This window comes from Stegostoma tigrinum, chromosome 9, assembly GCF_030684315.1.
Source record: "Stegostoma tigrinum isolate sSteTig4 chromosome 9, sSteTig4.hap1, whole genome shotgun sequence".
In the NCBI taxonomy this organism is placed as follows: Eukaryota; Metazoa; Chordata; class Chondrichthyes; order Orectolobiformes; family Stegostomatidae; genus Stegostoma; species Stegostoma tigrinum.
In genome coordinates, this window is record NC_081362.1 from 95564812 (window position 1) to 95682276 (window position 117465).

General features: G+C 45.6%; 4 protein-coding genes across 4 annotated transcripts in view; all 4 read left to right on the top strand.

Annotated features, from left to right (window-relative positions):
• Positions 1-20297, top strand: part of LOC132210044 (guanylate-binding protein 4-like) — a 24830-nt gene extending 4533 nt beyond the window's left edge. The window contains exons 2-6 of the mRNA XM_059648857.1: positions 11843-12024; positions 15023-15222; positions 17186-17288; positions 18588-18663; positions 20225-20297. Coding sequence (XP_059504840.1) covers positions 11970-12024; positions 15023-15222; positions 17186-17288; positions 18588-18663; positions 20225-20297 — 507 coding nt within the window. The 5' untranslated portion in view covers positions 11843-11969. The remainder of the gene's footprint in view (positions 1-11842; positions 12025-15022; positions 15223-17185; positions 17289-18587; positions 18664-20224) is intronic.
• Positions 20298-21748: 1451 nt separating this feature from the next.
• LOC132210045 (guanylate-binding protein 3-like) lies at positions 21749-50490 on the top strand. Its single transcript, XM_059648858.1, has 9 exons — positions 21749-21938; positions 24612-24739; positions 29799-29908; positions 32426-32613; positions 41999-42247; positions 45951-46150; positions 48114-48216; positions 49848-49971; positions 50418-50490. Exons 1-9 carry the CDS (start codon positions 21764-21766, stop codon positions 50488-50490), a joined length of 1350 nt encoding a protein of 449 aa, XP_059504841.1. The 5' UTR covers positions 21749-21763.
• A 1453-nt stretch (positions 50491-51943) lies between these two features.
• LOC125454616 (guanylate-binding protein 3-like) lies at positions 51944-66524 on the top strand. Its single transcript, XM_059648833.1, has 5 exons — positions 51944-52133; positions 54796-54923; positions 58848-58957; positions 60145-60332; positions 66355-66524. The coding sequence occupies exons 1-5, from the start codon at positions 51959-51961 to the stop codon at positions 66369-66371; spliced, it is 618 nt and encodes a 205-aa protein (XP_059504816.1). The 5' UTR covers positions 51944-51958; the 3' UTR covers positions 66372-66524.
• LOC132210046 (guanylate-binding protein 5-like) lies at positions 66488-85314 on the top strand. The gene is made up of 4 exons (XM_059648860.1): positions 66488-66530; positions 72031-72308; positions 72458-72670; positions 85260-85314. Exons 1-4 carry the CDS (start codon positions 66488-66490, stop codon positions 85269-85271), a joined length of 546 nt encoding a protein of 181 aa, XP_059504843.1. The 3' UTR covers positions 85272-85314.
• Positions 85315-117465: the final 32151 nt, after the last annotated feature.

Here is a 117465-nt window from a genome sequence, read left to right on the forward strand (position 1 = left end):
AAGGGTGGGACCACCAAATCCAGCAAACCCTGGGTATCAAGGGATAGACAGGATTGGATAGAGAGAAGAAGGGAGGCCTCAGGCAGATACTGAGGGCTTAAAACAGCAGAAGCCCTAGAGGTGGATGGAATGTACAAGGGGAAATTTTAAAAGGAAGTTAGGAGAGAAAGTATGGGGCATGCACAGGAGGTAAAATAAAAGAAAATCCTCAGTTATTTTACAAGTACAAGAGGATAAAATGTCTCTGGGGAAACAGTAAAGCCCATTAAGATCGGCTGCAGTAATGTGTGTGTGTACGCGGAGATGGAGGATGTAGGTGGGGTTGTCGATGAATTCTTCATGTCAGTGTACGGGAGTGAGGGTGCAAAGTGAGGCTGGAAATCAAGCAGAAAGACTTTGCTGTAATTAAAGAAATTAACGTCAACAGAGAGGTCTGGGTGATTTGGCAGTCTCAGATGTAGATAAATCTCCAGGGCTAGGTGAAGTGTATCCCAGCCTGAGCGAGGTGGGGAAGAAATAACAGGGCAGCTGGCAACAGTCTTCAATTGCTCTCTGGCCACAGGAGAGATCTCAGAGGACAGGAGAGCAGTCAATGTGGTATCATAATTCAGAAAGGGAGCACAGATAAACTAGGAAACTACAGGCTAACCCCAGTGCTGGGAAAACTATTGGAAGCAATTCTGAGGGACAGAATTAATCTGCACTTGGAGAGGCAGGGATTAATCAAGATCAGGTTTTGTTGAAGGGAGGTCATGTCTGCCTCACTTGATTGAATTTTTTGAAGAGGTCACTAGGCTTGTAGATGAGGACAATGCATTTCATGTATCCACTTGGTATTCAGCAAGGCTTTTGAGACGGGCTCACATGGGAAGCTAACAGTGAAAATAAGATCCCGTGGGATACAAGGAAATGTGTGAAATTGGATCCAGAATTTGCTGAGTATCAGGAAGCAGAGGGTGATGGTCAAGGGGTGATTTTCTAACTGGAAGTCTGTGTTCGATGGGGTCCGATAGGTGTCAGTGTGGGGCCCTTACTGCTAGTGGTTCCTGTCAATGATTTACTCCGGAATGTGGGAGGGCACATTGCTCAGTTCACAGATGATACAAAAATTGTACCATGAGTTGGAGAATCTCAAACTAGGGGTGATAATCACAGAATAAGGAGTCACTCATTTAAAACTGAAATGTGAAAGAATGTCTTCTCCCAGTTGGTAGTGAATGTCAGGAATTCTTTACCTCAGTTTTAAAAATAACTGAAGGAACAAACCATCACGGTTGGAGGGAGAGCCCCGGATCCCGTTCTGCGTACCCAGGTTCAAATCCCACCATGGCAGATGGCGGAATTTAAATTCAATAACTATCTGGAATTAAGAATCTAATGATTACTGTGAATCCGTTGTCGATTATCAGGAAAAACCCCATCTGGTTAGGGGAGGAACCTGCCATCCTTATCTAGTCTGGCCTACTTGCAACTCCAGACCCACAGCAATATGGCAGACTCTGATATGCCCTCTGGGCAGTTTGGGATGGGCAATAAATCGTGCCTTGACAGCATGTCCCTCATGCTGTGAATTAATGAAAAATAATTGCAGAGCGGGCTTGAGGGGCTGAATGGCCCCACTCCTGCTCCTGTTTCTTATCTTTTTAGCCCATGGTAGCATCTCCTCAAACGAAGACACTTTAACCAAACCACTGAGGTCATGTATTGTTTCAAAGACACAGATTGCAGGACCCTAAGGTATTCCATAATGAGGAGGTTTCAACTCGAGGTGAAGGTTTCACATTGGATGCTCAGATCCTCGAGGAATCAGAAAAGGATTTAATCTCCATCAGATTTCAGTATCTATCAACAAGTTGTTTGTTGCTAAGCAAGAACATATTCGCAGACACCTATCAGTCAAAATCATAATTTTGCCTGGGATGGGCCAATTGGCTGGAATTTAGTTGTAGTGAATCAAGCGAGTATAGAACCAGTGGGGCCCCCATGCTCCCTTTCCACAGGATGCCGCAGTGCTATTTCTGAGTAATCAGACACTTTCCTGAAGCATCCACCTGCTGGCTGAATGAAGGCCTGGTTCCATCAGAAATCCCACCTGAGGTCAGCAGCTCCTCCAGGATTCACAATGCCATTGGGAATGGGAGTTACTGCTGGGATTCCACTGAGCTCTTTCCCATGGATCACTGATAAATCGCTGGAGAGAGATACGTAGGGCAGGATGGGAATTACAGGGAGAAGGTCAGTGGTAAGGGAGTGAATGAAGGGAGCAATAGGATGTATGTGAGCAGTAATGCTGCTTCCCTAAAGCTAGGTCCCTGATTGGGCCCTGAACAGTCTGTAAGTAAGGGACCACCCTCATTTGCCCCAGGCCCATCCTGATCGCACTGGGGTCACTGTGTGGCTTTGTGTCTTCATGAGACACATGTTTTGTATTTGGTTTTTCAGTTACGGGATGAGGGCGTTGCTGGCTGGGCCAGAATTTATTGTCCTTCTCTACAGCCCAGGGGGCATTTCAGTGTCAACCTCATAGCTGTGGGCCTGGAGTCACATGTAGGCCAGACCAGGTAAGGATCACAGTTTCCTTCTATAACGGACATCAATGAATCAGATAAGTTTTTCCAATAATTGATCATAGTTTCATGATCATCATTAAACTCTTGCAGTCCAGAATTTTAAAATTGAATTTAACTGCCACTATCAGCCATGATGGGATTTGAACCAGTTTCCCAGAACATTGCCTGAGTGTCTGGGTTAACAGTTGTGCAATGATACCACGAGGTCATTGCCTCCCCCACAGGCCAGTTAAATCCCTGAGCCACCATCAAATCCTGTTGAGCCACTGCTGCCTCACAGCACCAAGGACCTGGGTTCTATTCCATTCTTGGGTGACTGTCTGTGCAGAGTTTGCACTTTCTCCCCGTGTCTGCATGGGATTCCTCCAGGTGCTCTGGTTTCCTCCCACAGTCCAAAGATGTGTAGGGTAGGTGGATTGGCCGTGCTAAATTGCCCATTGTGTCCAGGGATACTTAGTTTTAGGTGGGTTAGACAAAGGAGATGTAGGGGTAGGGGAATGGGTGTGGGTGGGAAGCTCTTCAGAGGTTTGGATGTGGACTTGTTGGGTCGAGTGGCCGGTTTCTACACTGTAGAGGTTCCATGATTCTGTGATTCTATTAAACAGTTTCAAGTTGTTCAGGAACAAATCTCACGTGCTTCCTGCTGCCTGTAACCTGGTTTCCCATATTGGGCTCCTCCCACTTTCTCTAAATGACAGGCAGTTTTCCTGTCATTGGGAATCAGACACCAATCTCCCCATCTGATTCGGTGCTGCCCACTATCTTTCCCACTCCAGAAAATCCCATTAAGTCACACCCATTGAAAGAGCTAGAACCCTCGCTGATATTTCATTACTGTAGTGCACTATTTTCTTCACCTAGGGTTTGGAGCTGTGGCTTGTGAGCTGAAGTTGACTTTTGGGCTGTAGGCAGCAGCTTGTTTTAAAGCAAAAGCCAAAGAAGCCATTGTTTGTTTGAGGCCAGGCCTGAAAGTTAATTGCAGGTAGATTCTTGTGAATAAGTCTTCCATAGAACCTTCAGCAGGTTAGTGGAAGTGTGTTTAATCTATGATAAGTTCAGCAGTTGCCAGGTCCTGGAACATGCTCACAGAGGACCAGTCATCAATGCCTCCCCAAAAGCAAAAGACCTTAAAGAAAATGCTAAATCGGATAGAAGGAGACAAAGAAAAGCAGATGAGCTCTGGATCTCAAACGCAGCACTGCTACTCTGCTGCCATCTTGAAAATAAACTTCAGAACCATCTGAACTACTATTTCACGCTGTGTTATAACCAGCTACGCATTTTCATTCTTACTTTCCTTCCCTATCAAAAACCTTGGCGCAAATTCACATTCTGTGAGATTTCTCCTATCTGGTTTTCCTATCGAGTAATTCACTTCACTCAATTTTCTTTGAATTTGATAAGGCCCACTAAATTTTACATCGAATCAGTCACCTCCCACTGGTAGCAACACTTTATCTCCAGTAGAGAAATTACACATTTTTGATCTTTTTTCAGCTTCCTGTTTCATGACCTGCTGTGTGACTTTTAAATGCTGTCCAGTCAACACAGTCTCTCTACTTAATCTCTCTCTAAAATATGACACACGGTCCAAGCATGTAATCTCCAAACTCTGTCTCACCTCTGGAAATCGAGTGGACACTTCATTTATGGTCAACAAATGCTGATTCCCACTTTGTGTTCTAGGGAAGGATTCTTATAGATGCATTTAAACTCTTCTAAAAAGGTTCCTCAAATGCTGCAATCGTGAAGGTTGCTGTTTTTATCCTTGCCTGAGGTTACACTATTAACTGACACGTGAGACCTATCTGGCAAAATCCAACCACATCTTTATACAGTCCAGGTTAATAAAAGTGTTCTTATATTTTGGCTTAAATTTTCCTTGCTTCAAGATGACCACCTACTGGTAGGTCATGTGATTCCCGCAACACCATCTTTCTATAACCCTACAGTAATATAACTTGATTAACTTCTGCCCATTTTGCATTAGGTTGAATATGTAATGGTCTCCACTTCCTCATCAAGCATCATTTTTAAGGTCATAACATTCTGGGATACACTCACATTCTGCTGCTTCGTAAGCTTTTTGACAAAAGTACATTATTTTTCCATGAGATGGTAGGAACTGCAGATGCTGGAGAGTCTGAGATAACAAGGTGCAGAGCTGGATGAACAGAGCAGGCCAAGCAGCATCACAGGAGCAGGAAAGCTGACGTTTTGGGTCTAGACCCTTGGTCAGAAAACATTTTTCTGAAGAAGGGTCTAGGCCCGAAACGTCAGCTTTCCTGCTCGACCTGCTGTGTTCATCCAGCTCTACACCTTGTTATATTATTTTTCCACCTTTCTGTTGCAATTCAGCTAACCTCTCAAAACAAAAAATATCTATTTTGTCCTCCACCTGTTCTTGTGTTTTTTTTTCCTCAACCATTTGATCAAACATCCTGTCCGAAAATTGAACTCCAACTTCCTTATCTTTACTCCTTCATTTCTCCTCCTGTTTCAACGTGTAGTTTTGTGGTCTTTTTACCAAACGGTCAGGAAAAATCCTAGGATATCCTTCCTGTAAGATTTGTCTCATTTTTCACTGGCTTTTCAACCACAGTTGGCATCACACCCGCCTGTGATCCAGCTATATTATTAAAAAGGATAAACTGTTTTGGAACTCAACTTCTCTTTTACTCCTACCACCACTTCACCACTTTCGCTGGTGTCTACAACCTCACTTTTTATATAAAGGAACACTGTTCTTCCGACGATGAATTTACCATCTTTTCTAGCAATACTCCTTCTGAATTACGTATCTCCTTCGTATCTCACAGTGAAAGATTAACCTGTTCCCTTATCTCTTAACATTTTAATTTCTTTACCTGCTCCTCCCGGCATAGACTCATGCAAGTGAATTCTTTAAAGAGATCAGCCACTTATTTCTCCACCAGCCCCTGATCAGGTTGTACATTCTTATGCAGCTTTTTAGCTTCCACTGTGCTTTCCTTTGCCACTTCAACAAAACTCACTGGCTTCTCTTGGTTTTCCACATGCAACTTCCCAGTGTGTGTTTTTTTTTCCTAAACCCACCAACACTGTGACTTCATGTGGCCTACATAACTGCAGTGAAAACACCAGAGCTTTATAATTGCTCTCTCTACCCCCTACTCCGTGGATTTCCTTTTTTACCCTGTGGTCAATTTGTCTCTGTTCTGCAACACTGACCAAGGCCCTATCTTTAATAGCATAAGCCTTGCCTTTATTAGTTTTACCAAAATGCAATACCTCTCATTTGTCCAAATTAAACTCCATTTGCCACCCTTTGGCCCATTGACCCAATATCCGTCCATCCTTTGTATACTCATGTGCTAATCTTAAAAACCACTTAAACATCTCTAATGTATCGGCCACCATCACCACCACCTCTGGCAGTGTGTTCCAGACTCTTGCCACTCTCTGGGTGGGTGGGAGGGGGAGAAAATTTGCCCCTCACATTTTGAGCTTTCTCCCTCACCTTCAATGCATGCCCCCTAGTTTTAGACATTTCACCCCCGGGTAAAAGATTCTGACTGTCAACCCTAGCTATGCATCTCATAATTTTATGGACATCTATCAAGTGTCCCCCACAGCCTCTCCTGCTCCAGAGAAAACAACCCTGAGTTTTTCTAGCCTCTCCTTATAGTTCATATCCCTGAATCCAGGCAGCATCCTGGTTCATATCTTCAGCACCCTCTCTAAAATCTCCACATCCATCTTGCAATGTGGCAACCAGAACTGAACACAATGCTCTAAGTGTGGCCTAACCAAAGTCTTATAAAACTGCAACATGATATCCTAACTCTTGTAATCAATTCCTGACCAATAAAGGCAAGCATGCCATAGATCTTCTTTGCCACCCTATCTAGTTGCGTTGCTGCTTTCAGTGATCTACAGACTTGAACCCCGAGATCCATCTGTACGTCAATGCTGTTCAGAGTCCTGCCATTAACTGTCTACCTTTCCTTACAAGTTGACCTCCAAAAGTGCAGCATCTCACACTTACCTGGATTAAACTCCATCTGCCATTTCTCTGCCCATATCTGCAACTGCTGTATATCCCACTGTATCCTTTGATAATCTTCAACACTGTCCACAACTCCAATGATCTTGGTATCATCGGCAAACTTAGTAACCCACCCACCTACATCTTCCAACTCATTTATATGTATATATCACACACAGCAGAGGTCCCAGTACAGATCCCTGTGGAACACCACTATTCATGGACTGAGCAAGGGGCTCACCTTTGTCCCCCTACAACCACACATCAACGAATACCAGTCACGGTCGGACATAGAGCAGTTTTTCCGCCGTCTTCGCCTGCATGCCCACTTCTTCAACTGGGAACCCAACCCTCCTTCCACTGACCCCTTCACCCGCTTCCAACACAAGTCCTCCTCCTGGACACCACCCCCAGGCCTCCTACCCTCCCTCGACCTCTTCATCTCCAACTGCCGTCGAGACATTAACCGCCTCAACCTCTCCACCCCTCTCACCCACTCCAACCTCTCCCCCGCAGAACGGGCAGCCCTCCGCTCCCTCCGCTCCAACCCCAACCTCACCATCAAACCCGCAGACAAGGGTGGCGCAGTGGTAGTATGGCGTACTGACCTCTACATCGCCGAGGCCAGACGCCAACTCTCCGACACCACCTCCTACCGCCTCCTCGATCATGACCCCACACCCGAGCACCAAACCATCATCTCCAACACCATTCATGACCTCATCACCTCAGGGGACCTCCCACCCACAGCCTCCAACCTCATTGTTCCCCAACCCCGCACGGCCCGTTTCTATCTCCTTCCCAAAATCCACAAACCTGCCTGCCCTGGTCGACCCATCGTCTCAGCCTGCTCCTGCCCCACCGAACTCATCTCCACCTATCTGGACTCCATTTTCTCACCTTTGGTCCAGGAACTCCCCACCTATGTCCGTGACACCACCCACGCCCTCCACCTCCTCCAGGACTTCCAATTCACTGGCCCCCAACACCTCATATTCACCATGGACGTCCAGTCCCTGTACACCTGCATTCCGCATGGAGATGGCCTCAAGGCCCTCCGCTTCTTCCTGTCCCGCAGGCCCGACCAGGCCCCCTCCACCGACACTCTCATCCGCCTAGCGGAACTCGTCCTCACACTCAACAACTTCTCTTTTGACTCCTCCCACTTCCTACAGACTAAGGGGGTGGCCATGGGCACCCGCATGGGCCCCAGCTATGCCTGCCTCTTTGTAGGTTATGTGGAACAGTCCATCTTCCGCACCTACACAGGCCCCAAACCCCACCTCTTCCTCCGGTACATTGATGACTGTATCGGCGCCGCCTCTTGCTCCCCAGAGGAGCTCGAACAGTTCATCCACTTCACCAACACCTTCCACCCCAACCTTCAGTTCACCTGGGCCATCTCCAGCACATCCCTCACCTTCCTGGACCTCTCAGTCTCCATCTCAGGCAACCAGCTTGTAACTGATGTCCATTTCAAGCCCACCGACTCCCACAGCTACCTAGAATACACCTCCTCCCACCCACCCTCCTGCAAAAATTCCATCCCCTATTCCCAATTCCTCCGCCTCCGCCGCATCTGCTCCCACGATAAGACATTCCACTCCCGCACATCCCAGATGTCCAAGTTCTTTAAGGACCGCAACTTTCCCCCCACGGTGATTGAGAACGCCCTTGACCGCGTCTCCCGCATTTCCCGCGACACATCCCTCACACCCCGCCCCCGCCACAACCGCCCCAAGAGGATCCCCCTCGTTCTCACACACCACCCTACCAACCTCCGGATACAACGCATTATCCTCCGACACTTCCGCCATTTACAATCCGACCCCACCACCCAAGACATTTTTCCATCCCCACCCCTGTCTGCTTTCCGGAGAGACCACTCTCTCCGTGACTCCCTTGTTCGCTCCACACTGCCCTCCAACCCCACCACACCCGGCACCTTCCCCTGCAACCGCAGGAAATGCTACACTTGTCCCCACACCTCCTCCCTCACCCCCATCCCAGGCCCCAAGATGACATTCCACATTAAGCAGAGGTTCACCTGCACATCTGCCAATGTGGTATACTGCATCCACTGTACCCGGTGCGGCTTTCTCTACATTGGGGAAACCAAGCGGAGGCTTGGGGACCGCTTTGCAGAACACCTCCGCTCAGTTCGCAACAAACAACTGCACCTCCCAGTCGCAAACCATTTCCACTCCCCCTCCCATTCTCTTGATGACATGTCCATCATGGGCCTCCTGCACTGCCACAATGATGCCACCCGAAGGTTGCAGGAACAGCAACTCATATTCCGCCTGGGAACCCTGCAGCCATATGGTATCAATGTGGACTTCACCAGTTTCAAAATCTCCCCTTCCCCCACTGCATCCCTAAACCAGCCCAGTTCATCCCCTCCCCCCACTGCACCACACAACCAGCCCAGCTCTTCCCCCCCACCCACTGCATCCCAAAACCAGTCCAACCTGTCTCTGCCTCCCTAACCGGTTCTTCCTCTCACCCATCCCTTCCTCCCACCCCAAGCCGCACCCCCAGCTACCTACTAACCTCATCCCACCTCCTTGACCTGTCCGTCTTCCCTGGACTGACCTATCCCCTCCCTACCTCCCCACCTACACCCTCTCCACCTATCTTCTTTACTCTCCATCTTCGGTCCGCCTCCCCCTCTCTCCCTATTTATTCCAGTTCCCTCCCCCCATCCCCCTCTCTGATGAAGGGTCTAGGCCCGAAACGTCAGCTTTTGTGCTCCTGAGATGCTGCTTGGCCTGCTGTGTTCATCCAGCCTCACATTTTATTATCTTGGAATCTCCAGCATCTGCAGTTCCCATTATCTCTGATACTATTCATGGACCTGCAGTTTGAAAAATACCCTTCTGCAACTGTGGTATGCCCTCTATGGGCAAGCCCATTCTGAATCCACGTTGCCTAATCATTTGGATCCCATGCATCTCAATCTTCTGGATGAGCCTACCATGAGGGACCTTGTTGAAAGCCTTACTGAAATCCATGTAAACCACATCCACCACCCTACCCTCATCGATCACCTTTGTCACCTCTAAAAAAAATGCAATTAAGTTGGTAAGACATGACCTACCCTGCACAAAGCCATGCTGACTATCCCTCATTAGACCATGCTTTTCCAAATGTGCATTAATCCTATCCCTGAGGATTCCCTCCCAGAGCTTCTCAACCACCAATGTGAGGCAGACCAGTCTGCAGTTTTCTGAATTATCCCTATTTCCCTCCTTGGACACAGGAACAACATTAGCTACTTACCAGTCCTTTGAGACCTCTCTAGTGGCCAGTGAGGGTAGAAAGTTCTTGGTCACCAGCAATCTCTTCTTGCCTCCATCCTACCTGGGGTTAGTGCCATCAAACCCTGCAGACGTATCCACCTTAATGCTCGTCAAGGGCCCTGACACTATTTCTTTCTTGATCCCAAAATTCCCTCGCATGTTAGCGTGCTCCACACCAATCTCACTGTGCTCCATATCCTTTTCTGGGTGAACACTAATACAACGCACTCCTTTAGGATCTAGCATCCTCTGCCTCCAAGCATAACTTCCCTCCTTTATCCTTGAGTGAGCCTACCTTCTCCCTAGTTATCCTCTTGTTTTTACAGCATGTAGAGAATACCTTGGGATTCTGTTTAACCCGACGTGCCCCCAAGGTCATTTCATGGCCCCTTCTTGCTCTCCACATTCACTGCTTGAGATCTTTCCTGCTTTCCTTATAATCCTCACCAGCCCTTGATGGATTTTATCTTCCAAAACCTGACATATGCTTCCTTTTCTCTTTTGACTAAATATTCAACCCCGCCATTAACCCTTACCTTGCCATCCACGTCCTTTCTCCTTACTGCAGCACGCTGGTCTAAACTCTCATCAGCATGCCTTTAAACAGTTCCTACATGTCAAATGTGGACTTGCCTGATAACAGCTCCTCCCAATTAACAGTATTTAGCCACTGCCTAATATTTTTGTAATTTGCCCTTCTCCCAGGGTCCTGACTTGTCCTTCTTCATACCTGTCATAAAGCATAAGGAGTTGTGGTCACTGTTACCAACATGCTCTCCCACCGAAAGGTCAGTCATGTGGCCAGGCTCATTAGCGAATGCAAGGTTCAATATGGCTCCTCCCCTAGTTGGACCATCCACGTCTTGTTTCACGATGCAGTTAACAAATTTTGCCTGATCTAAACCTCTTGCTCTATGGGAGTCCCAGCCTATGTTGGGAAAGTTAAAGTCTGGAAAACATTCAGCATTTTGACCACAACCATTCCCTGAGATAATGAATTCTATAGGCTCCCTCCTCTCTTGCTGAAACAAAGTTCTCCTCATCTCAGTCCTGAATGGCCTCCCACATGCCCTTCAACAGTGACCCCTGGATCTGATCTTCCTAGTCATTGGTCACACTGTTCCAGTATCTATCCTGTCTGGTCCTGTTTGAATTTCACCCCCAATCCCCTCTCATTCATCTAAACTCCAGTGAATATTGTCCTAACTCATCCAGTCTGTCTCCATTCTTCAATCCCTGTATCCCAGGAATCAGTCTGGAAAACCATTGTTTTCAACCTTACAGGACTTTATCCTTTTCATAGACCCATCAAGATTTCCAGTTCGGAAAGAGGCCCTTTGGCCCGTCGTATCTGTCCCAAGCATCGAGAACCCATCTGCTCTGGGTCCATTTAGAGCCCTTGGCCTGTGGCCTTGTCTGCAATGACAATTCAACTTTTCACCGAAACACGACTTCTTCAAATTTGTGATGGGTCCTGCCTCGACCACCCTGTCAGGCAGTGAGTCCCAGATTCCGGCCAGCCTGTGCATGTAAAATAATCTTCCTTAAATCGCCTGCCCGTTACCTCTAACTTATAGTCCCTGGGTCTTGATTTCTCTCTCCTCTCCCTTCCTGTCGATCCCAAAAGTAAAATTCAATGTGTTCCATTTTCAATTGCAGATTCGTAAATTGATTTGTTTCCTCCATCTGCTGCAATCAGGCTTAACCACAAGCCCCAGAGCATTAGCCTGTTGTACAGAGTTCCTCCCCTGGTGACAGGACTATTATGTTATCACTGTCTCCCCAGACCCCTGTTGCTGGTTAAAATTCTGCCCGTGTTGCATGTACCATTCCGGCCTGTGCTGCATGAGTATGAAGTGAAATGTTTCCTGTTACAGGTGAAGTCCGGATATTGAGAACTTTAACTTGCCACGACAATGCATCAGATATTGTTTTCCTTCCAGGAATTGCTTTGTGTTTGACACACCTGGAAATAAACGTGTGCTTCGGAATATCGAAACAGTCGATGACAAAGAGCTGGAAGAAGATTTTGTTCAAATCAGTAACAAGTTCTGTGAATTTATTTACACAATGGCAATGAAGAAAACTGTTTCTGGTTTTGGGAGCAAAGTGGTCACTGGAACAGGTAAGTCCTTTTGAGTTCTGTGCACAGATTGTACATACACATCCCAACCTAAACCTGCAAAGCTGACCAACAGTTTCAAACCTGCTAACAGCACAAAAGCACCACTGAATATGATCATGCACCAAGTGGGGACATTGGGATGGTTTTCAGATTTTGCAAATGATGCTTTGCCGGAGGTTGCAGGTGTATGTGCTGGTTTCAGGAAAATAACAAAAACTGGTGGGAATTCACTGATCAAAAGGCTTCAAGCTCACAAGAATGTTTTCTGAAAGTCTAGGTCACGGGAGCTGAATATTCTGCTTTAAAGCAGAATAAAGATTGAAATAGCAGCTATTACAGCCAATGAAATTGTTCCTGAAGTGTGTTTACTGTTGGAATGTTAGAAAAGTAGCAGCAAATTTACACAGTAAAGTTCTCAAAACAGGAATGGGATAGAGACTAGATAATTCTGTCATGATGTTGCTTGAGGTTGAATTATTGGAATGTTTATATTGGGATATTGATAAGGCCCTGCTGTGGGACAGCTCACTGACAGCATTCTCCAGTCCATACACAGTACATTCTGTAACCTGTCCAATGACCCACTGCCCCCTTGTACAATGTGCAAACCTGAAGAAGATTGCAGACTTGTGTTCAGAGCCACATGTATAACTATTTAAAATGAAAATATGCTTTTGGTTTTTTTATTTATTCATTCACGGGATGAGGGCATCGCTGGCTAGGCAGCATTTATTGCCCATCCCTAATTGCTCAGGGGGCAGGTAAGAGTCAAGCACATTGCTGTGGGTCTGGAGTCACATGTAGGCCAGACCAGGTAAGCAGTTTCTTTCTGTAAAGGACATGAATGAACCAGATGGGTTGTCCCCAACAATTGACAATGGATTCACAGTCATCGTTAGGCTCTTAATTCCAAATATTTATTGAATACAAATCCCACCATCTGCCATGGTAGGATTCAAACCCGGGTCCCCCGAATGTTATCTGGGGGTGTCTGGATTAACTGTCCAGCGACAATACCACGAGGTCACCAACTCCCATTGGTATGTGTGTAACATTGTCACGTCAGCATTTATTGCCAATCCATAAATGCCCTGAGGAGGAGATTTTCATTAAAAAAATCACCCATGGAATGTGGGCATCTCTGGCTGGGCCAGCATTTATTGCCTGTGCCCAGTTGCCCATGAGGAGGTGGGACACCACTTGTCACGCCCAGCATTGAGTACTCATCCATCATTCCAACTCTCTGTTTCCTGCCACTCAACAAATTTCCTGTCCAAGTCAGCAACATTCCCTCAGGTGTCTGGGCTTCAAACTGAGGTAAGAGTTGTTTGTGTCAGAATTGATCCAAAACCTTCTGGAATTGCAGTTAAATGACATCCATCGATTTACTTCTGTCTACCAGGATTTGCACCTCTTCAAAAAACTCTGAAGTTTGTCAGGCACGATCGCAGCTTCATGAATCCATAATAACTTGCCCTAATTACCTGAAATTTTTTGTGGTGAACAGTTAATCTATCCTTGATTACAGATTTCAACTGTTTCTCCAGAACAGATGTTAGCTACCTGGTCTTTCCCTGGTTTCCCGTTGTCACCCTTCATAATGGGCAGAGTGAGATGAGCAAATTTCCAGAGATACAACTCCTGAATGCAGGGACCTCTGAAAGACAATGGTTAGGGCATCAACAATGTGCCCTCATCCCTCCTTTCACACCTGTGGGTGAAAACCATCAGCTCCTGGGGATTTGTTATTCTCCACTTCCATGAATTAACTTCCTTCCCAAATACTGATGATTTCCTGACGTTAATTTTATTCAGATCCTGCCCCTGATCCTTTGTTTTGTTCATGTTGTTTTGGGATTTCTAGAAAGCTTTCCTCCTTTTCAGCGCTGCTTGGTTTAAAATCCTGGAACTCCCTTCCCGAAATCATCGTGACATTGCTACATCCCATGAACCGCAGCAGTTCTGAAAGGTAGCTCATCAGCACCTTACCCAATACAATTAGAGATGGACTGTAATTGCTGGCGAAGCCAATGATGCTCACGTCCCATGGCAAAATAAAAATCATTCCGGAGAATTCACTCAATGTGCTCCACTACGAAAATGTAATTACCAAGTAACCATGATAAATTATTGTCATACATCCTTTAGATTGTGTATATAACAAAAACTGAGATAACACGGTTAGTTTTGGATGAACACAGCAAGCCAAGCAGCATCGTAGGAGCAGGGAAGCTTGTCGTTTCAGTCCGAGACCCTACTTCGGAAATTTCTGAAGCTTTCTGAAGAAGGGTCTCGGCTCGAAACATCGGCCTTCGTACTTCTCTGATGCTGGTTGGCCTGTTGTGTTCATCCAGCCCTACACCTTGTTATCTCAGATCCTCCAGCATCTGCATTTCCTACTATCTTGTAACGACAACTGATTCTTGTTTTGTGCATTTTACTAGCCCCTATGAACTATAATGCTTGAACTGCTTGTGATGGACAGCTCATGGCCCTCTCATTGGCCGGAAGTGTTGGTGGGGAATGGCTGAGGTGGTTTGCTTTTCCACGACAGGTTCTTTGATCAAATGAAATGGCCATTGTCATACTCATATGTCCCTGGCCTTTATTCAGTTTTAATGTTTGTGGTAGATAGGTCTGGTCGAATGAGTCAGTACTGATCGCTTATCCCTAATTACCCTGCATTTGGCATTAACACAGTGCGTCTTCATGAAAAGAGCTTTATGTGGCTCTCACCAGCATTCCGAATCTCATCACCTGCTTCAGATACCCCTCACTGTCCCCTGGAGTCTGTCACTGATATTGTTTGGCCCATTTCCACGTTTTGGAGAAAGGACATCAATCTAAAATGTTAATGTTATGTTTCCCTCGCAGTGGATAGGACCTCAACCTGCTGAGTTTTTCCAACACTTAGCCTGAATTGTTCACACTCTCAGTGGCTGAACGATATTGCTTTCGGTTCTGATTTCTAAATCCAATGTTTCCTTGGTTTCTCCAGAGTTTGCACAACTGTTGACCGCATACATTGACCTGTTCAGGCGAGGAGAGCTTGCATGTCTTGACCAAGTTGTTCAGTCATTGACAGATACAGAGAATGAAAAAGCAGTGAAGGAAGCTGAGGAACTGTATGAAGAGCTGATGGAAAAACTGGTCACTCTCCCAACGGAAACTGCTGAAGAACTGACTGACTTTCAATGGGTATGTAACAAAGGAGAACTCGACATGTTTCTGAAGCGTACTTTGAGGAAGAGTGAGAAAAGACAAAACTTTGAGTGTATGAAAGATCAAAGTTCTCCTCCCAATCCATATGATCAGATGCTTGAAAAAAGTGAAAAGGTTATTTGTAAAAATACAATGCAAGTGTTGAGATATAAGGGATGGTTGATGTGTGGAATGAACTTCCTCATGAGGTGATGGATGCAGGTAGAGGTCGAACGTTTCAAGGACATTTGAAAAGCACATGAATGGGAAAGATTTGGAGCGACATGGATCAGGTGCAAGTCAGTCTGACTAATGTAGTTTGGGATTACGGTCAGCATGGCCTGGTTGGACTCAAAGGTCTGTTTCCATGCTATTTGATTCTGTGACCCAATAATAATTGTAGGAATGTTTGTAAGCCTGAGTGCATACAGCTCAGATGAAATGGGAAAAGGCTGTTGTCTCTTTTATTAAATCTTCAACATTTCATTGAACCTTCAGGAAATGGATGGTCTCCTGTCCATGAGGAATAGGGCCACAGCGGACCTCAATGTGTGGGAACCATAGCAGGAGGAACAGTGAGTGGAGCAGGGCAATTGGGAACAATAATGGGGAGAAAGTGGAAAAGGCAAGGAAGTGAGGTTGGGGATGATCAGGATAACCAGGATCACGCTGAATGGTGGTGCAGTTTCAATGGGCTGAATGGCCTACTTGTGCTCCTACATCTTTTGGTCTTGTATATGACTGCAGCATTGGCTATGAAATCCCAGAATGCATCAGATTTGGAAAGAGGCCCATCAGATTGGGAGTCAGCAAATGTTTCACTACTTTACAAGGACAGAGGGAGAGAGAAAGCCTGCATCAACAGACATGGATAGGTACCTGCTCAATGAAAGGCATTTTCTTTTCTCTTCTATTTCATGAATGGGACGAGAGCGTCACTGGCCAGGCTGCATTTATTGCCCATCGCTATTTGCCCAGAGGGCAGTTCAGAGCCAACCACATTGCTGTGGATCTGGAGTCACATGTAGGCCAGACCAGGTGAGGATGGCAGTTTCCCTCCTTCAAGGACTTTAGTGAGCCAAGTGGGATTTTCCGACAATCGATAATGGATTCGTGGCCATCGTTAGAGTTTTAATTCCAGATATTTTATTGAATTCAAGTTGCACCACCCACCATGGCAGGATGAGAAACCGAGTCCCCAGAATTTTATCCAGGTCTCTGAATTAACAATAATAATACCAGCAACAATACCACGAGGGCATTGATGGGAACCTAATATTAAATTGAATGAAGAGAGGAGAGCAAATGTGGCATTTTTTAAAAACTGGCAAGCTGTGACCAGAAATGTGAGGGATGAGAAACATCAGTTGTGAGAATATGTTGAAGGATTTTGGAGTGTTCTCCTTGGAAGAAGAAAGATGAGTGATTTAGTGAAGATTTCCAAAATCATGAGCAGACAGAATAAAGTAGATCGGGAGAAGCTGTTTCTGTCTGTAAATGCAATCAGAATACAAGTGCACAATTTAAAATGATTTACAAAAGAAGCAAGGGTGAAGTGAGGAAAAGCAAGTGACTCAGTGAGTAGTTAGGGACTGGAATGTGCTGTCTAGAAGTGTGATGGAGGCAGGTTTAATTGAGTCATTGAGGAGGATACTGGATAAAGGTTCAGACGAAAACAAAGTGTGAGGGTCTGAGGGAAAAGCAGGAGATTAGCACCAGGAAATGATGCTCACTCGAAGAACCAGAGCAGGCATGATGGGCTGAATGGCATCCTTCTGCACTGTTTGTCTCCTCCAGCTCCTTTCTCTTAGGTGCTTCATACATTGTGTCTGAAGTATTACAGCTGAACATGGTGAATTGGACACGATTTCAGAGCTTCTTCCAAAATGTAGGAATATTTTAATGAAAACACATGGCTTTTTTTTAAAAACAGGTTAATATTTGTCTGTTCACTCATTAGACAAGTGAAGTTCTTCAAGAATTTCAAGATGAGAGAATGAGTGAACCTGAAAACATTCGTCTGATGGAGCAGAACCTTATGGATATTTACAGGGAAATGGAAGGCAAGTATTTTCTGTAAATTTTTTTCGTTCAATTGGCTGAGAATTTCATGGAGCATTTCCCACTCTGCCCCCATGAAGAGGTTAGAGATATTAATAATGTAATCTCAGTTCCATGTCGATGTGCTACATTGTTCCTGGCTGATTGTCTACTTGAGACAAACTGGATTAACACAAACAGAAATCTTCACCTCCAGGAGCCCATCACTCTGACAGAGATCTGCTGTTACACTCATGGGATATGCAGCAGTGACTCTCATTGCTGGATGGAGCCTGCAGTTTAGTATGAACATGCCTGACCCAGAGTCTGATGGTGCAGGGACCCAGGTGTTGACTCTGAAGGGGTTGGATAGCTCAGTTGGCTGGACAGCTGGTTTGCAACAGAGATATTATGCCGATAGCATGGGTTCAATTCCTGCACCAGATGGGGTTACTGGGAAGGGCACTCCTTAAATGGGGTCTTTTCTTTGGAAGAGCAAAGGAGGGGGGCAACTGATCAAGGTGTACAAGATGCTGAGGGGCGTGGGGAGGTTGAATACCAAGCAGCTTTTATTAAAAGGTCACTCAGAATCGGTCATAATTTGAAAGTGAAAGACAGGAGGTTTCGAGGAGATTTGAGGAAGGTCTTTTCACCCAGAGTGCATTGCCTGGGAGGGGAGTTGAAGTTGGAAACTTCACGAGGCGAAAAAAGTGCTTGAATGAGGTCTTGAAATGACAAAATATTTGAGGCTATGGGCCCAATACAGGAAAGTGGGGCTCCTGAGGGAGTAGTATATTTTTTGCACTACAGACTCAATGAGCCAAAGGCCACTTCTAGACTGTACGATTCTGTGATTCTAAGTAGGCCCAGGCCTCCAGCTGACAATGCTGGTTTGATATTCCGTAGAATGTGTGTGTCTGGTCTGTGAGGATGGATTTCTGTGTTCCCCCAATCTCTTCTGTTCATTGTATGGATTGTTTGGAGCTCATAACCCCGTCACACTGTACAGAAATACACCACTCTATTGACTCAGATTAAAGATGGTTCTGGCTATGCAACGAATAACAGTGTGGAGCTGGAGAAACACAGCAGGTCCGGCAGCAGAGGAGCAGGAACGTTGACATATTGGTTTGGGACCTTTCTTTCGTATTCAGAAGCTGTCGCTCTCTCTCGCTCTCCCACTGACAGGGATTCGGTCTCTACCTACCCATCTCACTTGTATCACCCCACCATTTAACATAAGTACCATCTACACCCAGAAACTTTCATTTCTGAAGAAGAGACGCTGGACTAGAAATGCTAACTCTGGTGTCTCTCCATAGACTCTGTAAAGAGGGAAAGGCTTCGGAAATCCGAAGTTCAAGAGACTGAGGATTCAGTGTTCAGAATTCTCTTGAGGTTAACCAGTAGATTCAGTTGGCAGTTAGGAAGGCAAATGCAATGTTAGCATTCGTTACAAGAGATTGTGAATACAAGAGCAGAGATGCACTGCTGAGGCTGTATAAGACTCATGTCAGACTACATTCGTAATATTGTGAGCAGTTTTGGGTATCTAAAGAAAGTTGTGCTCATATTGAAGGGAGTGCAGAGGAGGTTTGCAAGAATCACCCCGGGGATGAATGGATAGTCATATGAGGAGTAGTTGAGAAATCTGGGTCTGTCCTTGATGGGTTTTGGAGGGTTGATGGGGAAATCTCATTGAAACCCTCAGAATATTGAAAAACCCCGTTAGTGTGAACATGGATGAAGATGTTTCCATTAGTAGGAGAGACGAGGACCCGTGGGCAGCCTCAGACCGAAGGGAATGACCCTTTCGAACAGGAGTACATAGGAATTTCTTCAGTCAGAGGGTGGTCAATTTGCAGAGCAGAAAAAGGGAAGGTGGAACCAAGTCATTGAGTGTATTTAGGACAAACATAGATAGGTTCTTGATTGTTAAGGGGATAGCAGGTTACAGGGAGAAGGCAGCAGGATGGGGTTGAGAAAGACAACAATCATGAACAAATGGTGTGGCAGACTGAATGGGCTCAGTGGATGAATTCTGCTCCTGTACCTTTGTGGTCTTATTCTGGGTTCCCACCACTCTTTATTAGAAACAGAGCTTTCCCGAATGAGCCTCAACCTTCTGCTTTTCACTTTAAAACTAAATCCCTTTGTTTTTGACCCTTCACCTAAAGGGTACAGCTGTTTCGTATCCACCTTCTCAATGAACAGCCAGCATCTTGTACATCTCTATCAGACCCTCACTAACTCTTCTCTTTTCTGAAGAAAATAACCTGAGTTTATCTCTTCATCAGGAAACTCCCCAAGTCAGGGAGAGGAAAATGACGCCTCTCAGTAAAACCCAATCATTGGAGCTGAACTGTTGAATTTATCTCATTTGGCTCAGTGGCCTCTCTTCACGTTGAGAAGAACATTCGGAAATTTAATACCTTATGAATAATGTATAAATGCACGATTCTGGGAGGCAGTAATGCAGCGTTTGGAATCATTTGTTCCAAACCAGTTCTGGGGTGAGAAAACACTTGACAGATTGTTTCATCGGCACTCATGATGAAAATTTCATTTCTGAAAAATAAAACAAAATATGAGTGTTGCAAACAGCAAGTTCACAAAATTCACTTTGTTCAGTGGAACAGTGACTCTCTCTCACCCTCTGTCTCCAGTGGTTACCATCTCTGCCCAGTTCAATGCTGAATCTCTCACTCAAACTGTGGGAAACGCTGACCCCCTGTGCACTGTTCGTTCTTTACAGTGGGTTGCTGATTATTAAAACTGTTTGATTTGTTGTGATGTGGAACCGACAGGTACAGGTTACATTGCACTGGGCGTGCTCCAGGCGAGATCAATATTTGCAAGGCCAGCGTTATTTGAGGCTAGACAGTCTGTTCATCAGTCTAATAATGGGTGTAGTTGCAGGGCAGGAGCTGTTCCTGAACCTTCTTGTGCTTGTGTCCAGGCTTCAGTATCTTCTGCCTGAAAACCGATCTGCTTGTTTAATGAGGAAATATCAGTGGCCTAACAGCAACTAACGCTGTTATTGAGAGACAGTAGGAACTGCTAATGCTGGAGTCTGAGATAACAAGGTGTGGAGCTTGGATGAACACAGCAGGCCAGGAAGCATCAGAGGAGCAGGAAAGCTGATGTTTCAGATCTAGACCGTTCTTCAGAAATGGGCGAGGGGAAGGAAAGTCTAAAATAAATAGAGAGAGGGGGAGGCGATGATGGAAAGAAGGTAAAGGAGCAGATAGGTGGAGAGAAGACAGACAGGTCAAGGATGTGAAGATGGAGCCTGTAAAGGTGAGTGCAGGTGGGGGAGTTGGGTCAGTTGAGGGAGGACGGAGATGTCAAGGAGGTGGAGATGAGGCTGGTAGGTAGGAGGTGGGGGTGCAGGTTGGTTAGTGAGGTGGGAGGGGTGGATAGGTGGGAGAAAAGACAGACAGGTTAGTGGGGTGGGGATGAACTGGGCTGGTTTAGGGATGCAGTGGGAGAAGGGGAGATTTTCAAGCTGGTGAAGTCCACATTGATACCATTGGGCTGCAGGGTTCCCAAGCGGAATATGAGTTGCTGTTCCTGCAACCTTCGGGTGGCATCATTGTGGCACTGCAGGAGGCCCATGATGGACATGTCATCTAAAGAATGGGAGGGGGAGTGGAAATGGTTTGCGACTGGGAGGTGCAGTTGTTTATTGCGAACCGAGCGGAGGTGTTCTGCAAACGGTCCCCAAGCCTCCACTTGTTTTCCCAGATGGAGAGGAGGCCACAACGGGAACAGCGGATACAGTATACCACATGAGCAAATGTGCAGGTGAACATTTGTTTGATGTGGAATGTTTTCTTGGGGCCTGGGCCAGGGTGAGGGGGGAAGTGTAGGGGCAGGTGCAGCACTTCCTGCGGTTGCAGGGAAAAGTGCCAGGGGTGGAGTGGCTGGAGGGGAGTGTGGAGCGGATGAGGGAGTCACGGAGAGAGTGGTCCCTCTGGAAAGCAGATAAGGGTGGGGAGGGAAAAATGTCTTTGGTCGTGGGGTCAGATTGTAGATGGCCCATAAATATTTAATCGTTTCTTTGCAGCAACAGACCTGACTTGGCTCTCTGTCTCTGTTACAAGAAAGAAAGGAAGGAAATAAAGTTTGAACAATCTGCTCTGAAATATTTAACAGGATTGTTTTGGTTTAGCAACCTCGTCTTCACACAGAGTGGTGAGCGTGTGGAATGCGCTGCTGGCAGTGGTAGTGGAGTCAGATATTTGAGAGACTTTAAAGCGACTCTTGGATAGGCACATGGAGGGGAGTAAAATGCAGGGTATTCAGGTGAGATTGACCTGAGTCGGATAATAAGTCGGCACATCATCGTGGGCTGAATGGCCTGTACTGTCCTTTACTGTTTTATGTTCTGTCTTCTAATTAATTCCAGTAGATGTGCTACATACACAAATATTGCTCAACAATATTCCCGGTATATCATGTGTTCTCAGTCAACAGGATGGAATCATACACAGAAATGGAATCTCCGATAGCCCTGGTTGTAAATTCACCCGATGGGAGCCTGTCAGTGCATCAACCTGCTGTGGATTTGTTAAAGACCATTGATCAGGCTTTGGTAGTTGTTGCTATAATCGGGAAATATCGGACAGGAAAATCATATCTGCTGAACCGCCTTGCTGGAAAACAGAAAGGTAGGTGTTAGAATGTGAAACTGCCCACTTTGGGAATGACTCTGACAGTGTGTATTGGGAGAACTGAGCACTGAAGGAAAGTAGATGACTGCAGATCTTATTGTTTGGGTGAGGATGGGCCCAGCAACAAACAGGAGCAAGTCTTAATGAAGTAGAAATTTCCAATTCACTGTGAAAGCTTACAATGGGTTCCTCTGGCCACTGATTGGAAAATCTGGGAGTATTTATCACTATCTCCCATAACCATCATTGTTCCGTTGAAATAATTGCTAAAACACAGAATCAAAGCATTAATTCATAGCACACTGTGGTGTTTCAGCTGGCATACCCAAAACAGGGGTGTCTCCCTGGTGAAATTACCAAATTGTCTGTGTGTGTGTGTGTGTGTGTGTGTGTGTGTGTGTGTGTGTGTGTGTGTGGGCGTGGGTGTGCGCTAAACAAGAGACACAGCACGTGACAGAGCACGGTGATCTGAAAAGCAAAGCAGCAGCTCAAATCTTTGCAATCCTATCACTGCTGGTGTGAAATGGTGGTGGATAATTAAACCATATCCCCATTCCCAATGATGGAGGAGCTCATTTCCTCAGTACAAGAGGTTAGGCTCAAGCATTTGTAACATTGTTCAATAAGACGTGTCAAATGGTTGAACCATTACAGCCTCCATTGGAGATCCCTTGCTCTACTGAACAATGTAGAAAATTGCCCAGGTATGTCCTGTACACACACAAAAACCCATGATGATCCAACCTGGCCAGTTCCTGTCCTATCAGTCCATTGCTGATCGTCAGGAATGTGATGGAAGATAACATCCAGCAACACCTGCTCAGCAATATTCTGCTCAGTGTTGACCAGTTTGGGTTCCTCCTGATCGCATTACAGTGTTGATTCTGTTGCAGAGTTGGTGTGTGTAAAATTGTAAAATGGGGGAATGCATTGCATTGTCCCTTTAAAATATGATGGTGTTTTTTCAGTGCTTAGAGTTAAACTGAATGTCTGACCAGCAGCTTGAAGTGGAGGCGCACAGAGAGAGAGAGAGCACCCGAATGGAAACATTTTGTATCGAGCAGCCAAGTAGCATTTTTACCAAGACAGCAAGTCTTTTCTATTTTTAAGCAATCAATTTAAACCAAACCCTTAGATGTAAAAAGCCTTTCAAGTTCAAATGTGACGTTGTTGGCAAACTAGAACCAATCTGACTGTAAAGAAATTAATTTGTCATCAGGGGTATAAAGATGATGGCATTTGGAAAATCCGGGAGAGCCAACGGCCAACTACCAAGAGGCATCACCTTTTTTAGCTCAGAGAAAGCACCATCTAATTAATTAAAGGCCACAACAGTGTTCGCTAAGAGTATTTATAAGAGAAAATATCCCTGACAACAGAATGGATGGAAGTAAGTCATTGTGACTTCAAATCGACAGAAAAAATGACTGGAGGAGGAAGATTGTACCAGAAGCCCCAGTCTGCATTAATTTGGAGAGATTAAATTTCAATTTATTGTTGTCTTATTACTTGAGTTTGTGTAAGTGGGTCTCGTCTTTATTTCACGAGCGGCCCAGCAGAAGATGAGTGAGTTAGGGAATAGTTTGTACTAAGAACATAGAACAGTGCAGCTCAGTACAGGTCCTACGGCCCTGGATGGTTTGATAGGTCGGTGCAACAAACTGAAGCCCATCTAACCTACACTACTCCATTATCAGCCATATGTTTATCCAATGAACATTTAAATGCCCTTAAAGTTGGTGAGTCTCCGACTGCTGCAGGCAGGGAATTTTTTTTTAAACTCATTTGTGGGATGTGGGTATCGCAGCCTGTCCAGCATTTTGTTCCCAGCCCTAGTTGCCCCTTGAGAATGTGGTGGTGCTTTGCTTTCTTGAACCGCTGCAGTCCACCTGCTGTGGGCTGACAGTTTGTGCTGTTTCAAGGTCATCATCAGCCTGAAACACTAGTCGTGGCCTCCTCTTCACAGATGCTGTCAGATCTGCTGAAGTTTGACGTTTTCATCTCTGGTTTCCGTCATCTGGAATATTTTGCTTCTCTGTTGAAGTTGTCAGGAGATGCTCCTCTTGGATGTCAACCCAAAACTCACAGCCAATCTCTCTTGCCCTGGACAGCCTACAGCAAGGTTTAAAAACTCCTCAATGAGTCCCAGATAACAAAGTCAGAAGCTGGATAAACACAGCAGGTCAAGCAGCATCAGAGGAGCACAAAAGCTGACGTTTCGAGCTTTTGTGCACCTAAGATGTTGCTTGGCCTGCTGCGTTCATCCAGCTTCACACTTTGTTATGTTGGATTCTCCAGTATCTGCAGTTCCCATTATCTCAAACGAGTCCCAAACTGTCAGTCTGAGTGTCCTGTTCTCACTGACTACCACAATAACGCAGTCTTTCCAACTGCTCACAGCGATCAGTGTATGTCTATTTGGATGGTATTGGTTCAGGAGAACATGCTGTTGAGGCGACATTAGCACCTAGCTGAACCAGAAAGTGAAAACTTTAATTTAAAATCCCATCTGTATGATTCTAGCCCTGAAAAGCCAGCATTCCTGTGGGACTGTACTTCCCAGTCTGGGTGCTGTGTGTAACCATTGTCCCCAAAAAGCAAGCGTGTAATCAACTGAGTAAAGGATGTTCCACTGAATAACACGGGCTATTATTTATTCGGATTCACCAGGGTTTGAAATTGGAGGCAGCGTCCAGACAGAGACGAAGGGAATCTGGATGTGGGCCCTCCCACATCCACAGATGGAAGATTGCTGTCTGCTACTGTTGGACACTGAAGGTCTTGGAGATGTGGAAAAGGTAGAACTGCTTCATTTTCACAGCAGCATGAAGAACAGCACTTGCACGTGTAATGTGCTGTCAGTGAATGGTCACCCGTTCACTGCACAGGGATAGAATCAGTCAGGGCCTGCATTAGCTCTGCCCAGACAATCAGTGCAGTGCACCTGAACTTGTTCCACTATGTCTATTCCTGAGCCCAACCCATTTCTCAGACTTAAGGGTATTTAAATGCTTTGGGCACGTATCCATGTCATTGAGAACACAGCAGGATGCCTGACGATGAGAAAAAGTGATCAGGCACTTTTGAAAAGTGGGAATACGTCATGGAATAAATCAAAAGAAAGTCAGACTTTCAAAGGTTCAATGTGAATCTTAATCAACACATTGAATACCCCATGATTGAACAGGGCTCTTGCTGAATTGCAGATACTGTGCATTGCCAAAGCTATGTAGAGGCTCCTGTTTCATGGAACTCTAATCCATGATCTGACTTACTTGTTCCACATCCCACAAAGGAGTTATCATCTTCTATTTTGTTTTTCTACCAAAATGTATTCCTTCACTATTTCCTGTATTAATTTCAACTGTGTTGTTTTTCCTCCCCATTCCACTTGTTTGTCTCTGTTCTTCTAAATTCTGGTTTTGTCTTCCTCAGAGTTCATAACATTTTCATGTTATGAACCATCTGCAAATGTTTGCAATCTACTCTTGAACCCCAAGCCCACATCGTTTATATTTTTGTGAGAAGGTTGTGTTCCTCTGCTTCTGACCCCGGAGTCTGTTGCTTCATATTTCCCTCCAGTCTGAAAAACATCAATTCACCCAAACCTGTTTTCTGTCATTCAACCGATCTCGGCGACCAGCGTCAACGTCTCTGTCACATTCTCCAGGAAGTCAGTCCTGTCCAGTTACATTGGGTTCTGGCACGGCATCTCAAAAGGAATGGATGATTACTGCCATTGTCTCTGCATTGCCCATTCTTTAATCCTTCAGTATCGTACCTGGTCCTGGTGACTTGTCATCTTTTAAATACAACCAGATTTTCTGGCTTCTCCACTTTTTCAATGTTTCATCTATCTAGTATTTCGCTTATTCTCTCTTTTGCTCTGTTTTTTGGCAGCCTCTGCATCCTTACTAACCTAGAAACTAGTAGCAGGAGTAAATCATTCAGCCCGTCAAGCCTGCTGCATTGTTCACTATGGCTGATTATCCGACTCAGTATTCTGTTCGCACTTCCTCCGCAGAGCCTTTGGTCCCTTTAGCCCTATGAACAACAGATATGAAAATATTCAGTGCTGTGGACTCGACTGCTTCCTGTGGCAGAGAATTCCACAGGCCCCCCGACTCTCTGGGTGATGGCATTTCTCCTCAATTCAGTCCAAAATGACCCTTAGATTGTGACCCGTGTTTCTGGTCTCCCAGGTCATCGGAGGCATTCTTCCTGCAAATGTTCTGCCTCGTCCTGTTTGAATTTTACATTTCTGGTGGTGGAGAGAATGGATGTTTGTGGATGTGGATGCCAATCAATTGGGCTGTTTTGTCCTGGATGGTATCAAGCCTCTTGAGTATTGTAGGAGCTGCACCCAATGCAAATGGGGAGACACTGATGACTTTGTTCTTGTAGAATAGAACAGAATATCCTTCATTGTCATGGAGAGGGTGAAAGTGCTGTGGAGAGTCAGGGGGTGAACTAATCGTTGCAGCATTCCCAGCCTCTGGCCTGACCTTAAGACCACAGGACTTACACGGTTAATGCAGCTTCATCTCTGATACGAGGTATCCCCAGGATGTTGATAAGGTATATTCAGTGACAGTAACACCATTGAATATTGTGGGGAAATGGTTATGTTTTGTGTTATTCGAGATGGTCATTGCCTGGAATTTGTATGGTGTGAATGTTACATGCCACTGGTCAAGCCTGGATATTGTCCAGATCTTGTTGAATTTAGGATTAAAAGACTAAATGAGATCACAAAAGGGGGAGGAGATCATAAAATGTAACCACTGAACACTAGTTATTCAAGGGTGAGAAGCAAATAGGATCCCAGTCCGAGGGAAAATCGGGATGGTTACAATGAGATAAAGACAAGTTTACAGGCTTTGTGCCTTAATGCACAAAGCATTTGGAATATGACAGACAAACTCACAATGCAACTTGCAGGAATTGGAAGTGGCCTCACAGCTGTTATGGAGACATGGTTACATGGAGATCAGACTGCGGTCTGAACATTCGGGGATATTTGAATTTTTGGAAAGACAGGAAGAACTGAAAAGCTGGTGGGGTGGCACTGTTGGTAAGGTATGAGACGAGGATAGTTACGAGAGGTGACTGAGCCTCAAATAACGGAGGTAAATGGTAACAAAGACAAGCAGACAGCTGTAGGAGTAATGTATACAGCCACAAAGATAACTGCATGTCCATACGCTGTTGAAGAGGAAAAATAGGCCATTCAGCCCTTCGAGTCTGTTTTGCACTTGATAAGGAATGATATATTTCTCAATTCCATGATCCGGCCTTCTCCTGGAAACCATTGTTCCTCTCACTGGTCCTGGTCTCTCTGATGAGTGGAAACATCTTCTCTGCTCCCAATCTATTCAGGCCTCTCAGTAATTCCAAATTTTTACTCACATCTCTCCTCATCCTTCCGAGCCCCAAGGCGCATAGGCCCGGATTCCTCAGCCGCTCCTCTTATGTCAGTCCTTTGGTCCCAGGATCATTCTTGTAAGCTTCCTTTGGACCCCCTCCTATACCAACACATTCTTCCTTAGAAACGGGGCACACAGCTGATCACAATACTCCAGATGCAGTCAGACCAAAGCCCTGTCTAACCTCAGTAGTTCATCTCTACTATTGTATTCTAGCCCTCTTGAAATGAAAGCTAACGTTGCATTTACCTTCATAACTGCCAACTGACCAACACCTTAACCTGAAGAGAATCCTGAGCTCAGACTCCCATGTCCCTTCGTGCTTCAAATTTCCGAGGCCTTGCCTACTTTTAAAAGTGTCTCTGCCTCTATTCTTCCTTCCAAAGTGCATAAAATTGCACTGACTCACTTAGTATCCCAACTGCAACTTCTTTGTCCACTCTCCCAGCCAATCCAATTCCTTCTGCAGTCTCCATGCCTCCTCAACAGTACCTGTCCGTCCACCTGCCTTTGTGCCATCCACAACCTTATCAGCAATGCCCTCCGTTTCTTTGACAAGATCATTAGGGCATTATGTGAGTAGTTGTGGTCCCAACAGTGGCCCCTGCACAACTTCCTGGAGAACAGGGATAGAGCAGGTGGATAGAATTGAACGGGATTGTCAACGAAGAAATCACATGGACTCAGTGGATGAATTGTCAGTGAACTGTAAATACTGGGCGCATGTGTATGTGTTTATCCAGTTGCAAGGACCACTCTGATTAGGATGTGTGAATTAATAGTGGGTCTGTTCTCTCGTATAAGGCTATGGACCAAGGGCTGGAAAAGAGGGTTAGACTTCCACTCGCGCACATCCCAGATGTCCACGTTCTTCAAGGACTGCAACTTTCCCCCCGCAGTGGTCGAGAACGCCCTTGACCGCATTTCCTGCATTTCCTGCAACACATCCCTCACACCCCGCGCCCACCACAACCGCTCCAAGAGTACCCCCTCGTTCTCACATACCACCCCACCAACCTCCGGATACAACGCATCATCCTCCGACACTTCCGCCATCTACAATCCGACCCCACCACCCAAGACAATTTTCCATCCCCATCCTTGTCTGCCTTCCAGAGAGACCACTCTCTCCATTACTCCCTTGTCCGCTCCACACTCCCCTCCAACCCCACCACACCCGGCACCTTCCCCTTCAACTGCAGGAAATGCTACATTTGCCCCGACACCTCCTCCCTCACCCCCATCCCAGGCCCCAAGATGACTTTCCATATTAAGCAGATGTTCACCTGCACGTCTGCCAATGTGGTATACTGTATCCATTGTACCCGGTGTGGCTTCCTCTACATTGGGGAAACCAAGCGGAGGCTTGGGGACTGCTTTGCAGAACACCTCAGCTCAGTTCGCAATAAACAGCTGCACCTCCCGGTTGCAAACCATTTTATCTCCCCCTCCCATTCCTCAGACGACATGTCCATCATGGGCCTCCCTGAGTGCCACAATAATGCCACCCGAAGGTTGCAGGAACAGCAACTCATATTCCGCTTGGGAACCCTGCAGCCCAATGGTATCAATGTGTACTTCACCAGCTTCAAAATCTCCCCTTCCCCCACTGTATCCCAAAACCAGCCCAGCTTGTACCCACCTCCCTAACCTGTTCTTCCTCTCACCCAACCCTCCCTCCCACCTCAAGCTGTACCTCCATTTCCTTCCTACCACCTCATGCGGCCTCCTTGACCTGTCCGTCTTCCCTGGACTGACCTATCCCCTCCCTACCTCCCCACCTATACTCTCCTCTCCACCTATCTTCTTTTCTCTCCATCTTCGGTCCGGCCCCCCCCTCCTTATTTATTCCAGAACCCTCTCCAAATCCCCCTCTCTGATGAAGGGTCTAGGCCTGAAACATCAGCTTTTGTGCTCCTGAGATGCTGCTGGGCCTGCTGTGTTCATCCAGCTCCACACTTTGTTATCTTTGAATAGTTCAATGGTTGTTTTTGACCAGCACAGACAAGATGGGCTGAAGAGACTTTTATCTGTGCTGTCGACTCAATGACTCAGTGAGAGATATTGTCATTGACATTGGGGAAGTGGCACACATGCTGAATAATTACTTCACTTCCTTTTGTATTGTGCATACTGAGGCAAATGTGCTGGAAGAACTGATAAAATTAGTCGTGGATGGGAAACAGGGAGTAAATAAAATTGATGTAGGTAAAAAATCAGTAACAAACAGGCCAATGGAACTGAAGAGTGATAAACCTACAGGATCAGATGGTTTCCATCCAAGGCCCATGTTTATAACTGCAATCTCCTAGGCAATGATCCACCTGTCCCTTGTTCAAATCACCAGAACATGAAACAGTTCATGGTAATGCATGAAATGCGGCATGGTACTTTACATCAATCGTTGGTTTTCTCTGTCTCTGTGTTGCAGGGAAATGAAAGCAATGATAACAAGATTTTCACACTTGCGTTTCTGCTGAGCAGCATGTTCGTGTATAACAGCAAAGGTGCAATCGACCAACAGGCTCTACAGGACATCAAGTATCCTTAACATGGTGTTCACTCAAAATGACTGACAGTATAAACCTCCGGCAGTTATTCATGTTCCTTCCTGTTGTATTGTTGTAAACTCAATCTCATAACAAGGAACACTTTCAGCAATGGGAGGCAGTTCCAGGATTTTGACCCATTGACAGTGAAGTAATGGTGATATACTTCCAAGTCAGGACGGTGAGTGGCTCGGAGTAAATATTCCCATGTATCTGCTGTCCTTGTCCTTCTTGATGGAAGTGGCCATGGCTTTGGAAGGTGATACCTCAGCAGCTTTGGTGAATTTCTGCAGTGGCCCCTGTGCATGGCACACACTGTTGCAACTCTGCATTGATGTTGGAGAGAGTGGATGTTTGTTGGCTACTTGATGTCAAGCGGGCTACTTTGTCCTGGATGGTGTCGAGATTCTTGAGTATTGTTGGAGCTGCTCCCATCAATGCAAGTGGGGAGTATTCCAACAAGCTTGTCCCAAGTTGGCATGTCAGAAACTAGGAGTCATAATTGCAAGATTGTCAACAAGAGAGCTCAGAGTGAGATGAAGAGAATCTTCTTTATTTAGAGTGTTGTTTGGATTGGGCATGTGCTACCTGCGAGAGTGGTGAACTTTCAATTTGCAATTTTCAAAGAGAGACGGACACATATTGGTAAGTGATGAATTTAAAGGATTAACGAGATAGGGCTGGAGAATGAAAGTCGCTGGGTAGCTCTATCAGGAGCCAGTAAAGACATGGTGGGCCGAATAGCCACCTTCATCCCTGTAAAAATTCTGTAATGCAGATAACAGCCAAACAGCAGCCACAGTCGATTAGAAGTCATATCAAATATTTAGTTATGATTTCTGAAGCCATTTTTGTTTTGTGTCACTGAGCTTCTGTATCCATTTTAAAAATAAATTTACCAGAAAAACCCATTGAAAATGCGACATTTCACACAATTTTTGAATATTTTTCCTGCCGGATTGAAAGTCCCTCCCATATTTGCAGATGTCTCAAGATCCTGGGATTTGAGATTGACTTCAGTCCCAGAAACTTTTATTATACCTGCGTAGTCATCTCTGAATAAAGGGGTTGAATCAAATACTGCGCAACCACATTGCCCTGTCAGAATGCGGATTCTGTTTAAGGTCCCTCGCGTGGGAATGTAACAGGCTTCTTGAATGGCTAATTTTACAGTCGATCATTAAAAAAGCACCAAACTATGAGACAAAATGGCATGTTTGCAGCAGAGGGAAATAAAATCGGGAATATTTAATATTTAACTACATGTTTGGCATAGGGATGTCAACGTTTCCATTTTGTTTTCTGCCTTTCCCCGAAGCCTAGCATTGATGGAGAGGTGGACCAAACCGAAACTTATCAGTGAAATGAACATTTTGACCATAGGAGTCACATAATTTATTAAATTTATAATGAAATTATAAAAGCAAGGAAACCAGAATAAAAAGCAAAATATTCTATTGTATAAAAGTTTAAGCTCAACTTTTCATTTCTCTCACATTAATGTTGTTGTATACTTGGTGGATGGTCAGAGAGCATGATCAGAAGTAACAAAAACCTTCTTCAGATTATTCTTCATCCTCCTGTGTACACATGCGCAGAGAAAAACATGAATTTCTGTTTCTAAAAATCCTGTCTTTCAGACCATATTCTGTTGATGAGATCACAATCACAAGATCACATTTTGACAGGTCTTGAAATAGTTGTCACTTTTTGACAGGTACTTGGCAGGTTTGATGGTTCCAAGGGGTATGTCAGGCTTTTACGTGCAAATGCACCCACAGATAACAACCCCAAATGAAACCTCAGTCCCACCCACAAGCCTGTGAGGTTTCCCAGGAGAATATCCACAGGGATAACTTGTCTTTCCAAAGGAATACCATGGTTCCCAAAAGGAAATACACATAGAACTAACCTGTGCTGAGCCTCTCTGTGGTGTACGGTCCGGGTTCCACACAGCAGGAATCTCCAAATGGGATTTCAGTGGAGAGAGCTGACCAATTAATTAGCCAGCTGCCTCTGGGAAATGTAAGTGAGTGAAATCTGCATCGATTCCATTCTCACCTCATGGAAATGGGAAATGCCGGGGCCAGGGATGGGGTATGTGATTTTGGGCCATTTCTGCTGCTTTCCCAGCATTGTAAAGGCTTTTTGATGTAGTGGGAACCTGAACATTATCAAAATGTCAGAGATGTTTAGAAACCAAGTGTTTGCCTGTTTCTAAGATAATAAAATGTGAGGCTGGATGAACACAGCAGGCCCAGCAGCATCTCAGGAGCACAAAAGCTGATGTTTTGGGCCTAGACCCTTCATCAGAGAATACCATGGTTCCTAAAAGGAAATGCACAATGAAGGGTCTAGGCCCGAAACGTCAGCTTTTGTGCTCCTGAGATGCTGCTGGGCCTGCTGTGTTCATCCAGCTTCACATTTTATTATCTTGGATTCTCCAGCATCTGCAGTTCCCATTATCACTTTGCCTGTTTCTATGTTATTCTCCTCAACAATGGGACAGTTATGTGACAGAATTGACCAAAATCATCCGATCTAAATCTGGGGAGAAAGATGACCATGGAGAAGAATTCAGGCAATACTTTCCTGGCTTTGTGTGGGTCGTACGGGACTTTTCTCTGGAGCTGAAAATTAACAAGAAAGAAGTAACAGCAGATGAATATTTGGAAAATGCCCTTAAGCTGAAAGAAGGTAAGGAAATGAAATCATATAAGGGAAGCAGTGAATCCGTAGATCTCCTTAAACAAGTGCTGTACAAATTAAACAAGTTCTATTATTCTTCATTCTGTGGGTCCCAGAAACCTTTTGGGTGACAGTGAGATTGAGCGAAGCTGGAAAACCCAGAAGCATGTAGCAATAAAATGTCAACACAACATCAGTAATGTTTGAAGCATTATGTGATCTGCTACCCCATCAATGGCAGGTTCTGGCTCGAACCCTCATTTCTCCAGGGGTTCTCTCATCTAGCTGTTAGCCAAAACACAACTTGAGAATTAAAATCAAACAACGGACAGTGGATGCTGCAGATCTGAAACAAACACAGTAATTGCTGGAGAAACTCAGCAGGCCTGGCAGCATCTGTGGGAAGAAAACAGTATTAACGTTTTGAGTTTGGTGACTCTTCATCAGAACTGTAAGCAGCAAGGAAACCTGGTGTTTATGCTGAAGACAAAGATGGGGGAATGATGTGTCAATGGGTGTGGGAGATGGGTTGTGTGAAAGGAAACAGGTGACCTGACAGGCTGGGATGGGGCCCAGAAAGTATGTGATACAGACATGACAGGGATATGTAGGCAACAGATTATGAACAGAATCCCAAACTCAACTCAAGATCATGTTCACAATCCCAAAGTCAACTCATTCCACATGCCCGCTCCTGGCCCATATCACTTCAAAGCTTTTCAGTTCATGTACTTATGCAAAAGATGAAGCATTGAACTCCTAACAAGGCTCATTTCTAGTTCCTAAAGCAACGTAGATACATACACAAGGACATGTTCTCTGCAAACAAAGGGACTGTGTCCAAGCCTTGCATCTTGCTTGAATTGCTCAGGACCTGGCGAGCCCGGAGGACTCTGTTTCTTTCTCATGACAATGCCCCAGTTAATCAGAGTCAACTAGCTACTGAATCAGAGATAGCAAGGTGTAGAGATAGTAGGAACTGCAGATGCTGGAGAATCTGAGATAATAAGGCGTAGAGCTGAATGAACAGAGCAGGCCAAGCAGCATCAGAGGAGCAGGAAGGCTGAGGTTTTGGGCCGAGACCCTTCTTCAGAAATGGGGAAGGGGAAGAGGTTTCTGAAATAAATAGAGAGAGAGGGGGAAGTGGATAGAAGGTGGATGGAGGCAAAGGTAGGTGGAGAGGTGACAGTCAGGTCAAAGAGGCGAGGATGAAGCCAGTAAATATGGGTGTAAGTGGGGTGGTAGGGAGGAGAGAGGACGGGCAGGTCAAAGGGGCAGGATGAGGTTAGTAGGTAGGAAATGGGGGTGCGGCTTGAGGTGAGAGGAGGGGATAGGTGGGAGGAAGGACAGGTTAGGGAGGTGGGGACAAGTTGGGCTGGTTTTGGGATGCAGTAGGGGGAGGGGAGATTTTGAAGCTTGTGAAGTCCACATTGATACCATTGGGCTGCAGGGTTCCCATGCACAATATGAGTTACTGTTCCTACAACCTTCGGGAAGCATCGTTGGGGCACTGCAGGAGGCCCAGGGTGGACCTGTCATCTGAGGAATAGGAAGGGGAGTTGAAATGGTTCGCGACTGGGAGGCGCAGTTGTTTATTGCACACCGAGCATAGGTGTTCTGAAAACTGGTCTCCAAGCCTCCACTTGGTTTCCCTAATGTAAGGAGGCTACAACGGGAAAATCAGATGCAGTATACCACATTAGCAGATGTGCAGGTCAACATCTGCTTGATGTGGAAATTCTTCTTGGGGCCTGGGATGTGGGTGAGGGAGGAGGTGTAGGAGCAGGTGTAGCACTTCCTGCGGTTGCAGGGGAAAGGGCTGGGTGTGGTGGGGCTGGAGGGGAGTGTGGAGTGGACAAGGGAGTCACGGAGAGAGTGGTCCCTCCGGAAAGCAGATAAGGGTGGGGATGGAAAAATGGCTTGGGTGGTGGGGTCGGATAGCAGATGGCGGAAGTGTCGGAGAATGATGCGTTGTATCGGAAGGTTGGTGGGGTGGTACATGAGGACGACGGTATTTCTGTTCTGGTGGTCATTGCGGGGGCGGGGTGTTAGGGATGGGTTGCGAGAAATGCGGGAGACACGGTCGAGGGTGTTATCGACCACTGTGGGATGGGAGTTGCGGTCCTTGCAAAACGAGAACATCTGAGATGTTCGGGAGTGGAATGCCTCATCCTGGGAGCAGATTCGGAGGAGCCGAAGGAATCGGGAATAGGAGATGGCATTGTTGGAGGAAGGTGGGTGGGAGGAGGTGTATTTGAGGGAGCTGTGGGAGTCGGTGGGCTTGAAATGGATATTGGTTTCTAGGTGGTTGCCGGAGATGGAGACGGGGAGGTCCAGGAAGGAGAGAGAGGTATTACCAGGTGAACATAAGGTTAGGGTGGAAGGTGTTGGTGAAGTGGATGAACTGTTCGAGCTCCTCATGGGAGCATGAGGCGGCGCCGATACAGTCATCTATGTAACGGAGGAAGAGGTGGGGGATTGGTCCAGTGTAGCTTTGGAAGACGGGTTGTTCCACGTATCCTACAAAGATGCAGGCATAGTGATTGCTTTTCAAAAGCACTTATTAACTCTGAAGTGCTTTTGGGACATCATGACATGGCAAAATTTGCTACAGAAATGCATTTTCTGAAGAAGGGTCTCGGCCCAAAACGTCAGCCTTCCTGCTCCTGTGATGCTGCTTGTCCTGCTGTGTTCATTCAGCTCTACACACTGTTATCTCAGATTCTCCAGCATCAGCAGTTCCTACTATCTCTTGCTAATGAATCAGCTCCTTTTTCTCCTCTAGACTTAGTTCCAGTCATCAGTTCACTTTGAACATTGTTGTGTTTGTAGCGATGATTGATTGCAAAATGAAAGGATGCAGTGACATGCTTCCCTCCTGAATTCTCCATTAAATCTCTCGTTGTTCAGGGGGTGCAGAAGAATCTTTTTCTTCTGCTTTTCCCTTTTGGCTCACTTGTTCCTCCCCATCTTCTTACAACAGAATACCTTTCCTCCTCCTTCATCACATCCAATGAAGAAACACATTGAACTTGAAATTTTCGCAGCTTACCTAGTGTTTGCTGTGAGTGTCAGTTTATTGCAACCCCTTTAAAACTCTTTTCTCAAGCATTTCCTTCTCATTTCAGTCCACTGTTTTTAAAAAGCACAGAAATAAAAAGACAAGCTGTAGACTGGATGAACACAGCAGGCCAAGCAGCATCAGAGGAACAGGAAGACTGACGTTTCGGATCGAGACCCTTCTTCAGAAAATCTTTCAGAAAACTCGACCCGAAACGTCAATCTTCCTGCTCCTCTGATGCTGCTTGGCCTGCTGTGTTCATTCAGCTCGACGCCGTGTTATCTCAGATTAGATTAGAATAGATTCCCTACAGCGTGGAAACAGGCCCTTCAGCCCAACAAGTCCACACCACCCTTTTGGAGCATCCCACCCAGACCCATCCCCCATAATCCACACCCCCCTGAACACTATGGGCAATTTAGCATTCTCCAGCATCGGCAGTTCCTACTATCTCTGTAATAAAAAGACACTCTCTTTACAGTTGTGTGGCTAACCTCCTCTACCTTCTGTTAAATAAAACATTTCCCATTCTAATCTGATCCCTCTCTTGTTTGGCACATTTGAAATTTTCAGCCATTACACTTAACAGATATTTCGAACAAACACAGCATCCGACTGGTACTTCTTTCTGAAACAATTGAAGCTTTCACTGATTTCCCAGAAATCCTGTGAATTGTTGCCTGCCTTCGCATCAATCTTTGCCCTGTTATTCATTGTTACAACTGGATCTACAATTTACCGCAAAGGTTTGAGTGAGGGTCCAGTGTAGGCTCAGTCCTCTGGCCATCTCTGCCAGGAGCTGGCTCCTGAGTCAAAAGAAACTCAGAAAACAAATCTCCACATGAGAGGTGGGCATCCCTGACTGGGCAAGCGTTTATTTCACACTCCTATTTCGCTCCTTGAGAAGCTGGTGGTGATCTGCCTTCTTGAACCGCTGCCGTCCACGTGCCATAAGTGCATTCACAGTTCCCTGAGGGAGTGATCTAGGATTTTCACCCTGCGACAGTGGAGGAGTGGTGATATATTTCCAAGTCGGGACGGTGAGTGGCTTGGAGGAGATCTTCCTGTTGGTGTTCCCACGTGTTATACAGGCAGAAACACAAAGGATGACCATCAGGCAGGTCAAGGAGGGTCAACTAAATTGGACAGGTACTCACTGACCATATTGTGATGCCCATCAGTATTTAGTTCATCAGACAGTGATTGTTCCAGGGAGAGCAGCCAGAGCTGGTTCCATGCTGGCATCGACAGCTCTGTGATACAAGGGACCCAGCGCTCGGCTCGGTGGCGGGGGGGTTTGTTGGGGAATTGGTGGGCATTGCTGATTGGAGACTTAATGTTGAAGACATGATCCGATCATTGTGTCTAGCTATATTGTTAGCAACGATATGGATAAAAAGAGAGGTAGGACAGTGATTAAGGAACTAGGAATGCAACCAGCCATCAGAACATCAAAGAAATAATCTCCAGGTTATTCCATTACCATGTGCTCGTGATGATAGAAATAGCGGGATAGTTATTGACAACCATTCTACCTTCAACACCATAATCCCAAACAAACCCATCTCTAAATTCCAAGACCTAGGCCTCAGCTCCTTCTCCTGTAACTGGGTCCTCGACGTCCTGACCCACAGAATGCAATCCGTAAGGAATAGGCAAGAACACCTTCTCCAGTGTAATCCTCAACACCAGTGCCCCTACTCCCTGTACACACAGGACTGTGTGGCCAAATTGCATCCTCGCTCCCTCTACTGGTTCACTGTTATCAGATTGATGACACAAAAGCCTAAACTCAAGTCCTAACAGACTCAAGAACCGCTTTTTCCTTGCAGTTATTAGACTTTTGAAAGGAACTCTCAAGTTTTAAATTTTATGTTGGTTTAGCTGTATGTGCACCATCTCTGCAGCTGTAACATTGTATTCCTCACCGTGTTCAATCACCCGATGATCTTTTGAATGGCATCATCTGCGTGTACTGCACACAAGATAACATTTCTCACTGTACCTAGGTACATGTGACAATAATAAAACGTTCAAAGATAATTCAAATCAAAGAACAAGGGAATGCATGACTAGAGTGACGGTGCAGGACGGTGCACTTCAGTATCCTGACACATGGGAACAGTTCTTGGAGTCATGGGATCAATACAGAGCATATGCATGGAAATTTAGTAGAGTTGGGGTTAACTTCCTTGCAAATGATGTCCTGGTATTCTTGGGAAATTGGGAAACAGGAACAGGATGAGGCCATTTGCTCCATTGGGTTATTTAGACAGGTCCTGGCAGATTTTCTGTCTCGACCCCAATTTCTCTCATTATCGCCATGTCGCTTGATGACTTCAGTATCCAGAAATCTCTAAATCCTGTCCCAAACAAGCTCAGTGTTTGAGATACACTGGAGAGTTCCAAAAATCCAGGAACCTCTGAGTGAAGACATTTCTCCCCATCTCAGTCTTAAATGGTCTGCCTTTTTCTGAGGCTGTGTCCTTTGGCTCCAGACTCTCCAGCATTGGGAAATACCTTGTCCAAAGGGTTTTTTTGTGCCCTGTGAGCATTTTGGAAGCAACTGCTTTTTCCCCAAGAATTGAAAATTCATGAATTTTGCTTCAAATTCCATCCCTCCTTCACAATCTCTTCTCCTGCCTCTTCCCTTTCTTTCCTTGAAGTCACTGCTTCCATCCCTGGGGATAGTTATCCATCTATATCCATGTCCACCGATTCCCACAGTTACCTTGACTGCATTCCCTACCTGGCCTCTATTCGTTCTTCCCAATTTCTCAGTCTCTCTGTTCTGATGATCCAACTTCCATAGTGCTACTTCGGACGTCTCTTTCTTTCTCATCGGCCAAGAACTCCCCATTCCCCGCCGTTGTGGTTAACATGATTCTCAGCCATGTGCGGCCCCCATCTCCTGTAATTCTGCCCTCATCCCTTTCCCCTCCCTCCCAGAACAACAATAGGGCTCCCCTTCTCTTCACTTTCCATCCCACCAGTCTCCACGTCGAAAGGACCATCCTCCATCATTTCTGCCACCACCCTTCCCCCTCCCTGGCCTCCCTGTCAGCATTCCGCAGGCACCGTTCCCTCTGAGATATCCTCTTTGTGTTGATGTTAGTGTGGTGGATAGCTCTGTTACAGGTGTGCCTGCTTCCTCATTAGAGCCCCATGCTGTAGCTGCATTCGGTGATCCTGTGCTGCCGTGAATGTTTGCAACAGAGACATTGAGATCTCAGTGAGAGAAGCCCAGTGTTGGTGAAATGCTTTCCAAGTGTTTGTAAATTAGCTGTCAGCAGTAGAATCAGGCTCCCAGACTAGGTGTAAGCCTTTCCTATTCGTTGGTGAGCAGCGATGTAGTTTCACCATTTGAATCCTTTCCTGAGCCACGATGCCACCCACCCCATGGCAAGATTTGAACCTGGATGCACAGGACTTTGGTGAAGCTTCTGACTTAGACATCTTACAATAATGCCAATAGGCCATCACCTCACACGTGATGTGGGACTTTATTGAATGCCTTCTGGAATTCCTTAAAAACAACATCTGGAGACGTTTCCCTGGCCACTACCTGAATCACCTCTTCAAGCCATTCACTGAGGTTTGCCAGGCATGAATCCATGCCAGCTCTCCCTGATTAACTGATAAAGGCCCAGGTGTTCAGTTAGCCTATCCTTGATATTAGACTCCAACAGTTTCCCCAATACAGATGGTAGGCTAACTGGCCTGCTATTAAAAAGCAGAATGACATGAAATTTTCCAAACCAAACGTTCCGGTATTTCGGAAACCCTGAAAGGTTGCAGATGAGGTATTAACAATGGGCTCCACTATGTCCGTTAACACTCTTGGATGGAAACGATCAGCTCCTGGGGATGTATCACGCCTCAATTCCATGGATCTCCTTATTCCTGGTATTTTACTTGCATTAATTTTATTCAGCCTCTAAACCCAATCCACTATTAATTTGTTCAGGACTGGACTCCTTTTCTAATGTCACGACTGAGGCAAAGTGATTATTGAAAAGCATGGCAGGTCTAGCAGCATTTGTGAAGGAAAGAACAGAGTTAATGTTTCGGATCCGGTGACCCTTTCTCAGAACTGATGGTGGCTGGGAAAACGTCAGTTTATATGCAGTAAATAGGGAGGTGGGTGGGGTCAGGAGTAAATGATAGGATAGAGCCCAAAGAGAGAGAGAGAGAGAGAGAGAGACAGTCGGACAGACAGAGGAGTTGCTAACTATCAGGCTGAGAGGGTGAATATTTGTTAACGGGGTAGTAGGAACTGCACATATATAGAACATAGAACATTACAGCACAGTACAGACCCTTCGGCCCTCGATGTTGTACCGAACTGTCTTACCAATCTGAAGCCCATCTAACCTACACTATACCATGTATGTCCATATGCTTGTCCAATGATGACTTAAATGTACTTAAAGTTGGCGAATCTACTACCGTTGTAGGCAAGGCGTTCCATTCCCTTACTACTCTCTGAGTAAAGAAACTACCTCTGACATCTGTCTGATATCTTTCACCCCTCAATTTAAAGCTATGCCCCCTCGTGCTCGCCATCACCATCCTAGGAAAAAGGCTCTCCCTATCCACCCTATCTATCCCTCTGATTATTTTATATGTTTCAATTAAGTCACCTCTCAACCTTCTTCTCTCTCATGAAAACAGACTCAAGTCCCTCAGCCCTTCCTCGTAGACCTTCCCTCCATACCAGGCAACATCCTAGTAAATCTCCTCTGCACCCTTTCCAAAGCTTCGACATCTTTCTTATAATGCGGTGACCAGAACTGTACGCAATACTCCAAGTGTGGCCGCAGCAGAGTTTTGTACAGCTTCACCATAACCTTTTGGTTCAGGAACTCGATCCCTCTATTAATAAAAGCTAAAACACTGTATGCCTTCTTAACAGCCCTGTTAACCTGGGTGGCAACTTTCAAGGATGCTGGAGAATCTGAGATAACAAGGTGTAGAGCTGATGAACACAGCAGGCCAAGCAGCAACATAGGAGCAGGAAGGCTGATGTTTCAGGCCTAGACCCTTTTCTGATTAAGGGTTGAGGCCCGAAACGTCAGCTTTCCTGCTCCTACGATGCTGCTTGGCCGGCTGTGTCCATCCAGTTCTACACCTTGTTATCTCAGTTGTTCATGGGCATTGTTAGTGACTAACAACAGGGGGTGTGTAATGGCAGGCTATAATTTACAGCTGCTGCAGTTCTTTAGGTTTTTAATTGGTTATTGAAAATGTCTGCCATTTCCCCAAAGTCAGCCTTCAGTGCGCCAACATTATTCCTGCCTGCTTTCCCTTTATGTAGCTGGAAAGTTCCTACTCATTGATTCTGTTCCTACTTTCTCTCCATACCCTTTGATCCCTCTCGCTCCAAGAACTATTTCTATGTCCGTTTGGAAAATATTCAGCATTTTGACCACAACCATTCCCTGAGATAATGAATTCTATAGGCTCCCTCCTCTCTGGCTGAAACAAAGTTCTCCTCATCTCAGTCCTGAATGGCCTACCCCATACCCTTTGACAGAGACTGTGCATCTAGTCTTCCTAGTCATTGGTCACATTGTTCCAGTATCTATCCTGTCTGGTCCTATTCGAATTTCACCCCCAATCCCCTCTCATTCATCTAAACTCCAGTGAATATTGTCCTAACTCATCCAGTCTGTCTCCATTCTTCAATCCCTGTATCCCAGGAATCAGTCTGGAAAACCATTGTTTTCAACCTTACAGGACTTTATCCTTTTCATAGACCCATCAAGATTTCCAGTTCGGAAAGAGGCCCTTTGGCCCGTCGTATCTGTCCAAGCATCGAGAACCTATCTGCTCTGGGTCCATTTAGAGCCCTTGGCCTGTGGCCTTGTCTGCAATAACAATTCAACTTTTCACCGAAACACGACTTCTTCAAATTTGTGATGGGTCCTGCCTCGACCACCCTGTCAGGCAGTGAGTCCCAGATTCCGGCCAGCCTGTGCATGAAAAATAATCTTCCTTAAATCGCCTGCCCGTTACCTCTAACTTATAGTTCCTGGGTCTTGATTTCTCTCTCCTCTCCCTTCCTGTCGATCCCAAAAGTAAAATTCAATGTGTTCCATTTTCAGTTGCAGATTCGTAAATTGGTTTCTGTTTCCTCCATCTGCTGCAATGAGGCTTAAACACAAGCCCCGGAGCATTAGCCTGTTGTACAGAGTTCCTCCCCTGGTGACAGGACTATTATGTTATCACTGTCTCCCCAGACCCCTGTTGCTGGTTAAAATTCTGCCCGTGTTGCATGTACCATTCCGGCCTGTGCTGCATGAGTATGAAGTGAAATGTTTCCTGTTACAGGTGAAGGTCCGGATATCGAGAACTTTAACTTGCCACGACAATGCATCAGATATTACTTTCCTTCCAGGAATTGCTTTGTGTTTGACACACCTGGAAATAAACGTGTGCTTCGGAATATCGAAACAGTCGATGACAAAGAGCTGGAAGAAGATTTTGTTCAAATGAGTAACGTGTTCCGTGAATTTATTTACACAAGGGCAATGAAGAAAACTGTTTCTGGTTTTGGGAGCAAAGTGGTCACTGGAACAGGTAAGTCCTTTTGAGTTCTGTGCACAGATTGTACATACACATCCCAACCTAAACCTGCAAAGCTGACCAACAGTTTCAAACCTGCTGACAGCACAAAAGCACCACTGAATATGATCATGCACCAACAGAAAGATTCTTGGTAGTGTGGATGTGCAGAGGGATCTTGGTGTCCATGTACATAGATCCCTGAAAGTTGCCACCCAGGTTGATAGTGCTGTTAAGAAGGCTTACGGTGTGTGAGGTTTTATTGGTCGAGGCATTGAGTTCCGGAGCCGTGATGTCATGATGCAACTGTACAAAACGCTAGTGGGCCTCATTTGGAATATTGCGTGCAGTTCTGGTCGCCCCATTACAGGAAGGATGTGGAAGCATTGAAAAAGGTGCAGAGGAGATTTACCAGGATGTTGCCTGGTCTGGAACGAAAGCCCTGTGGAGAAAAGCTGAGGGACTTGGGTCTGTTCACATCGGAGAGAAGAAGGCTAAGAGGGGATTTAACAGAGACAAACAAGCTGATCAGAGGGTTAGATAGGGTGTACAGTGAGAGTCTTCTTACTAGGATGATGACATCAGCATTTATGAGGGGGCATGGCTACAAATTGAGGGGTGATAGATTTAAGACAGATGTCAGAGGCAGGTTCTTTACTCAGAGAGTGGTAAGGGCATGGAACGCCGTGCCTGCCAATGTAGTTAACTCAGCCACATTAGGGGCATTTAAACAGTCCTTGGATAAGCAGATGGATGATGATGGGATAGTGTAGGGGGATGGGCTTAGATTACTTCACAGGTTGGTGCAACGTTGAGGGCCGAAGGGCCTGTTCTGCGCTGTATGGTTCTATGTTCTATGGGGTGGTTTTGAGATCCTGCAAGTGAAGCTTTGCCTGAAGTTGCAGGTGTATGTGCTGGTTTCAGGAAAATAAAAAACCGGTGGAAATTCACTGATCAAAAGGCTTCAAGCTCACAAGGATGTTTTCTGAAAGTCTAGGTCACGGGAGCTGAATATGCTGCTCTAAAGCAGAATAAAGATTGAAATGGCAGCTATTATAGCCAATGAAATTGTTCCTGAAGTGTGTTTACTGTTGGAATGTTAGAAAAGTAGCAGCGAATTTACACAGTAAAGTCCTCGAAACAGGAATGGGATAGAGACTAGATAATCCTGTCATGATGTTGCTTGAGGTTGAATTATTGGAATGTTTATATTGGAATATTGATAAGGCCCTGCTGTGGGACAGCTCACTGACAGCATTCTCCAGTCCATACACAGTACATTCTGTAACCTGTTCAATGACCCACTGTCCCCTTGTACAATGTGCAAACCTGAAGAAGATTGCAGACTTGTGTTCAGAGCCACATGTATAACTATTTAAAATGAAAATATGCTTTTGGTTTTTTTATTTATTCATTCACGGGATGAGGGCATCGCTGGCTAGGCAGCATTTATTGCCCATCCCTAATTGCTCAGGGGGCAGGTAAGAGTCAAGCACATTGCTGTGGGTCTGGAGTCACATGTAGGCCAGACCAGGTAAGCAGTTTCTTTCTGTAAAGGACATGAATGAACCAGATGGGTTGTCCCCAACAATTGACAATGGATTCACAGTTATCGTTAGGCTCTTAATTCCAAATATCTATTGAATACAAATTCCACCATCTGCCATGGTAGGATTCAAACCCGGGTCCCCCGAATGTTATCTGGGGGTGTCTGGATTAACAGTCCAGCGACAATACCACGAGGTCACCACCTCCCATTGGTATGTGTGTAACATTGTCACGTCAGCATTTATTGCCAATCCCTAAATGCCCTGAGGAGGAGATTTTCTTTAAAAAAATCACCCATGGAATGTGGGCATCTCTGGCTGGGCCAGCATTTATTGCCTGTGCCTAGTTGCCCATGAGGAGGTGGGACACCACTTGTCACGCCCAGCATTGAGTACTCATCCATCATTCCAACTCTCTGTTTCCTGCCACTCAACAAATTTCCTGTCCAAGTCAGCAACATTCCCTCAGGTGGCTGGGCTGCAATCTGAGGTAAGAGTTGCTTGTGTCAGAATTGATCCAAAACCTTCTGGAATTGCAGTTAAATGACATCCATCGATTTACTTCTGTCTACCAGGATTTGCACCTCTTCAAAAAACTCTGAAGTTTGTCAGGCACGATCGCAGCTTCATGAATCCATAATAACTTGCCCTAATTACCTGAAATTTTTTGTGGTGATCAGTTAATCTATCCTTGATTACAGATTCCAACAGTTTCCCCAGAACAGATGTTAGCTACCTGGTCTTTCCCTGGTTTCCCGTTGTCACCCTTCATAATGGGCAGAGTGAGATGAGCAAATTTCCAGAGATACAACTCCTGAATGCAGGGACCTCTGAAAGACAATGGTTAGGGCATCAACAATGTGCCCTCATCCCTCCTTTCACACCTGTGGGTGAAAACCATCAGCTCCTGGGGATTTGTTATTCTCCACTTCCATGAATTAACTTCCTTCCCAAATACTGATGATTTCCTGACGTTAATTTTATTCAGATCCTGCCCCTGATCCTTTGTTTTGTTCATGTTGTTCTGGGACTTCTAGAAAGCTTTCCTCCTTTTCAGCGCTGCTTGGTTTAAAATCCTGGAACTCCCTTCCCGAAATCATCGTGACATTGCTACATCCCATGAACCGCAGCAGTTCTGAAAGGTAGCTCATCAGCACCTTACCCAATACAATTAGAGATGGACTGTAATTGCTGGCGAAGCCAATGATGCTCACGTCCCATGGCAAAATAAAAATCATTCTGGGAAATCCACTCAATGTGCTCCACTACGAAAATGTAATTACCAAGTAACCATGATAAATTATTGTCATACATCCTTTAGATTGTGTATATAACAAAAACTGAGATAACACGGTTAGTTTTGGATGAACACAGCAAGCCAAGCAGCATCATAGGAGCAGGGAAGCTTGTCGTTTCAGTCCGAGACCCTACTTCGGAAATTTCTGAAGCTTTCTGAAGAAGGGTCTCGGCTCGAAACATCGGCCTTCGTACTTCTCTGATGCTGGTTGGCCTGTTGTGTTCATCCAGCTCTACACCTTGTTATCTCAGATCCTCCAGCATCTGCATTTCCTACTATCTTGTAACGACAACTGATTCTTGTTTTGTGCATTTTACTAGCCCCTATGAACTATAATGCTTGAACTGCTTGTGATGGACAGCTCATGGCCCTCTCATTGGCCGGAAGTGTTGGTGGGGAATGGCTGAGGTGGTTTGCTTTTCCACGACAGGTTCTTTGATCAAATGAAATGGCCATTGTCATACTCATATGTCCCTGGCCTTTATTCAGTTTTAATGTTTGTGGTAGATAGGTCTGGTCGAATGAGTCAGTACTGATCGCTTATCCCTAATTACCCTGCATTTGGCATTAACACAGTGCGTCTTCATGAAAAGAGCTTTATGTGGCTCTCACCAGCATTCCGAATCTCATCACCTGCTTCAGATACCCCTCACTGTCCCCTGGAGTCTGTCACTAACATTGTTTGGCCCATTTCCACGTTTTGGAGAAAGGACATCAATCTAAAATGTTAATCTTATGTTTCCCTAGCAGTGGATAGGACCTCAACCTGCTGAGTTTTTCCAACACTTAGCCTGAATTGTTCACACTCTCAGTGGCTGAACGATATTGCTTTCAGATCTGATTTCTAAATCCAATGTTTCCTTGGTTTCTCCAGAGTTTGCACAACTGTTGACCGCATACATTGACCTGTTCAGGCGAGGAGAGCTTGCATGTCTTGACCAAGTTGTTCAGTCATTGACAGATACAGAGAATGAAAAAGCAGTGAAGGAAGCTGAGGAACTGTATGAAGAGCTGATGGAAAAACTGGTCACTCTCCCAACGGAAACTGCTGAAGAACTGACTGACTTTCAATGGGTATGTAACAAAGGAGAACTCGACATGTTTCTGAAGCGTACTTTGAGGAAGAGTGAGAAAAGACAAAACTTTGAGTGTATGAAAGATCAAAGTTCTCCTCCCAATCCATATGATCAGATGCTTGAAAAAAGTGAAAAGGTTATTTGTAAAAATACAATGCAAGTGTTGAGATATAAGGGATGGTTGATGTGTGGAATGAACTTCCTCATGAGGTGATGGATGCAGGTAGAGGTCGAACGTTTCAAGGACATTTGAAAAGCACATGAATGGGAAAGATTTGGAGCGACATGGATCAGGTGCAAGTCAGTCTGACTAATGTAGTTTGGGATTACGGTCAGCATGGCCTGGTTGGACTCAAAGGTCTGTTTCCATGCTATTTGATTCTGTGACCCAATAATAATTGTAGGAATGTTTGTAAGCCTGAGTGCATACAGCTCAGATGAAATGGGAAAAGGCTGTTGTCTCTTTTATTAAATCTTCAACATTTCATTGAACCTTCAGGAAATGGATGGTCTCCTGTCCATGAGGAATAGGGCCACAGCGGACCTCAATGTGTGGGAACCATAGCAGGAGGAACAGTGAGTGGAGCAGGGCAATTGGGAACAATAATGGGGAGAAAGTGGAAAAGGCAAGGAAGTGAGGTTGGGGATGATCAGGATAACCAGGATCACGCTGAATGGTGGTGCAGTTTCAATGGGCTGAATGGCCTACTTGTGCTCCTACATCTTTTGGTCTTGTATATGACTGCAGCATTGGCTATGAAATCCCAGAATGCATCAGATTTGGAAAGAGGCCCATCAGATTGGGAGTCAGCAAATGTTTCACTACTTTACAAGGACAGAGGGAGAGAGAAAGCCTGCATCAACAGACATGGATAGGTACCTGCTCAATGAAAGGCATTTTCTTTTCTCTTCTATTTCATGAATGGGACGAGAGCGTCACTGGCCAGGCTGCATTTATTGCCCATCGCTATTTGCCCAGAGGGCAGTTCAGAGCCAACCACATTGCTGTGGATCTGGAGTCACATGTAGGCCAGACCAGGTGAGGATGGCAGTTTCCCTCCTTCAAGGACTTTAGTGAGCCAAGTGGGATTTTCCGACAATCGATAATGGATTCGTGGCCATCGTTAGAGTTTTAATTCCAGATATTTTATTGAATTCAAGTTGCACCACCCACCATGGCAGGATGAGAAACCGGGTCCCCAGAATTTTATCCAGGTCTCTGAATTAACAATAATAATACCAGCAACAATACCACGAGGGCATTGATGGGAACCCAATATTAAATTGAATGAAGAGAGGAGAGCAAATGTGGCATTTTTTAAAAACTGGCAAGCTGTGACCAGAAATGTGAGGGATGAGAAACATCAGTTGTGAGAATATGTTGAAGGATTTTGGAGTGTTCTCCTTGGAAGAAGAAAGATGAGTGATTTAGTGAAGATTTCCAAAATCATGAGCAGACAGACTAAAGTAGATCGGGAGAAGCTGTTTCTGTTTGTAAATGCAATCAGAATACAAGTGCACAATTTAAAATGATTTACAAAAGAAGCAAGGGTGAAGTGAGGAAAAGCAAGTGACTCAGTGAGTAGTTAGGGACTGGAATGTGCTGTCTAGAAGTGTGATGGAGGCAGGTTTAATTGAGTCATTGAGGAGGATACTGGATAAAGGTTCAGACGAAAACAAAGTGTGAGGGTCTGAGGGAAAAGCAGGAGATTAGCACCAGGAAATGATGCTCACTCGAAGAACCAGAGCAGGCATGATGGGCTGAATGGCATCCTTCTGCACTGTTTGTCTCCTCCAGCTCCTTTCTCTTAGGTGCTTCATACATTGTGTCTGAAGTATTACAGCTGAACATGGTGAATTGGACACGATTTCAGAGCTTCTTCCAAAATGTAGGAATATTTTAATGAAAACACATGGCTTTTTTTTAAAAACAGGTTAATATTTGTCTGTTCACTCATTAGACAAGTGAAGTTCTTCAAGAATTTCAAGATGAGAGAATGAGTGAACCTGAAAACATTCGTCTGATGGAGCAGAACCTTATGGATATTTACAGGGAAATGGAAGGCAAGTATTTTCTGTAAATTTTTTTCGTTCAATTGGCTGAGAATTTCATGGAGCATTTCCCACTCTGCCCCCATGAAGAGGTTAGAGATATTAATAATGTAATCTCAGTTCCATGTCGATGTACTACATTGTTCCTGGCTGATTGTCTACTTGAGACAAACTGGATTAACACAAACAGAAATCTTCACCTCCAGGAGCCCATCACTCTGACAGAGATCTGCTGTTACACTCATGGGATATGCAGCAGTGACTCTCATTGCTGGATGGAGCCTGCAGTTTAGTATGAACATGCCTGACCCAGAGTCTGATGGTGCAGGGACCCAGGTGTTGACTCTGAAGGGGTTGGATAGCTCAGTTGGCTGGACAGCTGGTTTGCAACAGAGATATTATGCCGATAGCATGGGTTCAATTCCTGCACCAGATGGGGTTACTGGGAAGGGCACTCCTTAAATGGGGTCTTTTCTTTGGAAGAGCAAAGGAGGGGGGCAACTGATCAAGGTGTACAAGATGCTGAGGGGCGTGGGGAGGTTGAATACCAAGCAGCTTTTATTAAAAGGTCACTCAGAATCGGTCATAATTTGAAAGTGAAAGACAGGAGGTTTCGAGGAGATTTGAGGAAGGTCTTTTCACCCAGAGTGCATTGCCTGGGAGGGGAGTTGAAGTTGGAAACTTCACAAGGCGAAAAAAGTGCTTGAATGAGGTCTTGAAATGACAAAATATTTGAGGCTATGAGCCCAATACAGGAAAGTGGGGCTCCTGAGGGAGTAGTATATTTTTTGCACTACAGACTCAATGAGCTAAAGGCCACTTCTAGACTGTACGATTCTGTGATTCTAAGGAGGCCCAGGCCTCCAGCTGACAATGCTGGTTTGATATTCCGTAGAATGTGTGTGTCTGGTCTGTGAGGATGGATTTCTGTGTTCCCCCAAACTCTTCTGTTCATTGTATGGATTGTTTGGAGCTCATAACCCCGTCACACTGGACAGAAATACACCACTCTATTGACTCAGATTAAAGATGGCTCTGGTTATGCAACGAATAACAGTGTGGAGCTGGAGAAACACAGTAGGTCCGGCAGCAGAGGAGCAGGAAAGCTGACATATTGGTTTGGGACCTTTCTTTCTTATTCTGAAGCTCTCGCTCTCTCTCTCTCTCTCTCTCTCTCTCTCTCTCCATCTCCCGCTGACAGGGATCGGTCTCTACCTACCCATTTCACTTGTATCTCCCCCACCATTTAACGTAAGTACCATCTTCACCCAGAAACTTTCATTTCTGAAGAAGAGACGCTGGACTAGAAATGCTAACTCTGGTGTCTCTCCATAGACTCTCTGTAAAGAGGGAAAGGCTTCGGAAATCCGAAGAGCAAAAGACTGAGGATTCAGTGTTCAGAATTCAGAATTTTTGACCCTTCACCAAAAGGGTCCAGCTGTTTCCTATCCACCTTCTCAATGAACAGCCAGCATCTTGTACATCTCTATCAGGCCCTCACTAACCCTTCTCTTCTCTGAAGAAAATAACCTGAGTTTATCTCTTCATCGGGAAACTCCCCAAGTCAGGGAGAGGAAAATGACGCCTCTCAGTAAAACCCAATCATTGGAGCTGAACTGTTGAATTTATCTCATTTGGCTCAGTGGCCTCTCTTCACGTTGAGAAGAACATTCGGAAATTTAATACCTTACGAATAATGTATAAATGCACGATTCTGGGAGGCAGTAATGCAGCGTTTGGAATCATTTGTTCCAAGACAGTTCTGGGGTGAGAAAACACTTGACAGATTGTTTCATCGACACTCATGATGAAAATTTCATTTCTGAAAAATAAAACAAAATATGAGTGTTGCAAACAGCAAGTTCACAAAATTCACTTTGTTCAGTGGAACAGTGACTCTCTCTCACCCTCTGTCTCCAGTGGTTACCATCTCTGCCCAGTTCAATGCTGAATCTCTCACTCAAACTGTGGGAAACGCTGACCCCCTGTGCACTGTTCGTTCTTTACAGTGGGTTGCTGATTATTAAAACTGTTTGATTTGTTGTGATGTGGAACCGACAGGTACAGGTTACATTGCACTGTGCGTGCTCCAGGCGAGATCAATATTTGCAAGGCCAGCATTATTTGAGGCTAGACAGTCTGTTCATCAGTCTAATAATGGGTGTAGTTGCAGGGCAGGAGCTGTTCCTGAACCTTCTTGTGCTTGTGCCCAGGCTTCAGTATCTTCTGCCTGAAAACCGATCTGCTTGTTTAATGAGGAAATATCAGTGGCCTAACAGCAACTAATGCTGTTATTGAGAGACAGTAGGAACTGCTAATGCTGGAGTCTGAGATAACAAGGTGTGGAGCTTGGATGAACACAGCAGGCCAGGAAGCATCAGAGGAGCAGGAAAGCTGATGTTTCAGATCTAGACCGTTCTTCAGAAATGGGCGAGGGGAAGGAAAGTCTAAAATAAATAGAGAGAGGGGGAGGCGATGATGGAAAGAAGGTAAAGGAGCATATAGGTGGAGAGAAGACAGACAGGTCAAGGATGTGAAGATGGAGCCTGTAAAGGTGAGTGCAGGTGGGGGAGTTGGGTCAGTTGAGGGAGGACGGAGATGTCAAGGAGGTGGAGATGAGGCTGGTAGGTAGGAGGTGGGGGTGCAGGTTGGTCAGTGAGGTGGGAGGGGTGGATAGGTGGGAGAAAAGACAGACAGGTTAGTGGGGTGGGGACGAACTGGGCTGGTTTAGGGATGCAGTGGGGGGAAGGGGAGATTTTCAAAGCTTGTGAAATCCACATTGATACCATTGGGCTGCAGGGTTCCCAAGCGGAATATGAGTTGCTGTTCCTGCAACCTTCGGGTGGCATCATTGTGGCAGTGCAGGAGGCCCATGATGGACATGTCATCTAAAGAATGGGAGGGGGAGTGGAAATGGTTTGCGACTGGGAGGTGCAGTTGTTTATTGCGAACCGAGCGGAGGTGTTCTGCAAACGGTCCCCAAGCCTCCACTTGTTTTCCCAGATGGAGAGGAGGCCACAACGGGAACAGCGGATACAGTATACCACATGAGCAAATGTGCAGGTGAACATTTGTTTGATGTGGAATGTTTTCTTGGGGCCTGGGCCAGGGTGAGGGGGGAAGTGTAGGGGCAGGTGCAGCACTTCCTGCGGTTGCAGGGAAAAGTGCCAGGGGTGGAGTGGCTGGAGGGGAGTGTGGAGCGGATGAGGGAGTCGCAGGGAGAGTGGTCCCTCTGGAAAGCAGATAAGGGTGGGGAGGGAAAAATGTCTTTGGTCGTGGGGTCAGATTGTAGATGGCCCATAAATATTTAATCGTTTCTTTGCAGCAACAGACCTGACTTGGCTCTCTGTCTCTGTTACAAGAAAGAAAGGAAGGAAATAAAGTTTGAACAATCTGCTCTGAAATATTTAACAGGATTGTTTTGGTTTAGCAACCTCGTCTTCACACAGAGTGGTGAGCGTGTGGAATGCGCTGCTGGCAGTGGTAGTGGAGTCAGATATTTGAGAGACTTTAAAGCGACTCTTGGATAGGCACATGGAGGGGAGTAAAATGCAGGGTATTCAGGTGAGATTGACCTGAGTCGGATAATAAGTCGGCACATCATCGTGGGCTGAATGGCCTGTACTGTCCTTTACTGTTTTATGTTCTATCTTCTAATTAATTCCAGTAGATGTGCTACATACACAAATATTGCTCAACAATATTCCCGGTATATCATGTGTTCTCAGTCAACAGGATGGAATCATACACAGAAATGGAATCTCCGATAGCCCTGGTTGTAAATTCACCCGATGGGAGCCTGTCAGTGCATCAACCTGCTGTGGATTTGTTAAAGACCATTGATCAGGCTTTGGTAGTTGTTGCTATAATCGGGAAATATCGGACAGGAAAATCATATCTGCTGAACCGCCTTGCTGGAAAACAGAAAGGTAGGTGTTAGAATGTGAAACTGCCCACTTTGGGAATGACTCTGACAGTGTGTATTGGGAGAACTGAGCACTGAAGGAAAGTAGATGACTGCAGATCTTATTGTTTGGGTGAGGATGGGCCCAGCAACAAACAGGAGCAAGTCTTAATGAAGTAGAAATTTCCAATTCACTGTGAAAGCTTACAATGGGTTCCTCTGGCCACTGATTGGAAAATCTGGGAGTATTTATCACTATCTCCCATAACCATCATTGTTCCGTTGAAATAATTGCTAAAACACAGAATCAAAGCATTAATTCATAGCACACTGTGGTGTTTCAGCTGGCATACCCAAAACAGGGGTGTCTCCCTGGTGAAATTACCAAATTGTCTGTGTGTGTGTGTGTGTGTGTGTGTGTGTGTGTGTGTGTGGGCGTGGGTGTGCGCTAAACAAGAGACACAGCACGTGACAGAGCACGGTGATCTGAAAAGCAAAGCAGCAGCTCAAATCTTTGCAATCCTATCACTGCTGGTGTGAAATGGTGGTGGATAATTAAACCATATCCCCATTCCCAATGATGGAGGAGCTCAGTTCCTCAGTACAAGAGGTTAGGCTCAAGCATTTGTAACATTGTTCAATAAGACGTGTCAAATGGTTGAACCATTACAGCCTCCATTGGAGATCCCTTGCATCTACTGAACAATGTAGAAAATTGCCCAGGTATGTCCTGTACACACACAAAAACCCATGATGATCCAACCTGGCCAGTTCCTGTCCTATCAGTCCATTGCTGATCGTCAGGAATGTGATGGAAGATAACATCCAACAACACCTGCTCAGCAATATTCTGCTCAGTGTTGACCAGTTTGGGTTCCTCCTGATCGCATTACAGTGTTGATTCTGTTGCAGAGTTGGTGTGTGTAAAATTGTAAAATGGGGGAATGCATTGCATTGTCCCTTTAAAATATGATGGTGTTTTTTCAGTGCTTAGAGTTAAACTGAATGTCTGACCAGCAGCTTGAAGTGGAGGCGCACAGAGAGAGAGAGAGCACCCGAATGGAAACATTTTGTATCGAGCAGCCAAGTAGCATTTTTACCAAGACAGCAAGTCTTTTCTATTTTTAAGCAATCAATTTAAACCAAACCCTTAGATGTAAAAAGCCTTTCAAGTTCAAATGTGACGTTGTTGGCAACCTAGAACCAATCTGACTGTAAAGAAATTAATTTGTCATCAGGGGTATAAAGATGAGGGCATTTGGAAAATCGGGGAGAGCCAACGGCCAACTACCAAGAGGCATCACCTTTTTTAGCTCAGAGAAAGCACCATCTAATTAATTAAAGGCCACAACAGTGTTCGCTAAGAGTATTAATCAGAGAAAATATCCCTGACAACAGAATGGATGGAAGTAAGTCATTGTGACTTCAGATTGACAGAAAAAATGACTGGAGGAGGAAGATTGTTCCAGAAGCCCCAGTCTGCATTAATTTGGAGAGATTAAATTTCAATTTATTGTTGTCTTATTACTTGAGTTTGTGTAAGTGGGTCTCGTGTTTATTTCACGAGCGGCCCAACAGAAGATGAGTGAGTTATGGAATAGTTTGTACTTAGAACATAGAACATTACAGCTCAGTACAGGTCCTACGGCCCTGGATGGTTTGATAGGTCGGTGCAACAAACTGAAGCCCATCTAACCTACACTACTCCATTATCAGCCATATGTTTATCCAATGAACATTTAAATGCCCTTAAAGTTGGTGAGTCTCCGACTGCTGCAGGCAGGGAATTTTTTTTAAACTCATTTGTGGGATGTGGGTATCGCAGCCTGTCCAGCATTTTGTTCCCAGCCCTAGTTGCCCCTTGAGAAGGTGGTGGTGCTTTGCTTTCTTGAACCGCTGCAGTCCACCTGCTGTGGGCTGACAGTTTGTGCTGTTTCAAGGTCATCATCAGCCTGAAACACTAGTCATGGCCTCCTCTTCACAGATGCTGTCAGATCTGCTGAAGTTTGACGTTTTCATCTCTGGTTTCCGTCATCTGGAATATTTTGCTTCTCTGTTGAAGTTGTCAGGAGATGCTCCTCTTGGATGTCAACCCAAAACTCACAGCCAATCTCTCTTGCCCTGGACAGCCAACAGCAAGGTTTAAAAACTCCTCAATGAGTCCCAGATAACAAAGTCAGAAGCTGGATAAACACAGCAGGCCAAGCGGCATCAGAGGAGCACAAAAGCTGACGTTTTGAGCTTTTGTGCACCTACGATGTTGCTTGGCCTGCTTCGCTCATCCAGCTTCACACTTTGTTATGTTGGATTCTCCAGTATCTGCAGTTCCCATTATCTCAAACGAGTCCCAAACTGTCAGTCTGAGTGTCCTGTTCTCACTGAGTACCACAATAACGCAGTCTTTCCAACTGCTCACAGCGATCAGTGTATGTCTATTTGGATGGTATTAGTTGAGGAGAACATGCTGTTGAGGGACATTAGCACCTAGCTGAACCAGAAAGTGAAAACTTTAATTTAAAATCCCATCTGTATGATTCTAGCCCTGAAAAGCCAGCATTCCTGTGGGACTGTACTTCCCAGTCTGGGTGCTGTGTGTAACCATTGTCCCCAAAAAGCAAGCGTGTAATCAACTGAGTAAAGGATGTTCCACTGAATAACACGGGCTATTATTTATTCGGTTTCACCAGGGTTTGAAATTGGAGGCAGAGTCCAGTCAGAGACGAAGGGAATCTGGATGTGGGCCCTCCCACATCCACGGATGGAAGATTGCTGTCTGCTACTGTTGGACACTGAAGGTCTTGGACATGTGGAAAAGGTAGAACTGCTTCATTTTCACAGCAACATGAAGAACAGCACTTGCACGTGTAATGTGCTGTCAGTGAATGGTCACCCGTTCACTGCACAGGGATAGAATCAGTCAGGGCCTGTATTAGCTCTGCCCAGACTATCAGTGCAGTGCACCTGAACTTGCTCCACTATGTCTATTCCTGAGCCCAACCCATTTCTCAGACTTAAGGGTATTTAAATGCTTTGGGCACGTATCCATGTCATTGAGAACACAGCAGGATGCCTGACGATGAGGAAAAGTGATCAGGCACTTTTGAAAAGTGGGAATACGTCATGGAATAAATCAAAAGAAAGTCAGACTTTCAAAGGTTCAATGTGAATCTTAATCAACACATTGAATACCCCATGATTGAACAGGGCTCTTGCTGAATTGCAGATTCTGTGCATTGCCAAAGCTGTGTACAGGCTCCTGTTTCATGGAACTCTAATCCATGATCTGACTTACTTGTTCCACATCCCACAAAGGAGTTATCATCTTCTATTTTGTTTTTCTACCAAAATGTATTCCTTCACTATTTCCTGTATTAATTTCAACTGTGTTGTTTTTCCTCCCCATTCCACTTGTTTGTCTCTGTTCTTCTAAATTCTGGTTTTGTCTTCCTCAGAGTTCATAACATTTTCATGTTATGAACCATCTGCAAATGTTTGCAATCTACTCTTGAACCCCAAGCCCACATCGTTTATATTTTTGTGAGAAGGTTGTGTTCCTCTGCTTCTGACCCCGGAGTCTGTTGCTTCATATTTCCCTCCAGTCTGAAAAACATCAATTCACCCAAACCTGTTTTCTGTCATTCAACCGATCTCAGCGACCAGCATCAACGTCTCTGTCACATTCTCCAGGAAGTCAGTCCTGTCCAGTTACATTGGGTTCTGGCACGGCATCTCAAAAGGAATGGATGATTACTGCCATTGTCTCTGCATTGCCCATTCTTTAATCCTTCAGTATCGTACCTGGTCCTGGTGACTTGTCATCTTTTAAATACAACCAGAGTTTCTGGCTTCTCCACTTTTTCAATGTTTCATCTATCTAGTATTTCGCTTATTCTCTCTTTTGCTCTGTTTTTTGGCAGCCTCTGCATCCTTACTAACCTAGAAACTAGTAGCAGGAGTAAATCATTCAGCCCGTCAAGCCTGCTGCATTGTTCACTATGGCTGATTATCCGACTCAGTATTCTGTTCGCACTTCCTCCGCAGAGCCTTTGGTCCCTTTAGCCCTATGAACAACAGATATGAAAATATTCAGTGCTGTGGACTCGACTGCTTCCTGTGGCAGAGAATTCCACAGGCCCCCCGACTCTCTGGGTGATGGCATTTCTCCTCAATTCAGTCCAAAATGACCCTTAGATTGTGACCCGTGTTTCTGGTCTCCCAGGTCATCGGAGGCATTCTTCCTGCAAATGTTCTGCCTCGTCCTGTTTGAATTTTACATTTCTGGTGGTGGAGAGAATGGATGTTTGTGGATGTGGATGCCAATCAATTGGGCTGTTTTGTCCTGGATGGTATCAAGCCTCTTGAGTATTGTAGGAGCTGCACCCAATGCAAATGGGGAGACACTGATGACTTTGTTCTTGTAGAATAGAACAGAATATCCTTCATTGTCATGGAGAGGGTGAAAGTGCTGTGGAGAGTCAGGGGGTGAACTAATCGTTGCAGCATTCCGAGCCTCTGGCCTGACCTTAAGACCACAGGACTTACACGGTTAATGGAGCTTCATCTCTGATACGAGGTAACCCCAGGATGTTGATAAGGGATATTCAGTGACAGTAACACCATTGAATATTGTGGGGAAATGGTTATGTTTTGTGTTATTCGAGATGGTCATTGCCTGGAATTTGTATGGTGTGAATGTTACATGCCACTGGTCAAGCCTGGATATTGTCCAGATCTTGTTGAATTTAGGATTAAAAGACTAAATGAGATCACAAAAGGGGGTGGAGATCATAAAATGTAGCCAATGTACACCAGTTATTCAAGGGTGAGAAGCAAATAGGATCCCAGTCCGAGGGAAAATCGGGATGGTTACAATGAGATAAAGACAAGTTTACAGGCTTTGTGCCTTAATGCACAAAGCATTTGGAATATGACAGACAAACTCACAATGCAACTTGCAGGAATTGGAAGTGGCCTCACAGCTGTTATGGAGACATGGTTACATGGAGATCAGACTGAGGTCTGAACATTCGGGGATATTTGAATTTTTGGAAAGACAGGAAGAACTGAAAAGCTGGTGGGGTGGCACTGTTGGTGAGGTATGAGACGAGGATAGTTACGAGAGGTGACTGAGCCTCAAATAACGGAGGTAATAGGAGCAAAGACAAGCAGACAGCTGTAGGAGTAATGTATACAGCCACAAAGATAACTGCATGTCCATACGCTGTTGAAGAGGAAAAATAGGCCATTCAGTCCTTCGAGTCTGTTTGGCACTTGATAAGGAATGATATATTTCTCAATTCCATGATCCGGCCTTCTCCTGGAAACCATTGTTCCTCTCACTGGTCCTGGTCTCTCTGATGAGTGGAAACATCTTCTCCGCTCCCAATCTATTCAGGCCTCTCAGTAATTCCAAATTTTTACTCACATCTCTCCTCATCCTTCCGAGCCCCAAGGCGCATAGGCCCGGATTCCTCAGCCGCTCCTCTTATGTCAAGTCCTTTGGTCCCAGGATCATTCTTGTAAGCTTCCTTTGGACCCCCTCCTATACCAACACATTCTTCCTTAGAAACGGGGCACACAGCTGATCACAATACTCCAGATGCAGTCAGACCAAAGCCCTGTCTAACCTCAGTAGATCATCTCCACTATTGTATTCTAGCCCTCTTGAAATGAAAGCTAACGTTGCATTTTACCTTCATAACTGCCAACTGACCAACACCTTAACCTGAAGAGAATCCTGAGCTCAGACTCCCATGTCCCTTCGTGCTTCAAATTTCCGAGGCCTTGCCTACTTTTAAAAGTGTCTCTGCCTCTATTCTTCCTTCCAAAGTGCATAAAATTGCACTGACTCACTTAGTATCCCAACTGCAACTTCTTTGTCCACTCTCCCAGCCAATCCAATTCCTTCTGCAGTCTCCATGCCTCCTCAACAGTACCTGTCCGTCCACCTGCCTTTGTGCCATCCACAACCTTATCAGCAATGCCCTCCGTTTCTTTGACAAGATCATTAGGGCATTATGTGAGTAGTTGTGGTCCCAACAGTGGCCCCTGCACAACTTCCTGGAGAACAGGGATAGAGCAGGTGGATAGAATTGAACGGGATTTTCAATGGAGAACTCACATGGACTCAGTGGATGAATTGTCAATGAACTGTAAATACTGGGTGTATGTGTATGTGTTTATCCAGTTGCCAGGACCACTCTGATTAGGATGTGTGAATTAATAGTGGGTCTGTTCTCTCGTATAAGGCTTTGGACCAAGGGCTGGAAAACGGAATTAGAATAGTTCAATGGTTGTTTTTGACCAGCACAGACAAGATGGGCTGAAGAGACTTTTATCTGTGCTGTAGACTCAATGACTCAGTGAGAGATATTGTCATTGATATTGGGGAAATGGCACACATGCTGAATAATTACTTCACTTCCTTTCGTAATGTACGTACTGAGGCAAATGTGCTGGAAGAACTGATAAAATTAGTAGTGGATGGGAAACAGGGAGTAAATAAAATTGATGTTAGTAAAAAATCAGTAATGAACAGGCCAATGGAACTGAAGAGTGATAAACCTACAGGATCAGATGGTTTCCATCCAAGGCCCATGTTTATAACTGCAATCTCCTAGGCAATGATCCACTTGTCCCTTGTTCAAATCACTAGAACATCAAACAGTTCAAGGTAATGCATGAAATGCGGCATGGTACTTTACATCAATCGTTGGTTTTCTCTGTCTCTGTGTTGCAGGGAAATGAAAGCAATGATAACAAGATTTTCGCACTTGCGTTTCTGCTGAGCAGCATGTTCGTGTATAACAGCAAAGGTGCAATCGACCAACAGGCTCTACAGGACATCAAGTATCCTTAACATGGTGTTCACTCAAAATGACTGACAGTATAAACCTCCAGCAGTTATTCATGTTCCTTTCTGTTGTATTGTTGTAAACTCAATCTCATAACAAGGAACACTTTCAGCAATGGGAGGCAGTTCCAGGATTTTGACCCATTGACACTGAAGGTTCTGAGGAAGGGTCATCGGACCTGAAATGTTAACTCTGTTTTTACCTTGACTGATACTGCCAGACCTGCTGAGCTTTTCCAGCAACTTTGTTTTTGTTTTTATTTGGAATCAATTTATTCACGGGGAAGCATTGTGGATAAATCTCCTGAATCTCCTGTGTACACATGCACACAGAAAAACAAAGAACATAGAACATTACAGCACAGTACAGGCCCTTCGGCCTTCGATGTTGTGCCGACCTGTCATACCGATCTCAAGCCCATCTAACCTACACTATTCCATGTACGTCCATATGCTTGTCCAATGACGACTTAAATGTACCTAAAGTTGGCGAATCTACTACCGTTGCAGGCAAAGCGTTCCATTCCCTTACTACTCTGAGTAAAGAAGTTCTGTTTCTTAAAATCCTGTCTTTCAGACCATATTCTGTTGATGAGATCACAATCACAAGAACACATTTTGACAGGTCTTGAAATAGTTGTCACTTTTTGACAGGTACTTGGCAGGTTTGATGGTTCCAAGGGGTATGTCAGGCTTTTACATGCAAATGCACCCACAGATAACAACCCCAAATGAAACCTCAGTCCCACCCACAAGCCTGTGTGGTTTCTCAGGAGAATATTCACAGGAATAACTTGTCTTTCCGAAGGAATACCATGGTTCCCAAAAGGAAATGCACATAGAACTAACCTGTGCTGAGCCACTCTGCGGTGTACGGTCCGGGTTCCACACAGCAGGAATCTCCAAATGGGATTTCAGTGGAGAGAGCTGACCAATTAATTAGCCAGCTGCCTCTGGGAAATGTAAGTGAGTGAAATCTGCATCGACTCCATTCTCACCTCATGGAAATGGGAAATGCCGGGGCCAGGGATGGGGCATGTGATTTTGGGCCATTTCTGCTGCTTTCCCAGCATTGTAAAGGCTTTCTGATGTAGTGGGAACCTGAACATTATCAAAATGTCAGAGATGTTTAGAAGCCCAGTGTTTGCCTGTTTCTATGTTATTCCCCTTAACAATGGGTCAGTTATGTGACAGAACTGACCAAAATCATCCGATCTATATCTGGAGAGGAAGATGACCATGGAGAAGAATTCATGCAATACTTTCCTGGCTTTGTTTGGGTCGTACGGGATTTTTGTCTGGAGCTGAAAATTAACAAGAAAGAAGTAACAGCAGATGAATATTTGGAAGATGCCCTTAAACTGAAAGAAGGTAAGGAAATTGAATTAAATAAGGGAAGCAGTGAATCCGTAGATCTCCTTAATCAAGTGCTGTGCAAATTAAACAAGTTCTATTATTCTTCATTCTGTGGGTCCCATGAACCTTTTGGGCGACAGTGAGATTGAGCGAAGCTGGAAAACCCAGAAGCATGCAGCAATGAAATGACAACACAACATCAGTAATGTTTGAAGCATTACGTGATCTGCTACCCCATCAATGGCAGGTTCTGGCTCGAACCCTCATTTCTCCAGGGGTTCTCTCATCTAGCTGTTTGCCAAAACACAACTTGAGAATTAAAATCAAGCAACAGACAGTGGATGCTGCAGATCTGAAACAAACACAGTAATTGCTGGAGAAACTCAGCAGGCCTGGCAGCATCTGTGGGAAGAAAACAGTATTAATGTTTTGAGTTTGGTGACTCTTCATCAGAACTGTAAGCAGCAAGGAAACCTGGTGTTTATGCTGAAGACAATTTTGGGGGTGTGGGAGGGTGGTGAGAGGTGAGTGGATCGGTGGAGATGAAGCCCAGAGTGTGTGTGAGAGAGAGAGATAGGTAAAGAAGGAGATTCTGGACAGCAGGCCAGGTCAGAAGAAATGCTGAATAAGTGATAATGAAAGCTCAGAGTTGGAGAAAATGAGTGAGCAGTACTGAATGTCCCCATATAATGTGATCATTGATCTCGGATGCTGTAAGATTGGGTGACTTTGCTAAAATCATTCCATGTTATAACAGGCCGGGGTGTTGGGAGTGGCTAAAAAACATGGAAGGATGGAATCAGGCTCTAAAGTTATTGAACTCAATAAAACCCAAAAGAACTGCGGATGCCATAAATCAAGAACAAAAACAAAGTTATTGGAAAAGCTCAGCAGATCGAGGAGCATCTGTAAAGGAGAAAACAGAGTTAATGTTTCAGGTCCGGTGACCCTTCCTCGGACCTGATGGTGGCTGGGAAAGCGTCAGTTTATGTGCAAAAAATGGGGAGGTGGGTGGGGTAGGAAGTAAATGGTAGGATAGAGCCCAAAGAGAGAGAAAGACAGTTGGACAGACAAAGGAGTTGCTAATGATCAGGCTGGGAGGGGGAAGAGTTGTTAATGGGAACTGGTAGTGACTAACAACAGGGGGTGTGTAGTGGCAGGCTACGTGGTTACAAGGCCTGGTGTGTGGGGTGGAGGGCTGGGACATGGGAGAGTTTAGGCCCTAAAATTGTTGAACTCAACATTGAGTTCGGAGGGCTGTAGGATCCCCAAGCGGAAAATGAGGTGTTGTTCCTCCAGCTTGTGTTGGGCTTAACTGTAGCAAGCCGGAGACTGAGATGTTGGCCAGGGAGCAAGGTGATGCATTGAAGTGGCAGACAACAGGTAGTTCAGGGTCTTTTTTGCAAACAGAAAGTAAATGTTCTGTGAAGCAGTCACCAAGTCGACGCTTCGTTTGAGAGGGGTTTGTAATAGCCAGTCTAAGATCCATCACAAGATCCACTACCATCCTTTACAAACCCACCGACTCCCACAGCTACCTGGGCTATACATCTTCACATCCCACTTCCTGTAAAGACTGCATCCCATTCTCTCAGCTCCTCCATCTCTGTTGCATACGTTCAGATGAGGCCAACTTTGACAAGGGAGCCTCCGAAATGTCCACTTTCTTCCTCAACTGGGGATTGCCCAGCTCCGTTGTCAACAGGGCCTCAATTGGGTCCGACCCTTCTCCCGCACTTCTGCCCTCACCCCTTCCCTTCCCTCCCGCAACAGCGACAGGGTTCCCCTTATCCTCACCTACGATCCCACCAGCATCCACATCCAGAAGATCGTAGAATATAGAACAATACAGCGCAGAACAGGCCCTTCAGCCTTCGATGTTGCGCCTACCTGTTCATTAATCTAAGCCCATTCCCCTATGCTATCCCATCATTAACCATATGCTTATCCAAGGACTGTTTAAATGCCCCTGATGCGGCTGAGTTAACTACATTGGCAGGCAGGGCATACCACGCCCTTACCACCCTCTGAGTAAAGAACCTGCCCCTGACATCTGCCTTAAATCTATCACCCCTCAAAAGTTACCATCATCAGACGCCACTTCCACCACCTCCAGCAAGATGCCACCACCAAACACATATTCCCCTCCCCTCCCTTGTCTGCCCACCACAGGGACTGTTCCCTCCGGGACACCCTGGCCCACACTTCCATCACCCCCAACACCCTCCCCACAGCCCTTACGGCACCTTCCCCTGAAATTGGTCAAGGTACAACTCCTGCGCATTCACGTCCTCCCTCCCCAGAATCCAAGGGCAAAAACATACCTTCCAGGTGAAGCAACACTTCACCTGCACTTCTCAGAATCTGGTCTACTGCATTCGCTGCTCACAATGTGGTCTCCTCTACACTGGGGAAATGGAGCGTAGACTTGGTGACCGCTTCACAGAACATCTACGTTTTGTTTGCAAAAAAGACCCAGAACTACCTGTTGCCTGCTACTTTAATGGACCACCCTGCTCTCAGGCCAAAAAAACTGTCTGTGGCTTGCTACAGTGTTCCAGTGAAGCCCAACGCAAGCTGGAGGAACAACACCTCATTATAACAAAATGTGAGGCTGGATGAACACAGCAGGCCAAGCAGCATCTCAGGAGCACAAAAGCTGACGTTTCGGACCTAGACCCTTCATCAGAGAGGGGGATGTGGAGACGGAACTGGAATAAATAGGGAGAGAGGGGAAGGCGGACCGAAGATGGAGAGAAAAGAAGATAGGTAGAGAGGAGTGTATAGGTGAGGAGGTAGGGAGGGGGTAGGTCAGTCCAGGGAAGACGGACAGGTCAAGGAGGTGGGATGAGGTGGTAGGTAGGAAATGGAGGTGCGGCTTGTCCACTCCACACTCCCTTCCAACCCCACCACACCCGGCACCTTCCCCTGCAACTGCAGGAAGTGCTACACTTGCCCCCACACCTCCTCCCTCACCCCCATCCCAGGCCCCAAGATGACTTTCCATATCAAGTAGATGTTCACCTGCACATCTGCCAATGTGGTATATTGTATCCATTGTACTCGGTGTGGCTTCCTCTACATTGGGGAACCCAAGTGGAGGCTTGGGGACCGCTTTGCAGAACACCTCCGCTCGGTTCGCGACAAACATCTGCATCTCCCAGTCGCGAACCATTTTAACTCCCCCTCCTATTCCTCAGACGGCATGTCCATCATGGGCCTCCTGCAGTGCCACAATGATGCCACCCGAAGGTTGCAGGAACAGCAACTCATATTCCGCTTGGGAACCCTGCAGCCCAATGGTGTCAATGTGTACTTCACAAACTTCAAAATCTCCCCTTCCCCCACTGCATCCCAATCGCAGCCCAGCTCTTCCCCTCCACCCACTGCATCCCAAAACCAGCCCAGCCCGTCTCCGCTTCCCTAACCTGTTCTTCCTCTCACCCATCCCTTCCTCCCACCTCAGGCCGTACCTCCATTTCCAGTCTGTAGGAAGTGGGAGGGGTGCGGAAGAGGGACTGTTCCACGTAACTACAGACTTCCTACAGACTAAGGGGGTGGCCATGGGCACCCGCATGGGCCCCAGCTATGCCTGCCTCTTTGTAGGTTACGTGGAACAGTCCCTCTTCCGCACCTACACAGGCCCCAAACCCCACCTCTTCCTCCAGTACATTGATGACTGTATCGGCGCCGCCTCTTGCTCCCCAGAGGAGCTCGAACAGTTCATCCACTTCACCAACACCTTCCACCCCAATCTTCAGTTCACCTGGGCCATCTCCAGCACATCCCTCACCTTCCTGGACCTCTCAGTCTCCATCTCAGGCAACCAGCTTGTAACTGATGTCCATTTCAAGCCCACCGACTCCCACAGCTACCTGGAATACACCTCCTCCCACCCACCCTCCTGCAAAAATTCCATCCCCTATTCCCAATTCCTCCGCCTCCGCCGCATCTGCTCCCACGATAAGACATTCCACTCCCGCACATCCCAGATGTCCAAGTTCTTTAAGGACCGCAACTTTCCCCCCACGGTGATCGAGAACGCCCTTGACCGCGTCTCCCGTATTTCCCGCGACACGTCCCTCACACCCCGCCCCCGCCACAACCGCCCCAAGAGGATCCCCCTCGTTCTCACACACCACCCCACCAACCTCCGGATACAACGCATTATCCTCCGACACTTCCGCCATTTACAATCCGACCCCACCACCCAAGACATTTTGCCATCCCTTCCCCTGTCAGCTTTCCGGAGAGACCACTCTCTCCATGACTCCCTTGTTCGCTCCACACTGCCCTCCAACCCCACCACACCCGGCACCTTCCCCTGCAACCGCAGGAAATGCTACACTTGTCCCCACACCTCCTCCCTCACCCCATCCCAGGCCCCAAGATGACATTCCACATTAAGCAGAGGTTCACCTGCACATCTGCCAATGTGGTATACTGCATCCACTGTACCCGGTGCGGCCTCCTCTACATTGGGGAAACCAAGCGGAGGCTTGGGGACCGCTTTGCAGAACACCTCCGCTCAGTTCGCAACAAACAACTGCATCTCCCAGTCGCAAACCATTTCCACTCCCCCTCCCATTCTCTTGATGACATGTCCATCATGGGCCTCCTGCACTGCCACAATGATGCCACCCGAAGGTTGCAGGAACAGCAACTCATATTCCGCCTGGGAACCCTGCAGCCATATGGTATCAATGTGGACTTCACCAGTTTCAAAATCTCCCCTTCCCCCACTGCATCCCAAAACTAGCCCAGCTCTTCCCCTCCCCCCACTGCACCACACAACCAGCCCAGCTCTTCCCCCCCCACCCACTGCATCCCAAAACCAGTCCAACCTGTCTCTGCCTCCCTAACAGGTTCTTCCTCTCACCCATCCCTTCCTCCCACCCCAAGCCACACCCCCAGCTACCTACTAACCTCATCCCACCTCCTTGACCTGTCCGTCTTCCCTGGACTGACCTATCCCCTCCCTACCTCCCCACCTACACTCTCTCCACCTATCTTCTTTACTCTCCATCTTCGGTCCGCCTCCCCCTCTCTCCCTATTTATTCCAGTTCCCTCTCCCCATCCCCCTCTCTGATGAAGGGTCTAGGCCCGAAACGTCAGCTTTTGTGCTCCTGAGATGCTGCTTGGCCTGCTGTGTTCATCCAGCCTCACATTGTATTATCAAAGAACCACCTACTCCCTTGCAATTCAACATTGGGAAGAAGATTTAAATACATCTCTTCCGCTTAGTGAGAAAGGTTACCTGGTATGAATGTATGTTACTCCTCTCCAGTGTAAATGAGCTGTGTGATGAGTTGGACCAATTATCTCAGGTTGCTTGTTATTATAGTTATTAGAGTACTTGGGATTTTTCAGCAAATGCTCCCCAATCACAGAATCAAATCAAATAGCAAACAGTTCCTTTGGGATTTTGCAAAGATGAGCTGGTTAATCTGAACATGCCAAACAACTGGAGAAATTTCTCATTTGATTTGAATTGGAGGGATATAAATCCTCTGTACCTGGCATTGCCACAGCATTTAAATTCATGCATAAAATTGCCTGATGGTTTCTTTTTGTCCAGGGGCATTGTCATGAGAAAGTAAGAGTCCTTCAGGCTCCCCAGGTCCCGAGCAATTCAAACAAGATGCAAGGCTTGGACACGCTCCCTTTGCTTGCAGAGAACATGTCCTTGTGTCCTGGCATGCCATTTTAAAATGCAGATTCATAAATTAGTTCCATTTTCAATTGCAGAATCATAAATTGGTTTCTGTTTTCTCCATCTGCTTCAATGAGGTTTAAACACAAGCCCCAGAGCATTAGCCTGTTGTACAGAGTTCCTCCCCTGGTGACAGGACCATTATGTTATCACTGTCTCCCCAAACCCCCTGTTGCTGGTTAAAATTTTGCCCGTGTTGCATGTACCATTCCGGCCTGTGCTGCATGAGCATGAAGTGAAATGTTTCCTGTTACAGGTGAAGGTCTGGATATCGAGAACTTTAACTTGCCACGATGATGCATTAGATATTGCTTTCCTTCCAGGAATTGCTTTGTGTTAGACACACCTGGAAATAAACGTGTGCTTCGGAATATCGAAACAGTCGATGACAAAGAGCTGGAAGAAGATTTTGTTCAAACATGCAATGAGTTCTGTCACTTTATTTACACAAGGGCAATGAAGAAAACTGTTCCTACAATCAAAATGTTCACTGGATCTGGTACGCCCTTATGAGTTCTATTTTTATTCGCCAGAGGACTGGAGGATGGTTAATGTGTTTTCACCATTTAGGAAGGGTGGTAGAAATGAGCCAGGAAATTACAGACCGGTGAGTCTCCTGTCAACAGTAGGGAAACTATTGGAGGAAATTTCTGAAGGAGTGAATTAATACCCAGTTGGACAGGCATGGCTTAATCGTGGTTAGTCAGGATGATTTTGTCGGGGAGATCATGACAGAAGCAAATTTTTTTGAATTTTTCAAAAATGTGATCTAATGTGGATGTGGATGTGCGAAGCTCAGTTATTGTAGATTATGTGGATTTTACCAAAGCTTTTGACAAGGTCCCACATGGGAGACTGTTTGAGAAGGTTAAAGCATATGGAATTGAGGGAAACTTGGTGAGATGAATCAGAGACTGGCTCAGGAATAGGACACAAAGGGTAGTGGTAGAAGGCTGTTCGAGTGACTAGTCACTGGCGTCTAGTACTGGACCACAAGGATCAGTACTGGGACCCTTATTGTTGTTGCATACGTAAATGATGTAGATGGAAATATGGGGGTCATGATTGTAGGACGGTTAATAGTGAAGAAGATGATTGTGGGTTATAGGAAGATATAGATGGGTTGGTCCGATGAGCAGAGCAATGGCTGATGGTATTTAACTTTGATGAGTACAAGATGATGCACTTTGGAAGAAGAAACAAGATGAGGGAACATTCAATGAACATCAGGGAACTGGCTAGCTCAGAGAAATGAAGGGATCTTGAGGTGATTTTTCACAGATCCCTAAAGTCAGCAGAGCACGTGAATAGGATAGTTAAGAAAGCATATGGGACACTTACTTTCATCAGTCATAGCATCAAGTGTGTTATGGACCAGACGTAGACCCCCTCAAAATATTTTTAGAAGGTAGCCTAGATCCTAACTTTTTCTTATTTTAAAAGCAAGTGTGAAGTGCTGTGTTCCAGCTGCAATGCAACTGCCTGCCTACTTAAGCAAAACACAATTTATTTAAACACTTTAGTTAAAACACAGCACAAGAAAGGGGAACTTAAAATATCAATTCTATTGGAAAAAATATCTGGATAATAGATCTAGTAACTGCTGATAATTTAACTATTCCAATATAATAACATCCTATAAACGCAACCTTTATCAAAAAGATGAATCCAGAAAAATAGATTTGCCTCCCAGGTAACCCAGCAGTAGTGAGAAAACTCAGCTTCTAGCTGTAACTAAAAGAGGGAGAAGATAGCTTACACTTCATTGAAACCACAACAGCAACTGCTTAAGGCATTGTCACAAGTATAAGAGGAAGAGGAATGTTGGATAAAAACGGAAAAACTGTGGATGCTATAAATCAGGAACAAAAACAGAAGCTGCTGGGAAAGCTCAGCAGGCCTGGCAGCATCTGTGAAGAAAAACGTCAGAGTTAACGTTCTGGGTCTGGTGAACCTTCTGAGGAATGCTGCCAGATCTGCTGAGCTTTTCCAGCAAATTCTATTTTTGCTCGTGAGGTAATGTTGGAATTATACAGAGTATTGGTGAGGCCATAACCGGAGTAGTGTGTGCTGTTCTGGTCACCTCACTGCAGGAAGCATGTGACAGCACGAGAAGGGGTACAGAGCAGGTTCACCAGGAAGTTGCCTGGGATGGAGAAATTGAGCTATAAGAAGAGACTAGATAGGCTTGGAATGTTTTCTCTCAAGCAGAGAAGACTGAGGGGGGGCATGATTGAGTTGTATAAGATTATGAGGAGTAGGGAAAAGGTAAAAAGACAGCAGCTGCTCCCCTAGATGAAGGGGTCAATCATGACAGGTCATGGTATAGGATAGGGGACAGAAGATTCAGAGGGGATTTGGGTAAAAAAAAACTTTTACTTTCAGCAGACGTTGCAAATTTGGAATGTGTTGTATGGGACGGTATTAGAGGCCAGAAGCCTTAGAACCTTCAGAAAATATTTGGATGAGCACTTGAAATATCATAACATTCAAGAGTATTAGACACATGCAGGAAATTGGGAACAGTATGCTTTTAGCGCTAGTTATTTTCAGCACAAACTCAGTGGATTATATGACTCTTTGGCTGTATGACTATATGTACAGATTGTAAATACACATCCCAACCTAAACCTGCAAAGCTGACCAACAGTTTCAAAACTGCTGAGCGCACAAAAGCACCACTGAATATGATCATGCACCGAGTCGAGATATTTGTGCTGGTTTGGAGATTTTACAAATGATTGATTTGCCTGAAGTAGCAATTTTATGCGCTGGTTTCACGAACATTGACAAACTGCTAGGAATTCATTGAGAAAAGACCGACAGCTTACAAGAACATTTTCTGAAAGGCCAGGCATGTGAGGTGTAAGTTCAGCTCTCAAGTAGAATAAAGATTGAAATTGCAGCTAACACAGCCAATAAAATTGTTCTGAAGTGTGTTTACTGTTGGAATATTGGAAAGATAGCAGCAAATTTACACAGTAAGGTGCTCCAAACAGTAATGGGATAGAGACTGGATAATCCTGTCATGATGTTGCTTGAGGATGAATTATTGGAATGTTTATATTAGAACATTGATAAGGCCCTGTTGTGGGACAGCTCACTGACAGCATTCTCCAACCCGTCCAATTATCCACTGCCTCCTTGTACAATGTGTAAAGCTGAAGAAGATTGCAGACCTGGAGTCAGAACTATGTGTGTCATTTTTTTAAAATTGAAATATGTTTTGGGTATGTGCGTAACAAGTCCACATGTCCTGCCAATCCCTAAATGCCCGCAGGAGGAGATTTCCTTTTAACAAATTACCCATGGAATGTAGGCATCTCTGGCTGGGCCAGCATTTACTGTCTGTCCCTAATTGCCCCGTGCAAAAAATGTTGGTGAGCTGCCTTCTTGACCTGCTGCAGCATACCTGCTGTGGGATGGAATTCCAAGATTTTGACCCAGTGACACCGAAGGAATGACAATATATTTACAAGTTGGGATGGTGTGTGGCTTGGAGGGGAACTGGAAGTTGGTGATTTGCCATGTAGTATATCTTGGAGATAGTACACACTGTTGTTACTGAGTGTCAGTGGTGAAGGGAGTGGATGTGTTACCAATCAAGTGGACTGTTTTGTCCTGGATGGTGTCAAGCTTCCTGAATGTTTTTTGGTGCTGAAACAAAACAAGGCAAGTGGAGAGTATTTAATCACATTCCCCACTTGTGACTTATAGAAGGGCAGGCTTTGAGGATTCAGGAGACGAGTTAGTTGCTGCAATATTCCTAGCCTCTGAACCTGCTTTTGTAACCACTGTATTGATATGGTGAGCCCATATCAGTCTCTGAACCAGAATCAACCTTCCCACTCTATCCACATAACCTGCAAATTTTCATTTTACTATGGCTAACCTGCCTGGTCTGCACATCCCTGGACACTCTCGGGCAATTTAGCATGGTCAGTCCATCTAACCTGCACATCTTTGGTCTGTGAGGAGAAACAGGATCATCCAGAGGAAACCCATGCAGACACAGGGCGTACATGCGTGCTGCTCACAGACAGTCACTTAAGGCTGGAATTGAACCTGGGTCCTTGGCACTGTGAGGCAGCGATGCTAACCACTGAACCAGCAGTACACAAAATGTACAGAACAAATCCAACTCAGTCCATTTTCAACAAATAACTCTCCTCTTGTATGTCAGCACGGAAATGGAAGCTATCAAGCTGTGCTGTCACAGAAATAACCAGGTCATGTGTTTCCATTAGGGTCACTCAGTTCCTGACCTCATTACCACCTTGGCCCAAACATAGACACAAAAGCGAATTCCAGAAATGAGATGAAAATTACTGCCTTTGTTATCAAGGCTGTATTTGACCAAGTGTGTCATCATGGAATCCAAGAATGACAGAAAATATGTGATTTATATCGAGTCATAGTGTCATAAAGCACAACTTGTCCATGCTGACCAGGTTCCCTAAACTGAACCAATCCCATTTTTCTGGGTTTGACCTGTATTCCACGTAACCTCTCCTATGCATGTAGCTGTCCAAATGCCTTTTAAATGTTGTAATGTACCCGCCTCTATTGCTTCCTCTGGCAGCTCATTCCATACACAGTGTGTGTGGAGAAGTTGCCACTCAGCTCCCTCTCAACTTAAACCTATGCCACCTAGTGTTGTATTCCCCAGACCCTGGAGAAAAGACCTTGGCTATTCCCTTTATCTATCCACCTCATGATTTTCTAAACCTCATTGAGGTCACCCCTCAGCCTCCAATGCTCTGGGGAAAAATCTCCAAGCCGATCCAATCTCTCCTTCAAACTCAAACCTTCCTATCTCAGTGAAATCCTTGTAAATCTACATGTTGTTTGAGTGTATATATTTATGTGAGAATCTTACAATTTGGGTTTTGACCTTGTGACATGTGCATTGTGGTCTTTTGTGTGTGAAGGGGTTTAATAATTATATTGGCCAGTAAATCTGGAGATAGGTACATTTAAATGACTCTTGGATAGGCACATGGATGATAGTAAAATAAAGGGTATGCAGGTTAGTTTGATCTTGGAGTAGGATAATAGGTCAGCACAACATCATGGGCTGACGGGCCTCTACTATACTGTACTGTTCTATGTTCTTTGTCATTTTTAGCCAATATGTGCTAGAGAGCATCGAACTAGATTACTTCTGGAGTATGTTTTGTGAGAGATTTATAATCAGAAAGAGCAAACATCAAAAAGCATTAGTTTACTTTGGAAGGAATTGTTTTGTTGTTGCATTTGAGAAATATCCAGCAATTGGAAAGTTTTTGGTGGGAGTTTGCAGGAGATGTGGCTGGGCTGAGATAGAAGAACAGTTTCTGGAGAAAGGAGTTAGTTCAGAACAGTTAGAATAGACAATACCTCAGTGTGAAGGTTTTGTTTTTAAATTTCCAGATCAGAAATGTCTGGTTTGAAACAAAACAGATTATTTGGAGCTTTGAAGGTTTAAGTTTGATTGCAGAACTAATCAAGGAAATATCTAACTATCTTTCAATACCATGATTTAAAGCATGCAGTTAATTCTAACCCATGTATTTAATAAGGGAGGAAAATTTCACTGGATTGTGATGTACTCTAAAATGATGGTGTCAGAGAATAAATGGGACATTATATTGTCATCTGTTTTGGCATCTTTCAAGTATGTATGTTTAAATAACTCAGTTTGTTCCATTTTCTTTTTGTTACTTTGAAATAAACTTCTGTTTTGTTTTGAAAACCAAATCTGCAGCATTCTGTGCTTACGTTTCAGTGAAAGATCACCTTATTTAATAAAGCATTTCAGACTGGCATCTCTTGTTCACTGGTAACATCATAACTGGCGTCATAACAAATGCATGCTCTTGTGGATTTGAATTCATTGGACTTAGAAGAGATATGTGAATTCCTTGTAAATTTAGTGTGAATAATTCACATTTCCAGCAGCTGAATGAAATTGCTTTCAGTTTTGATTTCTAAATGCAAAGTTTCATTGGTTTTTCCAGTGTTTGCACATCTGCCGAACACACATGTTGACCTGTTCAGACAAGTGGAGCTTGCATGTCTTGACAAAGTTGCTCAGAAATTGACAGATACAGAGAATGAAAAAGCAGTGAAGGAAGCTGAGAAACTCTTTGAAGAACAGATGGAAAAACTGGTTACTCTCCCAACGGAAACTGCTGACGAACTGAATGACATTTATACGAAATGTAACAAAGAAGCATTTGATATGTTCCTGAAACGTGCTTTAGGAAACAGTGAGAGATACAGAGACAAACTACAGGTCTGTGCACCAGCTGGTCTAAAGTACTTCACTATATCCAGAAAGAATATAGTTTGTTCGAAAGTCATAATCCAAATGCGTGTTCTTTACACTTTGTACAATGAAGCAGACAAGTGTTCAAACTCACCCATTTCTCTTTCCATTCATAGGGAGCCATTGCTGCAACATTTGATGATTATTGTAAAAGAAATGGAGCGGAATCTAGCAAGAAATGCAGAAGGCTACTGAAGGAACTATTTCAGGAAATTGATGTGAAATTTGCAGCAAATGTCCACTTAGTGCCTGGTGGATACTCGGAGTATTTGAAAGATCGAACTATAGCTATCAATCGCCATAATCAGACACCACAAAAAGGAGTGAAGGTAATTTGGAAAAAAAATGCAAATCAATTATTTAGATAGAAAAACTATCGGACTGTTTTTAACCCCTTCCACCCAGTGCATATAGCTCAGATCCATTGGGAAGAAGGCAGTTTTCTCCCACACTTTACTGAATCTTCAGGGAAGGGAAGGCCTCCTGCCCCAAAGCAATGGGGCCTAATGTAAATGGCAACAGGCATCTCTTATTCTGTGATTATTCCTTTTGGTCCGAGACTCTCCCACAAGGGAAGACAAACTCTCTGCATCTACCCTGTCAGGCCCCCTAAGAATCTTAGATGTTTCAATAAGGCCATCTCATTCTTTTAAACTCCAATGAGCACAGGTCCAATCTAATCGATCTTTCTTGTAAGAAAATCCCCCCAGACCCAGAACCAGCCTCGTGAACCTTCCCTGGACTGTTTCCAATGTCAATGTATTTTTTTCGTGGATGAGGGGATAAGAACTGTTCACAGTATTCTGGATTTGGTCAATCTAGGGCTATGTATACTTCCATCAAGAGTTCCTGATTTTTGTAATCCTATCCCATTGGAATAAATGTGAAGAGTGCATTTGTCATCCCTATTATCTACTGAATGCGAATGCCAGCTTTTTGTGATCTGTGCATGAGGACCTTCAAATTCTGTTACAGATCTCTGCAGCTTTTCTCCATTTAAATAAGATTCAACTCCTCTATTCTTCCTGTAATAATGCACAACCTTACGTTTTCCCACATTATATCGCATCTGCCATGCTTTTGCTCATTCACCTAACCTGTCTCTATCTCTCTGGAGACTTCCTGAGTCAACCTCATTGCTTGACTTCCCACAAACATTACTGTAGTACGTTCATCTGCCTCATCCAAGTCATTAATATATATTGTACAAAAGTTTGGCCCCATCACTGTTCCAGACCACTATCCAGAAAATGGCCCCGTTATCTCAACTCTCTGCCTTCTATTGGTGAGCCAGTCCTCTATCCAGGAGAACATACAACATCTACTCCCTACTTGCCTGGATGAGTACAAGTCCAACAGCACACAAGAAGTTTGACAAAATCCAAAACAAAGCAGGCTGCTTAATTAAGACGACATCCAGAATCAATCACTCCCTTCACCACGAACAGTCAGTAGCAGCAATGTGTAACACCTGTGAGATGCACTGCAAATATTCACCAAGGTTTCTCTGACAGTACCTTCCAGATTTACAACCACTTCCATCTAGAAGGACAAGGGCAACAGGTACATGGTGACACCATCAATGCCAAGCCTGTCACCATCCCGACTTGAAAATATACCACTGCTCCTTCAGTGTCCCTGGAATTCTGTGCCTTAGAACATTGAAGGTCTACCTACAATGCATAGACTGCAGTGTTAGACACAGTGTTATTGTGTAAAATACTGATTTAAAGAAGGCAGCTCACCCCCACCTTCTGAAAGGCCAATTCACAAAAGGCAATAAATGCTGGTACGTCAGTGATGCCCACATGCCATCGTGAATTTAAAAAAAAGTCAAACTAAGTTGGTTAGTTTTATATGCTCCTTGAACATAAGGCCCAGTTTAGTTTCCTTAATTCAGCTGCTGTTAAACTGCAGCCTTGTTAGAATCCCACTTAATGCTGGCAAAAACAGAATTTTAACTGTGAATGTTTCATGTTCGTATCATATTCAAACTGAATCAGATTTGTGCAAAATATGGAGAAAAAAGCAGGTCTCCTTAGTCAGCAGTTGCTGATGAGCAAAGAAAACCCTTTGGAGTAACTTATTAGGTTAAAATCTAATAAATCCCCAGGCTTACATCCGAGTGTTCGAAAATCAATGACCTAAAGGATTGGAAAACTGCTGATGTGAATCTTTTATTTGGTAAGTGAGCAAGACGGAAAAACAGGTCACTGCAGATCAGTTCGCTTCCCATCTAACATTGGGAAGATATTAGAAAGTAAACCTGAGCATTTAGAAATACAGAGTATTATCCAACAGAGTCAGTGTGCCTTCATGAAAGGACAATCATGTCTGACATACTGATTAGAGTTTCTTGGGAAAATGACAAGTAGGATTGATGAAGCAGAACCAATTAATGTCATATACTTGGATATCCAAACAGTGATCAATGTGGTATTGTATGTAAGTCGACAATCAGATAAACTCATGCACAAGCAGTTTGCAGATGCATACAACTTGGCTCGCAGTGAAGCCACTATGCTTCAGTGTGGAAAAGAAAAGGAACTGTCTTAGTTAAAATGATGATATATTGGGAAGGGTCGGTGTACAAAGAGATCTGAATGACCTTGTGTAACAGTGAAGGTAGACAACCTGGCTGGTGCTTTGGCCTTCATAGAACATAGAACATAGAACAGTACAGCACAGAACAGGCCCTTCAGCCCACAATGTTGTGCCGACCATTGATCCTCATGTATGCACCCTCAAATTTCTGTGACCATATACATGTCCAGCAGTCTCTTAAATGACCCCAATGACCTTGCTTCCACAACTGCTGCTGGCAACGCATTCCATGCTCTCACAACTCTCTGTGTAAAGAACCCACCTCTGACATCCCCTCTATACTTTCCACCAACCAGCTTAAAACTATGACCCCTCATGCTAGCCATTTCTGTCCTGGGAAATAGTCTCTGGCTATCAACTCTATCTATGCCTCTCATTATCTTGTATACCTCAATTAGGTCCCCTCTCCTCCTCCTTTTCTCCAATGAAAAGAGACCGAGCTCAGTCAACCTCTCTTCATAAGATAAGCCCTCCAGTCCAGGCAGCATCCTGGTAAACCTCCTCTGAACCCTCTCCAAAGCATCCACATCTTTCCTATAATAGGGCGACCAGAACTGGACGCAGTATTCCAAATGCGGTCTAACCAAAGTTTTATAGAGCTGCAACAAGATCTCACGACTCTTAAACTCAATCCCCCTGTTAATGAAAGCCAAAACACCATATGCTTTCTTAACAACCCTGTCCACTTGGGTGGCCATTTTAAGGGATCTATGTATCTGCACACCAAGATCCCTCTGTTCCTCCACACTGCCAAGAATCCTATCCCTAATCCTGTACTCAGCTTTCAAATTCGACCTTCCAAAATGCATCAGCTCGCATTTATCCAGGTTGAACTCCATCTGCCACCTCTCAGCCCATCTCTGCATCCTGTCAATGTCCCGCTGCAGCCTACAACAGCCCTCCATACTGTCAACGACACCTCCAACCTTTGTGTCGTCTGCAAACTTGCTGACCCATCCTTCAATCCCCTCATCCAAGTCATTAATAAAAATTACAAACAGTAGAGGCCCAAAGACAGAGCCCTGTGGAACACCACTCACCACTGACTTCCAGGCAGAATATTTTCCTTCTACTACCACTCGCTGTCTTCTGTTGGCTAGCCAATTCTGTATCCAGACAGCTAAGTTCCCCTGTATCCCATTCCTCCTGATCTTCTGAATGAGCCTACCATTGCAAGAAGATTTGAGTTCAGAAATCGGAATGTTCCCCTGTAATTATACAGGGCCTTGGTGAGACCACACATGGAGTACTGTGTGTACTTTTGGTCTCCTTACCTAATGCAGGATATACTTGCCAGAGAGGGTGTGCAGTGAAGATTTACCTGGCTGATACCGGGATGGCAGGACTGTGCTATGAGGAGAGGTTGCTTTGACTAGGTCTGGATTCACTTCAGTTTAAAAGGATGGGAGGGGATCTGATTGAACCGTGTAAAGTTCTAACAGGGCTTGACAGACGACATGCAGGGGGAATGTTTCCCTGGTTGGAGAGTCTAGGGCTGAGGAACACAGTCTCAGGATATGGGACAGACTATTTAAGATTGAGATGAAGAAAACTTTCTTCAGTCAAACGTTCATAAACCTGGAAAAATCTGTCCCACAGAAGGCTTGGAGGCCAAGTCACCAGGCCTTTATACAATTAGTGGTGAGGCCTTGGGAAATGGTGCAGAACAGAGACCTCAGGCTCAGGTACATTATTCTTTGAAGTTTGTGTCACATGTAGACAGGGTGGTTAAGCTGGTGTTTAGCACATTTGCCTTCATTGCTCAGACCTTTGAGTGTAGGAGTTGGGATGTTATGTTGAGGTTGTACAGGATGTTAGTGAGGCCTCTTCTGGAGTACTGTGTCCAGTTCTGGTCACCATGTTCGAGGAGAGGTATTATTAAGCTGGACAGGATTCAGAGGAGATTTTCCAGGATGTTGCTGGGAATGGAAGGCTTGAGTTATAAAAAGAGGCTGGAAAGGCCGGGACGTTTTTCGCTGAAGTGTAGTAGGTTGAGAGATGACTGTATGGAGATTTATAAAATCATGAGGGGCATAGATTAGGTTCACGTTAGGAGTCTTTTCCCTTGAGTGAGGACTTTCAAGTCTAAGGGGCATTTATTTAAGGTAAGAGGAGATAGATTTAAAAAGGACACAAGGGGCAGTGTTATTAAGCAGAGGATAGTTTGTGGAACGGCCTTCCCGAGGAAGTGGTGAATGTGGATACAATTACAATGTTTAAAAGACACTTGGAAAGGCACATGAATTGGAATGGTTTGGAGGGATATGGGCCATGTGCAGGCAGGTAGGGTCATTAAACTTGGATAACAAAGTGTGGAGTTGGATGAACACAGCACGCCAAGCAGCATCTCAGGAGCACAGAAGTTTTGGGCCTAAAGCCTTCAAACTGGAAAAGCCTCAATAAACTTGGAGCTGGACAAACACAGCAGGTCAGACAGCATCAGAGAAGCAGGAAAGTCAACATTCCAGCCTGAGGGAAGGGGTTTTGAGGGTAGAAGTGCAGGAAATGGTGGAAATGCAATTGAGGGCATCCTTAATTTACAGAGGAGGGGAAATTACAGTGCCTAAAGTAGGAGGACATCTAGGATGTCTGAAAGTGGAACGCCTTATCCTGGGAGCAGATGTGGCAGAGGCAGAGATTTAAGAGTATGGGCAAGCATTTTTGCAGGAAAGTGGGTGAGAGGAGCTGTAGATAAGTTGGTTCTGGGAGCCAGTGGGTTTGAAATGGATGTTGCTGGTGAGCCAGTGTCTGTAGATGGAGACGGAGAGGTCCAGGAAGGGGAGAAAGGTGTCAGAAGTGGTCCAAGTGAATTTGAGGGTGGGCGGAAGGTGTTACCAAAGTTGATGAATTACTCGAGTTCCTTGCGGGAGCACAAGGCAGCAGCACTACGATCATCAATGTAGCGGAGTGAGTGGTGAGGGATAGAGCCAGTGTAGTTGTGGAAGAGTGTCCGTTCCTTGTATCCTACAAACAGGCAGGCATAGCTCGGTCCCACGTGAGTGTCCATGGCCAAACCCTTTTTTTTAATCAATTGTCACAGTTGGGTCTAAATTGAGGGTCTGAATGTTATCTGGAGTCCATGGGGGGTGAGCCAGTTGCATGGACAGGCACTGTGGAAGGAGATGTGCCTGTACTAATTTGATTGCTTCAGAACATGCTTGAAGAGCTTCAGGGCAGAAGAAATAACAGGAGGTGGAAGGGGGCAGTTGCAGTGGGAGAGAGGGTCACTGAGCTCTCATCAGAGGGAGGAGGAAAGCTTCCTCAAGGCAGGCATCCTTAGAAGAGAATTTTCAGTATTAGTTATTGATGGCTCAGAGACAGTAAGGATTGCGGATGTTGGAAGCCATAGTCAACAAATGTGGAGCTGGACAAACACAGCAGGTCAGACAGCATCTGAGGAGGTGGCACGTCAATGTTGTGGACTGAAACCAAGAAATAAATAGAGGGAGGGGTTGGGGCTGGGGAAAGGTACATGGGATGATGATAGGTGGATGCAGGTGAAGTGTTAGTGGGAAGGGTGGAGCGGATGGGTGAGTGGGAAGATGAACAGGTTAGTTCAAGTCGGGAGGCCAAGGTTGGGCATGTCCCCAGTGAGTGGGCGGGTGAATTAAATTGGACGGCAACTGGAAGGTCGGGTTATTTGGTGCATACAAAGTGCAGGTGCTCCACAAACCAGTCATCCAGTCTGCGTTTGATCTCCCCAAAATAGACGAGACCACATTGCGAGCAACGGATGCGATAAATCAGGTTGGCTGAAGTGCAGGTGAATCTGTGCTGGATTTGGGAGGATTGATTGGGGCCTGGAATGGAGGCGAGAGGGGAGGTGGAGGGGCAGGTGTTGCATACTTTGCATTTGCAGGGAAAGGGACTGGGTGTGATGGCAAGGCTGGTGGGGAGTGAAGATCTGATGAGGCGTCAGTGAAGTGATCAGTCCCTGCATTCAGAGATAATGGGAACTACAGATGCTGGAGAATCCAAGATAACAAAGTGTGAAGCTGGATGAACACAGCAGGTCCAGCAGCATCTCAGGAGCACAAAAGCTGACATTTCGGGCCTAGATGGGTCTGGGCCTGAAACGCCAGCTTATGTGCTCTTAAGATGCTGCTTGGCCTGCTGTGTTCATCCAGCTTCACACTTTGTTATGCCTGCTGTCAGTTTAGTTTGAGATTATGGTCGGCGTGGACTGGTTGAATCGAAGGAACAGTTTTCGTGCTGTACGACTCTGCATTCAAGAAAGTGATAGATGAATTCTGAGATATTAATTGCACTGATAAATGGAGAGAATGTGGAAATACAACATTGAAAAAGAGGATTAGCCAGCATCCTGTTGAATGGCAGAACAAGTTAGAACGGCCGAATGGTCTACTGTACCCAGTTTTTATCTTGATCAGCTTTTTGAGTTGATAGCAGTATATTAGCTTGGAGAGAAATGTGACTAACAAAGAGAACGTAGACAGGAGACTAGAAAGGGACACTTTCAGGATGGCCACCTGTAACTTGTGGAGTGCCACAGGGATCGGTGCTGGGGCCACAATTATTCACAATTTATGTGAATGAATGGGTTGGTTGAGGAAAGTGAAAGTACTCTTTGCAGATGGCACACAAATACAGGGAAAGGTGAATGGTGAGCATGAAACAAGGAATCTGCAGAGGGAGACAGCTAGGTGTAGCAAGTGGGCTACAAAGTGCCAGATGGAATACAATGTGGGAAAATGAAAGGTTATGCACATTGGTAGGAGGAATAAAGGAGCAGTATATCCTTGAACTGGAGAAAGGCTGCAAAAAGCTATGGCTCAGATGAAATTGAACATCATTGTGCATGAATCACAAAAATCTCACATACAAGCTTAATGAGTAATGGGAAAGCAAAGGGAACATTGGCCTTATTTTCAAAGGGAAATGTGTAGAAAAATAAGAAACTCTTGTTCAAACTATGCAAGGTGCTAGTCAGGCCACAGCTGCAATACTGTGAACAGTTTTGGGTCCCTTATCTGAGACAGTTTGGAAGGGGTTCACTTGGCTGATTCTGGGAATGAAGGGGTTGTCTTATGATGGGAAGTTGGATAGATTGGGCCTGTACTTATTGGAGATCCAAGGAATGTAAGGAGAACTTGTTGAAACATCCGAAATTTTTACGGTGACTGTAAATGATGAGACATTGTTTCCCACATTGTAGAGTCTAGAATCAGACAGCATTATCTCAGATTAAAGGGGTCGCCCATGTAAGGCAGAGATGAGAAAAACCTTTATTTCTTCTTTTTTTCCTTTTGTTCATTCACAGGATGAGGGTGTCACTGGCATTTAGTGCCCATCCCTAATGGCTCAGAGGGCAGGGGTTCTGAGTAAATCATACTGACTGTGGGTCAGGAGTCACACATAGGCCAGATTTCCTGCCTCAAGGGCATTACTGAACCACCTGGGGTTTACCAAACAATTAACAATGGAATCATGGTCATTATTAGACTCTTAATTCCAGAGATTTATTGAATTCCAATTCTGCCATCTGTCATGACAGTATGCAAATCCACGTCCCCAGAACATTATCTGGGTCTCTGGATTAATAGTCTGGCGATAATACCACTAGGCCATCACCTTCCCCTTTATTTTTCTGATTGTGGCGAGCACGTGGAAGTCTTTACCATAGAGTGCTGTCAAGGCTGGGTGATTGAGTAAGTTCAGGCTGAGACAGATTTTTATTTATTTAGGGAACCAAGGATTCCAAGGAAAAGACAGGAAAGTGAGGTTGGGGATGATCAGGTTAACCACGATCACACTGGTGGTGCAGTTTCAATGGGCTGAATGGCCTACTTGTGCTCTTACATCTTTTGGTCTTATATATGACTACAGCATTGGCAGGTGCACTAGCTATAATTTCCCAGAATGCATTAGATTTGGAAAGAGGCCCATCAGATTGGAAGTCAGCGAATGTTTCACAACTTTTCAAGGACAGAGGGAGAGAGAAAACATTCATCGATGGGATGTTAGTCCAACACCAGTCTTTGGGAAAGTGAGAACAAATGTCCATAGTTTTCCAAAAAGGAAATCCTTCTGACAAGGGTTTTTAAGGATGGAACTTGGATGATAAATAGTGGGAAACTGACAGAAGCAGTATATCTTGGTACCAAAACGTCTTGCAATAAGATGCTACGCAAAAGATTAATGTGCAACATCAGGTCTTGTGGACGTGGGGGTAATATTTTGGCATGGATAGGCATTCTCTCAATGAAAGGAAATGAAGAGAGGAGAATAAATCTGTCATATTTTAAAACTGGCAAGCTGTGACCAGAAATGCGAGGGATGAGAAACATCAGTTGTGAGAATATGTTGAAGGATTTTGGAATGTTCTCCTTGAGAGAAGAAAGCCAGGAGTGATTTAATGAAGATTTCCAATATCATGAGCAGGCAGAATAAAGTAGATCGGGAGAAGCTGTTTCTGTTTGTAAATGCAATCAGAATACAAGTGCACAATTTAAAATGATTTACAAAAGAAGCAAGGGTGAAGTGAGGAAAAGCAAGTGACTCAGTGAGTAGTTAGGGACTGGAATGTACTGTCTAGAAGTGTGATGGAGGCAGGTTTAATTGAGTCATTGAGGAGGATACTGGATAAAGGTTCAGACGAAAACAAAGTGTGAGGGTCTGAGGGAAAAGCAGGAGATTGGCACCAGGAAATGATGCTCACTCGAAGAACCAGAGCAGGCATGATGGGCTGAATGGCCTCCTTCTGCACTGTGACACTTCTGTGATTCTGTGTGTGGTACAAGGCTCAGTGCTGGGTCCCCAGCTATTTCCAATGTGTATTAACAATTTGAGGCAGGAAGTATTGTATCCAAGTTTGCTGATGATACATAACCAGGTGCAAAAATAACCTGTGGTAAGGAACAGTCTGCAAAGAGATATAAACAGGTAATGTGAGTGAGCAATAAGATAGCATGTGGAGAATCCATGTGGTAAATTGTGAATGTACTCATTTTGTTCTGAAGATGGAAAAGTGGAATAACCTTTGAAAGGTCAGCAATGTATAAATGCTAATTTTCACAGAAATTTGGGGTACACTAATACATAAACAGAAATTTAGCTGTAAGGTACAACAGGCAACTGGGAAATTTCGTAACAATGTTGGTCTTGACTGCAAGGGATTGGAACACAGGAACGAAGGATTCTTGTTGCAATTATATAAGTCACAGCTGAGACCATGTTTGGGATACTGAGACCAAATGTAAACTGGGTGATGCCTTTATACAACACCTTTTCTCTATCTGTAAAAATGACCCTGACCATCCAATCACTTGCAATCTCAATACGCCATCTTGATCTCATGCTATCATTTCCATTCTAGGTTGACAGTTCCAACGCAAGCTGACGGCACCTCATTTTCCATTTGGCCATAAGGATGAGAGTTCTAAATTCTTGGAAGTGCAGGGTCAGATTAAAACAAGTCAGCATGGTTTTAGTAAGGGGAGGTCATGCCTGACAAACCTATTAGAATTCTTTGAAGATGTAACAAGTATGTTAGACCAGGGAAACCCAGTAGATGTTATCTATCTAGACTTCCAAAAGGCCTTTGATACAGTACCTCACGGGAGGCTGCTGAGCAAGGTGAGGGCCCATGGTGTTAGAGGTGAGCTACAGGCTTGGATTGAGGATTGGTTGTCTGACAGAAGGCAGAGAGTTGGGATAAAAGGCTCTTTTTCGGAATGGCAGCTGGTGACAAGCGGTGTCCCGCAGGGTTCAGTGTTGGGGCCTCAGCTGTTCACCTTGTATATTAATGATCTGGATGAATGGACTGGGGGCATTCTGGTGAAGTTTGCCGATGATACAAAGATAGGTGGACAGGCAGGTAGTGCTGAGGAGGTGGGGAAGCTGCAGAAAGATTTCAACAGTTTAGGAGAGTGGTCCAGGAAATGGCTGATGAAATTCAATGTGAGTAAATGTGAGGTTTTGCACTTTGGAAAAAAGAATACAGGCATGGACTATTCTTTAAACGGTGAGAAAATTCGCAAATCAGAAGTGCAAAGGGATCTGGGACTGTTGGTCCAGGATTCTCTAAAGGTTAACTTGCAGGTAGAGTCTGTAATTAAGAAAGCGAATGTAATGTTTATCTCAAGAGGGTTGGAAAAAAAAGCAGCGATGTGCTTCTGGGGCTTTATAAGGCTCTAGTTAGGCCCCATTTAGAATACTGTGTCCAGTTTTGGGCCCCACACCTCAGGAATGACATACTAGCCCTGGAGTGTGTCCAGCAGAGATTCACACGGATGATCCCTGGAATGGTGGGTTTAACGTATGATGAACGGCTAAGGATCCTGGGATTGTACTCATTAGAGTTTAGAAGGTTGAAGGGAGATCTAATAAAAACTTACAAGATAATGTATGGCTTAGAAGGGGTGGACACTAGGAAGTTGTTTCCGTTAGGCGGGGAGACTAGGACCCGTGAGCACAGCCTTAGAATTAGAGGGGGTCAATTTAAAACTGAAATGAGACGACATTTCTTCAGCCAGAGAGTGGTGGGCTTGTGGAATTCATTGCCGCAGAGTGCAGTGGAGGCCTGGACGTTGGATGCCTTCAAGGCAGAGATCGACAAATTCTTGATCTCAAAAGGAATCAAGGGCTGCAGGGAGAGTGCAGGGAAGTGGTGTTGAAATGCCCATCAGCCATGATTTAAATGGCAGAGTGGACTTGATGGGCCAAATGGCCTTCCTTCTACTCCTATGTCTTATGGTTTTATTTTACAGGCCACTGGACTCAGCATTGCATTCACCAGCATCAGGTCATGACCTATGTCCCCTGTTTCAATGAGTTCTTATACCCCACGCCCTCAGTGTACTGCTGATGTGGTCTTCCTCTCAGTAAAGCTGACCAATTTTCTGCTATTGATAAGTTCAATTAACACCTTGTCTTGATTCAATATTACTTCTCTACAACCAATCACAACCCCTTTACCTTTTGCTGTGGGCCCTTTTAGCATCAATTCCATTTGCTCCTCCTCCCCCTTTTCTACACCATAAATACCATCAGTTAGACAAGGCACTTCAGTTCTGGAGAAGGCTCAGATTGGACTTGTAGCCCTCATTGTCTTCCTATAGTTGCAGCCAGCCCTGCTGAATTTCTCCAATATTTCCCGTTTGTATCCAGAAAACTATTTGGTCTCCATATTCCAGGAAGTATATGTTTGTATTCATGGCAGCACAGCCAATTCACTTTTACCCTGGGATGTGCTGATTGTCCTCTGGTAATCTGTCTCAGGTAGACACATTTTAATGTAGCAAGCGAATCAAGGTGTACAGGCCCAAGGCAGACATGGGGAATTGGGCCACAGATCAGCCTTGATCTTACTGAATGATGGAACAGGCTTGAGGGGCTGAATGGCGTACTCCTGTTCCAATGCTCTTAGAAGAAGTTGAGTAAACTGGAGTGAACCGTTATCGATTCTAAAAGGGATCGATTGGGTAAATGCCAGAAGATTGCATCGCTCAGGGAATCTAAAACATGGAGATGCAGTCACAGGATAAAGAGCCAGGCGCTCAGTCCAGAGTTCAGTCAAAGGATTGTGAATCCCTGGAATTCCCTGTCTCAAATGGTTTCAGAGTTTCAGCCCAAGATCAGCCATGCTTGTATCGAATGGTGGAGCAGTTAGTCTTCTCCAGCCCCCATCCCTTTGTGTATTTCATACATTCAATCTGAAACTTTACAGCTGCACATCGTGTACTGGACACATTTTATGAGTTAAATTCCAGCACCTCAGGAAGGACATACTAGCCCTGGAGCGTGTCCAGTGGAGATTCACACCGATGATCCCTGGAATGGTAGGTTTAACATATAATGAACGGCTAAGGATCCTGGGATTGAACTCATTAGGGTTTAGAAGGTTGAGGGGAGATCTAATAGAAACTTACAAGATAATGTATGGCTTAGAAGGGGTGGACGCTAGGAAGTTGTTTCCATTAGGAGGGGAGACTAGGACCTGTGGGCACAAACTTAAAATTAGAGGGGGTAAATTTAAAACTGAAATGAGATGACATTTCTTCAGCCAGAGAGCGGTGGGCTTGTGGAATTCATTGCCGCAGAGTGCAGTGGAGGCCGGGATGTTGGAAGCCTTCAAGGCAGAGGTCGACAAATTCTTGATCTCTGAAGGAATCAAGGGCTATGGGAGAGTGCAGGGAAGTGGTGTTGAAATGCCCATCAGCCATGATTTAAATGGCGGAGTGGACTTCATGGGCCGAATGGCCTTAGTTCTACTCCTATGTCTTATGGTCTTATGCAAGAATTATTTAATGAGAAAACACAGTCTTTTTTTGACAATAAGCTAATGTTTGTCAGTTCACTCATTAGGCAACTGATGTTCTTGAAGAATTTCTAAAACAGAGAAAGGGTGAATCTGAAAAAAGTCGTATGATGGATCAGAACCTCACGGACAGAGAGAGGGAAATGGAAGGCAAGTTATTTTTGATTAAAACCTTTTATTCAATTGGCTGAGAATTTCTTGCAGCATTTCCCACTCTGCTCCCATGAAGAGGTTAGAGATATTAATAATGTAATCTCAGTTCCATGTCAATGTGCTGCATTGTTCCTGGCTGATTGTCTACTTCAGACAAACTCGACAAATACAAACAGAAATCTTCACCCCTACTCCCACCACCCGTCCCCCCGCCCCCCATTTCCCCCACCATACTCTCCTCGTACTCCTTCCCCATACTATCCTGCTCCCCCCCACCGAGGTATAACCTGCACGTACTCCCCTTCTTCCGCCTCATACTCCCACCCCACACCCCCTTCCTGTACTCCCACCCCGTACTCCCCTACTGAACTCCCCCTCCATACTCCCTTGTCTTCCCCCTCCTGTAATCTACTTGTCTCTCCCAACCCATTCACTCTGTCTCGCCCTCCTGTACTCCTCTGTCTCTGCCTCCTGTTCTCTCCTGTGACCAACCCCACCCCCACCATGCTCCCTTGTCTCTCCCCCTTTCTCCCCCCACTTCACACTCCCTTCTCTTCCCAACCCATTCTTGCTGCCCTCTACTCTGTAGATCCTGCCCTCCTCACTCTAAGGGAGAAAAGACTGCTGTTTCCTGCTGAGGCATTGCACAATGTCTCCTTGCCACTTCCCCACCTTCGCTCCCAGCCGTGGCAAAATGCTTCCTTGAGCACAGCCTCCTTCTCACTCCTCTTAATTCCTCCAATTCCCTCCTTTCCTTTTTTCCACCACCCACCCAATTCCCTATTCCCCCTTTAGCCCCCATCCACCCATTTATGTCTTCATTACTTCAAAACAAATTGCAAACTGAATCATAGTCGCTGCAGACAATGGTGTTAAAAATTTAACTTTTCAAACTTTGCAGTTGAGAAAGAAAGACAGTCCCTGGTAGAGCTACAAAAGGCTGCGATGGAGCAACAGACGAAAATGATGAAAAGCATTTTGGAAGCTGTGGCACAAAATAATAATAACAATCTGAAAAAAATTATGGAAATGCTGAGACAAGAAAGAGAATTACAAATGAAACAACAGGAGCAAATTACAAGAAGACAACATCAAGAAATTGAAAATATGTCAAACAAAACATCATGTGTTATACAGTAAAGAAACAATGGATTGGGAAACAAGACAAAATTGTGCCCATATGCATGAATCTTTTATTTGTTTTCAAATTTTAATGAATGGATAGGTCGGGGTCTGAAAGATTTTTTGGTTTCCCAATCGCTTTATTATTCCTTTTCCGGAATGCACATCCTTATCTCACAAGTGCACATGACTACCAATGACTTCTCAATTTACTCCTGGGATGTGGGAGGCACTAGTTAGGCCAACATTTATTGCCCGTCCCACATTGCCCCTTCACAAGGTGGTGAGGTGCCTTTTTTGAACCCTGCAGTCCATGTGCTCTGGATTGACCCACAATATACTTAGGCAGGGAATTCCAGGATTTTGACCCAGCAACACTGGAAAAAAACAGCGCTATATTTCCAAGCCAGGATGGTGAATGGCTTGCAGAGAAATTTGCAGGGGTTGGTGTTCCCATGTATCTGCTGCCCTTGTCCTAGATGGAAGTGGTCATGGGTTCGGAAGGTGCTGTCTGAGGATTTTTGGTGAATATCTGTGGTGCATCTTGTAGATAGTACACACTGCTGTTACTGAGCAACGGCAGGGCTGGGCAGAGTGGCTTTTGGATGTGATGCCAATCAATTGGGCAGCTTTGTCCCTGATGGTGTCAAGCTTAGTCTGTTGGTGAACCTACACCCATCCAGGCAAGTGGGGAGTATTCCATCATACTGCTGACCTGTGCCTTGTAGATGGACAGGCTTTATGGAGAGAAGAGGTGAGTTACTTGCTGCAGGATTCCCAGTCTCTGACCTGCGAATGTAGCCATTGTACATGTATGGCCAGCCCAGTTGAGATTCCAATCAATAGTAACCGCCAGGGTTTGATTCTGGGGAATTCAGTGATGCTAATGCATTGAATGTAATGGGGCAGTGGTTAGACTGGAGATGGTCATTGTCTGGTATTTGTGTGGCATAAATATTATTTGCCACCTTTCAGCCCATTTCTGGATGTTGCCCAGATCTTGCTGTATTTGGACATGGACTGCTTCAGTACCTGAGGAGTCGCGAATGGTGCTGAACATTGTGCAATTATCGGCAAACATTTCGTCTCACCCTGTCCATGCAGTTCTGCACAGGTACGATGCACCTGTCCTGGATGCTATGGGTGATTTAGCCAGTCTGCCTCACCTGCACATGTTTGGGCACCAGCCTAAGGAACTCACGCAGAGACTCCCTGTTTGACATGCACATAATCCCGTGTTGCAGCCTCAGCGGGCTGACAGAGCATTTACAGGTTTACCTTGTGCTCCTTTTGGACTGTGGTCCTGCACTCTCCATCAAAGTGAGCAATAAAAGAACGCAGAAAGCCAAAAGTATGACTTCAGCTTTGTATGATTTGTCTTTTGGAACACCAAAAACATACTTTTTAACTTGAAAAGACTTTGCTAAATCCAACTTCTAAAAGGGTATCATAACATGAGCTGCACTTTATGCTCACTGCTGGAAAACACATGATACAGCCCTGAGCATGTAGACAGTGCTTATAGTGGGAGGTTTAAAAACCTGCCCTTCTCTTTTTGGCTACAAGAAAGGCCAGGCAATCTCTTCCCTGCCAACAGAGACTATGGACAAGATTCTGCCCTTTTAATTTTGAACTGTGGGGTTGGGGGAAAGTGTGCTTTGGTGGCACCGAAAACATCAACCCCCCAACAAGTTAACCACCTCAACACCTGCCAATCAGCTTATTAAGAACTGACAGGTGCCCATGGACGACCACGTTAACCAATCACAGGCCTCAACCCTGATGTCTCCAGCTACCAAAGTGTGCCAGCCAATTGCAGTGTGAGGAGAGAAGGGGTTGTGAGGGGGATTGGAGGCAAGGGACAAGCCCCTTTCCTTCTCCCATCCATTCTATTGAATGTCCTGAGACTTGGGTCATTAGAGACCCTTAGCCACCAAGCCGTACCACGAGCCTGGCAGGCTGGTCACCCTGGCACCTCACCTTTCCCAATCAAAGCTACATTTCCCACCCACCAAGCATGCAGGTGACCAGGGATGTGGTGAGTTGAGGTCTCTGAGCGGTGATGAACTGAGCACATCTGGACCTCCATTAGGCCATCGCAAGAAAATGGCTCATGGATCTTCTTGCCTGGACCTTAATGAGACTAGATTTGATCCGAAAAGATGGGATTTCTCTCCAGCATCCACTCGCCACACTATTTCCTTTCTCACCACAAGTCCTGAATGAGGGGGAAGTCATGGTGACATGATAACAAACTGATGGTACAGCAGGCCTTTGCTCAATCACTCAGGATTTCACCAGGATTCATTTGTTACCATGTGAGACAGAAGGTAATATTACTTTCAATCAATTCTTCGAGGCAGATTTTTTTTAATTGGTAAAGTTATAGACAGGGAAAACGGAGAACAACACAGTTAACCATAGCTGTACTGTTCCTCATGTACAATTACTCAGTCCCGGATCGATTAAGAATGACATTTTTGCAAATATGTGAGGAAAATGTTGGAGGAAGCCATTCAGCCCCTCAGCCTACTTCTCCATTCAATAAGACCTTGAGATTCCTTTTTTGCATGTTACTATTGAATTGTATCACATGAATGTTTGTCATGAATTTAATACTTTATAACATATACAACTGTGCTCCTCCTTTTACTCAACAGCCTGTTGTTTCCAGCCAATAAAGCTTGTAATTGAAACACGTGCTGGTGTTTTAGAGCTTTGCCTGTCTGCAGACACATTGTTGTCACACAGCTCATACCCACTGGAATATTCCACAGTGAAAGTTAGTTCCAAGCTGGTTTCAGGTCAGTTCCCTGCAATAGAAGGGCAATTTGTTCAATTAGCTGGAGAGCTGGTATGCATTGCGGATTGAAATAAAAATGTGGGTTCAATTCCCACTGATCACAAAGAAAAAAGTACAAAGACAACTACAGAACAGGGACAGGCCCTTCAGCCCTCCAAGCCTGCATCGATATGCTGCCCGTCATAACTAAAACCCCCTACCCTTCCGGGGACTGTATCCCTCTATTCCCATCCTATTCATGTATTTGTCAAGATGCCCTTTAAAAGTCACTATCGTATCTGCTATAGTCACTCCCACCACCCTCTGTGTAAAACTTGCCTTGTACATTACCTTTCAACCTTGCCCCTCTCACTTTAAACCCATGGCCCCTGGTCACTGACTCTTCCACCCTGGGCTTTTGACTATCCACTCTGTCCATGCCGTTCGGTAACCTTGTGGACCTGTGTCAGGTCATCCCTCAACCTCCATTGTTCCAGTGAGAACAATCCAAGTTTCTCCAACCTCTCCTCATAGCTACTTCCCTTCCTACCAGGCAACAGCCTGGTAAATCTTTTCTGTACCCTATCCAAAGCCACTAAATCCCTCTGGTAGTGTGGCGACCAGAATTGAACACATTATTCCAAAGGAGGCCTCACCAAGGATCAATAAACATTCCCTGCCAATTTTTAAACCTAATGCCCTAGCTGATGAAGGCAAGCATGCCGTATGCCTTGATAATAAAATGTGAGGCTGGATGAACACAGCAGGCCAAGCAGCATCTCAGGAGCACAAAAGCTGACGTTTCGGGCCTAGACCCTTCATCAGAGAGGGGGATGGGGGGAGGGAACTGGAATAAATAGGGAGAGAGGGGGAGGCGGACCGAAGATGGAGAGTAAAGAAGATAGGTGGAGAAGGTGTGGGTGGGGAGGTAGGGAGGGGATAGGTCAGTCCAGGGAAGACGGACAGGTCAAGGAGGTGGGATGAGGTTAGTAGGTAGCTGGGGGTGCGGCTTGGGGTGGGAGGAAGGGATGGGTGAGAGGAAGAACCGGTTAGGGAGGCAGAGACAGGTTGGACTGGTTTTGGGATGCAGTGGGTGGGGGGGAAGAGCTGGGCTGGTTGTGTGGTGCAGTGGGGGGAGGGGATGAACTGGGCTGGTTTAGGGATGCAGTGGGGGAAGGGGAGATTTTGAAACTGGTGAAGTCCACATTGATACCATATGGCTGCAGGGTTCCCAGGCGGAATATGAGTTGCTGTTCCTGCAACCTTCGGGTGGCATCATTGTGGCAGTGCAGGAGGCCCATGATGGACATGTCATCAAGAGAATGGGAGGGGGAGTGGAAATGGTTTGCGACTGGGAGGTGCAGTTGTTTGTTGCGAACTGAGCGGAGGTGTTCTGCAAAGCGGTCCCCAAGCCTCCGCTTGGTTTCCCCAATGTAGAGAAAGCCGCACCGGGTACAGTGGATGCAGTATACCACATTGGCAGATGTGCAGGTGAACCTCTGCTTAATGTGGAATGTCCTTCCCAAAATCCACAAACCTGCCTGCCCTGGTCGACCCATCGTCTCAGCCTGCTCCTGCCCCACCGAACTCATCTCCACCTATCTGGACTCCATTTTCTCCCCTTTGGTCCAGGAACTCCCCACCTATGTCCGTGACACCACCCACGCCCTCCACCTCCTCCAGGACTTCCAATTCCCTGGCCCCCAACACCTCATATTCACCATGGACGTCCAGTCCCTGTACACCTGCATTCCGCATGGAGATGGCCTCAAGGCCCTCCGCTTCTTCCTGTCCCGCAGGCCCGACCAGGCCCCCTCCACCGACACTCTCATCCGCCTAGCGGAACTCGTCCTCACACTCAACAACTTCTCTTTTGACTCCTCCCACTTCCTACAGACTAAGGGGGTGGCCATGGGCACCCGCATGGGCCCCAGCTATGCCTGCCTCTTTGTAGGTTACGTGGAACAGTCCATCTTCCGCACCTACACAGGCCCCAAACCCCACCTCTTCCTCCGGTACATTGATGACTGTATCGGCGCCGCCTCTTGCTCCCCAGAGGAGCTCGAACAGTTCATCCACTTCACCAACACCTTCCACCCCAACCTTCAGTTCACCTGGGCCATCTCCAGCACATCCCTCACCTTCCTGGACCTCTCAGTCTCCATCTCAGGCAACCAGCTTGTAACTGATGTCCATTTCAAGCCCACCGACTCCCACAGCTACCTAGAATACACCTCCTCCCACCCACCCTCCTGCAAAAATTCCATCCCCTATTCCCAATTCCTCCGCCTCCGCCGCATCTGCTCCCACGATAAGACATTCCACTCCCGCACATCCCAGATGTCCAAGTTCTTTAAGGACCGCAACTTCCCCCCCACGGTGATTGAGAACGCCCTTGACCGCGTCTCCCGCATTTCCCGCAACACATCCCTCACACCCCGCCCCCGCCACAACCGCCCCAAGAGGATCCCCCTCCTTCTCACACACCACCCTACCAACCTCCGGATACAACGCATTATCCTCCGACACTTCCGCCATTTACAATCCGACCCCACCACCCAAGACATTTTTCCATCCCCACCCCTGTCTGCTTTCCGGAGAGACCACTCTCTCCGTGACTCCCTTGTTCGCTCCACACTGCCCTCCAACCCCACCACACCCGGCACCTTCCCCTGCAACCGCAGGAAATGCTACACTTGTCCCCACACCTCCTCCCTCACCCCCATCCCAGGCCCCAAGATGACATTCCACATTAAGCAGAGGTTCACCTGCACATCTGCCAATGTGGTATACTGCATCCACTGTACCCGGTGCGGCTTTCTCTACATTGGGGAAACCAAGCGGAGGCTTGGGGACCGCTTTGCAGAACACCTCCGCTCAGTTCGCAACAAACAACTGCACCTCCCAGTCGCAAACCATTTCCACTCCCCCTCCCATTCTCTTGATGACATGTCCATCATGGGCCTCCTGCACTGCCACAATGATGCCACCCGAAGGTTGCAGGAACAGCAACTCATATTCCGCCTGGGAACCCTGCAGCCATATGGTATCAATGTGGACTTCACCAGTTTCAAAATCTCCCCTTCCCCCACTGCATCCCTAAACCAGCCCAGTTCATCCCCTCCCCCCACTGCACCACACAACCAGCCCAGCTCTTCCCCCCCACCCACTGCATCCCAAAACCAGTCCAACCTGTCTCTGCCTCCCTAACCGGTTCTTCCTCTCACCCATCCCTTCCTCCCACCCCAAGCCGCACCCCCAGCTACCTACTAACCTCATCCCACCTCCTTGACCTGTCCGTCTTCCCTGGACTGACCTATCCCCTCCCTACCTCCCCACCCACACCTTCTCCACCTATCTTCTTTACTCTCCATCTTCGGTCCGCCTCCCCCTCTCTCCCTATTTATTCCAGTTCCCTCCCCCCATCCCCCTCTCTGATGAAGGGTCTAGGCCCGAAACGTCAGCTTTTGTGCTCCTGAGATGCTGCTTGGCCTGCTGTGTTCATCCAGCCTCACATTTTATTATCTTGGAATCTCCAGCATCTGCAGTTCCCATTATCTCTCATGCCGTATGCCTTGTTGACTACCTTTTCCAACTATGTTGCCACTTTCAGTGACCTGGGTAGCCATACACCCAGATCCATCTGCCTATCAGTACTCTTAATGGTTCTCCCATTTACTGTCTATTTTCCATCCGGATCAGACCTTCAAAAATGCATACCTCACATTTTTCTGGATTAAACTCCATCTGTAATCTCTCTGTCCAAGTCACCAACTGATCTATATCCATCTGTATCCTTTGACGGTCCTCATCGCTATCTGCAATTCCAGAAACCTCGTGTCATCGGCAAACTTACTAATCTGACCAGTTACATTCTCCTCCAAATCATTTGTACATAATACAAACAACAAAGGTTCCAACACTGATGTCTGAGGAACGCCACATGTCACAGCCCTCCATTCAGAAACACACCCTTCCACTACTACCCTCTGTCTTCTATGACCGAGCCCTTTTTTTTAATCCATCTTGGAAGCTCACCACTGACCCCGTGCGACATTACCTTCTGTATCAGCCTGACGTGAGGGACCTTCCCAAAGGCCTTACTGAAGTTCATGCAGACAACATCCACTGCCCTACTCTCATCGATCATCTTCATCACTTCTTCAAAAAGCTCAGCCAAGTTAGTGAGGCACGACCTCCCCTTCACAAAACCATGTTGCCGCTTGCTAATTCACCCTATGACTTCCACGTGCGAGTAAATCCTGTCTCGAAGAATTCTCTCCAGTAACTTCCCTACCACTGACGTAAGGCTCACCAGCCTGTAATTAGCTGGGTTATCCTTGCAATTCTTCTTAAATGAAAGAACAACATTGGCTATTCTGCAATCCTCTGGGACCTCCCCCGTAGCCAGTGAGGGTACAAAGATTTTCCTTTTGGCCCCAGAAATTTCCTCCCTTGCCTCTGTCAGTATTCTGTGATATATTGATCAGGCCCTGGGGACTTGTCGACCTTAATGTTTTTCAAGACCCCCAATACCTCCTCCCTTTTCATCTCAATATGACCCCAACTATCTACACTCCCTTCCCCAGATTCATCATCCACCAATTCCTTCTCTATGGGGAATACTGATGCAAAGTACTCATTTAATACCTCACCCATTTCTACAAAAAATAACTTCCCTGTCCTTGAGTGGGCCAACCCTCTGCCTGGCTACCCACTTATTCTTTATGTATGTACAAAAGACCTTGGGTTTTCCCTTAATCCTGTCGACCAATGACTTTTCATGACTCCTTTTAACCCTCCCGACTCCTTGCTTAATTTTCTTTTGACTTTCCTTGTATCCTACCCTCGCTTCATGCGTTCCCAGCCTCCTAGCCTTAATAAATGTTTCCATTTTTTCTTTTTGATCAGACTTACAAAATCTCTTGTTATCCAAGGTTCCCTAAACTTGCCATACTTATCCTTTATCCTTACAGGAACGAGCTGGTACTGAGCACCAAGCAATCTACACTTGAAAGCCTCCCACAAACCATACGCTGATTTGCGCTCGAACATCTGCCTCCAAGGGAGGGTAGGTCGTGCCTCACAAACCTGATTGAGTTCTTTGAGAAGGTGACCAAACAGGTAGATGAGAGTAAACCGGGTGATGTGGTGTATATGGATTTCAGCAAGGCGTTCGATAAGGTTGCCCACAATAGGCTATTGAACAAAATGCAGAGGAATGGAATTGTGGGAGATATAGCAGTTTGGATCAGAAATTGGCTTGCTGAAAGAAGACAGAGGGTGGTAGTTGATGGGAAATGTTCATCCTGGAGACCAGTTACTAGTGGTGTACCGCAAGGGTCAGTGTTGGGTCCACTGCTGTTTGTCATTTTTATAAATAACCTGGATGAGGGCGTAGAAGGATGGGTTAGTAAATTTGCAGACAACACTAAGGTCGGTGGAGTTGTGGATAGTGACGAAGGATGCTGTAGGTTGCAGAGAGACATAGATAAGCTGCAGAGCTGGGCTGAGAGGTGGCAAATGGAGTTTAATGCAGACAAGTGTGAGGTGATGCACTTTGGTAGGAGTAACCAGAAGGCAAAGTACAGGGCTAATGGTAAGATTGTTAGTAGTGTAGATGAGCAGAGAGATCTCGGTGTCCATGTACACAGATCCTTGAAAGTTGCCACCCAGGCTGACAGGGCTGTTAAGAAGACATACAGTGTTTTAGCTTTTATTAATAGAGGGATCGAGTTTCGGAACCAAGAGGTTATGGTGAAGCTGTACAAAACTCTGGTGCGGCCGCATTTGGAGTATTGTGTACAGTTCTGGTCACCGCATTATAAGAAGGATGTGGAAGCTTTTGGAAAGGGTGCAGAGGAGATTTACTAGGATGTTGCCTGTTATGGAGGGAAGGTCTTACGAGGAGAGGCTGAAGGACTTGAGGCTGTTTTCATTAGAGAGGAGAAGGTTGAGAGGTGACTTAATTGAAACATATAAAATAATCAGAGGGTTAGATAGGGTTGATAGGGAGAGTCTTTTTCCTAGGATGGTGACGGCGAGCACAAGGGGGCATAGCTTTAAATTGAGGGGCGAAAGATATAGGACAGATGTCAGAGGTAGTTTCTTTACTCAGAGAGTAGTAAGGGAATGGAACGCTTTGCCTGCAACAGTAGTAGATTCGCCAACTTTAGGTACATTTAAGTCATCATTGGACAAGCATATGGACGTACATGGAATAGTGTAGGTTAGATGGGCTTCAGATCGGTATGACAGGTCGGCACAACATCAAGGGCCGAAGGGTCTGTACTGTGCTGCAATGTTCTATATGTTCTATCTTCTATATTCCAATCTTCATTCTTCAATTGATACCTAATATTGTTACAATTAGCATTCCCTCAATTTAGCACCTTCATCTGACAACTACACCAATCTTTATCCATCAGTCCCTTAAGGCTTACTGAACTGTGATCACTGTACCCGAGCTGCTCCCCTACTGAGACATCGACCACCTGGCCAGGCTCATTCCCAATACTAGGTCCAGTACAGCCCCCTTCCTAGTTCGTCTATCTACATACTTTTACAAGAAGCCCTCCTGGATGCTCCTTACAAACTCTGCACATCCGAGCCCCAAGCACTAAGTGAGTCCCAGTCAATATATGGGAAGTTAAAATCACTCACAACAACAGCCCTGTTACTTTTATATCTTGCCAAAATCTGCCCACATAACTGTTCTTCTATTTCCTGCTGGCTGTTGGGAGGCCTATTGTAAACCCCAAACATCCTTCCTGTTCCTGAGCTCTACCCATGTTGCCTCGCTGTATGAGCCATCCGAGGTGTCCTCCTGCAGTACTGCTGTGATATCATCCTTAACAAGTAGTGCAGCTCCCCCACCTTTTATATCCCCCGATGCCACCTGAAACATCTGTATCATGGAACGTTAAGGGGCCAATCCTGTCCCTCCCTTAACCAAATCGCTGTAATAGCAACAACACCGTAGCTCCAAGTACTAATCCAAGCTCTAAGCTCAACTGCCTTACCTGTTACACTTCTCACATTGAAACAGATGCACTTCAGTCCACCATATCTGCTTTGTTTCACAACCACACCTTGCCTCCTCTTCCATTGGATTTTACTGGCCAATTCCCTTGTTCCCTTTTAGTCCATTCACCTTTCCTTTGGTTCCCATCCCCCTGCCGAGATAGTTTAAATCCTCCCGAGTGATGCCAGCAAACCGCCCAGCCAGAATATTTGGGCCCCTCCAGTTTAGATGCAACCATCCTTCTTGTACAGGTCACCCCTGCCCTGGAAGAGATCCCAATGGTCCAGATATCTGAAACTCTCCCTCCTTCACCATCTGTTTCGCCAGGTGTTGAGCTGTTCTATCCTCCTAATTCTACCCCTACTAGCACCTGGCACAAGGAGTACTCCTGAGATTACAACCTTGGAAGTCCCTTAACTTTCGACCTAACTCCCTGAACTGCTGCTGCAGAATCTTATCACTCATCCTACCTATGTAATTAGTACCTATATGGGCCACAACCTCTGGCTCATCACCCTCTCTCTTCAGAATACTTCCTGCCCATTCAGAGACATCCTGGACCCTGGCACCAGGGAGACAACATACCATCATATATAAGAGATAATGGGAACTGCAGATGCTAGAGAATCCAAGATAACAAAGTGTGGAGCTGGATGAATATAGCAGGCCAAGCAGCATCTCAGGACCACAAAAGCTGATGTTTCGGGCCTAGACCCTTCATCAGAGAGGGGGATGGGGTGAGGGTTCTGGAATAAATAGGGAGAGAGGGGGAGGAGGACCGAAGATGGAGAGAAAAGAAGATAGGTGGAGAGGAGAGTATAGGTGGGGAGGTAGGGAGGGGATAGGTCCGTCCAGGGAAGACGGACAGGTCAAGAAGGTGGGATGAGGTTAGTAGGTAGGAAATGGAGGTGCAGCTTGAGGTGGGAGGAAGGGATGAGTGAGAGGAAGAAAAGGTTGGGGAGGCAGAGACAGGCTGGGCTGGTTTTGGGATGCAGTGGGTGGAGGGGACGAACTGGGCTGGTTTTGGGATGCGGTGGGGGAAGGGAAGATTTTGAAGCTGGTGAAGTCCACATTGATACCATTGGGCTGCAGGGTTCCCAAGCGGAATATGAGTTGCTGCTCCTGCAACCTTCAGGAGGCATTATTGTGGCACTGCAGGAGGCCCAGGATGGATATGTCATCTAAAGAATGGGAGGGGGACTGGAAATGGTTCGCGACTGGGAGGTGCAGTTGTTTATTGCGAACCGACGGAGGTGTTCTGCAAAGCCGGGTCCCTGGCACTGTGCCATTGGTTTCCCCAATGTAGAGGAAGCCACGCCGGGTACAATGGATACAGTATACCACATTGGCAGATGTGCTGGTGAACCTCTGCTTAATATGGAAAATCATCTTGGGGCCTGGGATAGAGGTGAGGGAGGAGGTGTGGGGGCAAGTGTAGCATTTCCTGCGGTTGCAGGGGAAGGTGCCGGGTGTGGTAGGGTTGGAGGGCAGTGTGGAGCGAACAAGGGAGTCATGGAGAGAGTCGTCTCTCCAGAAAGCAGACAAGAGTGGGAATGGAAAAATGTCTTAGGTGGTGGGGTCAGAACCACTCATCATAGAGCCACTTATATATCCACAGAAGCGCCAATCTGTCACTTGACAACAGCCCCTCCACAAACCACCTTCTGGAAGCAGTGACTGCACTGATGCAGATCTTCTCCACGTCAGCCAATCAGCATCACCATCCTGCTGCCCTTTCCAGTCAGTAAGAATAGGTGACATGAAGCTCCTCCACCATACTCCTCAACTCCGGCACTACACAATGCTGTCTACTCAGCCCCTTCCTATACTTCTTTTCTACTCATGACTGAGCGGCCAAATTCCGCACCAACTCCATTGACAAGTTTGCTGATGACACAATTGTTGTAGGTCAGATCTCAAACAATGACGAGACAGTACACAGGAAAGAGATTGAGTGGTTAGTAGCATGGTGTAAAGGCAGCAATCTCTCTATCAACGTCAGCTAAATGAAGGAGTTGGCCATTGACTTCAGGAAGCGGAATGGAGAGCATGCCCTGTGTGTATCAACGGTGCTGAAGTGGAGATGGTTGAGAATGTCAAGTTCCTTCGTGTGACGATCACCAACATTCTGTACTGGACCTCCCATGTCAACCCAATGTTCAAGAAAGCACATCCTCAGGATACTAAGGATATTCAGCATGTCCACAAGAATATTACCCATTTTTATCGATGCTCCATAGATAGCATTCTATCTGGATGTATCACAGCTATGTATGGCAAATGTAGTTCTGAAGACTGCAAGAAAATACAAAGCTATGAACATAGCCCAGACCATCACACAAACCAGCCTTCCATCCATTGACTCCATCTATGTACCCTGCTGCCAACATAATCAGAGACCCCTCCCACACCAGCGATACTCTCTTCCACCCACTTCTGTCAGGCAGAAGATAAAGAAGTTCCTATACAGGTATGAATAGATTCAAGTAACGCTCCTTCCCCACTATTATTGTACTTTTGAATGGAACTCTCAAATATTAATTCTGATTTCTCTCTCCCTCTCTCTGTGCATCTTCTCTGTGGTTGTAATAGTGTATTCTGCAATCTGTTCTGCTACCCTGATGCACTCCGTATGGTACGATCTTCCTGTAGAGCACACAAAACAACATGTTTAACTGTATCTCGGTACATGTGACAAATTGGGGCGGCCCAGTGGTTAGCACTGCAGCCTCACAGTGCCAGGGACCCGGGTTTGATTCCAGCCTCGGGCGACTGTCAGTGAGGAGTTTGCACATTCTCCCCGTGTCTGCGTGGGTTTCCTCCGGGTGCTCCAGTCTCCTCCCACAGTCTCAAAGATGTGCAGGCTAGGTGGATCGGCCATGCTAAATTGCCCGTAGTGTTCAGGGGTGTGTGGGTTATGGGGGATGGGTCTTGGTGGGATGCTCCAAGGGGCAGTGTGGACTTCTTGGGCCAAAGGGCCTGTTTCCATACTGTAGGGAATCAAATCTAATCTAAATAAACCAATCAATTCTGTAAACCTACACTGTACTCCCTCCAAGGCCAATATATCCTTCCCAAGGTGTGGGACCCAGATCTGCTCACAGTATTCCAAGAGAAGTCCACCCAGCGTTTTTTTTATAACTGCAGCATAACTTCAGCATCCTTGTATTCCCATCCTCTGGACATAAAGGCCAATATTTTGTTAACTTTCTTGATTATTTTCTGCACCCAGCCACGACAGTCATTCTTCTTCCACTCTGTGAGCTCAGACCATCAAACAATAAGATACAGGGGTAGAAACATGTTCCTCTAATTCCATTGTCCTACCTTATCTGTGTGACCTTTGATCCCTTTACTAATGAAAGTCACGTACATCTCTGTTTTGAAACACTCCATGAATTTGCCCCCACAGCCACTTGCGGCAACATTTCCCACGGATTCACCAGCCTCTGGCTGATAAACCTCCTCCTCACCTCAGTTTTAAAGGGCCGTCCCTTCACTCTGAGGCTGTGTCCTTGGGTGCTAGTCTTTCCTATTAGTGGAAACATCTTCTCCGCATCCGGTATGTTCCGGACTCTCAGAGTCCTGCAGGTGTCAATGAGATCCCCCTTCATCCTTCTAAACTCCATCGAGTATCGGCCTAGAACCCTCAACCACTTCTCATATGATAAACCCTTCATCCCTGGGATCACTCTTGTACACCTGCTCCAGGGCTCCTCCAAGGCCAGCAAATCCTTCCTTTGATACGGTTCCCAAAACTGCTTACAATATTTCAACTTCAATATGGCCAGAGGCTTATACAGATTCATCTTTACATTCTAGCTCTCTCGAAATGAATGCTGACTTTGCATTTGCCTTCCCAACTGCCAACTGAAATTAAGACAATCCTGAACTAAAACCCCCAAGTCAGCTTTGCACATCAGATTTCTTTCCCCATTCACAAAACAGATGACACCTCTGTTCTTGCGAGTTTTGAGAAGATTTGTAGCTCAGTTTGAGGTTCTGCATGTGAGTTTGCTTGCTGAGCTGGAAGGTTAGTTTTCAGACGTTTCATCACCATTCTAGGTAACATCATCAGTGAGCCTCCGACGAAGCGCTGGTGTTATGTCCCGTTTTCTATTTATCTGGTTAGGTTTCCTTGGGTTGGTGATGTCATTTCCTGCATTGGTGATGTCATTTCCTGTTCTTTATTAAACAAGAGAGACTTCCAAAAAATGAAACCTGATGGATCCAACACACCACGCTTCTACGGACTACCAAAAATTCACAAACCAGGAGCCCCCCTCAGACCCATAGTGTCGCTACCTGGAACACCAACCTACAGGTTAGCCAAGGAACTACACCAAAGACTAAAACACCTAGTAGAAGACTCCCACCACTCCATTCGCTCCACCCAAGAATTCCTGAACACCATCAAAGACACCAAGATAGAAGTGGATGAAATAATGGTCTCGTTTGACATAACAGCCCTGTTCACATCCATCAACATCAACCTGGCCAAAGAAACACTGACTACAGTATTAGAAGAGCCGAAGACACATACACCAGACACCAGCAACCTCATCAGCAAGGACAACGTCATCAAGCTAGTGGGCCTATGCCTCACCACCCACTTCACTTTCAATAACAAAACCTACAGACAAACCAACGGTACACCCATGGGATCTCCGATATCAGGGTTCTTAGCAGAGGCAGTAACGCAGAGACTCGAACAAACAGCTCTGCCAATCATCCAACCCAAACTTTGGGTCCACTACATATATGACACCTTTGTCATCACTAAACAAATCAAATTAGAGGAAATCTTCGAGACCATCAATAATACCCTTACTGGCATAACATTCACAAAAGAGGAGGAAAACAACAGCAAACTGCCATTCCCAGATGTCACAGTAGAGCGAACAGCCAATGGGTAACTTCATATCAGCGTCTACAGGAAAACAACACATACGGACCAAATACTGAACTACAGGACCAACCATCCCAACACCCACAAACGAAGCTGCACTAGAACATTATTCCAACGAGCCACCACACACTGCAGCACAGAGGAACTACGAAGAGCAGAGGAAAATCACCTATACAGCGTATTCAAAAAGAATGGGTACCCTATGAACACAGTCCGCCGATTCCTCAGCAATAAACCCAAACAAACAGACAAAACGGTCCCAGAAACCATAACCACTTTCTGCTACATCAAAGACATTTCCGAAATGACTGCCAGACTACTCGGACCCCTTGGCATCAGGGTAGCCCACACACCCACCAACACACTAAAACAGCAGCTAATGAACTTAAAAGACCCGATACAGACAACAAGCAAAACGAATGTCATCTACAAAATACCTTGCAACAACTGTGACAAACACTACATTGCACAAACAGGCAGAAAGCTAGCCACCAGGATACGTGAACATCAACTAGCCACAAAACGACATGACCCACTATCACTAGTATCCTTACATACAGATGAGGAAGGACACCACTTTGATTGGGACAACACATCCATCCTAGGACAAGCCAAACAGAGACATGCACGAGAATCCCTAGAAGCATGGCATTCCAACCGGAACTCCATCAACAAACACATTGATTTGGAGCCAATCTACCATCCCCTGAGAAAAAAAACAGGAAATGACATCACCAACGCAGGAAATGACATCACCAACCCAAGGAAACCTAACCAGATAAATAGAAAGCGGGACATAACACCAGCGCTTCGTCGGAGGCTCACTGATGGTGTTACCTAGAATGGTGACGAAACGTCTGAAAACGAACCTTCCAGCTCAGCGAGCAAACTCACATCCAGAACCTCTATCCTTCCTACTAAAGGAGATAATGTCCAATTTCCCCACATTGTACTCCATCTGCCCCTTCTTCGTCCACTCTCCCAGACTATCCTCATCCTTCTGCAGCCTCCCCACTTCCTCAACATTATCTGTCCCTCCACCTATCTTTGTGTCATCTGCAAACTTATTTTGTAATTAAATTTCTCAAAACTTATTTTGCAAACTTGAGAATGTTTTATGATATTTGTGAGCTCCAAGTAAATATAGAGTAAATAGAGTAAACATAGAATAAAGTTTCCAGGCAAAGACTTGAAGTCATAATTACCATAAGCCTAACAAAGATTTTTCTTTTGGTCTGAGTAATGTACAAAGCAGTATTTTTGAGATCTCCAAAGGAGTAATTTGAGATTATACTTTTTTTACATTCTAAAAAATTGCAGAGAAGGTTTACAGGGATGATCCCTGGTATGGAGGGATTGTTTTATGAGCAAGGGCTAAACAGGTTGGGACTCTACTCACTGGAGTTTAGAAGAATGGGAGGTAATCTCATTGAAACTTATAGGATTCTTAAGGGGCTTGACAGGGTCAATGCTGAGAGGATGTTTCCTCTCTTGGCAGAGTCTAGAGCGAGAGGGTACAGCCTCAGAATAAAGGGGTAACAAGTTATGACTGGGATTAGGAGGAATTTCTTCTCTCAGAGGGTTGTAAGTCTTCAGAACTCCTTGCCACAGTGGTCTGTGGCACAGAGTATATTTATGGCTGAGACCGATAGATCCTTGATTGGACAGAGAACAAGGGTTGCAGGGAAATGCAGGAAAGTGGACGTGAGATCAATGTCGTATCAGTCGTGATCCTGTCAAGTGGTGGAGCAGGCTTGAGGGGCCAATTGGCCTATTCCTGTTATTGTTTGCTTTCAGGCAACCCCCTTATCATGTCTCTAACCTCTCTTCTTTCCTGGCTTATAATCAAACATCACTTTGCCTGTCTACTTTTCTCTATCTCTCTCTCTCTCTCTCACTCTCTGTGCTCCATCTCCATCTATCTGCTCACTCTTCCATCCCATTCCCCCCCAAAAAATGGCAACCATTGTGATAAAGTTCACTTTTTTCTCTATGATATTGGCTCTGAAGAAGGGTCACTGGACTTGAACATTAACTCTGCTCTGTCTCCATCTGACGCTGCCACATCTGCTGAGTTCCTCCAGCAGTTCCTGTTTTTCTTCATCACGACAGATGTCTATCCATGGTGGGCATATTCGTTTCATGCCGTGGGGTTTGCTGACAAAACAGCTGCGTGATCCCTTTCAGAAACACCTCTTGGAAGTCCATGTGACATCATCACAGAATGAGAATTAGTCGAGACCAGAACGAGGTCTTTCAGCCCATTGTTTGAGTCCCAGCTCTCCAAATGAACAATTGACTTTGTACCATTGTCCTGACTTCTCCCTGTGACCCTGCTGCACAGGAAGTTCTTTTCAGCAGATAATCCAATTCCATCTTGAAAGCTATGCTCGAATCGTTCTTCACCGCACCTGCAGGAGGGCGTTTCAGATCCTTGGCACTTGTTCCCTGAGATAGCTTCTGCTTTCTTTACGAATTGGTTAAAATCATTGACCACTTAGTCACAATCCTTTCATGAATAGGAACAGTTTCTCCCTGTTCGATTCTACCCAGATCTCTTGATTTTGAAAACACCCTCTCAAATGTTCTTCTCCAAGGTGAATCCTTCCAGCCCTCTCACCTGGTGCTAGCCTAATTCCCCTACCTCCTACAACCAGGTGTAGCTGCTGCTGGGATATACTCTTTCTTGCCACTTTAAAAAGCTTACCTCAAGCGGGAGCAGTCTTCATTTTTGCGAGGAGAGCGAGAGAGCCAGACGGAGAGAGCACCAGGAAGCTGCCGGGAAGGTAACTTTTTTTTCCCACTTTAAAAAGCTTACCCCGAGCGGGAGCAGTCTTCATTTATTTGGGCAGCAGCTGAACCCGAGACACTACGCATGTAGCGTCTCCCACCCGCCCTCCTCCTCTAACCAACAAAAAGACTCGGTGGTGTAGGTAAGGTAAGGCTTTTTCTGTTTCACGTTTCTTTATATGTATCGTGTGATTGCCAAAAACTTTTTTGGTTCCTTTTTCATTTATCTAAGTTAAGTTTAATAATCTCAGGAGATCTCACACCTGTGTTGTGCTCGTCTTGCTCAATGTGGGAGCTCAGGGACACGGCTGATGTCCCCGACTCCTTCACGTGTAGGAAGTGTGTCCAGCTGCAGCTCTTGTTAAACCGCATGACGGCTCTGGAGCTGCGGATGGACTCACTTTGGAACATACGCAATTCTGAGGAAGTCGTGGATAGCACGTTTGGCAATTTGGTCACACCGCAGATTAGGATTGCTGAGGGACAAAGCGACCAAAAGGCAGAGGAAGAGCAGGAAGGCCGTGCAGGTGTCCCCTGCAGTCATCTTCCTCCAAAACAGGTATACGGTTTTGGATACTGTTGGGGGAAATGGCTCACCAGGGGAAGGCAGCAGTAGCCAGGTTCACGGCACCATGGCTGGCTCTGCTGTACGGAGGATGGAAAAAGAGTGGAAGAGCGATAGTCATTGGGGATTCAGTTGTAAGGGGAGTAGATAGGCGGTTCTGTGGTTGAAAACGGGACTCCCGAATGGTATGTTGCCTGCCAGGTGCACGGGTCAGGGATGTCTCCGATCGGCTGCAGAACATTCTGAAGGAGGAGGGTGAACAGCCAGTTGTCGTGGAGCATATAGGGACCAATGATATAGGCAGAAAACGGGATGAGGTCCTACAAGCAGAATTTAGGGAGTTAGGAGCCAAGTTAAAAAGTAGGACCTCAAAGGTAGTAATCTCAGATTTGCTACCAGTGCCACGTTCTAGTCAGTGCAGAAATGAAAGAATATCCAGGATGAATGCATGGCTTGAGAGATGGTGTAGGAGGGAGGGGTTCATATTTTTGGGACATTGGAACCGTTTCTGGGGAAGGTGGGGCTATTACAAATTGGACGGTCTACACCTGAACCGGACTGTAACCAATGTCCTAGGGGGTGCTTTTGCTAATGCTGTGGGGGAGGGTTTAAACTAATTTAGTTTAAACTAAAGGGGGATGGCAACCAAATGTCCCAAAAATATTGGACAACCAAATATTGGACAGAAAAGAGGTAGTAACGAAAGCCTGTAGGGAACTAGATAATGGAGTCAGTGTGACTAAAGGGAATAGTTGTCGGGGAGCAGATGAACACAAAGGGACAGGTGGTCTGAGGTGCATTTGTTTTAATGCGAGAAGTGTAGTAGGTAAGGCAGATGAGCTTAAGGCTTGGATCGGTACCTGGAGGTATGATGTTATTGCTATTACTGAGACTTGGTTGACGGAAGGGCATGATTGGCAACTAGCTGTCCCAGGATATCGATGCTTCAGGCGGGATAGAGAGGGAGGTAAAAGGGGTGGAGGAGTTGCAGTACTGGTCAAAGACGATATCACAGCCGCACTGAAGGAGGGCCCCAGGGAGGACTCAAGCTTTGAGGCAATATGGGTAAAACTCAGAAATAGGAAGGATGCAGTAACAATGTTGGGGCTGTACTACAGGCCTCCCAACAGTGAGCGTGAGATAGAGGTACAATTATGTAAACAGATATTGGAAAGGTGTAGGAGAAACAGGGTGGTGGTGACGGGAGATTTTAATTTTCCCAACATTGACTGGGATTCACTCAGTGTTAGGGGTCAAGACGGAGCAGAATTTGTAAGGTGTGTCCAGGAGGGTTTTCTAGAGCAGTACGTATGTAGTCCAACTCGGGAAGGGGCCATACTGGACCTGGTGCTGGGGAATGAACCCGGCCAGGTGGTTAATATTACTTTGGAAATAGCGACCACAATTCTGTAAGTTTTACAATACTCATGGACAAGGAAAGGAGTGGTCCTAAAGGAAGAGTTTTAAACTGGGGGAAGGCCGACTATACCAAGATTCGGCAGGATCTGAGGAATGTAGATTGGGAGAAACTGTTTGAAGGTAAATCCACGTTTGATATGTGGGAGGCTTTTAAAGAGAGGTTGATTAGCGTACAGGAGAGACATGTTCCTGTGAAAATGAGGAATAGAAATGGCAAGATTAGGGAGCCATGGATGACAGGTGAAATTGTGAGACTAGTCAAGAGGAAAAAGGAAGCATACATGAGGTCTAGGCAACTGAAGACAGACGAAGCTTTGCAAGAATATCTGGAATGTAGAGCGAATCTGAAAAAAGGGATTGAGAGGACATGAAATATTGCTGGCAAGCATGGTTAAGAAAATCTCAAAGCCTTTTATTCATATATAAAGAGCAAGAGGGTAACTAGAGAAAGGATTGGCCCACTTAAGGACAAAGAAGGAAAGTTACACGCTGAGTCAGAGAAAATGGGTGACATTCTTAACGAGTACTTTGCATCGGTTTTCACCAAGGAGAGGGACATGATGGATGTTGAGGTTAGGGATAGATGTTTGCTTAGTCTAGGTCAAGTTGACATAAGGAAGGAGGAAGTGTTGGGTATCCTAAAAGACATTAAGGTGGACAAGTCCCCAGGTCTAACATAGAACATAGAACATTACAGCACAGTACAGGCCCTTTGGCCCTCGATGTTGTGCCGACCTGTCATACCGATCTCAAGCCCATCTCACCTACACTATTCCATGTACGTCCATATGCTTATCCAATGACTGCTTAAATGTACCTAAAGTTGGTGAATCTACTACCGTTGCAGGCAAAGCATTCCATTCCCTTACTACTCTCTGAGTAAAGAAACTACCTCTGACATCTGTACTATATCTTTCACCCCTCAATTTAAAGCTATGCCCCCTCGTGCTCGCCGTCGCCATCCTAGGAAAAAGGCTCTCCCTATCAACCCTATCTAACCCTCTGATAATTTTATATGTTTCAATTAAGTCACCTCTCAACCTTCTTCTCTCTAATGAAAACAGCCTCAAGTCCCTCAGCCTTTCCTCATAAGACCTTCCCTCCATAACAGGCAACATCCTAGTAAATCTCCTCTGCACCCTTTTCAAAGCTTCCACATCCTTATAATGCGGTGACCAGAACTGTACACAATACTCCAAGTGCGGCCGCACGAGTTTCGTACAGCTTCACCATAACCTCTTGATTCCGGAACTCAATCCCTCTATTAATAAAAGCTAAAACACTGTATGTCTTCTTAACAGCCCTGTCAACCTGGGTGGCAACTTTCAAGGATCTGTGTACATGCACACCGAGATCTCTCTGCTCATCTACAGTACTAATAATCTTACCATTAGCCCTGTACTTTGCTTTCTGGTTCCTCCTACCAAAGTACATCACCTCACACTTGTCTGCATTAAACTCCATTTGCCACCTCTCAGCCCAGCTCTGCAGCTTATCTATGTCTCTCTGCAACCTACAGCATCCTTCGTCACTATCCACAACTCCACCGACCTTAGTGTTGTCTGCAAATTTACTAACCCATCCTTCTACGCCCTCATCCAGGTCATTTATAAAAATGACAACAGCAGTGGACCCAACACCGACCCTTGTGGTACACCACTAGTAACTGGTCTCCAGGATGAACATTTCCCATCAACTACCACCCTCTGTCTTCTTTCAGCAAGCCAATTTCCGATCCAAACTGCTATATCTCCCACAATCCCATTCCGCCGCATTTTGTACAATAGCCTACTGTGGGGAACCTTATCGAACGCCTTGCTGAAATCCATATACACCACATCAACCGGTTTACTCTCATCTACCTGTTTGGTCACTTTCTCAAAGAACTCAATAAGGTTTGTGAGGCACGACCTTCCCTTCACAAAACCGTGCTGACTATCCCTAATCAATTTATTCTTTTCTAGATGATTATAAACCCTATCCCTTATAACCTTTTCCAACACTTTACCAACAACTGAGGTAAGGCTCACTGGTCTATAATTACCAGGGTTGTCTCTACTCCCCTTCTTGAATGGGGAGCAACATTTGCTATCCTCCAGTCATCTGGCACTATTCCTGTAGACAATGACGAGTTAAAGATCAATGCCAAAGGCTCGGCAATCTCCTCCCTGGCTCCCCAGAGGATCCAAGGATAAATCCCATCCGGCCCAGGGGACTTATCTATCTTCACCCTCTGAAGGATTTATAATACCTCTTCCTTGTGAACCTCAATCCCACCTAGTCTAGTAGTCTGGATGGGATCTATCCCAGGGTACTGAGGGAAGCGAGAGAGGAAATAGCGAGGGCCTTAACAGATATCTTTGCAGCATCCTTAGACACGGGTGAGGTCCTGGAGGACTGGAGACTTGGTAATGTTGTCCCCTTGTTTAAGAAGGGCAGCAAGGATAATCCAGGTAATTATCATCCGGTGAGCCTGACGTCAGTGGTAGGGAACCTACTGGAGAAGATGCTGAGGGATAGGATCTATTCCTATTTGGAAGAAAATGGGCTTATCAGTGATAAGCAACATGGTTTTGTGCAGGGAAGGTCATGTCTTACCAACTTAATAGAATTCTTTGAGGACGTGACAAAGTTGTTTGATGAGGGAAAGGCTATAGATGTCATATACATGGACTTCAGTAAGGCATTGGATAAGGTTCCCCATGGCAGGCTGATGGAGAAAGTGAAGTCACATGGGGTCCAGGGTGCACTAGCTATATGGATAAAAAAACTGGCTAGGCAACAGGAGACAGAGAGTACCAGTAGAAGGGAGTTTCTCAAATTGGAGACCTGTGATCAGTGGTGTTCCACAAGGATCTGTGCTGGGACCACTGTTGTTTGTGATATATGTAAACGATTTGGAGGAAAGTGTAGGTGGTCTGATCAGCAAGTTTTCAGATGACACTAAGATTGGTGGAGTAGCAGATAGCGAAGGGGACTGTCAGAGATTACAGAAGAATATAGATAGACTGGAGAGTTGGGCAGATAAATGGCAGATGGAGTTCAATCCGGGAAAATGCGAGGTGATGCATTTTGGAAGATCAAATTCAAGGGTGAAATATACAGTAGATGGAAAAGTCCTAGGGAACATTGATGAACAGAGATCTGGGTGTTCAGGTCCATTGTTCCCTGAAGGTGACAACACAGGTCAATAGGGTGGTCAAGAAGGCATATGGCATGCTTTCCTTCATTGGACGGCGTATTGAGTACAAGAGTTGGCAAGTCATGTTGCAGTTATATAGGACTTTGGTTCGGCCACATTTGGAGTATTGTGTGCAGTTCTGGTCGCCACATTACCAAAAGGATGTGGATGCTTTGGAGAGGGTGCAAAGAAGGTTCACCAGGATGTTGCCTGGTATGGATGGTGCTAGCTATGAAGAGAGGTTGAGTAGATTAGGATTATTTTCATTAGAAAGACGGAGATTGAGGGGGGACCTGATTGAGGTCTGCAAAATCATGAGGGGTATAGACAGGGTGGAAAGCAAGAAGCTTTTTCCCAGAGTGGGGGACTCAATTACTAGGGGTCATGAGTTCAAAGTGAGAGGAGGACAGTTTAAGGGAGATATGTGTGGAAAGTTCTTTACACAGAGGGTGGTGGGCGCCTGGAACGCATTGCCAGTGGAGGTGGTAGATGCAGACACGTTAGCGTCTTTTAAGATGTATCTGGACAGGTACATGGATGGGCAGGGAGCAAATGGACACAGACCGTTAGAAAATAGATGACAGGTTAGACAGAGGATCTTGATCGGCGCAGGCTTGGAGGGCCAAAGGGCCTGGTCCTGTGCTGTAGGTTTCTTTGTTCTTTGTTCTTTATACCTCTCGCCCTGGTGCTGGCAACATCTTTAATGCTCCAGCAGTGAAAGAGCGGAGCTGGCCCAGCATTTAGTCCAGACCACGCCGAGAAGGAAACAGCAACTTCCCATTCTGTGGACATTGCCCTGGAAACCCAGTTTGATCGGGTGGTAAAGAGGAGGTCACCAGAGCAGATCCTCTCAGCAGATCCCCCGAGGGGACCAGCAGCTCAGTGCCACCTCAGTGTCTAGAAGATCAGCTGATTGTTCTCCAGGGCAGGGGAGTTTTAGGTATGTACCCAAGATGGCAGCAGAATAAGATGCTCCAGTCGGAAATGCTGGCCAGTTCCATTTACATATTTATCTTTTCTTCCCTCCTTGCAGCATTTTTTCCTGAATTCCATCCTTCGCCTTTTAACTTCTTAAAGTACCCTACCCTACCTGGAGAACAGAGGTGAGACAAACAGAGACAAGGCATGGCCAGAGCCCAGGCAGGAGCGGGGCGTCTGGGCCGGATCCCAGAGCTGGAGCAGGGAGTGTGGACCTGGTCTCGGAACAGGAGCAGGGAGTGTGGACCTGGTCTCGGAACAGGAGCAGGGAGTGTGGACCTGGTCTCGGAACAGGAGCAGGGAGTGTGGACCTGGTCTCGGAACAGGAGCAGGGAGTGTGGACCTGGTCTCGGAACAGGAGCAGGGAGTGTGGACCTGGTCTCGGAACAGGAGCAGGGAGTGTGGGTTGTGTCCCAGAGTGGTCTGTGTAGTGGCCTCCCAGCCTCCTAATCCTCAAGGTGAAGCCCAGCACGACCTGGAGTCCAGGGCTTGGTGTGGCCTGGAGACAGGGTGCCTGTTGCTCTGAAGTGTTATTTCTGCAACTCTGGATATTTCATTTCTCTATTGTCGAAGATCTTGTAACTAAAGGAGCGGAACCTGGGTACCTTTTTATGTAAGTTGACGCTGTCAGTGGTGACATGTGAACGTTTCACTGTACTCATTGGGTGTCTGGTTTCACACCCAGAATGTGCCCCTGATCTTTGTTTTACTGAGGCAAGTCTGTCCCATGTACCCGCTGGGGATGTCTCTGTCAGGAAATGTCAAACTGCTCTTTTACACTTGCTCATGTATTCTGGTATCTCTCTGGTTTTCAATTGTCTAGGTTCGAATATTGCAAGGAGCTGTCTCTGTACAGAATTGTCTCTGGGTTTGTGTGTCCTGGACTGAGGTATTCCCAGCATTCCTTGCTTTTTACCCAATTTCTGTGCCCTCTTTATTTCAGTTGCTGTTCCTGTACTTCTGGCTTCCTGTTTTAATGATTTTAGTTTACATCAGTAGTTGCAGGCTTTTACACTGGTTTGGTCTACATATGTCTACAAATCCCAAAATATGGTTGATTTTTAACTGCCCTCTGGGCAACTGGGAATTGTCAGTAAACTCTGGTCTAGCCAGTGATGCTCACATCCATGAGCAAATGGTTTTTAAAGTACACTTTTCTCTTGACTATTGATCCTAGCAAAATATTTCGTTCAAGTGTCACATTTGCTGCTTCTTTCACACATCTGGGTGACTGGCTAAATAATTGTTGATTAGATAAGTTGCAGTGGAACTTGCTCTCAATGGTTTTCCAGAGACAGGTATCGACATCAGCATTTTGTCTCCCGCAATGATATTTCAAACTTTGACCTTTTTTGAATGCTCAGGTTTCATTGTTTGTCAAGCCACTATCAATTTATTTTCAGGCAACGCACATACGTTGTTGAGTTTTGTTTGCAAGTTCAAGACTGGCCCGAGTCGCACAGAGAGAACGCAAGATTATTGAAGAGTTCAGTGAAGCCTTTCTCTGTAGCCAGAGCAAATCACTGCATCTCTTATGCATTTAGCAAATGACATAGTTCAATATTTCCCTCAATGTCATCAAAACGAAGGAGCTATCGTTGTCTTCCGGAATTGGAGTTCATCACATACCTGGGGCATTCTCCACATAGTCAGGTAGATGCCAGCGCTGTAACTATAATGGAACAGCTTTGCCAGGGGTGCAGCAAGTTCTGGCGTGCAGTCTTCAGTACAATTGCCAGAATGTTGTCAGGGCGAAAGCCTTTGTAGTATCCAGTGCCTTTATCCCTTTCTTAGTATTGCATGTAGTGAATCAAATTGGCTAAAGACTAGCATCTGGTGATATCCAGAGGAGACTGAAATAGATCATGAACTCATCACTTGTGGCTGAAGATTGTGGTGTCTAATGCTTCAGCCTTGTCTTCCCAACAACATGCTGGGCCTACCCATTATTAAAGATGCAGATACTTGTGGAACCTGCTCCTCCAGTGAGTTGTTTAATTGTCCGTCACAATTCACAACTGGATGTGACAGGACTCCAGAGTTTAGATCTGATCAGGTGGTTGTGGAGTTGCTTAGCTGTGCCTCTCACTTGCTGCTTATATTCTTTGGCAAGCAAAGTAGTCCTGTTTCATTGCATCACCCAGGTTGACAGCTCACTTTTCAGTCTCCGTGGTGCTGTTCTTGGCATGCCATCCTGCACTCAACAATTTGATTGGATATAGTCAGCATGGATTTGTCAAGGGCAGGTCATGTCTCACAAACCTCACTGAGTTTTTTGAGAAGGTGACCAAGCATGTGGATGAGTGTAGGGCAGTTGACATGGTGTACATGGACTTCAGTAAAGCCTTTGATAAGGTTCCACATGGTAGGCTATTGGAGAAAATACAGAGGCACGGGATTGAGGGAGATTTAGCAGTTTGGATTAGAAACTGGCTTTCTGTAAGAAGGCGGGTGGTAGTTGATGGGAAATTTTCAGCCTGGAGTCAGGTCACTAGTGGTGTGCCTCAAGGATCTGTATAAATGATTTTTATAAATGACTTGGACGCAGGCATAGGTGGATGGGTTAGTAAATTTGCAGATGACACTAAAGTCGGTGGAGTGGTGGACAGTGTGGAAGAATCTTGCAGGTTGCAGGGAGACATGGATAAATTGCAGAATTGGGCTGAAAGGTGGCAAATGGAGTTTAATACGGATAAACGTGAGGTGATTCACTTTGGGAAGAATAATAGGAAGGCAGAACACCGGGTCAATGGAAAGATTCTTGGTAGTGTGGATGTGCAGAGGGATCTTGGTGTCCACGTACATGGATCCCTGAAAGTTGCCACCCAGGTTGATAGTGCTGTTAAGAAGGCTTACGGTGTGTTTTATTGGTAGAGGGATTGAGGTCCGGAGCCGTGATGTCATGCTGCAACTGTACAAAACGCTAGTGCGGCCTCACTTGGAATATTGCGTGCAGTTCTGGTCGCCCCATTACAGGTGGGATGTGGAAGCATTGGAAAAGGTGCAGAGGAGATTTACCAGGATGTTGCCTGGTCTGGAGCGCAGGCCCTATGAAGAAAGGCTGAGGGACTTGGGTCTGTTCTCATTGGAGAGAAGGAGGCCAAGAGGGGATTTAATAGAGACATACAAGATGATCAGAGGATTAGATAGGGTGGACAGTGAGAGTCTTTTTCCGAGGATGGTACAAGGGGGCATAGCAACAAATTGAGGGGTGATAGATTTAAGACAGATGTCAGAGGCAGGTTCTTTACTTAGAGAGTGGTAAGGACGTGGAACGCCCTGCCTGCCAACGTAGTTAACTCAGCCACATTAGGGGCATTTAAACAGTCCTTGGATAAGCATATGGATAATGATGGGATAGTGTGTGTGTGTGGGGGGGGGGGGGGGGTGCTTAGGTTAGTTCACAGGTTGGTGCAACATCAAGGGCCGAAGGGCCTGTTCTGCGCTGTATTGTTCTAAGTTCTATGACATGCCCCATCTGTGACAATAGTGCTCAAGTGGAGGTGATCAAGAGCTTCAAGTTTCTCAGAATAAATATTACCAACAATCTGTCCTGGTCCATTCACTTCAACCCTATATTCAAGGAAGCACACCAACCTCTCTACTTCCTCAGAACTTTAAGGAGATTAGGCATGTCCACAATTACTCTTACCAAATTTTATAGATGCACTGTAGAAAGCATCCCGTCTGGATGCAGCACAGCTTGGTATGGCAACTGCCCTGCGCCCAAGACTGCAAGAAATAACAGAGGGTTGTGAACACAGCCCAGTCCATCATGCACACCAGTCTTCCTTCCAATGACTTTTTCTATACTTCCCAATGCCTCAGGAAGGTGATCAACATAATCAAGGCCCCTCCCACACCCAGTTATCCTCTCTTCCACCATCTTCTATGGGGCAGAAGATGCAAAAGTTTGAAAACATGCACCAACAGAGTCATGAACAGCTTCTTCCCCGCTGTTATATGGAGTTAGGAAGGAAACTGAAAACTAGGACCTCAAAAGTAAGTGATTTCGGGATAATGACCCACACCACATACTGGTCAGAGGAGAATTAATGCGATTTAATGGATGGATATGCAGCTGGGAAGAAGGTGCGAAAGGGGGGGGGGTTCCAATTCCTGGGTCTTAGCGACCAATTCTGGGGGAAGGTGGGACCAGTACAAATTTTGGGATAAACCTGAGCAGGAATGGGGCTGATGTCCAAGGGGATGTATTTGCAAGTGTGGCTGGGACAGTTTTAAACAAGGATGGCAGGAGGGGAACCTCAGCAAAATGGCAACAAAAAGAGAAACAATGATAATAACAAAATAAAGAACAACAAAATGTATACAGCAGGGGAATCAAGAGAGGCAAAGAGGGTCACTGTAGAAGGAAAGTTAGAATCACTAAAAACAGTCATAAAAACGAGCCTATAGGCTTTGTATCTAATGCACCAAAAATTTGAAATAAGGGAGAATGAACAAATTATGCAAATTGAAGTCAATGGATGTACAATTGTAGGCATTACGGAGGCTTGGATTTTTTAAAATTCACTCATAAGATGGGATGTTGCTGGTTGGGCCAGCATTTATTGCCTGTCCCTAGTTGCCCCTTGAGAAGGTGGGGGTGAGCTGCCTTCTTGAACCGCTGTAGTCCAGGAGCTGTGGGTCAACACACAATGCCTTTAGGGAAGGAATTCCAGGATTTTGACCCAGAGACACTGAAGGAACTGCAATATGTTTCCAAGTCAGGATGGCAAGTAGATTGGAGGGGAACTTTCAAGGAGTGGTGCTCCCATTGTGTCTGCTGCCTTTGTGCTTCTAGATGGAAGTGGTTGGGTCTTAGCAATGTCTTGTCTAAGAATATTGGCAAATTTCTCCAGTAGCTCTTGGAGATGGTATACACTGCTGCTACAATGCACTGGTGATGGAGGGATTAGATGCTTGTGGCTCTGGTGCCAAACAAGATTCCAACCTCGATGACTGTCTGTGTGGCATTTGCACATTCTCTCCATGTCTGAGATAACGTGTAGAGTTGGATGAACACAGCAGGCCAAGCAGCAGGAAAGCTGGCGTTCTGCTAGCGGGAGGAGAAATTGTGAAGCTTGTGAAGTATCCCCTCCCACTACTGCATCCCAAAACCAGCCCACCCCCACCTCCCTAACTTGTCCTTCTTCCCACCTATCCCCGCCTCCCACCTCAAGTTCCACCGCATCTCCTACCTACTAACCTCATCCCACCTCCAGGACCTGTTCGTGCTCCCTGTATTATCGCCTCCCCACCTACACTCACCTTAACTGGTTCCATCACCGCCTCTTTGACTGGTGTCTCCTCTCCACTTATCTTCTCCTCTATTGCTCTTCTATCCACTTTCCCCTCTCTCCCTATTTATTTCAGAAACCCCTTCCCCTCCACCCCACCATTTCTGATGAAGGGTCTAGGCCCAAAACATCAGCGTTCCTACTCCTAAGATGCTGCTTGGCCTGCTGTGCTCATCCAACTCTACACCTTGTTATCTCAGATTCTCCAGCATCTGCAGTTCCTACTGTCTCTGAAATAACTGCTTTGGTTAGTTCATTTGCCTTGGTTTCCAAATCAGCTATGGACCCTTACGCAAGTTTGTCTGATTCACAAATATTGCATTCCGTTCAGAATGTGCCTCTCAGTTTTTGCTTCTTTTTGTCTGCAGACACCAGGACACTTTTCACAAGTGACAAAAAGCTAGCAAATACATTAAACTAAAAGAATATATTTATACTTCTAGAAAAGTGATAAAAGTAGATTTTGTTTAAAAAGTTTTAATCTTTTTTATTGTGCATGTGTGGAATGAGGAGAATTGGAAGTTAGTGTGTGCAATTATCAGTGGATTGTTCGTTAAACTCTTCCAGCTTATCCATCAGCTCCTCATTCTATTCCGTTAATTTGTTCCAATTGCTTTTAAAGTCTTCCACTCTGCACACAGCACGTTCTTGATCTCCAGTTTGCATCAGAGTTCAAACATTCATCATTCTTAAGATGAAACTGCAAATGTTCATCAGTCTTGACTGTTAATTCTACATTCACACAACTGTTAGAATTCATCAGCAATTCAGTTTCCAGCCCAAGCCATTTTTGTTGCCTTTTTTTTGGAAAATTTCAGTCAGATGTTTCAATTCTTCATTTAAGCTTTTTTTAAAGAAATATGCAGTTACTACCGTGCAAGTGTCACAGCTCATATTTTGATCAGCAAACCCCTCCTTGTGTAGAATTTGCTTCTTGACACTGAACCAAGGGATCGGTTAAAGTGTGTTTGCTAACCAAGGGATCGGTTAAAGTGTGTTTGCTTTAATGCAAGGAGTATCAGGAATAAAAGTGATGAACTTAGAGCATGGATCAGTACCTGGTGCTATGATGTTGTGGCCATAACAGAGACATGGGTTTCTCATGGGCTGGAATGGTTGCTGGATATTCCAGGGTTTAGAACATTTAAAAAGAATAGGGAGGGGGGAAAAAGAGGAGGGGGTGTAGCACTACTAATCAGAGAGGGTATCACAGCTACAGAAGCTTCCATTGTCGAGGAAGATCTGCCTACTGAGTCAGTATGGGTGGAAATTAGGAGCAGCAAGGGAGTAGTCACCTCGTTAGGGGTTTACTACAGGCCCCCCAATAGCAGCAGGGAGATTGTAGAAAGCATAGGTCGACAGATTTTGGAAAAGTGTGGACGCAGTAGGGTTGTTGTAATGGGTGACTTTAACTTTCCTAATATTGATTGGAACCTCCTTCGAGCAGAAGATTTGAATGGAGCTGTTTTTGTAAGGTGTGTTCAGGAGGGTTTCCTAACGCAGTACGTTAACAGGCCGACGAGGGGAGAGGCCATTCTAGACTTGGTGCTCGGAAACGAGCCGGGGCAGGTATCAGATCTTGTGGTGGGAGAGCATTTTGGTGATAGTGACCATAACACTCTCTCATTCTACATAGCTATGGAGAAGGAGAGGATTAGGCAGAATGGGAGGATATTTAATTGGGGAAGAGGAAACTATGATGCGATTAGACACGAGTTAGGAAGCATGGACTGGGAGCAGTTGTTCCATGGTAAGGGAAGTATAGACATGTGGAGATTGTTTAAGGAACAGTTGTTGGGAGTGATGAGTAAATATGTCCCTCTGAGACAGGCAAGAAGGGGTAAGATAAAGGAACCTTGGATGACGAGAGCGGTGGAGCTTCTAGTGAAAAGGAAGAAGGTAGCTTACATAAGGTGGAGGAAGCTAGGGTCAAGTTCAGCTAGAGAGGATTACATGCAGGCAAGGAAGGAGCTCAAAAATGGTCTGAGGAGAGCCAGGAGGGGGCACGAGAAAGGCTT

Bases quoted from the DNA above. Each gene is read 5' to 3' on its own strand.
- LOC132210045 (XM_059648858.1), top strand. From the start codon at position 21,764: ATGGAATCTCCGATAGCCCTGGTTGTAAATTCACCCGATGGGAGCCTG. The intron at 29,909-32,425 runs GTATCCTTAACA...ACAATGGGACAG, and splicing joins CAGGCTCTACAGGACATCAA to TTATGTGACAGAATTGACCA. The intron at 42,248-45,950 runs GTAAGTCCTTTT...TGGTTTCTCCAG, and splicing joins CAAAGTGGTCACTGGAACAG to AGTTTGCACAACTGTTGACC.
- LOC125454616 (XM_059648833.1), top strand. From the start codon at position 51,959: ATGGAATCTCCGATAGCCCTGGTTGTAAATTCACCCGATGGGAGCCTG. The intron at 52,134-54,795 runs GTAGGTGTTAGA...CGGTTTCACCAG, and splicing joins CCTTGCTGGAAAACAGAAAG to GGTTTGAAATTGGAGGCAGA. The intron at 58,958-60,144 runs GTATCCTTAACA...ACAATGGGTCAG, and splicing joins CAGGCTCTACAGGACATCAA to TTATGTGACAGAACTGACCA.
- LOC132210046 (XM_059648860.1), top strand. From the start codon at position 66,488: ATGAAGAAAACTGTTCCTACAATCAAAATGTTCACTGGATCTG. The intron at 66,531-72,030 runs GTACGCCCTTAT...TGGTTTTTCCAG, and splicing joins CAAAATGTTCACTGGATCTG to TGTTTGCACATCTGCCGAAC. The intron at 72,309-72,457 runs GTCTGTGCACCA...TTCCATTCATAG, and splicing joins GATACAGAGACAAACTACAG to GGAGCCATTGCTGCAACATT.